At 29.6% G+C, this 113,869-nt stretch overlaps 4 protein-coding genes across 9 annotated transcripts; 3 read left to right on the forward strand and 1 right to left on the reverse strand.

The window, feature by feature from the left end:
* Positions 1-2,690: 2,690 nt before the first annotated feature.
* Positions 2,691-10,497, forward strand: LOC110283344 (uncharacterized). The gene is made up of 3 exons (XM_087158544.1): positions 2,691-2,716; positions 9,355-9,896; positions 10,025-10,497. Exons 1-3 carry the CDS (start codon positions 2,691-2,693, stop codon positions 10,495-10,497), a joined length of 1,041 nt encoding a protein of 346 aa, XP_087014670.1.
* Positions 6,155-20,127, reverse strand: LOC107445452 (intracellular coagulation inhibitor 2). 3 transcript variants are annotated; one of them, XM_043045678.2, is made up of 2 exons: positions 20,028-20,127; positions 6,155-12,912 (listed from the first exon to the last, which is right to left on the reverse strand). In XM_043045678.2, exons 1-2 carry the CDS (start codon positions 20,037-20,039, stop codon positions 11,785-11,787), a joined length of 1,140 nt encoding a protein of 379 aa, XP_042901612.2. In that variant the 5' UTR covers positions 20,040-20,127; the 3' UTR covers positions 6,155-11,784. The 3 variants fall into 3 exon arrangements, with proteins under 3 accessions (XP_042901612.2, XP_071043698.2, XP_042901613.2); XM_071187597.2 differs by lacking the exon at positions 20,028-20,127 and adding an exon at positions 19,583-19,963; XM_043045679.3 differs by lacking the exon at positions 20,028-20,127 and adding an exon at positions 14,564-14,619.
* Positions 20,128-33,412: 13,285 nt separating this feature from the next.
* On the forward strand, positions 33,413-74,704 carry LOC107445449 (uncharacterized). 4 transcript variants are annotated; one of them, XM_043045676.3, is made up of 10 exons: positions 33,413-33,753; positions 37,551-37,632; positions 42,919-43,044; positions 49,417-49,477; positions 50,918-50,980; positions 54,830-54,875; positions 66,299-66,389; positions 69,295-69,367; positions 69,617-69,687; positions 72,199-74,704. In XM_043045676.3, the coding sequence occupies exons 1-10, from the start codon at positions 33,608-33,610 to the stop codon at positions 74,146-74,148; spliced, it is 2,709 nt and encodes a 902-aa protein (XP_042901610.2). In that variant the 5' UTR covers positions 33,413-33,607; the 3' UTR covers positions 74,149-74,704. The 4 variants fall into 4 exon arrangements, with proteins under 4 accessions (XP_042901610.2, XP_087015022.1, XP_087015023.1 ...); XM_087158896.1 differs by lacking the exon at positions 50,918-50,980; XM_071187650.2 differs by lacking the exons at positions 33,413-33,753; positions 37,551-37,632; positions 42,919-43,044 and adding an exon at positions 47,697-47,808.
* A 17,088-nt stretch (positions 74,705-91,792) lies between these two features.
* LOC147813210 (uncharacterized) lies at positions 91,793-92,605 on the forward strand. The gene has a single exon (XM_087158545.1). It carries the CDS (start codon positions 91,793-91,795, stop codon positions 92,603-92,605), a length of 813 nt encoding a protein of 270 aa, XP_087014671.1.
* Positions 92,606-113,869: the final 21,264 nt, after the last annotated feature.

Genomic DNA, 113,869 nt, shown 5'->3' on the forward strand with positions numbered 1-113,869 from the left:
ATTTTTTAAACTTATATGTTAATTAAAAATATGGGATTATTTCTGTATCATGATTTGTCATGCCAACTACAATTGCTTAAGGTCCCAAACAGCTTTTAAACTTGCAAATTTTTGTAAGAAAAAAAAAAGGTGTAGATGTTTGCCCGGGGGTGGCTACGAGTTATACTTTTTGTGATGTTTTTGTTTCTCGTGGGCCGCTGCCCAAAAATTGCCGAGACTTGGCAATAAATTACGATCCGAAAATCTCCCAAAAAATATTGGCTGTGTGAACTTATTTTATTACAGACATAACTGCTGTTTATGGATATAAACTTTACAGAAATTAGGAAGTGAAATGCTACAAGCTTTGTAATTTATGCTTTTGTGATGGTGTAATAAAAAATTGCCATACACTCTAGCAGAAATTTGTTGGCTTGTTTTAAAACATCCAGGAGTGATTGAAGATCAGGATACAATTATTGCCTGTTTCTGAAGTTGAATAGACTGTCTTTTATTGTTAGGTAAGAGTGCTTATAATTTCATGTAGCTTATTATTTCATGTAATTGATTATATCCAGTAACGTTATCTAATGTTGATTTTATTATTATTGATCTAAACTCTTAATTCGTATTATTTTTAAGGAATAGTTTCATGTTATAATCATTTCACGATCGCAGTTAATTATCATGACTGATAATGATCATTATAATGACTGGCGAGGCTCAAATCGCACACGTTGGCGTCAAGTTGTCTCCATTTTAGAAAGCTAACCCTTCCTTGTGGTTTCTCGGCTTGGAAGCTCAATTCTCTCTGGTAATAGTTACAGCTGACGAGACAAAATTCAAGCATCCACTCCTATCTGGAGGATCTGTATGTGACCTGCCATGTGTTATCTCGTTCACTAGAAGAACTCTCACTCATGTGATTTTCAAGGAAAATTCGTTTTTAAGTCCATAATTAAATCTGGTGAGAAAGCATCCCTACACTTTGCCGGCAACAAGTTTTTGCAGAAAGATATCTTTAATTTTTTCAGAAGAGAAAGACAGTAAATTGAGCAATGTGAATCAATTAGCCGTTCTTGGTGCATTAGCCACAGATAGTGGTTTTTCCCCCCAGAGGAAAAAAAATTAGCACCACCAACGTAAATTATATGAGCCATCCAACATTCATTGCTTGTGAAAAAACGGCGAGCAAACTGTTGGATGCTTGCCTAGAAGAAAATTTAAATTTGGCTGTCCAAGAAGAAAGAATACTCGCTTAAAGCAAAAAAAACATTCCCGTTGTTGTTGAGGGAGGCTAGTGCAAAAGAACCTATGGCCATGGATATACTTCTGCTAGTGGAGCTGCGGTAATAATTGGCCATTATACACAGAAAATTTTATACATAGGAGTAAAAATTAATGTCAACCTGATATGTAATGCCATTGAAAGAGGAAGAATTCAAACAAAACCTCATTTTTGTAGGAGAAATTGGTCCGGTGCTTCAACAGCAATGGAGAGTGATGTGATTGTGGAAGGACTACAATATCTGGAAACAATCCACTGCATCTGTACAGATGCATCAAAATTCAATGGGAACAGTGGCACTTGGGCACGAGGCTCTTGAAGCAAAAGCTTTACCGTCTAGTCACTGGAGGAGTAAGTATAAAAATGCACAATTGAAAAATGGACCGAGTCATGTCTTTGGCAAACATGACAATTGTGAGGAGTTCTGTAATAGAAAATATGTTCAAGATAATGGACTCCGTTTGCAAGTTAATTATGGAAACTGGGGTGCTTTCCGACAAACAAGCGATTGTGCAGCGAGAATTAATACAGTCTGCAGACAGCCTAATTTGGAACACAACGAATAATTCTGCTGAAAGCTACACCAGTCAGTTCCGCAAAACTCTGGGGGCCAAGCGAATAGACCATTCAAAAGCAGGTGGAATTACGAGACGAGGTAAAATAGCTGCATTAGCCTATCAAGAACCTTCTCAGAAATGGCTTATGTCTGCTCACAAGAAGACAAAATTTTCATCTCAACAGGATTAGGCGAAGAAAGCTATTTTGTGTAGAAAAGCTTAAAAAAATGAATGCCTGGTCATATATCAAAGGGTGGTGATAAGAATTGTGGCGATAATCGCCAGAAACCACATGCTTCTGATGAAACTCTTGCAAGATAGAAATCTGAGTTTCTATCTGCTTTAAAAGTTTGTTCTTCTGAATTTTTACAATATATATTGGTTCAACGACGAGTATACTCTTCGGTACTAAAATCATTATTACTTGATTCTTCCATATCATGCTTACTGGACACATTACTGCAGGAGCTTATCAGACATAGAGCTCCAACAATGGAAGGTAAAAGGGTCCATGTACCACTAAAAAATATCTTACTTTTCAGGGGCAACACCTCCAACAAAGTAATTAAAAAAATTTAAAAAAACAACCCAATTTTAATATTGAATAAATAAAATTATGAAAAAATACCTCTATCTAAATAATTTACTGGGTCTTTTGTTACAAGTGTGTAAATATTTTCCATGTTTTATATTTATGCAAATAATAACCCTTATAACAATGGAAAAAAAAGATTTATCTAAAGATGGTTTAAGCAAGGCGATAGACGTACTGTTAGACTCAGGCGTAGAGCTATACACCCTTTTTGATTAAGGTGGCTTACTCAAACAATTAAGCAAGCGCCTTGTAGAAAAAGCGTTAGTCAGAAATGGATGCTGATCCAGGTTATAACAAGTATGTCCGCAGCGCTTCAGAGAATGCTCGTAATGGCTTGTCTGTCATTATTAGGACTGGGCTATAAATCGATATATCGCGACATATCGATTTAACGCCTATATCGGCAAACCGATACAGCAACTTTCATTCCAAGCGATGCATCAGAAATCTGATTTAAGCCGTCGGGTGAAGAAGACGATATAACGATATAGCGATACACGCAAGGACTTTCTCTTACGTTCCGATGCCAACTCGCGCTGTGGAAGACGATATTGTTTCGTTATGTTGAGACGGCCTTGACTGATGAGCGGTAGAATCAGAATCACTTTTGAGACCTTATATCGTTATATCACATGTTCGTTTTCGCACCTTCGCGATTTGAAATCGTTTCTTGTAGATTATTTTCAATGGGATTAACTTCGTGATCGCCGTCGTAACCTTGTTCTGAACGCAATCTATTATTGAAAAGAATTTATAAAGAAAAGTTTCTTCATTAATTAGGTAAGTTTTTTATTTATTTTCGGACAAAACTTTTTTTATATTTTTAAATGTGAAAATTATCGGAAATCTAATTTAAGGCACCCATAAGGAATTAAATTACTAAGTAAATAAATTTGTTAGGTTATTTTTTTACTTTCTTTTAATTTATTAAAAACCTTTCGGATAAAACTTCTAATAATTTAATGGGCTTCTATTACTGATTTTAAATTTATAAATCTTGAGTTGTTTTTATTTTTAGAAATAAAGTTAAAACAAAACTTATTTTTTGGACATAAGTCAATAAACTTTATTTGTTCAAAAGAATTTGAAAAGCTTGCGAATTTTATTCATTTCTTTTTTTTTTTTTTTTTATCAATTACTACTTCGTTTTATTAGAGAGTAAAATCATTATTTTTTTTTAATTTTCGTTTTATATTATTAGTTAATTAGCTAAATATATTACCGAATATCACAATTCTTTTGTTTTTATTTTTAAGAATTTAATTAAGAAACTTTGCCTTACTTTGTTTTTCGTTCGTTCATTATTTAATTTAATTTAATTATTTATATGAAATAATAATAAAAATAGTGTTTAAGAAGCATTTTTTTTCTAAAATTTATTTAGCTCTTTGTTTTAAGCATACAAATAATTTTTTAATGAACTTATTTTTTAAATTTTGTTCCTATGCTGTTAGGTAAATATATTGATAAATTTCACTTTTATTTATTTTTTTATTTTTAAACTAAGAAATCTTTTGTTATTTGCGTGATCATTTTTAGAAAATATAACAAAACTTGTGTTTACTTCTTCATTAAGAATTTGAACATTACGATCGAACTTAATAATTCTGTAATTATTTACGCATAATAATACAAGCAAATATTGATTTGTTATATTTTTAACACTTTGTTTTAAGTGTATAATGAATTTCTTAACAAACTTTTTTTCTAATTTTTTAAATTTTCTTTCAATAATTTCAGCTAGATATCTTTATAAAATTCCCTTTTTATTTTTAAACTGAGAAATCTTTCAGAGAACGAAAATTTTAAGAAATTATTACAATTCTTATGTTTACTTTTTAGTTTAAAATTCGAACATTTTTAATTTTAAACTTCAGCTTTTAGTCAATCTAACTTTTATTTTAATTAAAATATATTTTGAAATTTTAAAATCAGCTTTTGTTTAATAACAATATTTTTTTTCATTAAGGCTGTTTTAGGGGTTAACTTAAATTAAGACTACTTATACCTTATAAACGATAAAGAAGTGCAAATATTTCATTCTGTATCTACACACATTTTTTCAATAAATATTTTAAGTAAGATTTGTACATCTTAGTCAATTTATTTAATATCTTTCTTTAGCAAAACATATATATTTTCAAATTTATAAATTGATTTAAATCAATATGCGTATGAAGTCTTGATAGAAATCTGACTTTCTGTGCCTTAAAGTAAATGAAATTCAAAAATACTATATCGCGATACATCGCTATATCGCGATGCAAAACTGACGATATATCACGATATATAATTTCTAATATCGCCCAGTCCTAGTCATTATTATTAAGCAAATTATCACTGATGATGGGGTTATATCGGGTGAGGTCCCTAGAGATAGATCATCCACTTTTGAACTTGTTTTATTACCTAAGCGTCAAATAAGAAAACCTGGTTCAGATGATAAGATCTCATCTCTATATGCTAAACTTATCAGATATTCAAATACAAGAGTTATATGACATAGAAGTTAGTGAAAGACTGAACCAGTGAACTAGAGAAGACTGAACTTTAGAACCAGTCTATCCTTTTTATTGTTTCGTAGTTAAAGTTAGGCAGGATAAACGGATCATCAATAAATAAGTCTATGTTGAGTTAGGTATAGACAGATTGGGCATGAAAGATGTTTTTGGTCTGTGGATGAGTGAAAATGAAGGAGCTAAGTTTTGGTTAGGGAATTTAACAGAGATTTTACCTATTACATGTATTAACATTCCAAAAACTCTTCCAAATAGGAAGAGTTTTTGGACCTGTGATGAACAAAACTTTTGCCTTTTGCCCTTAAAATAATAAAATCTTAATCACTATGTGCTAGAAAGTACATATTGCATGAGAGCCTGCAGTTGGCAAGTATTAATATGTTTATATAGTAAGTTTAATTTTATTAAAATCACTGGGGTACCTCGGGATTGTGACACCCGTGCTTACCTCAATAAGGTAAACCCCCTGAGGAACACACTTAAATATAAGCAATTATGTTAATAACCACACTTTAAGAGATCAAAATTAGAAGCCTTTAGCATGGCTAACTCTTTGATATTATACTAGGCACACCATACCCTCCAAGTGCTACGGAATTTCCATAGTTTCAGAAATCTCTTTTCTAACGGTAGCAAAATGAATGTCTTAATATTTAAAAAAAATTAATTTTAGCGTAACTTGTCCACTATTACTTATAAAAGTGCAGGCCATATGGCTAGATTCTTAAGTTCTGATAAAAGTTTTATGAGAGATCCATTTGATTTAAAAATTTCTACTTTGGTTCGCTACCACTAGAAAGAATTATTTTCAAAATCCTCATAAGTTGGAGGGTATGGCACACTAACTTGATATTATACTAGGCACACTAAAATACTATCGGATATGGAATTATCAAGGACTTCACAAATATTATTCATATCTAGTAAATTAAAATGAATAACAGTATTATACTGGTGTAAAATCTCTAGGGAAACTGGATTGTGATGCCCATGTTTACCTAAATAAGGAAAATACATTGAGGAATTTAGCGTATTGTTAAGCTCAATGCCACAGCCAGTGAATTAGTCTGAGTATGTTGATAAAAATACTGAATTGTTAACTATATTTAACATAGAAAAAAGAAGGAAAGAACTACTAAAGCTCTTCAGTCCTCAGCTATGATAAACCCAATGAATGAACTTAAAATTCCATGTAACTTTACTTAAAGATCAAAAGAAAGAAATAATTCGATCTTTATTTAAAACAAGTACAAACAATTTGTAAATAGTAATCTCTTATACATCCGAATAAAAACATTTTGTAAATAGTATTATCTATGAAATGTACATGGTAAATAAATGTCTACATTAAAGAACAAATAATGCATAAATAGAACAAACATCTAAATATATAGCACTGTTTTTTATATATATATCATTTTCACAAGTCTTTTAAGAATATAAATATTTATACGCTCACAGTGTTTTTTATTTTGGAATATTTAGAAATAGTAAATGGAATATTGAATTAAAAAAGAAAAATTAAAAAGAATATGAAACTTGAAACATTAAAATTTTAAACAATTCAAAATTGGCAAATCTAAGGGTTACAACTATGAACACTGTCGGTAAAAAGTAAATACTCATAGTCTTATTTTATCACAACAAACAAAGCTTTCTACTAGTTATTTAGTATTTGGTAGCTTCATACTACTGTTAATCAAAAATACGAGGTTAAACCTATGTTACATTTTAAGAGCAATAAAGTTAATTTCTGAACTATACTTTAATATTTAAATACCAATTTTTAACAGACTGTTGTATAAATTCTTTTTTCCATGTCCCAGAAAATCTAATTCACTACATAAATAATAATTTTCTCAGGGTGCAAAAAATTATAATTTTTCTTAAGAATGAAGTCTGCAACTGTCTAAAATATTGGTTAAATTAACAAAGAATTTAGACAAAATTAAAATTTAAGAGAAAATTGCAAAACTAAATTTCACACAAAACAAATTATTTAATGGACAGTTCTTCTAATAAAATATTCCAGAAAAAATGGTACAAAATCAAAAAGATATAATCCTCACATTTTAAATTTATAGGTAGTCAATTATACAAATTAAATGAAAATCAACTATTTCTGTAAAGCCAGCCTAAGTTAGTGAACTCAAAACACACATATTTCAGGTTTACATCTTGTGTTATATTAATTTAATCTCACTCCTAAAGTAATTTCTAAATTTAAAGATTTAATTAAATTCAGTAGAGTCCCAATCCGATTTAACCGAGCAATCAAATATTTCAAGGACTTCCATACATAGAAGTGGATAGTCTTGTACAGGGCGCCCATACGTTTGAATTTAGGGAGGGGGGCTCATGAAAGAAAAAGACAAATGGCTTAATGAATTAAAAAATTAATGAAAGGACATTTTATCTATTTAAATATTTTTAACTTAATTAGCTGAATAACTAATTAATTAAATTGATTTCCCTTTTAATTATGCATGATTAATCAAATACGCATGTTTCACTACACATATATTTTCTAGGGGAGAGGGCCCTTTAGCCCCATTTTTTTCCCAATGCGCGCTGACGAGCTGAGCTCGTTAGCCATCATTATTCTGCATTGACTATGTTAAAAACGAAAAGTACGTAAAAACTGCTACACAGGTACTACGAATACTTTAAGAAATTTTTAAAACGCGTGAGGTGAGCTATCTACTGCATCCAGCGATGCCAATTTGCTCCACTTTGTAAAATAGTATTTCCCAGTGATAGCGAAAGTCAAGTTACTTTCAGCTTAGTATTTTTCCTTTTAAGTAATTTTTTCACCACTAAATATAAAAAAACTAAAAATAACATACAAAATGCAATGTTAAAGCAACAATCTACTGGTTACTGTATTAAAAAGTAGGCGTAACTGTTCTTCTCCAACAAAATTTACCACGTAATTTGCTACCACTTCATTATAACAATTCCAGAAGACGGAACAGCTGGCATCGCAGAGAAGGGTGACATTTTCGTAAGAATGGAGGTGGAAAACAGATGCCACTTTCGACTACTGTTTGTACGTAATACTGCGCGAATTAATGAAACGAAAACTGCTCATTACCCTGACCGTCAAAGGGTTAAATGGAATTCATTATGAGCAAAAACAGCTTCTTTTTTCTTTTTAAAACTTTAATCATATTTTTGGGGGTAAAAATAAAAGCAATATTCTGTCATTTTTTATATCATTTCACTCTAAAATAGCAGGAAATTTATGTAACAAAAATACATGCGACACATATACACAGATGTAAATTTCATTGAATATACTTTCCAGGTTCTTCTAAAAAATAGTTAATAAAAAAAATCACTCAAACACATAATTAAGTATATAATACTTGATCACAAAAAGGAACTAAACTTTTACTAATTCTTTAAGAATGGAAACATTTGCAAGCATTGGAGCTCATTGATGGAATACCAGAAAGGTTGAAAAATAATAAAACCAATAGTAATAGATAACATTTGACGGATTTAAAATATAAAATTTAGTGACAAGAACAAGAAGGGATTAAAATCACTGCATTAAGTACTAGATTAAATACTCAAGCCAAGGTATCATTAAGTACATTAAATACTCAAGCAAAGGTGGTGTAAACTAATAATGTTACCGAAACAAATTACAAAAAATGTAGATCAGTATTTTAGAATGGTAGAATAACTGTATTTTTTACCAGTAGAAAATAAACTTTTTTTTAGGGAGCTTCAACCATTATAATGGTTCTACAACATTTAATGACTAGAAAAGCTTTACGGAAACTGATAGGGTCAGGTGGGGGAAAGTGGTGGTATATTAAAAAACTCCTCTTTTCATTTATTATTAATATATTTTTATTTAAAAAAAGTATTGTAAATAATTTTTGAGATTGTGAGTCATTTTTATTTTAGTTAAAAAAGCTGGCAACAGTATTGATGCTTTCAAATTACACTGTTTATGTTCTCTGCCATGTGATTGCTTACATGTGATGCTCACAAACTTCCATACAGTACCTAATTGTATTTATTTAACGCTAATATTTTTATATAGACTTCTAGAGGAACATCAGAGGAACACATTCACATAAAAAAGTAAGGAAAATATTAATATTTAAATTATTTATACTTGATTTTCTAAGGTGGGGTAAAGTGGTGGTATGGTTAGGCTTAATTATGAACTGTATGATATTGTTGTTTTTCTTTCTACAATTATATTTTTTAAATATATTTCTTCAAAGAATTTAGTAATAAAACTATTAAATTCTTTTACATCAAGTATAAACATAGTTTTTAAGTTTTAATTATTTTTATTTGTTATTTTTTTTATCTGTAAGTTAGGAAAATATTATTAATCTGTTTAGATGGTAATGTTTTATTGCATATAATACATTTTATCTTTTTTTATTACAGTTTGGCAATGCCTAGGCATTATGTGAAAAAAACTGATGGTCCAAAGTACACTCAAGATGACCTGCAAAATGCTTTGCTAGAGGTTGAAAAAGGATCTTCAGTGTATGCTGCAAAAAAAAAACACTGTGTTCCAGAGCAAACTGTAAGAAGATGGGTGATTAAAAAACCCTCGCATGCAGGACCAGGAAGGAAATCTTTCTTGACTACTGAAGAAGAAAAATGCATAGTTGTAGCTTTGCAATTTTTGGGCAAGTGTGGTTTTCCTTTCGACAGAAGGGATGTTTTAAATTTAGTTAAAAGTTACTTAACTGAAAACAAAAATGCTCAAAAGCTATTTCCAAATGGAAAGCCTGGTATTGAATGGGTTCGAGGGTTTGAAAAAAGATGGAAACAGGAGCTTGGAAAAAGAAAAGCAGAGATTTTGACAAAGTCTAGAGCGTCAGATTTGAATGAAGAAACAACATCTAATCTGTATGAAAAATTACTGATAGAAAACGATTTGATAAATGAGCCTGATCGAATTTTTAATCTGGATGAAGCAGGTTTGTCAACTGATTCCAGGTCATCCAAAGTATTTTTGAAAAAAAAAAAACCCAACGCACAGCATATTTAAAATCTGCTGATTGTGGAAAAGCAACATACACAGTTCTATTTTGTGTTTCCGCAACAGGAGTATACTGCCCACCATTTGTTGTGTACAGAGGTCAACATCTTTATGAATCTTGGACAGTTGGTGGGCCTCCTGGAACCTTGTATGGAGTCAGCGAATCAGGCTGGATGCAAGATTCCTTATTTGAATCATGGATGGCATTCTTTGTAAATTATGTTAAAAAAATGAAGAAACCTGTGCTCCTCACATATGATGGCCATGGGAGCCATTTAACATATAACACTGCAAAGCTCGCTATGGATAATGAAATTATTATTTTCTGCCTTCCACCAAACTGTAGTCATGCTCTGCAACCACTTGACGTCGGTGTATTTTCACCAATGAAAAAAATGTGGAGAGACATCCTTAAGAACTGGTATCGGGAAAGCAGACTACAAAATGTTACCAAAGCGTCCTTTCCATTTTTGATGAAGAAAATGTTTGAGAAAATGAAGCCGCAAAATGCAGTAAGTGGTTTTAAAGGAACTGGCTAGTATCCTTTAAATAAGAATGCAATTAGTCACCGTATCATAATCACTGAAAAAAATGACCCAGAACAAATCCCAGGAAGCAGTAAAGAAAACACACAAGAAAGTGAATATTTCCTTAACTCGCCCCTAAAAGATTTGAAAAAAGCTATATTGCATACACTTTCACCCCCTCCATCAGCAAATACTGTTCTAGCAATGACAAACTCAACAAGAAAAAGGAAAAGAGTTCAAAATAAGTGTGGTGAAGTTTTGACAACTGAATCAGTTTTAGAAAGACTGGCTGCAGAAGAATCAGATCGTAAATTTAAATCTGAAAAACGAAAGGTACAAAAAAAGCCTATTGATAAAATGAAGATTAATGAAAAAGAAAAGCCTCTAGACATGAAAGAAATAAAGCAAGGTTCATGGGTAGAAGTTGAGTATAAATGCAAACGCCAAAATTCGAAATTCATAGGTCAAGTCATTGATATTGATGAATTTTACCATGTAAAATATCTTACTAAATCTAAAATAGGTAATTATTACACATTCCCTGAAATTGATGATGACGATTATGTCGAACACAGCAGCATTTGTCGTCAACTGAACGAACCAAACTTTGACAATCGAGGACATTATTTTTTTAGTTGAATTATGTACACTTTTTTAATAAATATATTCAATAATAAGTAAAATAAGTATATTATTTCATACAGAGTAATAATAATTAATTTATTACTTGAATTTGTCATTTTTTAGCTCTACCACCACTTTCCCCCACCATGGGGGAAAGTGGTGGTGTATATACTAGCCTAATTAAATATATTACTGTAAACATATCACACAGTTAAAAATAAAAATACTGCAATAATTTTATTCTAAAATGTTCAAATGTAAGTATTTTATATAATTATATTTTAGACAAAAACTTTAATATCTTTAATTTTAAGCTTTGTTTCAAAAGTGCCTGATTTTACCACCAATTTCCCCCACCTGACCCTATAAATTTTACACCAGCACTTTTATTAATTTTATTTTCAAACAAAGAAAATTGTCTTTGACAATTTCCATTTTTTTATTTGGAAGGGGAGCAGAGGTATTTAGATCTATAACAAACATCCTTTCCGTTCCTTCAAATGAAAAAATTAGACAAGGTTGTTTTTTTCCAATTAATTCTAATCAGTCAGTTTTAAACTCTTAGAGCTTAATTTTAAATCTACTTTACATTTTCCGAATTAGATGAAAACTTATATATCAAGGCTAAGAAAAGTTCAAGATTAAATATTTTTCTGACCAACATTAAACCAAAAACTACAGCTCAACAACTTTTCCCATAAATAGAATTAGGTCGTTTTTACAATTATAAATTAAAAATACAAAGGGATGATCAATAATAAACTCAGCACAATGAGTTATACTATAATTCCTCAACATTACAGCAGTTGATGCAGCAGCTTCAGTTCCCTCTTCACTTACTTCTAGAACTGCTTTGTGAATTATATCAGACACATAAAGGTTTTCTTTGTCACTTATTTGATCAAAATGAGCACCTGATTCAAATACTCGTCTCAAGCCTAAATTTTTAAAATTGTTTTTCAATGATTTTGAGTACTCCAAATGAAGTTTTGGTAAAGCCACTTCAACTTCAGTTTGACACATGTTTTCTTTTACGTGTCTCAAAAACTCAATCGTTATTTGATGTTCTAAATCATCCACTCCATCCCGTGAATTTGGCAGCAACAATAGCATCGCTAAGTTCTCACCTTCATAGGGTAATTTGAGAGCTTTGAATGAATTATCTTCAACATAAAAAAATTTCTCTTTTATATGCATCATTTCAACAAGCTTAAGTTCATCCTCTAAACCCTTATTATAAAAATACTGTAAAAAAGTGGATTTTTCTTTAAAGGCATGCAACCAAAAGCCTTTAAAGTAGACGGCATTTAAAATTGCCAATTTAGTGCCAGAATCCAAAGAGTCCAGTAAATGTGAAATCTTATTTTCTGTTTTAGTTTTAACCCAGTCATTAGCTTTCTCCACAGCTGCTGCAGAATCATTCATAAAATCAACATCTACAAATAGTGCATGAAAGAAATCCTGTAGTGATTTTTTAAAATCCTCTTGAACTGAAAGTTCACAATCCCCAAACACCACATTTGCAATACTCAATGTGCATACGCTGGATGTTTTTTTATTTATTTCAGAAAATAGATGGAGAAAACTAGTTTTGACATCTCCAGACTCTACTTTAGCTGCTTCATATCCAAGAACACTAGTCATCTCCTTAGCTGTTTCATGACTGGATCCAATAAATCCCATTGCAAGAGCACTTGATATACTAAATGGAGAAAAGAAGACATTTCCAATTTCTTTTGTCAGTTCTTTAAGAAGGTTAATTCCTAAATAATTTATGGCTTCAGACATAGCATGGTAAGAATTCTAAAAAGAAATAAAAAGTTATCTTAGAATATCGTTAAGATAAACATAGACCAATACAGATAAATTTTTTTCTTGGTGTTTTCACACGTTTTAATTGGTACATCACAAAGATTCCATCAAAAAATTAATATTAATACAATAATATTACACGATTAATATTATACGACAATGTTAAAAAAGAATCAGCATGATTCATGTAAATTTATTCACTGATGAACCAACTCCGATAGTGGTTTTGCTTTTGGGTATGCTTGTTAAAGTGAGAACCAATCGAATTTGGAACAATATTCTTGAATATTCTCCAAAACATTACTATCGAAAAATTCTACTTCTACTTTTCCATTCAACAAAAGAGTGTATTGATTCTAATTAAAGTGGGAAAAAAATTATCAACATTACTGCTTTATATGGTAAAGAAAAGAAACAGAGGTGAGTGTGACACAAAGTTAAAAACCCTAAATATATTCTGTGCAAAAAATCGCTATCAAGACATGAATTTCAGGATTGGCAAGTTTTATCCGGTTTTAACTGTGGCATTATCCATCATGTCAAAAAAACCTATTTGACATAATCTTTGACAACAATCAAAAACTCAAAATTTAAGAGTAAAGATAATTATTAGCTATTTTTAAATAAAAAGCATTTATACATAAATATACATATAAAATTATAAATGATCAATTAATTTTGTTCTTGAATCATCTTGATATTAAACTTTCCTTTTGACAAATACTGTCAATAACCAAAATTTTTATGTAGAAAATATTAAATAATCACAAATAAAAATGTGCAAAATTGAAATCTATGAAATCTGTTCATTTGATAAAATATTTGAAATAAAATAAATTAACAATCAGCTTATTAAAAAAGAAAACACTCAACAATCATCTTATTCATTACATTTAACACCATTTTCATTTACTTCCATTTTAACTTCTTTCCCAGAAGCATATAACTCCAATAAATAAAAAAAATTTAAAACAGCTTTAACACTAAAAACCTCAGCTTTCTTTGTTACCAGGTATCTGCCTCACCATACATGGAAAAAGTGACAATAAAAGCAGAAAACATTCTCAATTCTTAAAACAAAAAGTGTTGAGATGAATATAACCAAAAAAAATCAGCAGGGCAAAACACATGGTTCAGTATAAAGTATTTTAATTTCAATTCTTCAAATTTCGATTTTTCATTTGTCTTCCAGAACATAAATTTCCAATCACAAAATTTTTAAAATTTAACAAATATAGGCAGAAACCATTTTTGATAATGTAGAGTAAAAAAACTATTTTAAATTAGTCTTTATTTAATATATTCAAATTCAAAAAAAATTTTTAAAAACTTAGTTAAAGAAATACTTTTTCAAAAAATACTTTGCCGGACATTTGGCAGAATACAGAATAATGACCAAATATTCATTAAATACCTAAGCCGGATCAATATTTATTTATTAATTCTTTACGAATTCTTCAATAATTTTTATTAAATTTTATCATTATTCAATCAAAAAGGAAAATGAAATCTCTAAGTGATGAAATTTTGTCATTGAATGTCTCAAATCCAGATGAAAAACTTAATTAATAAGGAATCCTTAAGTTCAAGCAATGCGGTACTGATCTGTAAATAAAACACAACACTAACACCATCGGCTTACTGGGGATGCCACTATAGCAGGTAGAGTCATCAGCACAGAAAATAGCTGAAAAAATAAAGTGACCAGCGTCTTCAAAAAAATGAATAAGCGAAAACTCTTTTCCTTTTTAAAAAAATTATTTCTGTTATAAAATTTCTGATCTATAACGAAAGGGTTTGAAAAGATGGAACAGTTAGTTTTTAAATATTTGTTTAGACATTTTACTACTAGTAAAGTAACTGCTTATTTGACAATTAATTCTATTATATTTTAATATTATTTAGTGCAACCGCAAACAAAAATTTTTTCTCAAAAAACTCATTTTTCTCAACATTTCAAAGTTTTCGTGATATTTCTGACATGTATGAACCCTGTCCATTACACAAAGCTTGCCACTCTAGTTTCAATTTTATGCAAAAGAAATATTTGTTAGAAAGATGAATATGTTAAATTTAATAACAAATAATTGGATGACTTAGATGATTGATGAAATTTTCAATTCTTTGTGTGGCTCTCAAGTAGAACCGGGAGGTTGGTGCAAAAATTCCACTTGTAAAATTTTTTTTTGTTGAGAAGTGTGAATTGATGCAGTGGCATCCCCCCCCCCAAGCTCTTGGACACAAAAAAAAATTCTGTTGTCTAAATTCCTCCCCCAAACTATTCGTTTTATTTAGTGTAAAAATTCCCCCCAAGCTTAAAGTAGGTGCATCGTGCACCCACCTTCCCCCCTGATGGGGGCCCCTGAATTGATGTATAAGGGCCATTCTCCTGTTATGCACGGACATTGAAGTTTATAAAAATAGTAAAATAATGGGGTAATTAATTTTTTTTTACAATTCAATTCAAAACAAGTCTGTTTCTTAAAGACTGCATAGAAAACAAATAAAAAATTAAAGTTTAAATACTTGGAAAGGGATTTAATATAGTCGTTATGCACGGGACTCAGAAAAAAGATTAATTTCTACCCTGACTTCTATTTTTCATAAACTCAGTGAATTTAAAACTTGCATATTGTCATTATATTTTTTTCTTAGCTGATAAATATTACTTCTATTAAATTATGCTGGATGTTTTCCAAATACATTATTTGATAAAATTCTAAATTTATTTTATTTGTGTTATGCACGGGACATACCTAATGTTATGCACGGGACATGTCTGCAATTTATTACACACGGAAGCATACACTTGATTTAATTATGTATATTTTGAAGTGGCAACACTAATTCCTACTTTGAATTTAGTTTGGTGATCTGAATTAGAAGCTTTATAAATCATTATAAAGGATAATTACAACTGTATCGCCAAAGAAAGAAAACAGAGTTTAGGAATAATACACCATCAAGAAGCCAAATTGAAAATGCCTACAAGATTTATCAAGCTGTCGGAAAAGCAATGAGAAAATCATTAAAATCTTTACCTAAATCTCCAACCAAAAAAAAAAAAAAACAGTAGTTTCTGTAATTGCAACAAATTTTGGCTTAAACATGCAAGCTAGTCAGAAAAATACTATTAGTGATGAAGAGTCACCTAATTTAGTACGATAAATTTTTTTCCGCCCAGATATTTTTTTTTACAGTACCAGGAATGAAAGATGAAGTTACAGTTTGGAAGAATGGTGAGAAAATTAAATTAAGAAAATATTATTTGGTGACATATCTGAATGAAGCATCAGAGTTGACAAGGTTAAAAAAAAGAAAGGATTAATCAACGGTTTAAACTGTCCTGGCCAAAACTCTATGGATCAAATTATATTAAAATTTTAAAAAAAATAATGTGAAAAATAAAAGGTTAATTTTTGAACAAGGAACAAAATGAAAACAAGTTTTTGTTTTATTAAAAAATTTATTATTACTTTAAATATTGCATTATTTATCCTTATGCAAAAACATAATTTATCAGTACTAAAAGCATATTTAAAAGATAAGGTACTCACTTTTGTTATTCAATGAATTGTGCAGCTTCAAAAGTTATTGATCTTTTCCTATTATATTATTTTCCTTTAATAAGTTAAAGTAAATTGTACAAAAAATATAAAATATTTATTAATGTATGTAATTATTATGTGTTTAATAGTTTCACATATAGAATTTTTATCTTTTACCAATGTTTAAGGTTTTGGACACTTTAAAACATATTAGGACAGTTTTAGGCAGCTAAGACAGTTCCAATTGTGCAGTCTGCGGAAGATTTTTCAAAAGTTGTAAAAAAAGCTATGCCATATTACAGTGACGTTATTTTTAGATAAAGATACAAACAGAGATAATAATATGTGGGCCAACGCAAGAGTAATACCAGGAATTTCTAAAATGCATGGAATTACATATTCGCCTTCTGGTTTAAAATTTTATAAAAATGCTGTAGCACCAATAAAAAGAAATCTTAATACCAGGGCAATTAACACCACAAAAAGTATTGGAGGAAATTGGGTTGTTGTGAAATATGATAATAGTTTATATGCTGGAGAAGTTATGCAAGTGCTGGGAAATGATATTGAAGTTTCTGCCATGGTAAAGCCTGGAAAATATTGGAAATGGCCTAAACGAGAAGATAAAGTGTTTTACAACATGAGGAAGTTGTTAAAGTTACTCAGCCACCTACAGTTATAAATGCTCTTGGAGTTTTTGATTTTTCCCGATTTTTAGAGAAATCTAAGTTATGCACGGGACATGAAAACAGGTGCTAATTTTTTTTTATCTAATATTAAACTTAGAGGAACTTCCTTTGTAATATAAGTCAGTACTAAGAGAAAGAAAGTAAAATTGAAGCAGTTTCTGTTTTGCCCTAAAAGTAAATGAGAAAAATAAAAATTGTCATGTTTTTGTGTTATGCACGGGACAACCAATTTTTGCTCAAATAAATTTTTATTTTTTACATAATTTTAATATGATTTTTAAATTTTTTATTTATTTTTAAATAAGAGCATTATATACATATATGGAAAAAAAAAGAAGAAAATTGAAATGCTATAATATTTTTTCAGCTAAGGAAATAAATGTAAATATGTTGATTATAACAAGAAAACTTAAAAAGTATAATTCTAAATCTTAAGAATTGATTCCATAATAAAAATTTAAATATAACTATTATTGTATCTCATTTTTTAAGATTTAACCTATGTACTTTATTATTGAATAAATTAAAAATATGTACAAGTAAGATAAAAATTGAGGTTTAGAAAATGTGGAGAATGGCCCATAAGTGAAAAAGAGTGAAATGTTCTGAAGGTCCTGGTATTGTTGTATAAATTGATAAAGGTGAATTTGGTTAGAGAAAATATAACCATGGTAAACGAGAAAATAGGAAATGAGAATGAGGTAGAATTAAAAGTGGGAGTAATAAATATTCTTTGTGGTCGTAGAAAATCTTACGAAAGTGACTTTGCTTGAAATGAGTACCTGAAGTACTTGTTTGAAGAAATGCTGGAAATGTAATGGCTATGATTGTCTGAATATGAGTAATGACTGATGTAAAATGCAATAATTTTTCAGACAATCATAGCCATTACTGTAATGGCTATGATTGTCTGAAAAATTATTGCATTTTACATCAGTGTGTCAATCATTCTTTAAATTCTGCTGATCCAGAAACTGGTGCCCATCCCAATAGTTTCGAAGGTATAGGGAGACAAATAAACCGAGAATTGTACATAGAAAATGCTCCCCAAAGAAATTTTCGATTCTTGTTTTGCTGAATTTATGAGGATACATCAAAACTGAGAATAGACATAAGCTGATCTATTCAATGACTTAATGCAATGAATAAAAGATTTGTAGGGGATATTTGTGTATTGTAATTTGACACGCCAAATTGATTTTTAATAAAAAATATTAAAAAATGCAGAGGTTTTCTCGGAGGTGGCTACAAGTTAAACCAGGGTTTGTTAATTTAAATCAACAATATGATTCAAAAAGTTAAAAAAACAATGTTTTAAATTATATTTAATTAGTGATACTTTTATTATTTTCTTTTTTTAGTTTTAAAATTTATTTTAAATAAATTACTACATAATTAATGAAGCTAAAAAAATCCAGCAAAAGTAGCCCATGTGGGAACTCTCTTATATTTCAGCAGAACATGAGAATGAGTTGGCTGATTGCCTAAAATGTATGGCATGATGCAAAGATTTTTAGAAAATGTAAAGTGTTAATCTTTCCTCTTGCTTTTAAATAAATAGTTTTATTAACTGCTTAAACATATCTTTTTGGTTTATTTGTTTGATCTTGATGTCTTATATGTTAATTACCATTATATAATTATTTTTAAACAGTTCCTTTACAATAAAAACTGGTGATCAGTAATTACCCCAGAAGTGATCAGGAATTACCCCAGAAATGATCAAGACCAGGGGTAATTCCTGATCACTAAAATCTTATAAATTCTAATTAGATTTTCAAACAAAAGAAGGAGGCATAGGACTCATCTCATATAGCCTCAAACTTCCAGTAAATATTAAAATTTTATCTTGAATAGTTTTTTCACAAAATAGATGTTTGCATTTTTTGATCAGGAATTACCCCAGGTCACCCTATTCTTTAAATTCCCTATTTCATCTAGTCTTTAAATTTCAATCATGCATTTGTTTCAAAATGATTGCTATTCAAAGCTATGTATTATAATGAAAAATTGTTTTAGGTAGTTAGAGCTTCTAAGATATTATTCTTACAATATAGTTTTAATATTAATTTAATTTTTAATTAAACATTTATAAAGTTTTTTAGTCATAAATCAAAGTTCTTACAGTGTATTTAAATATAAACCAAAAATATCTGATTTAAATCAAAAAATCTGATTTTTTTTTTAAATCAAAAAAAATCTATAACCCTGATTTGTACACACCACACTCATCTAACATCAACATTTCTTTTTATTAATGTTCACAAATATGAGCTTTTTTTGTTATTTTGGAAGGCTTCATGATATTGAAAAAAATATCAGATCATAATACATAAATACAATAGATTTTAAACTTGCAATTTAAAAAAAAAAAAAAAAACGTGTAGATGTTTTCTCTGGGGAGGGGGGGGCTACGAGTTATACCTTTCGAGTTGGTCCCTTTCTGTGATGTTTTCTTTTGATTTCTCGCGGAACTCTGCCGAAAGTTGCCAAGACTTGACGATTTTTCTGCCACAGATAACAGCACGGAAAGCTCCCCAATAAGATCACAGAAGGGAACCAACTTGAAACCCGATCAAACGTCTACATATCTCATAAAAAACCTTACAAATTCAAAATCCATTTTAAGCATTGGCAATTATAGATTGAGCTGAATTCAAATATATTAAAACATAAAATATTTTAAGGCTTTTTTCTTGTTATTAGAATGTTGTTTTGCTATTACAATATCTAATTTCTCAGTACATTAAGCCAAATACGAAATCAAAAGATAAATAACAGAATTCGTGAAAGTACACAACCCATATAATATTAATTGCTCTAAAAAATGTATTAGGAATTTACAAAATTTAATAATTCTTTCACTTACACATGAATCCATCTCTTCTTCCAAAAAAAAATTTTTTAAACAAATTGACTAGAGTTGAGTTGAGTTGAGTAATTTGGGAAGAAACGAAAGAGAGCGGTAATACTTCTGAAAAATTTTATACTTAGAAGCCGTTTACGCTGCATGCAATTCAAGCATATACGGTCAACGTTGACAGAAAGGAAGAACCTGATTAGCAAGTTTCTCGCTGTTGTTGTAGTTCATTTACGTTGCACTAGAGCTGCATAATGGGCTATTGGCGACGGTCTGGGAAACATCCCTCAGGTTGATCCGAAGACATGTCATCACAATTTCAATCCTCTGTAGAGGGGCCGGTACCTCACTTCGGTAGCCCGGAGACCTGCACGCGAAGTTGAACCCTTTACGGTAAAACAGTTTAACAAGGACCAATACCGCACACTCTCGGTCCCTACGCAAACTGATCCAAGTGGTCACCCACCCGCACACAGACCGCAGTCAGTGATGCTTGTCTTAACGATCAGTGTCTTAACGATCAGTCCACTGCGGGGTGGTAAGTTTCTCGCTCGTGATCGGAAGTGAATGTCATGAGATTGGCTCCTTATTTGATTAAATTTTATAGTGTAATCCACGAGGCTAGCCACTCACGGTAAAATAGCTACGAAACACAATTGAGCCATTACTTCACTCTTCTCGTGGCGCTACTTAGGAACAGGCAGAAATTTCACGGAATGCAATTAAAGACTCGCACTGCTTAATTTCTTCATTCAAAATCAAAAATATACTAATAATATTCAAGATGAATACTTAAGGATGTATATTATCAACAGCATCCTTTTTCTCGAAATATTATATAAATATGTATTTTTGTCTGGCAATGAAAAATTTACATTTAATTAAAATAGAGCCTGCAAACCTAGCGGCGGGGCGTTCGATTCCCGGCTATGACACTGGAACATCTATTTCTCCCAATCTTTTAAATAATTTTAAACTTTTAAATCTATTGCTAAACACTCATATTACATTTATATATATATATATTTTTTTTTTTTATCTATAATAATTTTAAGTGTAAATTGTCTCACCTAAGATTGATAAAAAAATAATAAAAAAAACCTCAACTAGTGTATAAATCTACTTTTGAGGTAGGAAAATAACTACCTACGGCAGAGCATGGAACGCCTCGAGGTTAAAATATAATAACCTGAGATTGAATATAGTTACCTTACGTTAGTAAAAAATAACCTTTCCAACTTTCAAAAACTAAACTTGAAGTAAATCCAAAATCCATTTTTTTTAAAAATTTCGCGAAGTTTTTGATGCGTCCTTTTAACAACTACTAGTAATGCATTTAGTTCTGAAAGTTGCTTAAACGATTGGTAACGTTCTAATGCGTGCATGTTAGAAAATGAAAATATATTCGGGCACACACACGCTACTAAGAATTACTTGTCAAGAAAAAGGATGCTCAATAGATGGAGTTTTAACTCAGATGAACAATTGTAAAAGTAAAAAAGTTTTTAGCATCACGAAGTTTTTGAAAAGTTTTTAGCATCACGAAGAATTGTTTGGATCTGTGATCCAAACAATTAGATCGCAGCATAATGGAAATTATTTGGGAACTTTGGAATTATTGGGTAAACTTAACCTTTTTTTTGCTAGACTTAAAAAAAAAAGTATGAAAATAAGGGTAATGAACATACATTCTTTTTATCAGATTCGATTTGTAATCAATCGGAGCTGAATTGATTAGGGGATATAAAGTAAAAAACAAGATAATTGCGGAATGAAAAAAGAAAACAAAATATTTTTCAATAGGTATTGATTCAAGACCAGATATATTTAATACGTAGATTAGCTGACATTTATGAACGACGGAATTCCCGTGGAACGTTTTTTGGTTTTTATTCCAATTGAAAGGTATAAATTACTTGTCTGATACTATTGTATCTTTTTCTTATGACCAGGGCATAAATAAGTGATTGTCGAGGACAAACATAAAATATCGCACCAAATATGGCAGGTAAGTATTTATTTGTGAAAGCATGATTAAAAGAGAATCAGGTTTATAAGCAATGGTTAAAAGAATGTCCCGCCTCAATTATTTTTCCATGCCTAGCACATAGCTTAAACGTTATTCGTGCACAAGCCGCAAGATGCGTCTTAGAGGATTATTTCCAATTTTTACTGAAACTTAACTCTTTTTTTCTCAAGTTCTACCCATCGGTGGAATACCATAACAGAATGCTTAGAATCTGGACTGGTTATAAAGTGTCCATTGGGTACTAGGTGGTCCACTTATTTAGACGCTGTAAAAGCACTGCAAAAAAGTTACGAAAAATTATGGCCGCTCCTCATATTTTAAAAAAGAACAAAGAAGAGCTTCTAAAAACTGAACTCGCGATGGTCGAGGTCTTCTGAAGAAATTTAAGAAGTTGGAAAATATTGTGTTGACAGAATTTTGTCTTGATATGTTATAATGAATAAATCAGACTTCAATAAGCATACAGAAAAAAGGTCTTCCTTTCGATGATAGTCTCGAATTGATTGAATTCTTGATTGCCTTTGTGAGACAATAGAGAGAAAAGTTCTATACTTATGAAACAATCTCAAAGGAAAGTTTTCCCAATTTTTAATATGAAGATGAAACGACACGTACTTCACCAAGAATTTCTCGTTTGATATTTTATTATGGAGATGTAGATGATATTATAATATAATGTAACGAAATATTTAAACTTTATCTCCTAGGGATTGACGCATTGATTAGCCAATTAAAATCTATTTCAATGACGTGTAAACCAATAACTGATTTGTTCGTATATTTTTCCAAGTTTGAATTCTTTAAAGTCCAAGGAAATAATGCTTCACTGTTTTAATTTCTGAAGGTATAATGATATGAATAAAAATGAATTAGCACTATAATTAGAACATTTCAAGCATTATTTAGCCTAGTAGTATATGTTAGACCAATTTAGTTATAGATGAGATGCATAAAATAGCAAAAAGCAACAATCTCGAAGACACATTTCCATGCATTGACACTGCAATTTGAATTTTGTGGAGCACGTTCATTCTCTAGAGTAAAATTAATAAAAAATGAACTAAGAAATAGTATGATTAAAGAAAGAATAAGTCATTTGTCAATTTTGAGCATTGAATATGGTGTTTTGCAGGAAATTGATTTTATTGACTTATGTCAATAAAATCAGTTTCCTGCAATGAAGAGCTAGAAGGCTTCGCTGCTCAAAAAGCATAAAAAGTATTGCTATCTTAAACTTACTATGAAAAATATATTAAAGCTTTTATTGTAGTTGTAGCAAAGATCGTATAAGTATAAAGATGGGAAACTCGCGAAAGTCGTAACAAAATTTGGCACAATGCCAGCGCTTCTTGTACGGCGGAGAAGTTTGTCTCCAGGGGCACGGAGCAGCGCATGCGCAATATCATCCTTAGTTTTGGAAGGAGAGTTTGGAGAGAGAAGCAAGTGAGAAATCAATCAATGGCGGACGTTAATTTGACAATTATCCCTAACAAGTAAGTGCGCTTTGTATAACCTATCTTCTGTTGATTTTTTTCTCCTTGTTTTCAGTTTTAATACAGATTCTAATCCTCTTTTTTTCTTTCAATATTTATTTCTTTCCTCAAAATATCGGAATGTAAGTAAATAGTTAAGCATTTTCGAAGATTTCAGTAAATTATTTTTCAGTGATTGATTATATGAGCCTATTACATAAGACTGACTTTAGAATTGCAACTAAATGTGTGACTAATTTATAGTGTCTGACTTTAATTTAATTTCATTTGGTTTTTAAATTCTGTATAATTCCATAAGTGCGTTTATCTTTTTCGGTCGGAATTAAATATTTACAAATGAAATTTATGTATATAACTAAGTAAAAATTTAAATGTTTTTCAAGAAATGTGAAAAAGATCTATAAATCTGACATTTTAAATTTTTGAAAGTTCATTGCGTATAGGAAATTATTTAAATAGTGTTAAGTGTAAAAAGTGTTACTTTTTATTCTTATAATATTTATAGAGTGGTTTATAGTAGATATATATATTTTATTTATCTGTTAGCTCTAAATGTCCAGTAAACAGTACCGTCTTTACTTATAGGCACACAGGGCAAGGCCCGGGGACTCCATTTTCTCAGGGGGCCCTAGAGAATCGTACTTTTTTGAAAAATTGCATTAAAAAGAATTTAGGACTAAAAACATTACCTTATATATACAAAAAAAATTTTTTTTTTATAGAGTATGCATTTTTTTTCTACAAATGGTGATTGCTTATCAAACACCAATAATTGGAGTAGTTTATCACCAAGAAAACTTAAAAAGTCAACCGAAAACTATTTTTTTTATTTTATTATATGAGGATTACAACAGGTATCAATTTTTTTTAAACTATGCATAGTTTAAAAGTACTTTATTTGAGTTTTTGTGATAATCAAAATTAGTTAAAATTATTGTATTATACAGTCCCTGGCCAGAGGCGTATCTATGGAAGGAAGCGCCTATGGCAAATCTCGCACTGGCGCCCTTCCTAAAATATTTATAATCTCTTTTTTTATGCGATGCGAAATAAAAGCGTTGTTTGAAGTATTTAAGCCTTTTGGCAATATTGCAAAAAGAGCCGTGGTGGCTCAGGGGATAGAGCATTCACCTTCCAACGAGGTGAGCCGGGTTCGATTCCCAGCGATGACTGCTCGACACGATTTCCGTATCCGGCTTGCACCTACCACGGTGCTGACGTAAAATATCCTCTTTGACGGATCATTGGTTACCCTTGCCGTCAGACTAACCGCGGGAGGCTTTCGTGATCCTCCCCTCCATGTAACGCAAATGCGGATTAGTTCAATCAAAAAAGTGGTCCGCGTAAGCAAATTTCTCCAAAATGCTCGATACAGGCGTTCTCTTGTCTTCTGAATCGGGTTCAAAATTACAAGGCTACGAAGTTGGACATCAGCAGTCGCAAACTCAAACAATTGGATCGGCTGTTCAACAACGTTTATAAAATTTTCCAAAAAGATTGCAACGCAATTTTTTTTTAATAGATTAATAAATAAATAAAAATTAACTACAACAATAAAATTATCTCTTTTTAATTATAATGCATTCAAGTGTGTTCGAAATCAGCATTAGTTAGAAATAAAAAAAAAGGTCTGCTTTATCATATTTAAGGAAGATTCTCTTGCGTTTCTTCAACTGTCAATAACAATTCTAACAATTTGTTTAATTAAGCAACAAATACAATTAGGTAGCAAAAATACGCACGCACAACAAATGTCTCTGAATTAAAGAAGAACTATAACATAACCCGATGATTACCCATTATTTTCAAAATTTAAACTGAATAAAATTAATTGTTTTTAGAAATAATCATGCTTTGCTTATACCAAAACAATAAAATCATCGAGATATAACAAATTCATTAAAGATCATAGTGTAAATAATTACGATTTGTTATGACAATTACAAATAAAATAGCTACAATCAAATTTTATAACTTCGTTAGCTTTTTATTTACAAAAAACCGATGGTCTTAATATAATTAAGTTTTACAAACATTATATAATAACCGATAATAAGAAAAAATATACATATAGTAATTAATACAGAAGTCTAGACAAAATAGCGACAATAATACATTCTTTAATGAGAAATAAATTAGAGGAAGTTGACGTCTTAGTTTAAGAATATCTAGAAATAATTGATTTTTTAACAGTGAAAAAAAAAGGCAAAAAGTTAAGAAATAGACCAAAAAAAAAAAATCAAATTATGAAAAATTTTCTTCGTATCAGAATGGAACAAATTAGAGAAAAAGCAGAAAAAAATTAAACAGATTTGAATCACAAGTTTGTAGACGTTCGGTGCGCAAAAAAATAAATAAATAAACGGACTACCCTGATAACTTTTGATATAATAATCAGATCTTCACGTTCTTCTCATGTCAATGGTTCAAGGAGGTGACTTAAAATATGCTAATTAATAAGTGCAGGGACAATATTTCAAGTTACGAAATCAGACACTAAAACGTACTTTCTCTGAATAAACATGCCATTTTTTTGACTGATTTGGATTTCTGTACCCCTAAGTATTGGGGGTAGTCACAATATGAGAAGTAACTCGAGAGCTTTTCAATCGAATTTTTAAAAAATTTTCCCATTACTATAAAGGTCCTTTGTTAAAAAATATCTTTTCGTAAATATTTATTATTTTATTTATAATAGTCGTAAAAAAATTCAATTGTTAGATGTACATTTTTTACATTGTTTTAAAAAATACTACATTTTAGCGAAATTGATCAAATAGTCAAATATATAGTCAAATAGTCAAATTTATAGTCAATAGTCAAAATAGAAATCAAATTTTAAATATCCGACTTTTTTTTAATTCTATTTCTCAGGAATCCTAACTCCATATTCAAACAACATGAATTTAGACCAACCTGTATAACAGGGAAAAAACTTTTTTTAAAAAAATAATCAAAATTAATTATCTTTAAAATTTGCTTTTTAGGAAGAAGAGAAATATAAGTGATTGGAATATTTGAGGAAAAGAGGGCTTTTTTTGTATCTTTATGAAAATACATTATAAGAATGCGTATACTTCATTATTTAACAAGGTCTAATTTTTCAATATTTAAAATGCTTATTGTTTTTTTTATATTCTTAAAATAAGGATAATTATTTAATGAAAAATAATTATTGTGATTGTTACTTTATTGATTTTTTTTCAAGTAATATAATATGTAGTGATATAAACATAATGTAAGTGATATGTATTGTAAAAGACTTATAAAATTAAAAAAAAAGTAATTATTTAATCTAATTTTTCTTTTCTTTTTTTTTTGAAAAGGGAAGAAAATTGTAATCTGAAATAAAATAAAAGATAAAGGGGAAAGAAAGATGACAAAATTTTGCACCCGAGATGCTATGGAAGCGTGTTCCATAACTCGAAGAAAGGTTGATAAATATTAAATAAATGTAATTTAAAAGTACAAAACAAACAATGTCTTTATGAATTTAAAAAAATCAATTTGTAAGTAAAAGGATTATTGAAACTTACACTAAAAGCATTGTTCCTTAATATAACCCTTCAAAGAAAAGAAGGAAAAAAAACAAGTGGTTAAACTCAAAATCTATCTATTTATGAATAGAAAGAGAAACATTTATCGGTTGTTGGAAACTATTTGCTGAACGTAATGAATGTTACGTAATAAACACAAAATTATTTACTTATCGCAATTATTTTTCAGGAAAATTAAGAAAATATATTCCCACTAACATTAGAAATTTTAACATTCGTTGCTTTTTTTATTACATATTATTCATAATTATAATGCATTAACGAGTATTTAATTATACAATATATAATTATTAATACAAAAAAATCTATGTGCATATTAAATGTACTATCATAAAACAGTAACAATAAAAACTAAAAAATATTATAAATTCTAATTTATAGCATTAAAAGGAGGGAGAGCAAATGTCCCACTCGATCTACACATACAGAGATGCTAACTTGCAACTTAATGGGGAACTTCTTTCTAGTGGTAGCAAAATTTATGTTTTGATGTTTTATTCTTGGTTTATGTAAATCTGATTTAAAATTATATTTTCCGCCACTACGTATGTATAATTCGAAATTTTCCATGAAATACAATTTTACTCCAGTTACCTTGTGGTAAGAATTTCAAATTTTACCAATATCATCTAAAATTTTGCAAGGTTTAGTTTTTAACTCTCTACCACTTAATAAAATGTTTCGGAGAAATCTTACATCCCTGCATATCGACATCATTTCTAGAAAATATAACAAACGCATATAACGGTATTAATAATTTAAGTATAATGCATTAATTTAAATATTTAGGAAATGATTACTTACAATCAAAGAAAATCCTTGAATCCATTAATCGTTGTTTTCTTAAATCTATGAACCAACTATAAAAGTCCAGAAGCTGCATCAAAATAGATTATAAAAATCTAAAGACTTTAAATATTTGATTTTCTTGGCTTAAATCTTGAAACATTAACTAAAACGAGCAGAATTTTTTGTATGAGCACCTAACTACTTATAACGCCTGCCCTTTATTTTTCAAAATAGTGGAAAGTATTCATTATTAAATCGTTCCATTGGTTTAAATTATTTGTAGAGCGAGTCATCAGAGGAACCTCCTATTTTTAGTATTTCACACTTTAGTGGCGGTGATTCCCACCATGGGTGGTAAAAATCTCCTGTTGAGGAAGAATTTACGCTAATTTATAGAAGGGGCTCTACTTGAAATCTATTCAGCAAATTCCGAAAACGTTTTTCAAAGAGATTTTAACCCCTGATAAAATTTAAGATTTACAAGCATTTCACTACAGAATAATTAGTCTAAGCAAGACTGGGACACCCCATGGTTTTCACATCTCTCTGTCCTCTGGTCATCACCATCTGGCCATCTGGTTTTTCTGCCTGAAGGGGTTCCATTCATTTCCTCCCCCGAAAATCGTTCTTTTAACTGGAGGTCTCACTTTCCTTAAGATAAGGGGAGAAAAATTCCTTTACGTTTGTCACCAACTTTTGAACTTCCAAAGTTTCTTTCGTTCGCCTTTCATTTTTTTAGTCTGTTGTACTACTAATTTTTTCATATAGATAAATATTTTAAATTTAAAGATTCAGCTTATATTATTATAATTTATATTTAACGTATAGCATTTTCAATTATACATAAATAATATCAAATAATCTAAGTAGAAAAGCATTTTTTCCAAATAAATTATTTTAAATTTAATTGACTGTCTAAGTAAACTATTTTAGATAAACGAAATCAATAAATATTATTTTTAGGATTTGTTTTCTGTTTTTATCATCTTATTATAAAAAAGGACACGATTTTAAACAAATGACTTATATGACTTGAAAGGCATTGACTTATATCTGTATATTTGCTACTCAAGAGCTATAACATCATACATAGTACTACAATACACATTCAATACAATTCTACAATATACATTCTTAATGCTAGTACATATTCCATACTTTTGTAATCTAAATTATGTTATTAAGTTAATTATTTTACTTTTATATGTAACCATGATTTTTTGTGGCTATTTTAGTGTTTTTTTTTTTTTTCCCTTGTGCAATATTATAGTTTGACTCTGAGTTACAGTTTCAATAAAGTCTTATAAATAATGTCTTGCTTGTTTATAATATTGGGAACTTCAATATTTATAACTCTTACTCGTGAATAACCCTTCTGAATGAACATTATTAAACTGTTTATTTTATCATCGTTTATACCTGGAAAAAAAAATATTTTTTTTTTTCGTTTTCCTCAAAAAATTTCACGTTAAGTTTGTGCTTTATTTTTCGTTTTTAGTAGAAAAAATGAAATTAATAATGCACTAAAAAAATAAAATAAATAAAATTCCCTGTAATTTTCAATAATAAATAATGAGCTTACATTTTGTCTTTTCATTTTATCAGCGATAACTTAAATTCTTTCTATTACAGCTTTGACGTATCGTGAAGCAATAAGAAGTTACATTTTAGAAAAATATAAGTTTAAATTCCTTTTAATTTAAATATGGGAGCCGCGATGGCTCAGGGGATAGAGCGTTCGCCTTGCAATGAGGCGAACCGAGTTCGAATCCCAGTTGATACGAATTCCGCACCCGGCTTGCACCGACCACAGTGCTGACGTGAAATATCATGGAAATATCCTCAGTTGTAGACGGATCATGGGTTACAGTTCCCTTCCCGTCAGGCTAACCGTGGGAGATTCTCGTGGTCTTCCTCTCCATGTAACGCAAATGCGGGTTAGCTCCACGAAGGCAAATTTCTCCTATTTCTCGATATAGGAGTTCCCTTGTCTTCTGGATTGGGTTCAAAATTACAAGGCTACGGAATTAGGGCGGCTGTTCAACGACGGTTATAAAATTAAATATGGGGCTAAAAGTCTTTTTGTCAAAGGATTTTGATCGACATTAAATGTTAAATATTTAGGAAATTCTCTGAAATTAAAAATATTTTTATTGGAAAGTATCAAAAAGTTAGTAAAGAGAGTTATAATTATAATTATTAAAAACTCTGCATTATTCTTTAAATTACGATATTATAATTAAAATTTGGTTTTTGCCGAAATCATCGTAAATGTAATAGTAGAAAAGAAAAAGCTACTTTTAATTACTGATTTATTTTAGTATTTATCTTGAATGTATTCATGAATATAAAGTTTTTTTTATTTATTTCGAATCCTCTGTTGCTCAACTTGAAAGTATAATGAAAGAAAAAGTGTCTAGTGAATGAATGCAGAAACATGTATGAATTGTTATTACACAGACGTCAAGTTGTTTAAAAAGAGGGGGTATGTGGAATGTTTTTTTTTTTTCTTATTTCCCCCATTTTTTTTAAATGTTGAATCCAATATAACAACTTAGATTTCCCGCGCTTTTCGAGTTATGTAAAAGCGCTGGAAACCTTGGCCCTCCTATTATCCCTAACTGAGGTGGTCTATGAGTTTTCAAACGAAGTTATTAAAAAAATGAAAAACAGTGGGAGGTTAAAATTGTTTAACGCTCGTCACCTACTTTGTTTTTATTATTAGCGGTTCCCTTTCATATTTCACTCCCCCAGTTATAAAAAGAGTTCCTCGAAAGACCTCGATGTCTTCTTTTCGAGCCCTCGAGGAAAGGTTAAATGTTGGATGCTTTTTTTAATTCTGCCATAACTTAAAAAAAAAATTAGTAAAATTTTTAATTAAAAAAATAATCGTTGATGTTGATTGATTTTGCGCCTTTTTGAAATAATGCGCCCATGGCATTCGCCATACTTGCCATACCCTAGATACGCCACTGTCCCTGGCCAAATTATTAGACGCACTATAAAATTCTATGAAAAATCTTAATTACTCAGGTGATACTACACAGCTTTATTGCATTTACGCTACTGAAACCGGTTTGTACTTGTTTACGTTTGTGTATCAATTGGTTAAATTAGGCGATATATAATATAAATTCCACAAAATGTAATAAAAATACAGATTATTTATTGTATCAGGTACTATATTATTATATTATAATAATTAGGTCAAATTAATAGACGCACTGTAGTTTTTTAATAATGACATGATTTGCACGAGTTTACATACTATACTTTTATAATTAAACATACGCGTTAATTTCTTAATATAATGTATTTAATTATAAAAGTATTAATATGCATGTTAATGCTTTTATAATTGAACATACAAATGAATTTTCATTCAGGAGATTTTTCATTCACCTCCTATTTGTATTTATTTTTAACGTATTTCATTTCAATGTTAACCAACTGATACACTAACGTAAAGAAGTGGAAACCGGTTTCAGCTACGTAAAAAAAATAAAGCTGTATAGTATTACCTGATAATTATAATTTTGCATAGAATCTTAAAGTGCGTCTAATAATTTGGCCAGGGACTGTATCTCAAAAATGATTTAGTTTTTGTATGTGAAGTTTTTTAGTTTGTTTTTAAACATTACGACACATTATAGGTCTAAAATATTTTTGTGCCCAAGGCCCCTGCATGCTATGAAGATGATACTGCCAGTAAAACATAAATTTAATTGATTTTGTTACTTAATCACCCAATGAATTGTTTTGTTATTAAATTTCCTTTCTAAATATTTTCCTTAAACACTGTCTGCTTTTTTAAAACTATTTAATAAAATATTAGTACTTAAGAAAAATAATACATATAATTTATTAATGCCATACATTTTAAGTTCTGTTTTCGAATTAGACAGCATTCTTATGTCATATTAGCACTTTAATCTTACTGTGTGATTTTTTTTTTTATAATACTATTAGGTGCAAGAAATGATTAGAGGCCAGCAAAATTGTATCGTTACGGAATGTTGATACTGACAGACTGACTACACAACAGATGTAGATTGTGTTCAAGACATTCTAAAATTAAAGATTATGTATCAAAAATAATGCAGACTTGTTCTTAGTGCAGTTCCAATGAACCAATATTGCATCTTTTTAATTTTATGTTATTTTATTTCATAAACTTGCTCAAATATTTATTTATTTTATAAAATATACAATTTTATTTGTGTAATTTTTATTTTATTGAAAAGTATATTCTTAAAATATAACCAGAAAGAATATTTTTAGATAAGTTTAATAAAGATAAAACAAATTCTGCAACAAGTGTCTTGTTAATTTTTTTAAAACTCTAAGTATATATATAATTGAAAATTTTTATTTATATATAGCACATTTCTTATACATATACACACATGGAAAAATTAACAAAGCGAAAAAGTTTTTTTTTTCAAGGGGGAATAAATTTTACTCAATTTTTTAAAGTTTTAATGAATTTTTATTTTTTAATATAAATTACATTTGTTAAATAAATATTTACTACTTTAAAATAAATTATAATCCTGCTAAATTTGGGAACTGAAAAAAATTTAAAAGTAAAATCGAATCCGATTATAATTAACGGAGAAAATATGAGTGCACTGGGTGAAAATCAAATGATCTGCGCCCGTTCTTCAATCGCTCTTGATGGTGGCTTTCCTGCATTACACCTTCAGCGCCCAAGTTGGGGGAAAGATCGTTACGACTTAACATTGATAGTATAGGAAGTTTCCCTTCTTTACGCGAAGCGTATAAGTTCTTTGGTTGTAGTTCATTTATGTCGCACTAGAGCTGCACAATTTGCTACTGGCGATGGTCTGGGAAACATCCCTGAGGATGATCCGAAGACATGTCATAACAATTTTTGATCCTCTGTAGAGGGGGTGGCACTCCCGCTTCGGTAGCCCGATGACCTGCACGCGAAGTCGAGCACTTTACAATAGAACAGCTTAAAGATGATCAATACCGCGCACCCTCAGTCCCTAAGCAGACTGATCCAAATGGTCACACGCCCGCACGCTGACCGCAGTCAGTGATGCTTGACTACTGTGATCTGCTGGGAACCGTGTTTTAACGCTGGGGGACTAAAGCTTTTATAACAATGTATCATTGTTTTGCATTTTTAAAATTAAAGTTCTTTTTAATTCAAAACTAAAATTTTTTCTTTTACACTACTCATAAAGGGCCCTTGAGTAAAATCAGGCCCAGGGTCCCTAAAAACATACAAAAGGTTCTGCGTCACATTACTTGCTAATAGCCTGGACTCGCTAAACTGCTGGAGTAAAATGTCAATGTCCCAATCTTGTGAAAGGTCCGTGAGTGATGCACTTATGTGTAAAAAATTGGTGTAAAAATCATGTGTAAAAAATGATTGATGCATTCATCAGCATCAGCGACAAAATTTTTCTAGTTTGAATCTAGCATTGGGACCTTTCGGCCCTGGAAGTTGTTGATAAAAAATATTTTACTTAAAAAATGCGTGTGGCAACACAATTTGATCTTTTAAGTTTGATTATTTTCAGACTGACGTCATTGACTGTACTTCACGTGCATCTATTTATGTATATTTGTAAACTTTGTTAAATTTATGCTAAAAGAGTTTATTATTTTCATAATAAAAACTCATTAATCATCCATAATAGTTATGAATAATTACGAAACAAGGAGATAGCAACATAGTTTCTGGGTTCAATGGATAATGCAGATCGTTGGTATTTTACTAAGGATCAGTTGGCGAATACGCCAAGTCGTAAATGTGGTATATCTGAAACCAGAGAATTATCATTCCGACAACAAGCAGCAAATTTTATCCAGGATATGGGACAACGTCTACAAGTGTATCCTTTTTTTCAATATAAAGTCCAAGATTAACGTTAAAATGATGTAATCGTATTGCTTGTTGTATGATGCTTTGTTGTCGCCACTTTATTGTTTTGTTCGTAAAATAAAGAATTGATTTAACCGCTAATATTCACTGTATAAGCCACTTTAGTCTAAGAAATTTAATGTTTTTCATATAAATATGTGTGAATGTAAGAATCAATACGACTGTATTGTAAATAACATCGTTAGGCTTAGCTACGAAATCCTAGAATCTTTATGGAAGTGACCTTAATAACTTTCCTTTCGCGGGACTGTCGACAAGGTGTCACCGTATTTTCAGTGTTGTTAAATATTCTCTAATAAATTATATAATTGAAAGTAAAATTATTAGAACTTAAAATCGGATTCAGTTGTTTATTGTTTGCTACAGACTAAGAGCTACATTGTTTTTAAGTCCATCACTGTTGCAATCCGTCAGAGATCCTTATTTCTATATGAATTGGAGCTATTTTCTCCCTTATAACATTTTATTCATAAACTGCATAGTGTATTTAACCTTTTAAAAGGCAGCAATTTAATATTTTTTATTTTTAAACTTCATTCTTCTCTCTAGTATTGGACATAATCAATATAGAACAATGGTTAAATAAAGTTTGTTATAATAAAGTTAATTCTAAAGGCATGAAAATTAAATTAGATAAATACTAAAACTTAGGATGTATAAATTATCTTTAAAGTAAGTTCCTAAGAGTGTCATTTACTTGTGGCTAGGGATAAAAAATTTTTCCATGGTGGAAAAATTTGCAGATGAAACCAAGAAGAAAAAAAAAACAGCAACCATAAAGAACTGAGTTTCTTGGGGAGATTTCCGTATCGTGATCTATCTCAAACCTCTTAAATTCTTCCGTGCAGCGACTCTTGAGAAACTAAAAAAAAAAAACATGGAAAGAGACCAACTCGTATCTACCCCGTTCAAATATCTACTTGTTTTTTTTTTTTAAAAAAACATTTGCAAGTTAAAAATCTATTTGGCAACTTAGTGATTAAAGTTGGCGTGACAGATCACGATACGGAAATATTTCCAATTTCTTCCATCTCAAGTGGAAGAAATGTTTGGTAAAATCCTAGAATAACCCACCTCTTGGCCTTTTTTTTAAAATCTCGCCTAGTTGGCGATTATTACAGGGATCAACATTGCTGTTTGATAATTAAAATAATAAATTTAAATTATTACTAATTTATTAAAATAATTTTTGATGGAATAAAAAGCAACTTATCTTTATTCTACATCTCCATTCAAAACCACATACTGTATCCTTTTGCTCAATCAAACACATTTGTTCTCCACATTTAGGGCATTCATATGTTTTCGAAATTATATTTTAATTCTTACACCATGCAATCATCTCTCTCTTACCTTTTGCATTCAATAAAGTTGAAAATCCACTCGTTTATTCGTTTGTTATTTTAAAATGGTACCACACAAATAAATTGAATAATAACGGTAATAAATAAAATTATGGTTAATAAAAAAGAAATAATAGCGATGATTCTAACAGCAAAGGATCAGAAGCATAAATGGTAAAAAAATAAACACTTTTACCAACTTTTGCGTTACTTTTGCAACATATGAAATAACCAATCAGGTTTAAGAATTTTAGTGATGTAATCAGGCGTTTAAAATAATCTCCCCGAAATATCTTCCAGAAACTAGTGATGTAACGAATAGTGATGGGGCCGAATACCGAATATTTGGCCAAATTTTAGGCCGAATACTTACTTTTTAAAAATTTTTCTTTCGATTGTAATTTTCAAATTTTAAATTAAAAATTAAATAAATATTAACAAAATTGCTTTTTTAATCTTAGTACATTTAAAAAATTTGATTTATTTTTTGTAATAATTTAAATATCTTGATGCCAATAACAAGGCAATAAGGATTTTATGAATCTAAATAATTAATAATAGCATATTTTAGTTATAGTTATCCTTGTAATTTATATGCTATTTTATATAAAATAAGAACTCATTACGTACTACTGTTAAATTCATTCTTAACTTTCTTTTTTGTCAGAAAAATTATTGAAACTCAGAAAATTAAGAACTTTTTAAAAAGTTTAACTTTTGAAATTTTAATTCTGTAATTAAATAATTTTCAAATTAAAAATGAAATAAATATTAACAAATTTGCTTTTTTAAACTTTCTATATTTTAAAAAAAATTTAACAACTTGATGTATTTTTTGTAATATTTTAAATATCTTGATGCCAAATAAGGCTTTCACAAATCTACATAGCTGCCAACTCTACTGGTTTTTCCAGTAGACTACTGGATTTTGATAGTTTCTCCTGGTCTACTGGTTTATTTAAAATTCTCCTGGTTTTTGTACATTTTAGAAAATTCCCTAAAATTGAGTAAGTTTCTTAAAATAGAATAGAATTTCTTGAAATAGAATTTTTGTACCGACTATTGCTTTGCTTGCTTGAATTATTAAATAAATGTAACTAATACATAATGAAGTGAACCTCATTTATAGAAATCAATTCAAACCTTTTTTTTTTTTTATAAAATGTTCCGTTTATTTTTATTCAGAGCTCTCTTTTTAAATTAATTAAAAAATTCTTTTAACTATGTTTGATGAATTAAATGCCTATTAATATTCAAAATTATGAGTAAACATAATACATAAAATTTTAAGTATGTTTAATGTCTATCATTAACTGGAAAATATTACAGTTTTTCTATTTTGATGACTATCAAAGTATAAAATTCCCTATGCGTAAAATATTTAGTACATGATGCAACAATTATCATGAAATTTATATTATTTTGTAAAATCTACTAGATTTTTTCCTATCCATGTCGGCAGCTATGAATCTAAATAATTAATAATAGCAGCATAATTAATAATAGCATATACTTCATTATTTGGCCGAATAACTTCAGTATTCGGCTAGGCCAAATATTCGGCAAAAGGGCCGAATAGTGGCCGAATATTCGTTACGTCTCTACCAGAAACCTAGTTTGTCTTGATTTCAAAAACTTGCTTGGCCAGATTCAGAAAAATTGCCACTGGGTGGGCCATTCTAGAATCCACCCAAATCCTTTAAAAAAGAAATATAATTAAACTGTGTATTTGAATAATAAAACATAATCTAATAAAACTTAATCTAATAATTACAAGAAGAACTTTTGAGCCAACATAATCAAATATAATTAACCCTTTTGTAATGGCATATTGCTTTAATGAAACCAGGCCACTGAATAGTTCATTGCTCCATGGATTGTGCACATTGCATGTCGACGTAGTGTTAATTTTTTGTAGAATAATAAAATTGTGTGGAACTCCTAAAGCAATCACTAATATTTGCTGATATTATGATAGACAGCAGTTGCATGTAAAAAAAAAAAAAAAAACTTAGAAGAGAACAAAATTAACATTTATAATTCATAGCTAAGAGTAATATGTATAGTTTAGGCAAACTACTATTATGTGTTTTATTTATTGCAATTTTTTTCAAGAAAAAAAAAATTTGCAAGTAAACAAACACTTAGATTACCTAAAAACACCTAGACATTTATTTGTATCAGATAAGAGTTTCACTTTTAAAAAATTTTGCTAGCAGTAAAAGTGCTTAGTGCTTAGACTGTAGAAAGTCAAAACTTTTAGTTTTTTTATTATTAAATATTTATTTACTGTTCTGTAATTAACATTTTATAAATAACTTTTTAAAATGTCTAAGCAAATAAAGTTATTCTTTTATATTTGCATGCTTTGAAATATTTTATCAGGATCCTTAACTATTATTAGGAACCAATTGTGCATCAATACTGCCATTGTTTATATGCATAGATTTTATGTATTTCACTCTTTCACTGAGATCCATAGGAATGTAAGTTTTAATTTTAATATTTTGAAAATTCTAATCATTACAATTTTTCTTAAAAGTTGTTAACTGGTGACACAAACTCTTAGTGCAAACTTTAAGAAGATTTTTTTCAATTATCAAAAATGCCTTAAAACTTTATATTTTTCCTTACTAATTTCATCATTCATTTGTGAGACTGGATCGTCGTTTTTACTCTTGTTTAATCAATGATTTTTTATGCCTGCCACGGTTGCAACTTTACCTGGAAAACCAGGAAATATAAGGGAATTTTGAAATTGTTAAAATATCTGGGAAAACTCAGAGTATTTACCATTTTTGAGCCAAAATTTGTAAAAGTCAGCAGACATTTCCTGTAGAACACATTTCACACACAAGAGTCTTGTTTTCATTTATTTGGCAAGGAGCCAAATTTCACAAAACCATAGTAAGCCGGGGTTTTGTGACTTAAAAAACTTATAATTTGAAAGGGGTTATTGGTTCTTACAATCCATAACAGATAAAAAGGGGCACTTGAGATTATCTATTCTTATTTTTAATTAAGAAATTTATTCAGATAAATAATGTTTTATAATCTCTTATAAATTATTGTTTTTTATTGTTAATTTCCTTAATCCTCTATCACAAATGCTTGATAAAAGACTTTATTAAAGTTGTTATTAATAACTCACAAGAAGCATACGGATTGCTGTTCCACATGGAAATTATAAAGCAATATTTTAATATCTTGGGTTCGATCCTGGTTTTATTTTGAGGGTCCATTTTTGTGATTGATGAAATTTATTTTCTTGAAAATTTCTTGATAAAGAACATTTAGTTTTTTTTTATTCATTTTTTTTCTGCCTACGTGGTTTACGATAATTTTTTTTTTTTTTTGACGTCTTCCCTTTGTCTTTCCAAATTAATCTTTATTTATATATTACGTTGTTACAGTAGTGTTTTCATCATAGAAAAAAATGGGTGAAAATTTCTCACCCTTTCTCTAAAGCAGGGTGAGATTTCAAAAAAGTTAAGTAAGATTTCTAAAAACTAAAAAAACACAAAAACTCTTGAAAAAAAAAATGATTTCTTTAATTATAATAAATTTTTAACGTCTTCTATTATTTAAAGCATTGAATATTTTTGGTGCATCATCATAGAAGATTTTGCCTTTACAAGGTATGGTTCAATCATAATTTTTTGACGTTTTATGATTATCTTTTGATCTGCATTTATTTATATTTTTTGGATTTCTTCAACATGTCTTTTCTACTTTTTGATTTTATTACACTGTTTGAATTTCGATTTTAATTTATGTTTTGATTTTAATTATGTTCAATTTGTGAAGATTTTGTCATAATTTCACGTCCTTTAATGATAATTTTTTCTGCTGCTATTATTTTTTTCACCCATTTCATGTCTTTTTTCAAATTCTGATATTTTTAATCAGGGTTCCCGCGGCCTTGAAAAGTACTTGAATTTCATTTTGATTTTCAAGGGCCCCTAGAAGTACTTGAAAATGATAATAAATCCTTGAAAAATGCAAAATTACCTTGAAAGGTATCGAAAACTCAGGAAAACAGACCTATTTCTAGCATTTCTGTGTTTAACTTATGACGCGCGTAAGTGTGAAAGAACGACTTTCCCTCCTTTCAGATGATGACACGTACTGTTTGATTTTAGGATTTTATGTATGTTCGGCTGATTTTAGGAATTTTAAATATTGGGAACTGCTCCAGATTTTGACAAAATCTCTATTCTTATTCAGGCGATTTTAATATCGATCTTCGTATTAAACTGATTTAAAAGTTATGTGTTTCGATTCGTTTTTGGGTGATTCAAAAATTGTACTCGCAATTCCCATTAAAGCAATTTGAAAATCAATATCGCGATTTTTGTTTAAGCGTTTTTAAACCCCAATGTCGTGATTAGTTTTTCTGCAATTTTAAAATCTAATGTCGCTATTCGTATTCACGCATTTTGCAATATCAAACATCGATTTTCGTATTTATAAGCGATTTGAAAACTACTCGTTGCGATTCGTATTCATGTGACCATGTCGAGTGCGTATGATCGATGCTACTGAAAAAAAATTTCTTCAAGTGTGAGTGGTTAATTAAAACAGTTAAAGTGACCAAAATTGTTAGTAAGAATCTATCAGAAGATATTGAGGTGAAAGTTGGCAACTGTTTCATTTTAAAATGGTTGACCGGTAATTAATTAAAATGATAATTGCGCTGCAACATCCAATAATTGATTAATTTTCTATAATAGAAAAGTGGTCAAAATTTCAAAATTATATTTAAGAATAAGTTAAATTTCACTGTCTAAATGCTTCAGACACTTTAAATATTAAATAAAAAAATCTCCCGACAGAGATGTTTTTAAATATCTAATTGATATCACAGTATTGTATAGAACATCCCCCTCACCCGTCCTCTGCCCGAATCTTTGTTTATTCAGAGGTTGTATACCTAGTTTAAAATAGGCCTTATGCAAAATTCAAATGCAATGTTTTTATGCATCATGAATTATATTCTTGACTTGATGCCAATCACCCTTGCTTTCTTTATACTTAGATTACTTTCCGAAATCAAGAGAGAGAGCAATGTAAGTCTTATTTTTCAGTACTACTATTATCGTCAGACATCTATCGTCAACTAACGATTATAGTCAAAACATTTTAGTTTAAAATGTTAAATTTTAGTTTATCTTTTACTGAAATTTTAAGTCCTTGAGAATTTTATAATATGTCTTAAAAAGTCCTTGAAAAGTACTTGAATTTTATTTTTAAAGTAGAGCATGAACCCTGTTTAATCCAATGTTTTTACAATGTGAGAATTATGATTTAGAATTATCACGTTTGACATGTTCGATTCGTTACAACTTTATGTGATCATTTTTAGAAAGTGAAATTTCAGAAAGGGGCTGTTTTCACCAATTTGAATGTAGTGAAGAGACTTTTAACAAAGTAAAATTTCGTGAACATGCCGTTTTTTTAAAATAATTTTAATATTGTGAAGGAAGCCATTTTTTAGAATTTGAATGTTGCAGAAAGCGAGAAAAATGGCCCCAATTTTTAGCCTGACTGACCTCTGATATTTGTTCCTAAATTTTCTTTATTTTTTATTATAAATAGACAGATATATTTTGCATTTTTTTTAATCCTATATTTTTATTTTAGGTTATTTCATTTTACATTTAAAGACATTAAAAGATAGTTACATAATTTCTCTTCATTTTTCCCCCTATATATTTTTGCCCTCCTTTCTTCACTCTCAATTATGTTTGTATCTCTTATTTATGTATCTCTTTTTTATTTTTCTATATCTTATTTATTTTTTATTTAAAATAGAGAGAAAATTTTTTTTTTTTTTAACATTTATTTAAAATAGGGAGAATTTTTTTTTTAACGTACTGTTCTAGCCTGATTTACTCTTTAATATATTTCCTGTGGGCGAAATTTGAAAATGATAAAGCTTTCTTTTTGTATCATTGATCTTCTTACTTTCGATTAGGTTTAATTGCTTTTAACTTTAATTTTATGTTTTAATAAAATTTTAGGAATACTTTACTCTTGTATTGTATAGTTTAGTTTTGTAAAGACAAATTTTTAATGTTTTTCTTTCTCTAATGTTCATGTTTTGATTTTTTCTTTATAATGAAAGGTCAGACCTTTTTTTATTTGCTTTAAAAAAAAAAAAAAAAAATAGAATAGGAAGAAAAAAATTTATCACTAGAAGGCATTCCAATCATATTTTGTTATATATGATAGGCAGTTGTCATGTTTGACGTATTTTATTTTTACAAATATTATTTTATTTAATTGAGTAAATAAGATTTTAATTGCTATTGAATTCAGACTGCTGATATATTTTAGTTTCTTTTATGAGATGATTAATATTGAAAAGATTTTTTATGAACTTGTTTCTGTGCATACTGCGACATTAGACTGAAATATTTAAGAGTATGTCTGGAAAAGTGAGGGAATTTTATTCTTCTATTTCAGTACCATTATGCAGCATAGTTTCTGTATAAGAAAGAAATAATCGTAATTTTTAAAAAAAAAAAAGTTATCGTCAATAAATGTTTCGACACAGCTCAAAAGAGTGTGTTTGTAAAAATTTTCACAATTTAAAATACATGTTTAAGACAATGAACACATCTGAAAATGCATGTTTAAGAAAATCGAAAAGAATGCATGTTGTAAATCAAAATCTAAGTAACAGAAGAATGCATTATTTCAATATTCAACCCAAATTGAACAATTGAATAGAAAATTTAATTCTTACTTTTTTGTTTATTTATATTGGTACAAAGTCCTAGATTTTTGGATTAGGGTGGCCAGGTATATTACAACTGTAAATTTTTAACAATGTCTTCGGATTCAAAACTCTGTGTGATAAAGTGATCTAGAAATCTGAATACGATCAACATAAATTTACTGCCTCTATTATAAATTTATAGGACCAGTCGCAACTTTGTAAAAACAACTCTTTACTTAAAGTCTTTAAGTAAAGTCTTTTGCATGATCTACGCAAGTGGATGATTTCTCACGAGAAATTTATTTCGGTTCATTAGTTAATAAAAAAAGCACTATTCATAAAAGAAGTTTGAAAAACTGAAACTGCTGTTTTGTCTATTTTTCTTAAACATTCATTTTAAGCTTAGCTGTGTCTATTTCTGTCAACTCAGATTTTGTGCTGTGTCCAAAATAAAAATCTTACCAAAATAATTTTTTAGTTTCTTACTTGATTTTTTGTCAGTTTTTTTTTCTTTTGAATTATAATATGATATAATTATCAATATAATTGAAAATATCTTGTAGTAAGGAAAATACCTTCTTACATTTGAGCATTTTCTGTTAATCTTTTAGCATTTTGCTAAAAATGCTACTAAACCATGGGTTTATTATAGCTTTCCAACTTATGAGTCTCACTTAAATTTGTGTTCTGAAGTTGGAGGTTTGTTGTTAAAATTCTCTCTAATTGAAAAGAAGTAGCCAAACAAAACAGTGCAAGTTTCTATTATCAGTCCTATTACTTATAAATTTAAGACTAGTAATCATTTGTTTCTCATTTCAACTACTCATAATGTAAGTATTATGAAACCCAACACAAAGTAACACTTTTATAAGTTGTTATTTATACTTTTTTGAGAAAGGAAGGCAAAATAATTCATGTTCCAAATTTTGTTTTTACTTAATTGTTACTTTTATTATTCAAAGTTGAAAATTTTCTTTTTTAAAAAATAATGTAAATCTTTTAATATTTTCATTGACTGGACTAATTTTTTTCATTTTTGCCTTTGCAGAAATTGTCCCTGTCTGCACTTTTTCTTGCAGCTAAAGTAGAAGAACAACCTAGGAAACTTGAACATCTAATTAAAGTTGCTCATCATTGTTTACATAAAGATCAGTCACTTGATGTTCGTTCTGATGTAAGTTTATTTGTCACCCTTTTTTACTAATTTCTAAAATTTGGGGTGCAATGAAAGATGAAGTATTCTTTTTATACATAATTTGGCACTGTCTATGTTAAATATTTTTTTATTTTTTTTTTGGATACTGTTTTTATAAACTTAACTGCAACATGCAGTCTTAATTAAGGCCATTAATATTCTATGATGGTTCTATAAATTTGATTAAAATTCCTGTGATTTTCTTAAAAACATTTATAATGGTGGTCCAATTTTGGCAATTCTATAAACCATTAAATTATAATAATTTCTCTCATAAATTTAGTGGATCTTAATCTATCTCTGTGAAATTTGAAAAATACTAAGTTTAAAGCAAGTTGCTTTATTTTGGATGAGTATACCTTAGGTATAGTTTTTTTTTTGTTTTGTGATCTCAATATAAAGTGTTGAATCAAACATTTCTGTTCTGCAAAGGGTAAAGCCATCAGTATTTTTTTCTTCCAAATAAAGATAAGATATACTTTGTTCTATGCATGAGTGAAGGAAAACAACTTGAATAAAACACAAAATTTGATGTACTATACTGTCCATGTCATTTTAATTATTTCCATATTTTTTACAATCACACATTTAGACATGCTCAAATTAGATATAACTTATAAAAAAATCCTCTGTATTTGCTGTTAAAATTATATATTACTGGCAAAGCTTTGAAATGCTTCATCTAAAATTTTGAGTTTTAAATTCATTATATAGCAAGGTTACATTATGTGAATTTAAACAAAAAATATTTATGTATTCTTTAAAATAAAAAATTAGGTTTTTTTTTAATGTAATTTTTAAATCTATGGCTAGCTTTGGATTTTAAATTTAAGCAGCCTAGTTCTCAGAGTAAAGATACAAAACAAAGCTAGGAGTTTTCATTCATGAAAAGGTAAATCAGAAGTAAATGGATATAGAATTTATATTTAATTACTAAAGTAGAACTTCTTAAAATTAGTTGACAAAATTGTGCAGTTTTCAAATGGATGTGTACTGGCAAAATAAATATGCGGAATATATAAATATTCCGCATATTTATTTTGTTAAAAACAGTTTATTTAAAAACAGTTTATTAAAAAAAAAATAATAATTAAAAAACCGGAAAAAAAAGATATAATCTTTTCTTCAGCCCACACGATTATATCCGCAAAACAGAGTGCTTTCTGATATTGTATCAATGAAGCCAAGGCAAAATATATTAATACAATAGTGTGAGGAGTATATATATATATATACAGTACGGAACCGATTATCCGGAACGATCGGGACCAACGCTATTCCAGGTAACTGATTTTTCCGGTTTTCTGAATCACTACGAAAAGCCGTTTTTTTATTGTCAAACTCAACTAAAAATAAAAATATTTGGAAATAATCTTAAAAAGAAGAAAAAACGATGAAGTAATACACTAATGATTATTTCCAAAATGATGGTAAAGTAAACTTCTTTCAAAAAAGAAAGAAAAATCCTGAAATCTTATGAGGAAAAAAAAAAATTAAAAAAAAAAAAAAAAAAAAATGGCGGGAAAACTTATTGAATTTCGTTCCGGTTTTTTGGTTTTCCGGTTTTCTGATTTCCGGATAACGGGTTCTGTACTGTATATATATATTTAAAATTAGTTCAATTTTGTTAAAAGTTTTCCATTTCTTGAGCTAAATTTCAAATCATCTTCACTTATAATGAATGAAGAACGCACACTGATCTCAGCTGATGACGTAGGATGGTAGAAACCTCGCTGAGTTCACTTGCTCAAAAGCATACCTGTTGCCACCTATCAAAATATTTAGTTTATCATTTGATTTGCTATGTCGTTTTTACAACTTTTCACTCTCTCCGAATTTCAACTTGGTTTTTTAAAAATTTGGATATTTCTCTGAAAGTTTTGCTTTAAAAAAGAAAAAAAATTAAAGATTAATTGGCGAATTCCACGGTTACTCTTGTTACATGTATCATGGTGTTGCATATGAATTTCCTTTTATTTATGAACTTTTTATTTTAAAATGAAATTTTTTTGCTGTATGATAAAGAAGATAGTATACCTTTAATTTATGCAAGAAAAACTTTTTGAATTTTAATAGCTTTATAAAATGGTGAATTCAAATTACATGTTTTCTTGTTATCTGAAAAGGACATGAGGCATTTACAAATTTTCATTAATGATTATATTACCTAAACTATGTTATAAAATCTTATTTTAAATAATTTGAAGAAAAAGAGGTTAAAGGGATGCAAAGAGGATTTTAGATTAAGTTATTGAATAACAGCCGTAAATAACTTTTAAATATTAACACATTATTTATTACAAGAAAAATACCTGGTTACTCTGTTAGATTCCCTTTACAATGTATGATAAAAAAAATATAAAACACACATTACCAGTGTAAAGTTTATATTGGTGTATTTATTTAATTTCTTTAAAGTAAAAATTGTTTCTAGAATTAACTACTAAAAGAATACTAATTTTTTTTCTTCAATTTTTTTCTTTTTATAAATATTTTGTCTTGATTTTTTTGGCAATTTCCAGTTAAATCTTCTTACATTTCAAAGAACAATTAAATTGAATTTTTTAAATCACAGTAGTACATGTTTTTAATCATTTTTTAAAAAATATTAACTGGGAAAAGAATGCTTACTAATATTATGAAAAATAATACTTAATCGAAGCAAGCATAATTTCTATATGAATTTACATTTGGAAAATAGCATTGAAATTTATAAATTTTGGTATGAAAAAGTTTTTTAAAATTTTTTTTTTAATTATATGTTTACTTACTACTTACTCAGAACTATGAATAATTTCTCTGTCAGTTTTCTTTGTACTTTTAAACAAACAATATATATATATATATATATATAGAATATGTCAATTTAATTTGACACCCATTTTGTTTTGATCCCTGAAATTCAATTGTTAAAAATAAAATAATCACATTATTTTGATTTTTCATGATAAGCAAAAAAAGTTAGCTGTAACTGTCAGCCGTAAGTGGGAAGATTCAGTTGTAACTTAGTTCGCTAAAACGTTTTACGTGCAACATTTAGCTTTTTTTTCAATCATTTGTTCTGAAACTATACAAACATCTCAAGAAGTCGAAACTAACTCTGAAAATGAAACTAGCTCATTTGAAAATTCTATGTAATGAAATTGTATGTTCCATTGTTTGGAGATCATGGTGGACCTCTTTTAGTTCACTTTTGTGGAGACCATAAGCTTATAAAAATTTCATTGTTTTCTGATGAAAGATTCGATTTTTGTTTTTATTATTTTAAATCTCTTAAAGAATGCAATAAATTTGCTTAATTAATTTTACTTCAATTATTAAGTGTCCCTTGATTGTCCCCTTGCACAACCTTTTTGAGTGAAGGGCCACTTGTGCCAGCATGTAGATTAACACAGAACCACATGCATATTTAGTCATGTTGAAATTTCTCTGATAAATTTGACTGATTTTATATTAAGTACAATTAGTATCTTCATTATTCTTTAAAAAACCAATCAGTAGTGCAGGAAATACTTCTGATTGGTTACCTTCAACCATGTTTCTTTTCAGCTAACAAGTGCAGGAAAATTTGTGATCTGGCACAGTTATTTTCTATTATGTTCCTTATTTATTTTTTAATGTAGAAAAATTTTCAACTTTATAAATGTATATTTTTGTGTTCTATTTATGTGGAACTAACTTCTTAAAAATTTACAACTTTGTGAAATTTCAAATTCTAGTATTTTTTTCATATATAAATTGTGTGATATTAATGATTTTATTAAAATTAGTGATAAAAGTACTCTTTACTTCGATGAAAATTTTTTTAGCAGTTGTATTACATAAAATTTAAGTAATTTTCCTTTACTTTTAAAAAGAATAAGTTGAAAATCTGGTAGCAGAATTTTCAACAGGGTCAATTTGCAGCAAAATCTTTATAAATTCATATTTGTCAGCGACTCTAACAGACTTTTATTGAAAAAATTAGATGTAGTCTGACATGTTTGCAATATAATAGGCGCGTATATTGTAAATTGAAATTATAAACATATATATTTTTTTTAAAAAAATTAATTACATTTTTTTATGCTGTTTTAATATAATAAAAACATATAATGGAATAATAAAGGCTTAAAGAATGCAAAAGTACCTACACTGTATATAAACAAATAGCTAGACTTTTAGGAAATATAGATTTTTTATACATAATTTTTCTTGTCTTTTAAATTCTTTATTTTTCAATAATCGAACAAATTAATGAACATTATTTTATAAATGTAAATGACTGATGATTAAAATACGAATATTTCTTTTTTGAGAGTATCGTTACTTTTGTAAATTTACTTCAATTGTACCTTAAAAGAAATTTTCAAATTATCAAGAAAAAAGAGAACAAGACATTGTTTTATTGGAGATGATTCTACACGTAGTGTTAATTCTGAATATTGCCATTAAATGCCTGAAATGCTTAAAATAGAATAGGCATTACCTGTACTAGTTTTTATGAAATAAATATTTAGGTTGCGTAAAAATTAGCTCAAATTTCTACATCTTTTACTGAAAGTGCCAAAGTTTTATAATTATTTCCATATTTATGTTTTTTAAACATGCCGTTAATTGCTTTTTCTCGTTTCGTTACTATAGGTTTAAAATGCGCAGTTTTCTACGTCTGTCTAATTAATTTTCCGGATTTTCGCTGGCTAAATTTCTCTATTATTTATCGTTATCGCAGGATGACCAATCTTAAGTTAATAAGATATTCTGGTGAGACTGTTGATTTTATGTATTACATTTTCTTTTAAAGCTTATAATCAATTTTAACACAAAACTAGTTAAAAGATTTTTTTTAGCTATTTCTAATAATAAAATGCCAAAATTTTTCGTTATTTTTTAAAAATTTATTTGCTATAAAAAAATTCCAGAGATAATTTAATTATATGGAATTGAATTCAAATAACAGTTGTTCTAAATCAATATGCATAAATTCTTTAAATGTTACAAACTTTTAAAAACTAGAAAATTTAATTTGCTAACAATTTTTTAAAATACTAATAAAACATTTTTAATAGATTTTTATTGATTAAAATAATAATGTGAAGGAGAAATTTAAATTATAATTTTGTTATAGTTTTAAAAACATTTTATTCATTTTGGATGCTGCATTTTTTGTTACTCAGGATTCTGATTGAAATTTGACAGAAATTTCGCAGTTTAAAAATTTCTTAAAAAAAATTATATAAGTTCTTCCTGATTTGATATTTGGTAGAGTTCTCCCTAGGAATAAGAAGAAAAAAAATGTCAGGCTGCTGTCTTACAGAAGAAAAGGCACTCTGACTTTTGACAAGGCACTAAAATTTATCAAAATATGTAATATACCTGAAATATAATACCTGAATTTGATCCTCAATTTTTTTTAATTTTCTGTGCATATTTTACTAAGTAATTCTTTCATTATCAATGTAACACAAAGATTTGAAGCTTTTGACAAGTAATTAAAGGCAAGCTAAAAGACAATCTTTGTGTATAAATTTTCTTTAAAAAAAAAAAAGTAAACTAAAAAAAGTTTTTATTCGAAGAACAACTTTAAAGACTTTTTTTTAAATATTTTAAACTGAAAATTATGAAAAATAAAAAATTAAAGGTGCATTTTTAAGTTAAAGGCATTTACTTAAAATTTTTTTTTTTTATTTTTAAAATCACTAAAAAATTCATTAAATCCCCTTCCCTCTAAAAATTTGAATATCTCGGGCTGTATATCACTCGAATTTTAACTAGACAACTTAAGAGTAATCTTACTAAAATAAGGAGTCAAATTAAAGTTAAATAAATTGTCAGTAACTAAATAAATCAGAAGTGAACTTTTCATTAAGACAAGTGGTTAAGAAAAACTTTTCCTGAAAAAAATAAAAGGCAGTACTTTTAAGGAATGGCGGCTTATCTTTACAAAAGGGCAAGGAAGATGTATCTATAGGGATAAAAGGGCAGGCGCCCTTCTGAAAACGCTTAGGGAGAACACTGTAATTGGTATAAAGTAACTTTACTCTCTTAAAGAACTTATAACAATTCTGGCTGTTATATTAAAATATTAAATTGGAATTTTTGAAAACTAGTTCTAGGTATGAATTGTTGCTTAAGTATTCTGAGTGTTTGGAATGTAGCATCCTTTTATGAAATGTTTATGTTCCTATTATTTGTAATAGTTCTGAGCTTGATGGTAGTATGCTTTTGTGTTTTATTATTCTGGTTTAAAAGAACATGCCAATTTCTGCTTGACACAATTAATCATGTGTTGTGCAGATGAAAATAATTTGGTTCTAAACAATATGATGAGTCTTTTATTACCAGACTGAATTGTTTTTATTTTCCTTCTAGGCTTACCAAGAAAAAATGTTTGAAGTCGTAGCTCATGAAAATATTTTACTTCAAACATTAGGTAATGAGTTTTTTTCTATCTTTTATAATTTAACAGTTCTTAAAACAAGAACCAGTGAACAATTCAGTATGGAGGTTTTTACTAGGATGCAGCCTATATAGAAGTTTTGAAGAAGGCTTGGATTAAAGGCTTACTTTTAAAGATTAATAACAAATAGATCATATAATGTTGTTATAATAAAATCTAACGACAAAAATCAAAGTGTTCAAAATCACTCAGGAATTAATGTAATTAGGGACGTAACGAATATTGTATATTCGAATACCGTATATTCTGTGCCCATTCCAGTTTTTTTTACTTCGGACTCTATGAAGCAGGGGCAGATGTTCCAGCTGATTTGTCAGCCAAATTCAGGACCCCCAGTGTTTAGTCCCCAAACAAGCTTGGTTCTTCTTTTATAGATCCACTGAAAGTATAAAAGGCTGAGTCAACCTTGAAGAACATATACGTCTGTACTTTAGAATAGACAAACAACTTAAATAATTTTTAAAAAAAGTATGAAACTTTTCAAATGACTGACTTAACAAGGTTTTGAGATTTTATAGGTTTAAAAATTAATAAATTTTTTATTTTATTTTTACAAATAATACTTCAAGTTTGTGAAATAATGTAATGATTACATCTTCAAGCTATATACTGATCAAATAACTTATTTATTTGTTCAAGGAAAAACTGAAATATTCTTCATTTACATTGTTTTACCTATATGCAGAGAATTATCCTATTAGCATAGAGAACACTTACTAGAGATAGATAAAACTTAACCTAACAGTCAAATAACTGTAGAAGTTCATGACAGTCATAAAAATAGCATATGTACCTTTCTAAAAAAGTGTATTCAGTATGTCAATAAAGCTTTTGAGGAATTACTTTTTTCCCTAAAACACATAAAAGGTAGTATCTTTTGCTTTTCTTTCTCACTAAAAGTTTTTTTTTCTTCTTTTCAATGACATATTTTGTACAATTAGCTTGATTAAGTAGTGCTGCAACTATAGGATTAAATCAAAATAATTAAAAATTAAAAAAAAAAGACTTTCTTTAACACAATATTGTAGTTTTGGGGATTGAACAATCTCAGTAGGATAGTGTATTTAAATCTATTATGTAGATCTATTTATTATTACTCTTAAATATTGTTAATGTGTAATAATTTTCTTTATTGTAAAAAATTTCTCATTGTTCTGAAAAATTATGTATCTTATTTTTTACGAAACATGTTTACTCAAAAATATTCGTTTCATTCAAAAATTAAGTAAAATGTAAAACTATTAAAATGTGTGTATATATATATTTTACATAAAATTCTATATTCTTATCTAGGGGGGCGTAAAATTTTATGAAAATTCTATGAAATTGGTTGTAAAGCAGGTGTTCAATTTAATTTTCTAAATTGTGTATTAGCAGACCTCACCACTTCTATAATCACTTTTTTATTTTTAGGATTTGTTCTTGCTATTGAGCATCCTCATACTTATGTTGTTAAAGTCTGTCAATTGGTGAAGGGTAGGTATCTGTATATAAATATAGAACAAGTTTTATTAAAATGACAATTAATTTAACTTGACAGAAAACTCATTTTTAACACATTGTTGGCACAATCACAAACCTATCAATTAGGCTTATTCGTATTTTTGGCATGTTGCCAATAACATGTTTATTATCTTTATTTCTGGATATCAATTCATTACAAATTATGTATGATTATTGGATGCTTATTTATGTCTGTATTAAATTGACACTGATTTTTGTGAGTTTGAAGATTAAAAGTAAAATATACTTATTATAATTTTGTTTTGCTTTTTTTTTCTAATAGTTTTTTTGTTGCTGTTTTTAGAATTTTACTTTGCATTTAAAAATTGCAATTAAGTTATTTTTTTATGTGTGTAGCTCTTGTTCCAATGGTTTTTAAGCATCGTTTTCCAATCTTCCAACTTTTTAAAAAATTTTGTATCTCCATTTGTTAGTTACTTCTTTTGAACTACTAACAAGGGAAACTAGGGAAGTGTGACTCGCCAATTTTGAAATAAACTAGTGGGATGTATTATTGTATTAATAATTCCTTATGAGGAATTATTTTAGGGGCAACATTCGTTTCGGCCCATAGAAGGTCCTGTGAGAGATAAAAAACAATTCAATATATAGAAAAATCGGTATTTTATTACTTCAATGCATACTATTAGTTATTGTATTTGTCTCATAATGTAATTAATTGGATAATTAATTAATTTGCTAATTAATAAATTAATTAACATTCGTTTCGGCCCATAGAAGGTCCTGTGAGAGATTAGTAATAATTCAATATATAGAAAAATCAGTATTTTATTACTTCAAGGCAGACTATTAGTTATTGTAACTGTCTCATAATCCAATTAATTTGTAATTAATTGGATAATTAATTAATTTGCTATTTAATAAATTAATCAGAAAATTAATGAATTATTAATTAATTGTTAATTTCTTATTAATTGATTAATTGATTTACAATTACATACTCCAATTAATTTGGAAAGTTTTTTTAAAAAAAAATTTAAAAAATTTGATGTCAATTTTTTTTTAAAAATTAACCTAACAGGTTTTTCTGATAAACTATAGATATATAGAATTTTCGAAATCAATTTTGACTATAAATATGCATTATATAGTACGTAAAAGTACCACAAAATTAATTGGAGTATGAGATAATGACTAATAGTCTGCATTCAAGTAATAAAATACCAATTTTTCTGTATATTGAATTATTTTTTATCTCTCACAGGACCTTCTGTGGGCCGAAACGAATGTTTCCCCCTAAAATTATTCCTCATAAGGCATACATCCCACTAGTTTATTTCAAAATCTGCGAGTCACACTTCCCTAGTTTCCCTTGTAAGTGTTCTAACAAATGGAGTTTGTCTATTATTTATTGTATAACCTCGATTTAACGGTGGTTGTTGAACTGAATAAAAACATCGTACACCTAAGCAGGGACATGAAAACTGAAATTTAAATGTATACAAATTTAATTATATCTTGTTAAATACCTAAATAAATCCTTAAACTTAAATGTAATTTATTTAGCATAACTTGGATTATTTTAATGAAAATCTGATGTTTTTTGTTTGTTTACCTATTTTGTCTTAAAACATGGTGCATAGTATTTTTAAAAAGTGCTTAAAGGGGCTTATTTTCGTTTTTTAAAAGCCCTTAAAGGTGCTTTTTTTCATTGGATGATATTGTTAAAAGTTCTTAAATTTCCTTTTTCAAAAATGAGATTTTTTTTTCTTACCCTGTCTATTTTTGCCACATATTACGCGAAGGCACACTTTTCACATTATTTTATTCGACGTTGTCACAATTCATTCAACCTCAATCCATTTCATCCTACTGTTGGTCCATAGCGTATGAAAGCGCCCATAATTTTACATGTGTGATGAAATACTTGTGAGTCCGCTTGTGTGTCTACTGAGCTGAGTTCGGTGAGATTCTAGCTCTCTCATGTGCAACTCTGCAGCATTTTGCAAGATATTCTCAACATCGGGTTTTTTTTCCCACCCTCTGCAATGGAACTGAAAAATCTCTCGATCTTTTTATGGTGGCTAATATAATTTTAAAAAAAAGAGTTCTTTGTCAGAAACTAGTTGTTTTATCATGATCATGTAAAGTCTTTGAAAATTATTTTGCATGTTCTTAATTTATATAGTGCTTGAAAGTATTTTTTGAGTGTTTAAAAAGTGCTTAAAACAGGGATGAGATTTTTCCGCTTTTAAACGGATTTCCGCCTTTTTCGCTTTTGTCTCTCGAATTTCAGCCTTTTTATCAAAAACTCCGATTCTCTAAAAAAAAATTTTTTTAAATTAATATTTCGCCTTTTCTAAAAATTCAGTCGTTGAAATAAAATAATTATATTTATTTCCGATTTGATATATGATATATCCAACAGCTATTTTCGTATTTACACGTGATTTAAAAATTAGGCTTTGGATTCGTATTCACACGATTTAAAAATTATGCATCTTGATTCGTATTTACGCGATCTGAAAATTACGCATCGTGATTTGTATTTTCACATTTTTGAAATCCTATATCGAGTTTCATTCACGTGATTTGAATATCGTGATTTATATTCACGCGATTTTAAAATCCAAGATCGCGATTCCTGCAAAAAGTAAGTTTTTTTCTTGAATTAGTTACTATAAATGTGGCAGTTTTTCGATCGACAAAGGCATTACAACATCAGCGAAACTGGATGAGAATATGTTACTGATATTTTTGCTATAAATCACGATTTACTCACGTGAAAATTCAGCTTTTTTACCTTTTGGCCTATCTCATCCCTGTTAAAAGATGCTTATTTTTGGTTGAAATATATAGCTACGCACCGTGTAAAATTTACAATGAATTTTTTGACAATTATTAGACATCTTTTTCTCACTCTCGTTCATCATGTCCTAAAAAAAATAAATTTCAGCTTCTGTGTCATAACTGCTGCTTCATTTAATGGCAATGGTAAATCTGAAGATTCACAGTCTTCTTTATCACTACTAGATTCAATAATTTCTGCTATTGAAATGGTCTCTGTTTCACAAGTCATCAGACCGTTATCACATTGCGAATGCTCCATAAAGTCATTATCGGGCTCGACATTGTATTTTGAAATGCAGTTAGTATTCTCCTTGATCGGATCTTATGTATAACTATTTTTTCTGAAACCAATAATGATACAGTCTTTAGAAACATTTCCAGGCTGATAATTATTAAGTTTAAAGCTTCTAACACATTTATTTATTTTTTTATTTGTTGCAGGGTGCATAGCGTTTTTAAAAAGTGCTTAAAGGTGCTTATTTTCGTTTCTTAAGGGTGCTTTTTTCATTGGGTGTTTTTAAAAAGTGCTTAATTTTTCCTTTTCCAAAATAAGATTTTTTTTCTTTTCTATGTCGATTTTTGTCATGTATTATACAAAAGCGTATTTTCACATTGTTCTATTCAATGTTTTCCCGATTCATTCACCACAATCTGTTTCCTTGTACTCTCGGTTCATAGCGTATGAAAGCGCCAATAATTTTACGATACTTTTGGATTGTGTGCACAGATACTTTGTTTTTAATATCTTACTATTGCTGCTAAGGAAAAATCACTAACAGAGCAAAGGATTGTCTAATGAGTACCTAATTTAAAGTCCTTAACTTCTAAATTAAAAAAAAATTGCTTTTGAAGATTGAAAGCTTAGCAATGGTATTAATACCATAAGAGACATTTTTAATTTCCCTGTATTTATTAGTCGTTAATCAAGTATGGAAAATATAATTTATATTTCTAATACAGTTATGCCTCATAAATATGTGAAGTAATATATGTGTTTTTCTCAATTTATAGCCAGTAAAGATCTTGCCCAAACTTCTTACATAATGGCTACTACCAGGTATAGTAAAATCTTATTTAGTTTTATTGTTTTTTTCATTGTAATGTTTTTAATCTTCAATTAATAATTTTGTTTTTAGCTATCTTATAATAAATATTTATTTATTCTTTTTACCCATAAACTGTCAACCCCAAGCTGATTTTTAGGTGTATCCTGAGTACTTTCCGGCAAAGCAAACCGAATTTGCACTATTTTATTCAGTGGAAAAGCAAAGCGCAACAGGAAAATTTTCGTTGAAATGTACAGATCGGACGTGACGATTAAAAGAATAAATTAGTGTTTCGACCGAAAGGAGTTTCCTATCATTAGATTACTTTCGTTCTTGAAAGAGGTGGCTATTTTGGAGGGTTTTGAGAAAAAAAAACGTACCATCTTTTGTTGTTAATTAAAAAATTAATAAATAAATAAAGATAATAAAAATTGATGTATGAATTTTCTTTCAAAATAATCGATTTATGACTTGTAGTTTGTTCTTTTTTCTCTTCTTTTCATATCAAAGATCGATTGACATGAACAGAACATTACTTCCTTCTTTATAGCCAGTAATAATCACCTTCTATTACAACTAATACTATTTACTTTTTGCTGATATTAAAACCTCCTGTTAATTTTACAAAGTTAAAAAAAATTAACTTTTTTGTGAAAATAAATATTTAAAAAAAATATGTATTTATAAATATTGTTTAAAACTTTATAAATAAGCTTCTTCCTTTAAAGGCTGGTAACTAAACAACAGTATTTTTATATTAATTTTTTTATATTTGTTTTTCAAAAGCTCTTCATAAAATATGATTAAACTTTTACATCCTGTATTATCAGTCAGTACTCACAAATTCAAATTTCTCGTTAATTTTGTGTAAAAAAAGTAATATTCTCTTTGTTATACTTGATAAATATTCTTTTTATTCACTGTAAATAAAATAACAATAAAGTTTCTTTTGATTAAAAATTTTGCTTAATGTCTTTTTAGAGCTGTTAATGATCTCCACAAAATTTTCTTCACCTATTTTGTGATACTTTTTTGTTTGTAATAATTTTTATAGACAATTAAATAAAATTTCTGACACACTATTTTGAAAACTTGAATTGATTGCCTTGTCCAATTGAAATAAATTTAAAAGATCTTTACCAGATAAGTGGGAACGCTGTTATCTTAAAATCCGTCCTCATTACAATAAATTTCTTTAGTATTAAAAAAAAAAAATCTTTTCAAAGAAAGTTTGTCTTTTTCGATTTCCCAAGGGGGGGGGGAATTCCTATTTCCTACGCAGACATGGTTTAAAATTATATTAACGTGATGTGAAATCATGCATCACGATTCGTGTTTACAAGATTTTAAAAGGAAACATCGAGATTCATATATGTGCTATTTTAAAATCACTCTTTGAGATTCATATTCACACAATATAAATAAATGAAATTTTGCCTTGACATTTTTACTAAATGTTAATAACATTCTGTGGATAAGTGCTAATTTCAGGTATTTTTTCAATTATTTAAAGTGTTTTTGCACATAACATTTTTGGATTACTGTTTCATGCCTGCCAACTTTTGCTCTTTCTTCTGAGAATGGATTTTCCAAGTGCTTGTAAAACAAGTACCGAAAAACAATCTTACACCAAAATGCATTTTAACCTGGTTGAAATTCGCTATCCTAAACACTTATGCTTCTGTTGTAATTATTAGTATGTATTGGCTGTCAAACTCATTTATAATTATTAAAATTCTAAAAGCTTAATGGAATAACATGAGTTTTGTTACTACTCTAAATAGGAAAATAAAATCTTCCGGGAAAACCATAAGAGTCGGCAGCGATGCTATTTTCAGCTTTTTTAGTTTTTTAGTAAACTCATTCCTGTTGTATGAATCAATGTAGAGATTTATAGAAATTAAAACATTTAAGAATAAAATCTCCAATTTTCAAACAAATTTCACCAAAATGAAGTGGAGACAAAAGGTTTGGAACTCATTACTAGATTTGCTTTCAGAAAGTTTTTCATTTTTCACAGTCTACTCCGAACAGGATTGTTTCTCCTAAATAATTTTCTAAAGATCTTGGTTTAGCTTTTTTTTTTTTCCTCATTCAGGAGTATGTTATTTCCTTTTATGTTGGGTCTTGTGATCTGTTTGCTTTCTTTACTGGCATGTGCCTTTTTTATTTCATCACTTACCAATTAAAGGAATCCTTATAATACATTTATAACTTTGAATATTGATAATTAAGTTATCTATATTCCTAGTACTCCATGTATTATTATAACAAAAAGTAGATTACACACATTCTCATAAATTACACAAAATCATATAAACCTCCCCTTTCGGAAAAAAGCTATCTGTGTTTCAGGATAAATTGTTCGAAAGTGTGTCACCTCACCTTTTCTTTTCGTATAGTGGACCATTAAAACCAGAGATTTTGGTGTGGTGCAATGTAACTGAAATCATTATTATATTAATATTCTTTCATAGAAATTGCAAACCCTAACTCCCTGGCATATAGGGTTGCCACTGGCGACTAAAATGTAACTAGTTTTGTCTGAAATGTTAAAAAAGCAACTATTTTCTGGAAAAGGAGACTATCGGGAGACTTTTTGTACTCCTAGCGATGTTTTTTTTAAAGCATAAATTGGGTTGAAAACCTGCAGCACGCAACACACTTAATTTTTTCCCCTAAAAAATAAAAAATTTTGAACGGCAAATTTGAGTCATCAATTTTTAATTTGTTCGATTTGTACAGATTCCATTGTAAGTCTATTTTGTTTCTCAGTCGCCTTTTCAGTGGTTATTGCTTAGAAGTTCCACATGATTTTAAAAAATCCAATTTTTAATGCAATATTATGATGCGTGAATTTAGAAGGGAAAACTGTTTAGAAAGAGTATGTTTTTTTAATGAAAAATTAATTTTTTGAATGATTTCTAGTAATTAAAAATATTTATTTTTCTGCAAATATACTAATTGTTTTCATAGACTAGGACACTAACGTTTATATCAAAATTATCATATTTGCCTCCATCTTGTCTAAATGTTATGTTGTTATAGACAATTAAGTCATTTAATAAAACTTAAGTCATATTTTTGATGAGTTTTTGTTTTTATATAGGCAACTATTTTCATAGTTTTCAGCAACTATTTTCATGCTTTAGACTACTAAAAGCAACTATTTTGTTCATTTTTTTTCTGTGGCAACCCTGTTAATATTTCAATGAGACCCTACGGCAGAATGTTTCTGATTTTTTGCAACAAACTTCCCTATCACTCAAATCAAGAAATTTTTAATAGTAAAGAATATACGCGGTACTAATTTATTATAACAGAAGCGCCATAATATGACTGCTTATAACTTAAAAAAAAAAAAATTGTAAATGTAACACATTTTTGAACAATACACAAAAAAATATATTTATATATTATGGGCGATATTCTCATAGGTAAAATGGGGAAACAAAGATGAATTGTTTGTTTCCTTAGTCATCTCGTTTTTTTTTTTTTTTTCTTCAAAAGTCTTGAAATTCATAGCAGTAACTGCCAAGCAATAAAAAAAAAAAATCTAAGACAAAATCACAAGACTCTTCAAAAAAGCATTCTTGAAATGCGTGTTTCAAATTTGCAGTCAAATTTGCAGTTGTAATGAGTAATACCGTATTAATATCTGATTTTAAAAACTATGTTGAAATTAATTGCAATAATAGCCAAAAAAATCATTCAAAAAGGAAGAAAATCGCTGTGTCAAAGAGTAAATACTCTAATGCACGATTCAAATTTTCCATATTGCATGAAATATATTGGGATCCGTAAAAAACCATGTGAAAAATCAATCGAAATAGAACGTAGATACATGAGGCTTAAATTGAGTGCGTCAAAAAGTGATTATTCAAATGTGCAATTTAAAATTTACGGGTAATAATGTCGAATGAAAAATACCAGAACTTTAAAAACTTTATGGAAATCTGTAGCAATAACTGCTGAAAAGTCTATGAAACAGTCGAATCTGCACATTAAAAGTGAATAATCAGATGTGCAATTTGAACATGAAAAACATTGAGATATTTTTAAAACAAAACAATGTAAATATTTGTAGGGTGCAAATTGAACATGGAAAGAAAAGATTATTTAATTGTGTAACTACCACTTGCGTCGTAATAATTTTGTTATTTTAAAAAAATCATATTTCAATAGTAATAACTGAGTAATAAAAGTCATTGGGGTTCTAAAACTCTGGTGAAAATTTGCTGCATTTCTTCCCCCCTCCAGCATGTGAGAAAGGCAATCTTTTCGAAAAAATTCTTCGTATAAGGAAACCAAAATCTTCTGTTTCCCAGATGAAAACTCTTTCTGCAAGAACTCTATAACGTGTTCCAAATATGTAGGATTTACACTCTATATAAATTACTTTATTTAGGCACAAATAGTGAAAAGGATAAAATCAAATTAAAAGTTAAAAAGAAATTTACTGTAACTTGTAGTTGAACTTAGCAATTCAAAGCATCAGAAACTGAAAATACTTGATGTCTGAAGGTCTGGTTTCTTAGGACAAGCGCCTTATCTGGGCGTCAGCGGGACGTCAACGTCCCGCTGATGCCAACAAAATACTGGTTTGTTAGCTCAAGGCCTGGTTTCTTAGAACTAGCGCCTTATCTAGGCGTCAGCGGAAAGTTGACGCAGAGCTGACGCCAAAAAAATACTTTTTTGTTAGCTCAGCGTGAGCAGTCGGTCCAACGCAGACATTATCTCTCATTGCGCATGCGTTAATAACGTAAACAAATACTTATTTTGAACTTGTATTGACTTTGTTTTTGTCGACCAGTGTTTTAGAGAACAAATAATGACTTCGTCCAAGAAAAAACACATTATAGCTGAGCTAAATGAAGAGTGCTATATTTAATGAAGAAGCTATGTTTAATGTCAAAATCAAAATCGTGGCTGATTTCAATGTGCTGTTGGATGTTGTCCGCCATTGCTTCTGTGGCTAACGTCACGTTGTAATCCAACTGCAGTTGAGTTGGACGGCAATTGTAGTTCAAGATGAGCGTTCGATGACGTATACTATCAAACTCACATATGGACCAATCAGAGGTTAGCGCTGATTTCCAGCTGACGGCGTCCCGTCCTAAGAAACCAAGCCTTGAGAGAGGGGATTAAATGAAATTGCAAAAGCTAAAAATTGAATCGAAATACCAAATTTGGCCTGTTATCTTTTGTTTTTTGTCTGTCTTCCTCAATGAATTAGGATTTATCTTGGACACTTAAATTCTTACGTAGTTTGGAATCGCCTAATATTAAATCTATGTTTTCTAACGAAGACTCCTGTATTTTACAACTATTTCCTCTTTACCGATATATTCTCAAATTTCTCCTTATTTGCTGTAGAAATTTAAAAAAAAAATAAATAATAATTGGTGATAAAATATCCATTGGTGGCAAATATACTTCTCTTATTCCTCAACAGATGGTGCTATTGCCAGTCCTGCAGTATGTTGAGTTTAATGCCTTAAGGCAAGCCGTGATGGCTTAGGGGATAGAGTTTTTGCCTTCCAATGAGGCTAACCGGGTTAGAATTCCAGCAGTGACTTGTCTATACAAATTCTGCATCCTGCTTGCATAGACCACAGTGCTAACACAAAATATCTTCAGTGGTAGACAGATCACGGGTTAGAGCTTCTTTGCCATCAGGCTATCCATGGGAGGTTTTCGTGGTTTTCCTCTCCATGTAACTCAAATGCGGGTAGTTCCATCAAAAGTCCTTCACGAAGGCAAATTTCTCCCAATACTTGATCCGGGAGGTCCCTTATCTTCCGGATTATGTTCAAAATTACAAGGCTACAAAGATGAACATTAGTAGTCATAAACCCAAAATTTGGGTCTACTGTTCAATGATTGTTATGAAATAAAATAGTTTAAGTAATTATAAATAATTTTTTAAAAAAATCCTCTTTTAAATTAAGTTTTTTATACATATTTTTTACTTTGCTAAATGTAAATGCTTATATTTCCAATTTTGAATTTCTCTTCCTGACTTACATGATTATGCATGATGTATCAAAACTTTACCCGTAGCCTAAATAATGTCTCTAGTAAAATCTCCGTTATTTTATTTCTCCAATGTTGGCAGGTATGTACATCACAAGAAATCGAATCTAAAAAAGAACAATTAACTAACAGCTATAAAATTAGAACAAGAATCTTCATACATGTGAGACACATTCATGTAACTGAACATAATCATATGTTCCTTAAACTAGTCTTTTGATGCATAGCATAGGACTGCGTCTAATATCTTTGCCTCCTTCTAAAACAAATGTTATAATAAATATTAATCCTTTCAATTTATCACCCTGAGAAAAATTGTGGACTATATTTATAAACCCAGGATATAGTAATTAAAAAGGAACAACTAAATCTTAAAACTCTAATTTTAAAAAGTCTTATCTATTTAATCTCTAAATCTAAGTTGCTTATTACGAATTTTTTAAGAAAAAAAGTATCGCTGACCATGTTCCTACTTCATGCTTTCAATGAAGTTGTCATAAAAATACAGAGGAAATATCCAGAGGTAATGGTTACTTTCTAGCTCTGATTTAAAAAATTAACTTTTATTCTAAAATCTTGATTCTCATAGAAATATTAAACAGTTATGTTATACTATGCTTTGCCAACCTCTTCGCAACTGAGTTTAAATTGAGGCTTAGCAATTTTAAAATTCTGGAAATTCGACTTGTTGAATTGGGGAATTGTTTAGAAAATATACTAAAGTGATAGAGGTATTTATTGTACCTGAATTTATAAAATTCCTTGCAATTTTGAGTAATTTTATTAAATCTTAGATTCAAATTTTTTATATCATTATTTTGTATTAATCCAAGTCAAAATTAGTGAAAAATTATATTTAGCTTTCTTATACTTTGGTTATGAAATACAGCTTGAAACACTGGTATCTTTCTCTGTGTTACGGTTAAAATCTTTCAAATACCGCTCGCTTTCAACAATTAATTTTTCAAATTTGCTGTTATTTAGAACTCAGCGAAACAGTTATTTATCATAGAAATTTCTTACATTTACCAAATCAATTATTGATAAGTTTTTATAAATAATTTTTCGTTGTTGATTTTTTTCTTTGATACAAATATAATTCTGATAACCTAAAGATTTTTTTTAGTAACGATTAAACTTTTTTATAATTAAGAAATACCTAAATATGTTTTTGCTTAAAATAAGAGCTTTAGAAAAAAATATAAGAGACACTGTTGTCCCATTTTTATCAAGAGGGAGGAGGGAACTTAAAATATTTGTCAATTATGAAATTTATGTAGACATAATATTTTATAATAGCTAATCGAATGGTTGCTTATTATTTTTCATTTGTAATATTGTTTTAAAGATTTCGCAGTTTGTATCCACAACACATATGGACTCCTAAAAAATATTCTAGTCGTTGTGTCTTGGTTATAACGAGTTCATAAAAATAAAATATTCAGTCTTGGGATTTTTAAAGAATGTTTCCTTTTATCTATCCACAACATAAAAGATAAAATTCCTAATAAATATTTTGGTTCCTATGTATAGTAAATATTTCAGCTGCACGTTCATAATTTTTTTTTTTTTTAAATCAGTCTTTCGGTTTTCGAGGAATGGCACTCTTGTATCTCATTAATGTGAGGGATTGGATTAGATAAGACTCCTGAAATAATTATTTTTTACCTTATGTTATGAATTTGGAAGCATAATTTTCACCTCTCCTAGGATTCTTTAATTTTTTTTTCTTTTGTTTCCTTGCACTTTATTTTATTTGTTAGAAAAATTGCATTAAATAAATGTCAAAATCTTGCAAAAAAATTTCCTGTTTTGGGCAATAAATATTAATATTTAAAGAAATTAAAAATTAGCTCTAGTACTTATTAGTCACATTAAGCATATTTTATTTGAAAAATTTTTGTTCTTATCTAAATTACCAAAATAATAAAATCATAGCCATTAAGAAAATTTTTATGTGGCATCATTTAGTATTGACAAAAACAGGTTTAAAAAACAAGTGTAGAATTTCTCTGTTTTATGATTGTTTCTACACAAATTACTTTTTTAGTGCAAAAAAAAAGAAGCAATTTCTGTTTGAAATATTTTTTTTGTAAAACACTTTTTACGTATTCGTTTTTCAATACATCAAAAATTATTATACATTTGATTAGTCAGTAGGAAAGTAGTATATCTAGTTAATTTCAAATTGTAATTGGTTAAAAACTCTTTCAGTTTACGTAAGGTCACAAAATGTCTATACATTTTTTACGTCTATAACTGATAAGTAAGACTGAGCAATATTTATTACAGCTATATATATATAGTAGAACCTCGATTGATCGTTTCTCAAGGAACTATTTATAGCGAATTCTTTTACTATTGCATTTTTCCATTTGTCGTGGGTAGGTTGTGTTCAGTTGCAGAGTTTAAAAATAATGGTGAATTATTCATATGGGAAAACGATGTATGCAGGTCAACATGAAATAATTAATAATGACTTAAATATATATGAAGCAAATACTTAAAAATTAATAAATTTACAATAAGTATTAAAAATATTAATTGAAAAATTTATGTACTTGATGCATAAATATTTACTTTGTAAAAGAGATTAATAAGCACATATATTTATTTAAAATATTTGGGTATTTTGGTTTGAAAGCATACTTTTCTTTGAGGCTTTGCGTAAATATTTTCACAGGTTGAGATTTTTTTTCGCAAGCTTCATATGTATCACTTTGAATTTCTTCAGATTCTGCTGCCATTCAATTAAGTTTGTACTAAACTTTTCTATATTTCCATCAATTAATGCATATATATCAAACAGTCTGTCTGAGTTATTTTCCCCATAAAAATTAAAATCTTGTTTTTTCCACATCATTAGCATCAGAAGTTACTGTTTTTTTTTATCAAATGAAATTCAATATATATATTTCTTTAATGTCAATAGCAGTTTTGAACTATAGACGACACAGTAATCTGCTGATTTAAAAAATGATATTAACAGGTTATCAATATTATAAGAACGACATTTGTGATAAGACAAATGAAACAAGACCCTGCAGGAAAAAACATGCATCGACGATTGATCAAGGTTCGACTGTATATAGTTTTCTACTATAATTGGAAGCAAAAAATCATAGCATTTGTTAAAACTGAATTTTGAGCATTAAAAAGGTAACTTTCTTAAAAGCAATATGTGGGCATGTAGCAAGTAAAATCATTTGTAAAAGTTAAGTTTTTATTTTTGTACAGATGTAGTATTGAAATGCCAGTCTTTAACTTTACTAAATCTTTTGTGTGTTCTTTTAGTACGTTCTACAATGTGCTAGTAGACCCATAGTCTCTTTATCTACCAATTTACAAAAAAATTTAGTTATTTTCTGAAAAAGTTTAATTTTAAAATGCTATTTAATTGGAACTGTCAGATTCAATAAGCAATAAAAATTTTTTCTCCCTTTTATTCTGAATTAAAAAAGTGTTCAAATGCCTTTTTATTTTTCAAACATAATTTTAAAAAATCCAATTTGATCAAATTCAATTTAGATCTGGCATATTTTGTACTGGATTCTATGAATGTGAAGCTCATTTCTGAAAAGAAGGATCTTAGTTTTAGGAAGGCAACAGCCAATTCTTTTACTATTGTATTTTTCCATTTGTCGTGGGTAGGTTGTGTTCAGTTGCAGAGTTTAAAAATAATTTCAAACGTATAGCTGAACTTAAAATAAAAATATACATAGCTGCCAACTCTACTGAATTTTGCCAGTTTCTCGTGGTCTACTGGTTTAATTAAAATTTTCCTGGTTTCTGTACATTTTAGAAAATTCTCTAAAATTGAGTAAGATGACTTAAAAAAAACCCATATTGAAATAGAATTTATGTACAAATTATTGCTTGCTTGTTTGACTATTTAAATAAGTATTAAATAAGTTACTAGTTTTCTAGTTTATTAATAGGTTAATAGTTGCATTGCTTTCTTCAAAGGGTTAAAAAAAACAATGGGGTTGGACCACTATTCAGATAAGGCCATTTTATTCCATACTGCATTTGGTCAGACTAGCAAGTTACGACGAGCTGCACGTTGATGAAGTGGCAGGAAAATTCTTGTATTTTGTATGCTAATGCCAAAGTATGGAAACCTGCATGTTTCTTGCTCCCTCAGTGTGCTGCCTTCTTCTTAACAGTTTTGTTTTAGCTTACTAATTTTAAGGGTACCTATGATCTGGAATGTACTCCAGAGCATTGTTTCTCAATTGCCTCAACTTTCACAGATTAATGTTAGTTTTAGAAGTAACATAAATTTAATTTATATTGAAATAAGTTTAGGCTTTAAAAATATTTTCATTGTAGAGCGTATGGGAATGATCAAAAACAAACTGATCAAAAAATTATTTAAATGATGCCATTTTGTATTAGTAAAAATTACGCTAAGAGTCTAAATTACTAACCTTGTCCGTGACGAATCACTGGTACAATTAATTAGTTCTTCATGTAAATCTGTGGAGAAACTTCCAGGAGAGCTTCCTTTTTTATCTTCTAAACATTTCACTACTGATATCAATATAGTTTTGATTTAAGTTATAATATTTTATTTTAGGTAGCGCTTAGTTTGGCGGTAGAGATAAACTTGCTAATTTATTAGGTAATTTAACCACTTCCCAGTTTTGACCGAACACCGTTCGGGTACTTGAAAAGGGGCCTTCCCTGTTTTGCCCGAGCGCCGCTCGTGCGACAGATTTTTTTACTCTATTGCAATGATTTGCCTGAATTTTTTCTTTCTTCAATTTACAATGTTTCTAACAGATGGCTCTGGTAGTCCAGTAGAGGTATGATTGCAAAAGGTTTTGGTGCTTTTCTTTTATGCGTGAAAAGGCGTGAATTTTGTTTTCACTAGCTTAGTAGAAAAGCCAACTTTAAGTAGAAATGCAATTTTTTTTGCTCTAAATAAAAATTAAAATTGTTTCATGAAATCAACCATTGTTGACTCTTGATTTGAGTTTATATAATCGATTTTAACAGAAATTTGTTTCTCAAAAATATGCTTATTTTTTTAACCCAATTTTCCAGAAGAAAGACGCTGTTAAGCGGTTAAATACAGATCATTCAATTCAATGCTACCTGATTTTTAGTCTTTTTACAATTTAATCAATTGAGGATTTAGTGTCTAGGAAAAAAAAATTTAAATTCTTAAAATATTAATTGTATGTTTCATTTCTTTTTTTAATAATACAATGCCCACCTTTTTCTGTAATACACTAGAAAGACTGAAACTTAGTATATACCTATATTGCCCCGAAGCAATGTGTAAAGAAATAAAGAATCCTTATCAATGTTGAAACACTTTTAAATTATTTAGTTAATTGCCTTTATTTTTAATCTTCAGTCTTTAAATAGAACTTTTCTTTTCTTAATTTAGCTTACACATGACAACAATGTGCCTCATGTATAAGCCCACATTGGTTGCCTGTGTGTGTGTTCATCTTGCTTGCAAGTGGTCACGTTGGAAGGTAAGACTTGAATTTGCATTAGATAAAACTTCTTTCCAATTAATAATGCAGTAATGCAATAATGCAATAATGCAATAATGCAGACCAAATGCAGTAAGCCTTAAGTTTAAATTCTAAACTAAGCTTTCACACTTAGCCCTAAGTTAACTTATTCAAATATCTGTTTTCTGCAGTAGTTGCAAGGTATTTTAAATGTGCTAAAACAATTTTCTCCAAAAAGATAGAAATTTAACATCTTGCTAAGGCATTATTTTTACTTATATATAAATCTTGGAATACATGGTTGGCCCATGCGGTTATTTGCAACTATTTTCGGCCTGAGGGGACCACAGCTACTTTTTTGCATGAAAAGGCTAAAAATAGACTATTTTCAGGAAAAGAGACAATTTGGAGACTTTTCGGTACTTTTAGGGATATTTTTTTAGCATAAATTGGGTTGACAACCTACTGCCCGCAGGGAAAAAAAAATTAAGTATTGTAAAAATTTTGAATTGCAAATTTGAGTCATCACTTTTTAATGCGCTCATTTTGCTCAGATTTAATTGTAAGTCTATATTTTGTTTCTCGATCTCCATTTCAATGATTATTGCTATGAAATTCTGCATGATTTTTAAAAACCCAATTTTTATTATTATATTTACAGTGCATGAATTTCAAATTTGAGTTATCACTTTTCACTATATTTATTTATATATATATATTTGCTAAATCAATTATTGATAAAAGGGAAAAAATTCTTAGAAAAAAAGTCGTTTTTTTAATGTAAAAGTATTTTTTTGAATGAATTCTAGAAATTAAAAGTGTATTTAATTTTCTGCAAGTTATACAAATTTTTTTTTTTTATAAAAATTTAGTGCTAGAGCACTAACGTTTATTTAAAAAAAATTTCTGATTCGCCACATATCTTGACTAAAAGAGTATATGAAAATTAAGTCATTTAATAAAATTTTAGTCATATTATTAAAAAAAGTTTGTTCTTATTTACGCAACTATTTTCATGCTTTAGCTATTTTGCTATTTAGTTATTTTGTTCATTTTTTTCTGTGGCAACCCTGGTAATAATATTCCCTAATGCAAACTCTGTTTAGTTTGTTAGTAATTTTAGACATTATTCATAAAATGCCAATATAATGTGTTATTAAATCTGGTAGTTTTGTCTACCATATTTTTACCACAATTTTACAAGTATCTTGCATATTAATGTCAAAATTATACTGAATTTCTTTTCAAAATTATACTGAATAGTTACATAAGTGATGGTACAAACTGTTCTTGTTTTTATTAAACACTCACTGGATAAATGATTGATAAAATAAATTTCTTATCATTTTTAAGACTCACTCTAGAACCTAATAATCATTTGATGTTCATAGACTTTTTTGACACGTAGACAACTTCAGAAAGTAAATGGGAACAGTTTTAAAACACAAGCATTATGTAAACATCAATATTTATTTTTAAAGAATATACAGTCCTGTTGAAGTTGATAAGAAAAAGTCTTTTTAATATATTTAAAATAATATTAACATACACACATATATGTATAATGTATAAAAGACAGATTTGAAAGCAAAAGTGTTTAGCAAACATCCCAAACTGACTTAATGTGAAAAAATCTTGAAATTAAAATTATTTTGATAGAAAAAAAAAAGTCAAGTAAGTCATGTGTAAAAATTTTTATTCACATTCCAAAATTTGTTTTAAAACATTAATGCAGTTCTTTTCAAAAGCCTACTAAGGTTACCATTTATGTGCATAAATTTACTTTGAAAGCATCAAAACCTTAAGGATAAGAATTAAAATGGACATAAAATGACAAATTCTAAGGAAATACATTTAAAAATATTAAAAAATTTATATAAAAATATTCTTTTTATGGATGATTTCTTATAAGCTTAAACTCTTATTTATTCGTCCCCTTCCCTCCAAAAAATATTTAAAAACAGTTTATTATGCTTGTGAAAAACTGTAAAGTTTATCTGACTAAATATTTTTAAATTCAATACAGTTCGGAACAATGACAATATGTTCACATTTTTTCACTCCTGAAACAAAGAATTCATTTTTGAAAGTGAAAAACATTTTGTATTCATTTAATAGTAGTTTTGATGTATATTTTAAAATGTCTATAAATTATCATTTTTATATATGAATGGAACACATTTTCTTAATTGTACATGGTGCATAGTGTTTTTAAAAGCCTTTAAAGTTCTTTTTTTCTTTACCATGTTGATTTTCGCCACGTACTATGCAAAAGCGTGTTTTTCCCATTGTTCTATTCAAAGTTTTCACAATTCATTCAACCACAATCCATTCCGACCTACCGTTGGTCCATAGCGTATAAAAGCGCAAATCATTGTACATGTTTGATAAAATACTTGCGAGTCCGCATGCATGTCTACTGAGTTAAGTTTGGTAAGATTCTGACATTCTTATGTGCAATTTTGCTACATTTTGCAAGACATTCTCAATTTCAGGCTTTATTTTCCACTCTCTAAAATCGAACTGAAAACTATCTTGATCTTTTAATGGTGGTGTGGCGTAACTACCACTACAAATATTTAATACAAATTTACTTGATTAAATATTGTCGTATATAAGACATGTTAATTTGATTCTACCTTGAGGTACCTTTTGATAGATGAAGGTTGGCATAGTTTATTAATACCCCACAATGGCTAATATAATCAAGAAAAGTGTTCCTTGTCAGAAACTAGTTATTTTATCATGATTATGTAGCCTTTGAAAATTATTTCGCATTTTTTTAATGTATATAGTTCTTAAAGAATTTTTGAGTACTTAAAAGGTTCTTATTTTTTATTGAAGGATTCGAGGACACATCCTGTAGTATTTTTGTTGACTTATGATGAAATCTTCAAAGATTAAATCTGTTTAAATTTTCTAGATTGAGCCGTGCTCAGAAGGGAGAGACTGGTTTTATTATATTGATCGAAGTGTAACAACTGAAAAACTGGAAGGTATATATATATTTTTAATTTGTTGTTTCTTTTGATATATCTCAATTTTAATATATCTCTTTAAGTGCAGTAATACACTGACCAACTCTAAATACCTATTTGTCCATGGCATTATAGCTTTTTTTCTATTTCTAAAATTTTCGCCATTTTTGAAAATAAATATAGGCTTGCTGTATATTTTTAAAATGTTTTCTACAATATTTGTATTTTCTTGCTTAATCATGATTTTTTATTTTTACTCCTTTACAGAGCTTACAGAAAAATTCCTCGAAATAATGGAAGCAAGTCCACACAGGTTTAAGAAAAAGTTTGGACAAAAGGTATTTTATTTATTTACCATGTTTAATGAGAAAACTTAATTGATCAAATTAATAATTTGAAAAATATGAAAAAGATAAAAGTGTTAATTATTAGCATGAGTTTAATAATCATATCATAGCTGCCAACTTTTCCAGTAGACTTCTGGATATGGCCAGTTTCTCCTGGTTTTTGTACATTTTTGAAAATTCCCAAAAATTGAGTAGGTTTCCTAAAAAAATCTATTGAAATATAATTTTTGTACAGATTATTGCTTAAATATTTAAATAAGTATTTTTAATAAATGAAGTGAACCTCATATAGAAATCAGCCTCTCTAAATTATTTAAATCTTTTCAAAACTTTTTTTTGAACTGATTTATAAATTAATGTTCATTTTATTTTTATCCAAGGCTCTCTTTTTAAATTTATAAAACTTATTTTTCTTTGATAAATAATTATATGCCTATTTTAATATTCTGAATTATGAGTAAACATAATACATAACATTTCAAGTATGTTTAATGTCAATCATAACTGGAAAATATTGCAGTTTTTCTATTTTGATGATTATAAAAATCTCTATGTTTAAAATATTTAGTACATTATGCAACAATTATCATGAAATTTATATTATTTCGTAAAATCTACTGGAATTTTTCCTATCCATGTTGGCAGTTATGATTATATTGTTTGTTACTTTCGCTATGTATTAGTAACATATCATGTATGTTTCCTTTATTCTAATAATACAAGTCTGTTATAGTTTTAATGAAATCATGTTCATAAATTGTTAGACTGAAATTAGAATAGCTGCAATCTTCACACAAATCAGTTGTGAGCATTTTAATAGAATTTAGGATGACGACCTCGGGATCTAAACAGGAGCATTTCAAACTTCTTCTATAAAAAGCTTGTATGTCAAGAGACTTTCTAAAAAAGCAGGAAAAACTTACATTACTACTTTTACATAAAATATGACACAAACCAAACATTTCATAAAAAACTTAAAGTCCATCATATGAAACTCTCTTTAATCACAGTGTACTGGCTTAATGGCTATGTCAGAGAAAACTCTTAACCCTTTTACATTTGGATGACTTTAAAGTACTGACAACAACCGAGACAATATCCCCCTTGGCCGTCAATCTATAAGCATCAAACTGTCCCTGTTATTTATCTTTTCTTTTTTAAACTTGTAATGAAAATGATGATTCTAAACTTTTGTTGGTGGTTTTAAATGAATTGACCCTGCTGCATCATTTGTATGCATAAGAATTTTAATTTGTCAAAGAAACTTCACCTGCTAAGTTCTGTTTTTATACAAGAATGTAAAGCCTTATTTTTAGTATATTATTTAGCAAAATTACCTTGTAAATATTGATACCTTAATCTGCCAAACATATTCAATCTTATCAATTTTAAAACATATGTGAATCTTTGTACCTGTGATTACAAAATGTTTCTTACTTCATTAGTCATGTTAGAATTTTTGACTACAAAAAAGCAGATTTTATTGCAAAATATTTTTAGAACCTCCCAAACAAATCTGTAATATTGCGATGTTAAAGTTGTGATAACACTTTGATTAATGTGTTATTTAACAACAGATTTAAACAATATACTATAATACAATGTTTAAAAGTAAATACTTTTTATGAACTAGTTACATATATATTGACCGTATCTAACTCGTCCATAAACATTTATTTAAAAGAAAAATTTCTTGCAATTGATCAATAACTGTTAAATATATATTTTCACCCTGTCCTTTAAATGTAATTAATGTTATTTTTTATTTTTTTTTCTCCTAATCTATATTTCACTTGAGAGCCTTCCTTCACAGCTATTATACTTACTCCGTGGCAGAATCATGGCGACATGGTCGCAGAACGTTACCAATTTCTTGCAGAAAGATTTATTTATTTAGTAATTACTATTGATTTTCACATAGTTTTTACAATCCTATATCTTTCATTTGATATTTTTTATTACCGCAACTGAATCTTGAAATGAAAACACGCATTTAGTAACCCCTTTTAGAAAAATCCAATTCATGTGATTTTGCCTTCAATCTTTTTTTGGTAGTTACTGCTTCAGGATTTCTTGACTTTTTTATTATTTTTTATAATGTGATGATTTACAAAATGCTAAAAAGGAAATTATTAGTGTGTTTTCCCCTTTCGAAAACGAGAATTATTTGATTATTTATTCGATTAAAAAAGTTATATTATTTTATTTTAACCATTCTTTTTTAAGTTGACATTTCTGTTACTTTAAATTAATAACATGAATATTTTTTTTAAAAGTATCTTGCAGAAAGATACTTCAGAGGCATGTCACATAAAGCCCGAAGAAATTCTGCCACAGTGTTGAAGACACTGGATTACACAAAGATATTTTATTTCTTTTAATAGTTTTTACAAATTACTTAATCTAAAAGACTTGTTATTGTGATTATAAAGATACTACAATGAAATGAATAAAATTTTCTAATAGTAATAACTTCTTTTTTTTTTTATTTTTTTTTTTAAGGATATGAATTACCAAAATCCTCGAAGTATGATTGATGAACCCTCAACGAGCAAGACAGAAGGTGCTAAGCAAGATATCTCATTACCCGGATCATCATCTTCTGCCACCTTTAGTTTTTCAGACTTTGAGGAGAGAGCAAGAGAGAAAAGTCCTGTTAGATCTTCATCTTCTGTACAACCATCAGCAAAACCTTCAACTTCTGGTCAATCCACATCATCATCCTTACCTTCTCATCCTAAGAGACCAGTGAAGGCTGAAACTCCACATTCCATATCTTTGGATGTATATCGTGAAAAGCGGGAGAAAGAAAGACTTCAAAACAAGGTGCCTGTTACAATGGTTCAGCCTGTTCAACAATCTGTTGATTCACCGAATATACATACACAAGTTAAAAAACCACAGCATGCCTTCCACGAATCAGAGAAATTACCACACCGGACTTCTAAACATCTAGAATCGCCTATCGTATCTAGTAACAAAGAAAGGGTTAAAATTCCTGCAGTTAAGGAAGAAGCCTTAGATCGCTCTACCTCTGTGAACAAACTCAACCATCAATTGACTAAACTTAATTCCGATGGATCTCATCACAAAGATAGATCCAGTTCCAGTCACCCCCTTAAAATTCCTCATCAAACACACGAACCTGTGATCAAGCAAGAAAAAATAGCTGATGTCCCTGTCCAAATTGAAAAGACTGAAGTAAGCAAACCGGAAAAACTATATTCTAATAAGCCTGAGAGGTTAGACTATAACAAACCAGAAAGATTAGATTATGTGAAACAGGAAAGACCAGAAGTGATAAAACAGGAGAGAATTGAGCCTGTAAGACCGGAGAGGGTAGAAAGCACTAGACAAGAAAAAATAGAACCCATTACTAAACAAGAAAAAGTAGAACTTTTAAAAATAGAAAAAACAGAACCTGTTAAACTAGAAAAACCGGATCATAGTAGGCACGAAAGAATAGAATCTTCGAGACTCGAAAAAGTAGATACCGTGAGGCACGAAAAAATCGATAGGTCGAGTGTAATGACACAAGAAAAGGTAGATATCAAAAGGGAAAAAATGGAAATTAAACAAGAGAAAGATAGCCAAGAACAGGCTGAGGTCGTAGTAAAACGGGAAAAAACTGATCTGGCCAAACAACAAAAAGTTGATGCTGCCAGAATAGAGCAAACAAATATGTTGCCTGGTGTTTCTACTGTTGTTGCACCTGTTAGTCAGCAAAGCCACAAAGCAAGTACTAGTTCTGCTACGGGTGACATTGTTAAAAAGGAACACAAAGAAAAGCGCAAAAAGCACTCTGGTCACTCGTCTAAAACGAAACACGAGAAACAAAACGCAAACCACGTAGAAAGCGCACCCGCTTCAATCAAAGTGAAAATAATGAAAAATTTCGTTAGTCTAACTGGTGTAGAGCCCGAATCCAGCCAAAAATATGAAACCTCTAGGCAAGACATTCCGAGAAAAAAGATAAAAATTAAGCACCCAGAACCGCCAGCTTTACCAAAGATAATAATTGCCAAAGACAAATCTGGCACTGGGCAATACATCACCACTCCCAAAAGTGATCACGACAAAGGGAGTAGTCGGAAACGTGTACATAGCAATTCGGTTACCGACGGTAATAGTAATGCTTCGAAGCACCAGAAGCTAGATCATTCTCAGAAAAGTCACCACGGTAGTGCCTCTGGGAAATCGAGCAAATCCTCCCGACACAGTTCTCATAAAAGTGTGAATGAACATTCGGTGAATGAGGGTGGCGTGCAACAACATCCTGCCAATGGCAATAATGCTCAGTCTTATTCTCAAAGCTACGTATACAATTTCTCTCCTCCTCCAAAACCTCCCAAAATGAAAAATTATAATATGTCATCTGGTAAAACGAACTCTAATAATCCTCCATTGCCGCCTCCACTACCACCTCAACCACCACCCCCTCCACCCGAATGAGGAGGTGGGTTCTTTTTTAGGAATTCAATAAACTGCAGTTGAAGTAACCAGGGTCACCATGTGTGCATTGATAAACATCAATGCCAGGTTTTGGTCCAAAATTTTTTAATTGTCCTTAAAACGAGGTTACTTTTTTTCAAACTAAATAATACCAAGTCCTTACTTTTTTTGTATAAAAAAAATAACTGAATGATACTCATGTAAAATTGATAATGTGTTATAAATTTTATAGAGCATTATGAATTTTTGTTGCTCAAGTAGTCCTTTTTTTCCCCCATTCTATTTTTGTATGACTTTTTTTAAATGTGTAATTTAGATGTGTGTGTTCGTGAATAATTTGGTTGATGAAAATTGAAGAAAAATGTGCAGAATTGTTTTTTGAGTTGGAATCATATGTATGTTGATGTTTTTAGTTAATGTTTATTAGAACATTATGTTTTTTGAATGGAAAGCTTTATTCATGCATCTGATTTGAACAAAACAGTTGAGTGTTTAGCATTTATATTTATTACTTATATGTCGCCTGTTATTTCTATAGATGTTTAATGCAAAGAAACTTTTAAGTAATACTGTTTAATTAGCTAACTCCTTCCCAAATCAATAACATAGTAAAGAAGTATAATATTTATCTATTATAATAATTTATTTAATTTAATTTATTATGCGCAACAATGTAACTAAAACAAGGTGGCCGCAGAATAAGAAACTCATTAATAATATCATATTTTATTTGAATAAAGGAATTAATTTTAAGAGAAAAATAGCCTAATTCGGGTTTGTGGTTCTTAAAACATATCTTTCCCAAATCAAATAGAATTTTTTATTTATTTTTTATACTGGTTCAATTTTCTTTAATAAATAGTCACATTAATGCATCCATATTTATTATCAATTTTAAAATATTTTTAAGTTAAAAACATTTAATAAAAAATGTTGCACTATCAAAAATATTGGTCTCTAAAATTAAGAAAATACAATTTCATTATAAACATTTTAACTTGTTACAAATATTGTTCTGACAGAGAGCTACTAGTATATTCTCTAATAAATATTCTCACATTAATAAATATTCACCAGTTAATCATACCTATAATATATCATAAATAGTAGCAAATAAATTTAAAACAAAAAAAAGCTTATTATTCACTAAATTGTAGGAAAATATTTATTCTCAATGACTAGTAAAAGTGTTTTTTTTTTTTTAAATCATATTTTATGTTCACTATAAGTCAGAACTGAAAAATCAATAATGAAGTTTTATGTTATCAGTTAGGAAATTTAGTTTTAAAGAAGTATAGATTTTTTTTCTCTTTCTGATTGGTTGTGGCCGCCTTAGTCATCTCTAAATGCTAAAATGTCTCAAAAGCAATTTCCAGTCATTTATGTATTTGAAATAACTTTTTCTTATTAATATAATTTTAATTTCAGCTCTTTAAAATTTCCATGTTTGATTTGCCACCTATTAAACTTCAAAAATGTTTGATATTTCTAAAATTTTGTGTTGCTTAAATAGTATAAGTGCTTCCAAAAACAGTAAAATAATAAAATTGTAAACAATTTCTTATGTTCGATTTACCACATCATGTAACAGTTTATTTATGATCTAAGAATTCTTAAAATGTCTCACAAAAACCCTTCCCAAGCATTTACATGTTTAAATATAAGAATTTAGGTTAAATTTCATTGACTAATTATGCTTGAATTATTGATTTACCTCAAAAGGATATTTTGTTTTTGAAAAACTAAAATTTCCATTCATTTATGTTTAACATACCTTTTCTTGTCAATGTAATAGTCTTAGAATTTCAGTGATTAATCATTATTTCTAAGTTTGTTTTATTAAGTTTTTATCCTTATTATGTTTGATGTGTTAATTTGATAAATGTTACAGTAGTAATGGTATGCTTTTGAACCACTTGATACATTTTGGCATTTGTGTTCTTTAATTTAATATATATTCATTAACTTACTATATTCTACTATTAATTAAATTTATATAAATGTAATTATAATATAGCAAATGGTATTTGGGAAAATAGTGTTTTTTTTTTTTTTTTTTTTTTAAATTCTCAACTGTGTGTAAATGTAAACCAACCAGTTGAATATAATATTTAAGCGCATTGTTTTAAATTTTTTTTTATTGTCAGTGACTTTCTTATTTATTAGTAGCATTAAAAAATGTTAAAAAGAAAAGTTTCAAATATAAAAACTAATTAATTGGTTTTTTTTCTTCATAGGAATCTTATCGATTGTTAAAATATTTTACTGCTTAAAAATCTAACAGAACATGTCTGCAAAATTAAGATTTAAAAAAAAAAGAGAGAGAGACTTAAGATTTAAATAGTAGTTAATTACCCTTTTATCCACTAAATTAAAATTTTTTTTGTTCAAAGAGCATTCAAATAATTTTTTTCTACCTATTATAATATATTTCTAACGACATTAAAATACCTCTAGTTTCTAATACTTTAGAGTAATAAAATACCTTATAAAATATGCAAGTTGGTGAAAATTTGATCTGTCTGTTAAAAGTTACTCAGAGCTGGTTATTATTTGTATTATGAAAATGTGACACTCTTGCTTTGCCTCTAAAATTAATTAGTTAAAGTCACATGAGTGAATAAGTTTGATTAATTATGCTTTATTTGATTAATTATGCTTTATTATAATTTTTTTTATTAATTATAACTTTTAAATGTGAAGTTAATTTTCTTTGTATCCTAGAAATTGTTTTGGGTCATCAGTTCCAGCCTTTTCAAAATTCAGTCCATTCTCCTATTATCGTTTTCCAAAAATTTTATTGTCATATTAAATGGAGATTATAACTGATAGTTGGTGAAAATCTGATCTGTCGGTTAAAAGTTATTCATGGTGGGTTTTCATTTGTATTCCACTGTATTTTTTTCTTTATTATGGTAACAATTACTATATAATAAGTAGACGGAACAAAAACATTTAAGGCAAACATTTCATAAGAATTTTGCTTTTGTACTGAATACTTAACATTTTTCTGACTGTGACGAATACTAATATTTTTGTGATTAGAATTGATTTATTGAAAATAACCAAGATTCACAGAGCATAAATAATGCTCGTTTTGTCTATAAAAAATTTTTTTACGCTGTATTGTTTTATTTATTATTTTTTTATTGTTTTGAATGGTATATAAAGTATGTTTGGTTTCAACAAATAATATATTAAATTGTTTGTGATTACTAATTAAATTCAATAATTAAAATTTTCGTTACCATTTTTCATTACAAGACAAATACTTAAAACATTTCCATCTAATATTTTGAGCTTCTAATCATAAATGATTTATTAAAACTTAGCGAGATTCATAGACCATATGGAGCATAAATAATACTCATATTGTTTCATTTGTTTTGTGCTATAAAATTTTAAATGCCTGTGAAATATATGTTAGGTTCAAACAAATGATACATTAAATTGTTTGTAGTTGTGAGATATTCATAAACTGCTTGTTAATAGATTTTTTCATAATTTTTTTTACTCCATGCCGTATTTAATCTCAACAACGAACCTCTTGCGATGTGTCGATTTCTCCGTACCTGCACTTTTCCTATTTAAACAATTTATACTGGATATTGTGTTTATTTCGTTCAAATATTTGTGTATAATTTGGTAAAGTAGATGACTTAAAATCAGGTGCTACTCGGCAAAAGTTACTGTCTGTGATATACATAAAATTGTTGTGATTTAATTTAATGCTACTTCAATTTAAATGTCTTTTTCTTTTTGTTTGTTTGTTGTTGTTGTCTGTCAATCATATCAATTGCTATTTATATGGTTTGATTAATATTCAGGGGTTATTATTTAGTGGACTTGGGAAGTTTTCGATACCCATACTATGAAATAAATAAAAAAAGTTTTGTGATGTGTGACCCTGGTTCTTCAACGGAAACAGAATTTGCTGTTTTTGTAATGTATAGAAACTAAGTCTAGGATGTGTTGAATTTTGTTAGGACATTTTATGCTGCCAGGCACGGCTGAATATTACTGTTACCCTCTTTCTCTACTGAGTCAACTTCACCAGTTGCTTAATTGCGCTAATTCTGTCTGCACTCCGCGCAACTGTCTTCAGTGTATCAAGGTGTGTGCAGCAATCCCTTAATGAGTGTTTTCTCGTATTAAATACTTAAATTAGAATAAGTCCTGATGTAAAAAGAAATGACAAAAAATAATTTATTCTGATACTCAAAATGGTATTAAGAAGTTTCTTTTATATATATACATATATATATTAAGAGCATAGAAGTGAAGCTGAGGGTTAACTGAATGTTTGTACTGCCTGTTTTTGGCATTGCATATAACTATCATCATTTTTTTTTTTTTTTAATCTTGCAAGATTTAGTACATTATTTTGCATCTTTTTCCCTAATTATAAATAAATTGTTGGTACAATTTGTCTGTATTTGTTATTATTTTTTAAACACTTATCATCACATATTTAAATCTAGAAACAGGGTGCATAGCGTTTTTAAAAAGTGCTTAAAGGTGCTTATTTTCGTTTTTTAAAAAGCCCTTAAAGATGCTCAGGACTGATTGTGCTCCGGAAAAAGTCCAGATTTCCGGACTTTTCGCTAACAGTGATCCGGAAGTTTCCGGAGATCGAAGGTCCAGACGTTTCAAAAAATCATCGATCACAGAAGTTTCAGGAAATCAAATTTTCAAAGGTGGAACTTAAAAAAAAAAACAGTTTATTTTATTTGTTTGTAAGGGAGAGCCAGAGAGATACTTTATAAGCTTATATTCATGATTAATATTCATTTTTTATCAGTGAATAGTTTTTATAATCATAAACTCAAGAAAGAAAGACATATTTGTAAATCTTAATTACTTCTCCAGGTCATCATAGATATGTGTAAAATTTTAAAAATATTTTAAGTAAACTAAGAAATATTGAGAAAAAGGAGAAAAACCTTGTTTAAATTTTTTTCAATTTAAATAAATTTTTTTTAACTCAAGAAATTTTCCGGAATTTTGACTTGGGCTCACAATTATCCCTGGGTGCTTTTTTTTTTATTGGGTGTTTTTAAAAAGTGCTTAATTTTCCCCTTTCCGAAATGTGATATTTTTCTTTACCATGTTGATTTTTCGCCACAAATTATGCAAAAGGACATTGTCCTATTCAAAGTTTTCACAATTAATTAAACCCCAATCTATTTCGGCGTACCGTTGGTTTGTAGTGTAGGAAAACACCATTTGTTTTACATCTTTAATGAAAAACTTGCATATACTTCGCTGGATTCAGTGGTAATGATTTTTGTCTCTCGTGCGCAACTCTGCTGTATTTTGCAAGAGATTCTCAATTTCAGACTTCATTTCCCGCCCTCTGTAATAGAATCGAAAAATCTCTCGAATTTATGCGGATTACGGGGACCAACTAAACTTGGTCAATTTTTTTTCTCTATCAACAATAGAAAATTTCATTTCTCTTGTTAATTTTATCGTTGGTGACACGCCATCGTTTTCGTCATTGGCAAGCAAATAAAACCATCATTTGTCAAAAACTTGCCAACCCTGTCAATTATGATATTTTTTCAAAGTGCTTAAAAATATTTTTTGAGTGCTTAAAGGGTGCTTATTTTTTGTTGAAAAATTAGGCTACGCACCCTGTACTTGACGCATGAGTTACAAACTTAATTTACAAGAGCGGACTCAACTTGAAAAATTCCATTCAGATTTTTTTCATGTGAAGAAACAGGGTTCCCACGGTCCTTGAGAGTCCTTGAAAGTCCTTGAATTTTTTTTTGCTAAATTTAGGTCCTTGAAAGTGCTTGAAAAACGTCTTAGGTCCTTGAAAAACTTGATAGGTCCTTGAATTTGTCCAAAACTGCCGGCGGCCCTTTTTATAAAACACCCGCGGATCTTTCTTGTTCTTTCTGTTTTGTTCCCGAGCTCTCTCACGTGTTTTTTAACGCCACCGTTTCTAACCGGGCCTAGTGTCTTGGTGTCTGCCAAGCGCGTGGAGCACAGCAGACAATCAATGCGTTCGGGGCGAGACTCCACTTCATCTTCTGTCGCATATGCTTAGATCTTCTCTTTTCTTATCGAAACTGGAATAATCTCGAATTTCGTAACAATATGTACCTTGTAGTTTTCAATAAATTTGCCGTTTTACCATCCGCACTTGTCCTTACGTTTGCGTCATTTCAAAACTTTATTGTAAAGCGTATTCGCAAAGGCACGGCTTCGTATTTGTGTTATGTAGTTTAGACTAGTTATGCCTGGGAAGTGTTAAGCCGATTTAATCCCCAATGGATGGATAATCAAGCTTATAAAGAATGGATTTTATCGATGCCCAAAAAGAAGTTCAAAGTCAAGTGCCGATTATGCATGAAGGAGATCAATATCGCGAAAATAGAAGAATCTGCTCTTAAATCACACATGAAGGAAAGGTAAAACAAAAAAGCAGTCTCGTGCCTTGAGTTGGGTCGCATTCATTTAATCGACAATCACTTCATCGACACACCATTTCATCGACACCACTTCATCGACAGACCGTTTCATCGACTAGGTCATTTCGTCGACAGGCCGTTTCCTCGACAGGGTTGTTTCGTCGACAGGCCATTTCGTCGACAGGGTCATTTCGTCGACAAGTCATTTCGTCGACAGGGTCATTTCGTCGACAGGGTCATTTCGTCGACAGGGTCATTTCGTCGACAGGGTCATTTCGTCGACAGGGTCATTTCGTCGACAGGGTCATTTCGTCGACAAGTCATTTCGTCGACAGGGTCATTTCGTCGACAAGTCATTTCGTCGACAGGGTCATTTCGTCGACAGGGTCATTTCGTCGACAAGTCATTTAGTCGACAGGATCATTTCATCGACAAGTCGTTTCGTCGACAGGGTCATTTCATCGATATGATCGTTTCATCGATATGATCGTTTCATCGAAAGGGTCATTTCATCGTCATATCATTTCGTCGACGGGGTCATTTCGTCGACAGGGTCTTTTCGTCGACAGGGTCATTTCATCGACAGGGTCATTTCGTCAACAGAGTCATTTCGTCGACAAGTCATTTCGTAGACAGGTTCATTTCGTCGACAGGGTCATTTCGTCGACAGGGTCATTTCATCGACAGGGTCGTATCTTCACCTAGGTTTTTACATCGACAGGGTTATTTTGTCGACAGGGTCATTTCGTCGACAGGGTAGTTTTGTCGACAGGGTCATTTTGTCGACAGGGGTCATTTTGTCGACAGGGTCATTTTGTCGACAGGGTCATTTTGTCAACAGGGGTCATTTCGTCGACAATATTAAGAGAAGATTATTTTGTAGGCAAAGTCATGCGTAATTTTGAAACTAGTCTTATGATTCTTTTACAATAGACGTTATGCCCCTTGCACTTTTTTGTAATTTAGTATATTTCTGATGAAATTTTTTAAGCCTAGCCTGATGCAAAATCTTAATAGTATGTTGAAGTTGCCGGAAAAAAGCATTTCATTTGAAAATTGCCTACTCCTCTATTCATATCACGTTGCTAAAACGAAACATTAATTGTATTTTACACATTTAAGTTGTATATTACACAATTTTTTTCTAATCATATTTAACACATTTGTTTCTAAGATTAATTTTTAATGTACATTATTGTAGATTATTATCGCAAAAGCAATTGCAACAACTATTGTGAATGATTCTTGATGTAGGGAGTGAATGACGGGTGAAATTAGGAAGGAAAAAAATACGGTATAAAATGAATCTGTGAGATAATGAAACCATGTGGTCGATAGATAATTTCAATGACAAGGTTTTTTCGTTAACAGGCCATTTCAGCTTCAAAAATTTCCTGTCGATAAAAAAGAAAATTATACTTATATAACGTTCCCCCGCAATGAGTAAAACGCATTAATACAGTTTAAAATCTTGTCCAAAAAAAAAAAGAGAAGGAAAAGGAACTAACTTTTGCAATGATAACAATGGTGATGTTTACGAAGAATTTAATCCGAAAAACACAAACCTTTTAGATAGTTAGCTAGTAAGATTACTTCTTGTTTTATCAAAAATTTATATATTCCCTGTGTTTAGATATTTATTTTTTTCAGGCTCAGTTGATTTTTTTTATATGCAAGTAATCGTTAATTTTGTTACTATTGACATATTAATAAAATTTTCTTACATGAAATTTCAATATTTATATATTTTCTCTTTAAAAGAAAGATCGATATAGGAAAAAAAACAAACTAAGTTGTATGAGTGGCTATTACGAAGGTTGGCGAGCGAAGTGAGCAACGGGCTGAACTTTATAGTATTATAAAAATCTTGGGGAAAAAATGCATGAGGGGAAAAATAAAATGAAAATCCAACTTGGAAAACATATTGGGAAATAATGTTGATAAATTTTTTGTTCTAATCCTCTTCCTCATGTCTTTGTAAGCTATTCTGCTGAAGAGGGAAGTTTCTGACAATTCTTGTGAAATTTAAATGAAATATTATTTTAAACAAAAATCTTGTTCTCGCATTTCCAGTTTATTTTATTTCTTATTTAATTAATTATTTATAACGTTGCGGCGTTTAATATGTATTTTATCCTGTATGTTCCCTAAACATTTATAAGTTCTTTTACCTTATAAAATAAACTTCGCTAAAGTAAAAAAAAAAAAAAGAAAAAACTCACAATGACTCCACATCCTCGGTATGCGATGCAATCGAAATGATATAAAAAATGGTTCTAAATCAGAGGAGGGGAGGAAACCTGTCTAATTGGTTTTTATGATCTAAAACATTTGGGGAAAAAACGCAATTTACTACGATATAACAAATAAATTGACTTTTGAGTTTATAATTGAGGAGAGTTATCTATATGCATCTGATTTGATTCCCATTAATGTTTTATTAAAATAAGTTCAGCAAACTTGTTTTTTTACTCAAATATTAAAATGTTTTTCTTTTCGATTTGCAAGAGAATAAAAATTTATTTAAATTAATAAAATTTGCAGGGAGAGTATATATTTTAAAGGCGAGCAATAAGTCCTTTAAAAAGTGTAAATTTTTAAATATCATATTTGATATGTGTCCTGATAAAGAAATGTGAATTTTCGTTACCAAAACGAAAAAAGTGGAATTTTGAATGTTGATAGAATATTTTGTGAAATTTTGTCCTTGTGGTTTTTGCTATGCGTGAAAATTTTTATAAATTGTTTTTCTCATTTGTAGTCTGTTGAACAAACTTGATATTTTAAATACATATGCATTTTTTATTTTCATTTTTTCTACATTTTAGTTTTGAGTCTCCTGGCTTGTTCAGGCAGAAAATAATCAAAATTTTGATTGGCGATAAGTCGTGCTAATAGTGGTCAGTAAGTGTTTGAAAATTGTGCTTTCATCCTGTGTAGAAAATCAGTTAAAAATTTCAGCAATTATACTAGTAAAAAATTGGTCAAATTTTAATTGCAAAATTTTTTTTTCTTTTTTGTAGAGTAGGAGTTATTTTTTCTTACATTTAAATTCCAAGCTTGACTTTTTGTTAATTTTCTTTTAAGCAAAATGTGTCTAATTTAAATCCTGCAAATAAAAAATGAATTAATTCATCATTTACTTACTACTATTATTATTCTTATTAAATTATACTATTATTATTTAATTATAATAATAGTATAATGCAAAAATAGTATAATTTGATAGTATTAGATTAGAATTGAATAATTAATACTATTATTAAATTTACTATTCATAGAAAAAACATATTTTGTGAAGACCAAACACTAACAGGCTTGCAACGTTACGCCCGTGCTTCTAAACAATTTTGGTAAGGTGAGTAGCACTTTAAATATTGTGGGAATCTGCAACCGCCTCGGTAAATACCTAAACATCAAGCTTGTGTTCCTATTGTTCTTCGAAATCTCTAATAGTAGTAACGAAACTAAGACTCAATTCGATTGTTCGAATACGCATATTCCTGTCCTAATGTTAAAGATGCTGAACAAAAAGTTTAAAATTGCAATTAAAGTGAACATTAAGAAATTACTTTTCCATCATAAAAAACCTAGAATTTTTTTTCTACTTAAGCAGATATAATAATTAGGTCTATGATTATTTTCATTTCTGTGAGAATTCGACTGATGTCTATGTTTTTGTTAAAATTTATGTAAGAATGTTGAAAATTTTTACAGCAATAAATTTAGCTTTCCTCTCCTTGAAATAGTGTCTACATTTTCATTGTAATATATTTTTATTGCTTTCTATTCTAAAAATATATTTTATTAATTTGATTTGATATTAAAAACAATTTGATTGTTAACGTCACACTATATTAACTGTAACCATGGTCCGGATATCATGCTTGGTAATGTTCTGAAGACAATCCTTACCTATCCTAAAAATAAGTGTCGAGCTATTACGATTTAAATATAGAAAAGTAGATTTCGATACATCAACCGTTTAAACGCTTCTCAACTACCTATTAATTAATTTAAAAAGCGAACTTCTTTTAGTGCAATTGGAACAATAAACCGACATAAAGAATTTTACTTTATAACATTAAATAAGTGCATTTTTCTAATTAATAATAGAAATATTTAGATTAAATCTCTAAAATAGTTTCAGAATTACGCATGACACTAGCAACGAAATGACCCTGTTGACGAAATGACCCTGTCAACGAAAAGACCCTGTCGACGAAATGACTTGTCGACGAAATGACCCTGTCGACGAAATGACCCTGTCGACTAAATCACTTGTCGACGAAATGACCCTGTCGACGAAATGACCCTGTCTACGAAATCACTTGTTGACGAAATGACCCTGTCGAAGAAATGACTTGTCAACGAAATGACCCTGTCGACGAAATCACTTGTCGACGAAATGACCGTGTCGACGAAATGACCTGTCGACGAAATGACCCTGTCAACGAAATGACTTGTCGACGAAATGACCCTGTCGACGAAATGACCCTGTCCACGAAATCACTTGTCGACGCAATGACCCTGTCGACGAAATGACTTGTCAACGAAATGACCCTGTAAATGAAAAGACTCTGTCGACGAAATGACCCTGTCGACGAAATCACTTGTCGACGAAATGACCCTGTCGACGAAATGACCTGTCGACGAAATGACCCTGTCGACGAAATGACTTGTCGACGAAATGACCCTGTCAGCGAAATGACTTGTCGACGAAATGACCCTGTCGACGAAATGACCCTGTAAATGAAAAGACCCTGTCGACGAAATGACCCTGTAAATGAAAAGACCCTGTCAACGAAATGACTTGTCGACGAAATGACCCTGTCGACGAAATGACCTTGTCGACGAAACGACCCTGTAAATGAAAAGACCCTGTCGACGAAATCACTTGTCGACGAAATCACTTGTCGACGAAATGACCCTGTCGACGAAATCACTTGTCGACGAAATGACCCTGTCGACGAAATGACTTGTCGACGAAATCACTTGTCGACGAAATCACTTTTCGACGAAATGACTTGTCGACGAAATGACCCTGTCGACGAAATGACCCTGTCGACGAAATGACCCTGTCGACGAAATGACCCTGTCGACGAAATGACTTGTCGACGAAATGACCCTGTCGACGAAATGACCCTGTCGACGAAATGACCCTGTCGACGAAATGACTTGTCGACGAAATGACCCTGTCGACGAAATGGCCTGTCGACGAAACAACCCTGTCGAGGAAACGGCCTGTCGACGAAATGACCTAGTCGATGAAATGGCCTGTCGATGAAGTGGTGTCGATGAAATGGCCTGTCGGTGAAGTGATTGTCGATGAAATGAACCAGACCCCCTTGAGTTCTCTTTTTCCAAAGACATCAACATTTAATTCATCTGGTGTAAATACTCCTTCAACATCGTGTGCCCCATGTGAAACAGAAACTTTAGTGGCCGAGGTAACATTGTCTTCAAAAGGAATGTGCTTGATGCTGAAATTCTCTGGAATCTGAAGTGCATCACTAGTAATTATTTATGTAACTCCTGTGAAGGGATTAGTAAATTGTTCTCCAAAATGTTTGCTGATAGCTGTATAGCGAGACAATTTTTTTGTAGTGCCACAAAGTGAGCCTATTTGGGCTCCTTTGGATTGGCACTATACTTTAAAGGGATTCTTATAAATGAGCTGAAGAATGTTGATTGCTACACTACTCTTTGATGAGACGTTAAATCAGTCTCTACCATCTAAGCAGATGGACATTATGGTAAGGAATTGATAATAAAGTTTGCACTAAGTATCTTACCTCCCAATTTATGGGTCATGGAACTGCAGAAAATATTTTGTCCTCTTTTTACAAATGCATGGATGATGGTTAAAAGCTCTCTAAAATACTTCAATTATCCATGGATGGACCCTATGTCAATTGGAAATTCTATTAGAAGCTTCAGTGTGAATTAAGAGAAATATTCCCACCAGGTCATATTCATTGGCAGTTGTGGATTACACATAACGAATAATACTTTTAAACATGGTGAAAATGGGATATGTTCCTTCTAATTTTTATTTTCAGAAAGAATTGTTGCTGCATAACATTTAGAGAAGGTTGTGTAAATTATGGATGAATAATTTCAGAAACGATGTTTAATAGAGGAGAGGAGGGGGTTATGGAATAGTCATGGAATATGGAATACCTAAGATTTAGCTCTGTCTTTCATGCAGCCTTCACATGGAAATACACAGGATTAAAGGATTTCACCATTAACACCTCATTACCATTAGTTATAGATTATGCTGAAAATGATTTTGTGAATTAATATGTAAAACCAGTAGGGTTGTTTTTAAAAAAATATAAATTTTAGTCCATAATACATATACTCTCTTCTCTTTATATAGGCAAAGCATTTAGGTATTATATTTGAAATTAATTATTGCCACAACAAGCATTGTTGCTTCTAGTAAAATAGAAGAGAATAATTTTTAAAATTGGTCTTAGATTAAGGTCCTTGAAAATTTTGTTGAGGTCCTTGAAAAGTCCTGGAAAGTCCTTGAATTTCAATCTCATCATAGAGTGGGAACCCTGAGAAATCTGAATGGATTTTGTGCCCTCTTTGAAAAAAAAAATTATACTACACCATAGCCTGTAACTACTTCAGAATTTCTATATTTTAAGAAAATATTTTCTTAGGATCGATTAATATATTAATAATACAGAAATAAAAGAATTTTCTCCAGCACTACACATAACTTTTAACAGTTACATAAAAGGTCAATTAGACTTTAGTCCTGTTAAAAGTTTTTAAAATATTTTATTAGTTTATAAATACCTGTTCTAGCTCACTATGACTGGATATTTTGTTATAAACTTCAATTAATAAATATAATTGAAATAATTTATGTAAACCTCAAAATTTGGAGAGTTTGTTACATTCGTAAACGTTTTCAAAGACAAAATAATTGTAATTTGAAAGAAAACTCCCCACAATTGGAAACAAGTTGGGTAATAAATTGTTTAACCTTTTTTAAAAAAATTAATCTGCAGCTAATGTGTTAAAATAATAAAGATTTGCAGACTACTCTTCTGTGGCTAAAAACTGGAGATTTTTCGCTGCTATTTAAAGTGGTTGCAAAATCAATCCTTAATTGTTTGAAAAATGATTTTGACCATTAGAAATCCATCATATGTGAATATAAAAAAACCCTGATGAACCTGTTGTTTGTAATGTTTTGGCAGAGTCTTACAAATATATATTTAATGTTTATTTCCTGACCCTAGATATTGTGTAGATTGAATTAGAATTAGGGAATTGTTACTCTGTCTTAACCCAGTGTCCTATTAAAAAAAGTTTAGAAAGGAGTTTTCAGCAAAAAAATGACAGCACTAGTGTTTCATTACTAGTATTAATTTCGCAAAAACAAAATAATTTTGCGTTGTCTACCATAATATATTAATAATATAAATATTTATATTTATGTATCTGAAGTCACAATACATTTTTAAAGATAACTTGGTAAGTTACCGAACGAAATATACACTTGGTATTGGCAAATAAAAAGTACTTTTTCAAATCAACTTTTAAAACAAAAAAATATCATTAGCATCTCAATAAAAGCTACTATACTCTTTGTAAAGTTAATAGGCATCTCCCATGGCTACACGATTTCCTTACTCTCCCCGCTTTTCCCCTCACCGTTACCATGGTTTCGGTGAATCTTCCTTTTTCCTGACGGCAGAACGTTTCAATGAGGACTTGGAATATCATGCCAACTCTATGTCAAGTTCAACAAAATTTGTTCTTTCACCACAACAAATTTCAACTGTATCGATATATTTTTCTAGGTTGTTGATCTGCCATCGTGATATTTTTTTTAAAAGTTAAATAGTTATTGAATGTTAAAATTTTTTATTCCGTTATAATTCCAGTACAGTAATTGTAAATGGCGTAGTGAAAACACTACGCCATTTACAATTTTTTACTACAGATAAGAATTAAATATTTTAATGATGAAAGATTCATTTAACTAAACAAAATGCAGACCAATTTTTAGAAAGCAATGACTGTTTTTATTTCAAAAAGAGAAGAAAAAAAATCCCTTTTAATAAAAAAATTCAAATTTTTTTTTGCAGAAAATTCAATTAAGACGTAAAAATTTTGTTCAATTCAAAATTTGTATGAGAATGCTTCGTTAAAAGAACCATAATATCTGGAATAAAATCAAACTAGACGATAAATGGCAAGCATGCACTTCTTTTCATGATTTACTTCTAATAAACTAAGTGCTTTTTTAGAATTATTCCAGATAATACGCTACTTCCCTCATCATAGCACTGTTATCTTCTGAAAACACAACTTTGTAATTTTTATTAGTTCTTAAATCCTGTTTACTTCATAAACGATACATGTTAAGAAAACTTATCAGTGTCATCCTACGGAGAAGTGATAAGAAGTGTCAAAAACTTACTGCAAATCTAATTGTTATCTTATCTTTTATTATATGGAGCGCCATGCTGTCTACCGCCTCCGGTTTCTGGATGGCTCTTGACCTCTGAATCCCGTTCCTCATGTTTCTGATGGATGTTTAATTTACGTTTGAGCGAGAGTTTTGGAAAAGATACATTATCTTGTACTCAACATTCCAATGTTGGTTGAATCGAGCATTTTGAAAACGAGATTTAAAGATGATTTAGTTCTTATCCCTCAGTTCTTCCTTTGAATAAACATTTATTATTTTTATTTTATTTGGATTTTGTAAGCGATTTATTAAATCTTTTTTAACAAACACAAAGTTGTGTCAGTTTAGTTAAGTTCAAGCAAAGTTGTTGACTAACGTTCCTCCTTTTCATTAGCGTATTTGCTAACTTCTATCGCTTTTGGCGGGAAATTTTTCCTGAATGTTTAAATGTGGTCTGAAATTTTGAACCATTTATATTAACACAACCAATTTATCTTTGATTAATTAAATTTAATTTGCAATAGCAATGATTTTGATAAACACTATTTACTAACAACTAAAGAAAATAATGGAATACCTGCAAGTAACGTAGTGGGTACCTCGATCTTGATTGGTTGTTGAAACTTGTTTACGTTAGCAACTGTTCTTTCTATTCTATTTCGAGTAAGCCAAGCCCGTCCAGTATCAATTCTAAATTTAAGTGACACATTCTAAATTCTTTCTCTAAGATTTCAATTCCTTCATTATATATTTACACAGAAACTAAAAACAAAGACAGGCAAAAAGCCTCATGGAATATAAACAGATTAAGAACGCATCGAAGTTGCCGGGTACACAAAGCAAAAATATATCACGATTACAATATAATAAATAAACAAATAATAAATCTAAGTTAAGTAAATGAGAAAGAATTATATTTCAACTATTTCGATGTGTGATACGGCTCTGTAGTTAATTAACTTATAGTTAATTAACATTCGAACTTGTGTAGAAAAACTTTCGCTCAATTTTAATATGCCGTTCTGCTGATAAAGATTCGCTAGCGCTGACGTCATTGGTCACATGTGTGAGTATGGGAGATCTTCTTAAAGTGCAAGTACCCAATTTTGACCTGATAATCTAGCAGTGAAATTCTTATGTGAGCAAAATTACATAGATTAAGAATAATCTTAATTGTTATTTTGGTACCAGTTCATAGATTGTGAAGAGATTGGGTTGGCATCTATGCAACAGCAATCTTTCGGCTTTGACAGCCTCAACAACATGCTCTCTTCGGCATCTACTACCTACATCAATTTTCCCATTCCATGGAGCATGCTCCTTCTATCTTCTTTTTTCTACAGAAAGTCTTTCTTTCCACGTTGAGTGTAAGTTTTTGCGATTGTAGTTGGCTAATGGTCTTCCTTTTCATGAGAAACATAGCATTCCTATAAGCCTCGGCCACCTCAACAACGTGCTTCATTCACCAGAGTCTTCTAAATACTGTTACAGTGGGTCATCTATTCCACGCCACGAAGCACGTAAATTGATGCTTAACGATGGCCCTTTTTTTTCTCTCAAGCACAATATTTTGTAGGCTTGACTGCGTCAACAATGTATTTCCTTCAACGTCTTCTATATACAGTGGGTCATCCATTCCACGGAGCACACAAGTTCATGCTTAACGATGGCTTTGGCTAAAGTTCTTCCTTTTCTCATGCACAATACTGTCTTGGCTGCGTAAACAATAAATTTCTTTCAGCGTCTTCTATATTTAATGGGTCATCCGTTACATGGAGCACACAAGTTGAAGCTTAACGATGGCTTTGGCTAAAGTTCTTCCTTTTCTCATGCACAATACTGTCTTGGCTGCGTAAACGATAAATTTCTTTCAGCGTCTTCTATATTTAATGGGTCATCCGTTACATGGAGCACACAAGTTGAAGCTTAACGATGGCTTTGGCTAAAGTTCTTCCTTTTCTCATGCACAATACTGTCTTGGCTGCGTAAACAATAAATTTCTTTCAGCGTCTTCTATATTTAATGGGTCATCCGTTACATGGAGCACACAAGTTGAAGTTTAACGATGGCTTTGGCTAAAGTTCTTTCTTTTCTCATGCACAATACTGTCTTGGCTGCGTAAACAATAAATTTCTTTCAGCGTCTTCTATATTTAATGGGTCATCCGTTACATGGAGCACACAAGTTGAAGTTTAACGATGGCTTTGGCTAAAGTTCTTCCTTTTCTCATACACAATACTATTTCATAGGCTTGGTTGCGTCAAAAATGCGTTAACTTTAGCTTCCAACTGCAGTGACTCTTTATATCCAAGTAGCACGAAAGTCGTTGCTAAGCTTTTACGATGCTAGCTGGCTAACTTTATTTATTTATTATTATTTTTTATAAACACAATGGCATTTTGTAGGCCTTGACTGTCCCGACAGCGGTCATCTCATAATAATTTTGTCTAACTAATGATATGATTTAAAAAGTTTGAAAAGTATTTGTCGGGTTGGTAACCTCGTCACATTGTGTTAGTGATGTCAGGTTGGTAACCTCGTCACACTGTGGTAGTGACACCTATAGATAAAAACAAGAAACGCTTCCGAAACAACTTCTACTTACACTTCAGACGGGGATTCCCCGTAATATGTAAACACTCAAGTGAGCGATTTAACTGGGAAAAATAAAGATTCGATTACAAAAAGTTGTCTCTTGTTATTTGCAGTTTTTAAAGAATATTATTACTTTAAATATAGTAAGCCGCTACATTCTGGTGACCCGGAATTATTAACGAAAATGACGGACTCTGAACCATCGGCAACCAAAGATGAAATAGCACGAGTAAGTGTTAAAATACCCCCGTTTTGGGCGGAAAAACCCGAAATATGGTTTTACCAAGTTGAAGCACAGTTTTCGATTTGTGGAATAACTGCCGAGGAAACGAAATTTAATTATTTAGTTTCCCAATTAGAACCAAAATTTGTTGAAAGTTTGTGGGATATTATAAGTGACGAAAGCGAATCGAAATATACTGCTGCCAAAGAACGTCTTCTGAACACTTTTAAAGAGAGTGAAAATAAGCGTCTACAAAGACTGCTTACAGGCATTGATTTAGGAGACATAAAACCTAGTCAGCTTTTGCAAAAAATGCGAAATCTTGCTACTGATGGCATTTCAGATAAAGTACTTAAAACCCTATTTCTGCAAAAAATGCCGGATTCCGTACGCAATATATTAATTGTTAGCGATGAAGACATTGAAAAACTGGCACTAATGGCCGATCGTATTGTTGAAATGCAACCAAAACAAGAACTATACAGCGCAAGTAGTGTCGTTACTCCAGGAGCGGATGCTATTACTGAATTAAGACAACAAATTGCAGCTTTGGATAATAAACTGGAAAAACTGAGTGTCACTCGGAACTCTCGTTCTCCATCAAGAAATATGTATCGATCTTCTTCTGATCGCAGTAAGTCTCGCAAACGTTATAATCCAGGTGGCAAATACTGCTATTACCATTTTCGTTATCGTGAAAAATGCTTTCCTGATAAATGCAAAGGCCGTTGTGCATGGAAAAACAATCAATCGGAAAACCAAAATCAGCAGTAGAATTATCGGCAAGCTCTGCTGCTGAAAATAAAGAAAATTGCCGTAGATTCCGCTTATTTGTCACGGACAAAAAAACGGGTTTACGTTTTCTGGTTGACAGTGGAGCAGACGTAAGCCTTATTCCCCATACTTCCAAACACAAACTTATTAGTGACTATAAATTATATGCAGCAAATAATACCGAAATCGATACTTTTGGTACAGAAATTTTGATTCTTGATCTTGGTTTGCGCCGTGATTTTCAATTCCCATTTGTTGTCGCAAAAATAAGTAAAGCTATATTGGGAGCAGATTTCTTAAACAAGTTCAATTTATTGATTGATATAAAGCATAGAAGGTTAATTGATGGTGTAACGAACCTTGCAGTATATGGTGACGTTGCATCCATCTCTATAAATGAAAGTGTAAATACAACAAACAGCTTGAGTAAATATAATGACGTGTTTTCGATGTATCCCAGTATAACAAAACCGAATATTCTTATTTCTACCGTAAAACATAATGTGAAACATCATATAGTAACTAAAGGACAACCTGTAAATTGTAAAGCTAGACAATTAGACCCTAAACGGTTGGAAATAGCAAAGAGAGAATTCAAATATATGCTGGACAATAACATCATTAGTCCCTCTAGTTCAGAATGGGCAAGTCCATTACATATAGTAACAAAAAAAGACGGTTCCTTCCGCTCGTGTGGTGATTATAGAAGGCTAAATGATTTAACTGTACCTGATCGTTATCCCATACCTCGAATCCAAGATTTTCAACATATTTTAAGTCATAAAACTATATTCTCTAAAATTGACCTTTTTAAGGCTTATTTCCATATTCCTGTAGCGGACGAAGATAAAGAAAAAACTGCCATCATCACACCTTTTGGACTTTACCAATTTAATGTAATGAGTTTTGGACTAAAAAACACCCCAGCAACCTTTCAAAGATTTATCAACGAAGTTTTTTATGGCTTAGACTTCGTGTTTCCATATTTGGATGATGTGTTGATCGCTTCTTCTTGCGAGGAAGAACATCGTTCACATCTTGAAGCAGTTTTTCAACGTTTAGATAAATATGGTCTTCGAATTAATATTAGTAAATCAATTTTGGGAGTACCTGAGATAGACTTTTTAGGTTATCAGATATCTGCTGAGGGGTCAAAACCTCTACCTGAAAAAATTAAAGCTATTGTGGAATATCCCTTGCCTGAAACTATACATGAACTTCGTTCCTTCTTAGGAATGGTTAATTTTTATCGAAATTACATAAAGAATGCCGCAAAAACTCAAGCTCCTCCGCATGAACTTTTGAAGGGATCAACAAAAAAGGATCGACGCAAAGTACCGTGGACTGATGCAACCAAAGAAAGTTTTGAAAAATGTAAACAAGATATTGCTCAAGTAGCGTTAATGGCCTATCCCAATTCGGATTACCCTCTGGCACTTCTCACAGATGCTTCTGATTGGGCTATTGGATCAGTAATTCAGCAAAAAGAACCAAATGGTTGGAAACCTATTGCATTTTTTTCAAAAAAGCTCAATGATGCCCAGAAAAATTACAGCGTCTACGATCGCGAACTTTTGGGTATATACTTATCTATTAAACATTTCAAACACTTACTTGAAGGTCGTGATTTTAAAATATATACCGACCACAAACCTTTAATATACGCATTTAAACAAAAGAATAATAAAGCCTCTCCAAGACAGCTAAGACATTTGCAATATATTTCACAGTTCTCTACTAACCTATGCCATATAAGTGGTCAAAACAATGTGGTTGCAGACAGGCTTTCTAGAATAGAAGACATCGATTCACCTGTTATTGATTTTGACCAGCTAGCAGATGCACAAATTAATGATGATGAACTGCAACAGTTAAAATTACATTCCAAATCATTAAAATTTAAACAACACCAGCTACCATCAGGAAAACTCTTATATTGCGATATTTCTACTTCAAATATTAGACCATTCATACCTAAAAACTTTCGGATGAGAATGTTTAGTGCAATTCATGGATTAGCTCACCCTGGAATCCGCAGTACCGTAAAAGAAATGACTAAAAGATTCATTTGGCCAGAAATAAAAAAGATGTTAGACAGTGGGCTCAAACATGCATTGACTGTCAGAAAAATAAAATCACAAAACATACAAAATCTGAATATGCACAATTTCAAGCACCGGATGAAAGATTTAGTGTAGTGCACATTGCCTTAATTGGCCCTTATTCACCTTCTAACGGATATACCTACTGTTTGACGTGTATTGATAGGTTTACCTCTTGGATGGAAGTGGTACCGCTATCAAATATCACTGCTGAAAGTATCGCAAGAGCATTCTATGAAAATTGGATTACCCGATTTGGTGTTCCTTCTCGCGTTATTACTGACAAAGGAACTCAGTTCATTTCAGAACTATTTCGAAATTTGGCTTCATTATGTGGTGTAAAGATAAACCATACAACTTCTTACCATCCTCAAAGTAACGGAAAAATTGAGCGCTTACACCGCACATTAAAAACAGCTATAAGGTGTCATAACTCTCTCCGCTGGACAGAAACATTGCCAACAATTCTAATGGGTTTGCGAGCTGCAATGCACGATGACTGTAAGTATACAATAGCTGAAATGGCTTATGGTAAAACTATTAAGTTACCTGGCGAATTTTTTGAAGAATCTGAATTGCCAATATCTAATGATAATTTTGTTAATAATCTTCGAAATCAGATGGCACTCTTGAAGCCCTATCAATCCAAATTAAAATGTAAACAAAAAATTTTCATCCCGAAAGATTTGCATACTTGTTCGCATGTGTTCCTCCGGATCGACAAAGTAAAAAAACCACTTGAACCCCCATATGAAGGACCCTTTTTGGTATTACAAAGAAACGCAAAATATTTTCTAATTTCAATTAAAAACAAGCAAGTTAATGTCTCCATAGATAGACTAAAACCTGCGTATGTGTTGCAACCAGATGAAACTTTGCCTCCAACTTCAGAAAATGATCTTGCATCCGTTCCAGTGCCAAGTAAAGAAAAACAAGTAGAACAACAACCTGAGAAAAGAACACGTTGTGGAAGACGAGTTAGACTTCCTGTTCGATTTAAAGACTTTACTGACTCTTATTGAAATATTTACTTAAAATTTATGTTCAGTTCTTTATGCTTTCCATCTTTATTTACATAATTTGTATATAAAAATAAGTGTATTAATATGTATTCTACTCCTACCATGTTTTCAAAGTAACGTAACTTCGTTACTGGTAGGGGAGTGATGTCGGGTTGGTAACCTCGTCACATTGTGTTAGTGATGTCAGGTTGGTAACCTCGTCACGTTGTGGTAGTGATGTCGGGTTTTTAACCTCGTCACACTGTGGTAGTGACACCTATAGATAAAAACAAGAAACGCTTCCGAAACAACTTCTACTTACACTTCAGACGGGGATTCCCCGTAATATGTAAACACTCAAGTGAGCGATTTAACTGGGAAAAATAAAGATTCGATTACAAAAAGTTGTCTCTTGTTATTTGCAGTTTTTAAAGAATATTATTACTTTAAATATAGTAAGCCGCTACATATTCTTCGTACTTCAAGAGAAACTAATCTTATGCAGTTTTTAACTATTATTCTCCCAGAAGATTTTCATTTTATGTTTTTGAAGTGGTAGCGAAATTTGTGGTTCGACAATTAATTCCTGCATATACGTTGAAAGTCGGAGTTTTGCCTTTAAAAATAAAGACAGTGATTTTAATGACAAGTAGAATATAATTGTTTTAAGTTTCTCACACTCGCAGAAATAAAACTCTCACTTTTGACGATTCACCAATCCTTGAGCAGTATTGCGTTAATTTGTAAAAACATTTCGTAACGAAATCACGTGACTTGTGACAAAACGCGAACTCTCAAATACGTGACGAAAATGTTTCCTCAACTCGGAACCTAATCGCTGTGCATTGCGGGAGATTGTTAACTAGAATGAAGACTACACGATAAAAAATAAAGTGACGAAACAAACCGACCCGTTTGTATGGTGGTCAAGGAGTTACCTTCGTACCAGGGAGATCCCGAGTTCGAATCCTACTTCAGGCATGTGTGTAATTTATCTCTCTGTTCTATCTGACCTTCTTGTACTGTTTGGGCGACATTGGTCGCCTATATGGTGCTCACGATATAGTGATTATTAGAAAAGATTTTAGAATTAGGCGCTACGATGGTTTTCCATTTTTTTTCCGGAAAAAATAGAATGATGATAAGTTTCTTTAATTCTGAAAAAATTTGTTTCCTCGAAGGGACGATAGTTATTTCGTCACTTTGACGATATTTTTGCTCAAAGCATATACTAGGAAACGGCTTTGTCAAAAACGTTTCGTGAATAGCAAATTGCACATTAACAAACAATTACAATGATCTAACGTGATAAATAAACAAATAAATGAAAATTAAAAATAAGAAAATAAATAAAAATTAAAAATGAAAAATAAATACAAATTAAAAATAAGAAAATAAAGAAAAATTAAAAATACGAAAATAAAGAAAAATTAAAAATAGGAAAATAAAAATAAATTAAAAATAAGAAAATAAATAAATTAAAAAAACAGACCACCCTGTTTAACTTTTGATTTAATAATCGGTCTTCACGTTCTAGGACTCAATCTTAATGGTTCGAAGGATTGACCTCAGATATGCTTATTAAATAGTGCAGACGATATATCAAGTTACAAAATCGGGCACAAAAACGTACTTTCTCTGAATAAACGTACCTTTTTTCCGACTGATTCAAATTTCTGATCCCCATAATATAGGGGGTAGCCGCAGTTTGGGAATATGGTCCCAATAATCCGAAATCCCAATCCATTGAAAAAAAGGTATGTTTGTTCAGAGAAACAGTCTGAATTCGTAACTTAAAATATCGTCTGTACTTATAAATTAGCATGTTTGGGGTTATCCTCTTAAACTATTTGGATTGAGTCCTGGAACGTGAAGATCCGATCATTTAGATCAAAAGTTATTCAGGGTGGCCCATTTATTTCTTATGCACACTGTACATACGTTAGATTGTTTTCAAAAATTATGTCCATCAAGTATTAATTAATTATTGCAGTCACATGATTTAGTTATGGTATAATCGATTCTTGCCAACATTTGTTCTATTTTAAGGAATGCTTTTCCTAGTAGCGGTGAGCCTTCAATTATATTGATAAATGCAAGAAATTTTTTAAAATTTTTTAATAACAACTGAAAATCCTATAAATGATTACCAAATCTTTAATACCTGTTTTAGTTAGATGAACATTACCATATGTAGCGATAATAGTGATTTAAATAATTTTAAAGTTTTATAAAAACAATAATCATAAATGAAAACAAAGGTATTTTTAATTTTCAAGCCAATGTTCTGTGTATTTTTCTTAATTCTCTTTCAGTTCTTCGAAGTTTGAAGTTAAACAACTATTTGAGCATTGTGATTAACTTTAGTTCTCCAAACATTGAAGAAAGAACATCAGGAACTCTTTACACTAACTTCGTTCATTACTTGCGTACATAAAAGCATCATGACATCATTTAACGCCACGTGACCTGGGCACGCGTTTTCGTTGGCTAACGGTTTCGATTTTCCCGCGGTTTTGTCCATTGTGGGGGAAAAGGAAATAAAAAACACTTTACATTATGATAAGCCTTTTGGGCTTGCAGCGAATGATTAAACACGAGCTCCCTCTTCCCTACTCTTATGCTTTGGTCACGTGACTAATTGTCAATAAATGAGATAATTTTTCATATTTATTTAAACTCTCACGTTTCCTTGGAAAAAAAATTTTTTTTTAAGCAAACATTTCCATTTAATAAAAGTGAGAATTAACATTAAAAGATTAATTAAAGTTAACTAACTCTAAAAGATAATAAAAGTTAAAGTGGAACAAAATAAAATAATTTTCTTTTTTGTTTTTAAAAATAGTTACTCTTTATATATTCAACACTATTTTGATGACTAAAAAAGGCAGGAAAATATAGAAGGGATGGACAGTATTTATAAATACCAAAAATTGCATTATCTATCAATCGATAAAATAAAAAGTTTACTCAACTGTGAAACTAGAAAATTAAAGTACAACAGTTAAAATTTCCTAACTGAAATATAATAGTAGTTAATTTTCAGGAAGAATAATTTTAAATTTGTTAAATAAATACATAAAAATAAGTAGTTATTTACCGTTTTTTTAAAAATAATTTTGGTGTGCCCGGAGCAGTTGGTATCTCTGAATATGGCATTTTTCCATCGGTAGGGCGCTGGGCCCATATCCAAGAGGTCGTGGGTTCGATCCTCGCCGGCCGAAGACTCCCCGTGTAGTAAATGGTGACTGATGCACGTTAAATCTGTCGAGTCTCAAAGTCCTCCATGTTCCCACAACAAATCAATACCTCTGGGGGTACTGATCCAGGAGTTTCCTTGTCTTCTGGATTGGTTCAAAATTACAAGGCTACGGAGTTGAACGTAAGTAGTCGTAAACCCATGAAATTGGGTCGGCTGTTCAACGACGGTTATAAAATAAAATAAAATGTTCTACAGTGTGTTTTTTTACATTAAAAAAAAAAAGATTTTTTTTGGTCGGTTTTTTTCAAAAAATCTGTGCATTAGGGGGTTAAATATCAATAATAATAAATATTACAAGTTGGATGTTTAAAAATGGAAATAAAAAAGAGTTAAGTAAAAAAAAAAAAAAAAAATTAAAGGAAAAAAATATATATTATCAACTGTAATTGTTTTGCCCATTTTTTATATATATTTAAAAAAAAATTTTTTTTTTTTAAGATTCACAGTGTTAAAATAAGTTATAGAAATACTAATTCAAGCATAGAGGAATAAATTTATAGTGAAGATTAAATTTATCAATCAGTTATGATTAAGAAAAAACGATTCATTATAACTGATGAAAAACATGTAAGCAGTAGTCTAATCCATTGCGGACTACTGTTGCGAAAACGCAAGATTTTGTTCAGATGCAAAAATTGCCTTAATATGAAAAAAATAGTACGGCAATTCTACTTAAACTAATTTAATATTTTCTAGCGCTTAGATGTTACCAGTTTAGTTTTGAAGCTTTTCAGCTTAACAATTTCAAATCAAAATATCTACTGGAATTATTCTAACATGATATGACAAACACAAAGGTTTAGTGAATAATAGAGTTAGGCTTAGCCAACGTGTTACCAGTCATTACCATTTTGCTCATAGAAATGCTGGTCTTTAATAGGTTAACTCCCCTTGAGTAGTCGTTGTGGGATCAATCGAACAATCCAGAAACGAGTGGTAATTACCAGGACTCCAGGGCCATCACATTAACAGAGATACAGACATTTATTTCTTTTGGCTTATTTAAGTTTATTTAATTTCTAATTTCAGTTGTGTGCTTAGTTTAATTATTCTAAATTATTTAAGTCAAATTAATTTGAACTTCAATTTCTTTTGGCCTAATTGATTTTATTTTACGTTAATTTAGATTTTCATTTGCGTACTACTTTCATTCTGAAATATTTTGTTAAGTCTTTTTGACTTATGTTTAACAAGATTAACCATTAAATATTTGTACGGAATTCTTGTGAATATTTTATTGGGTACTCTAGTATCATTTTTTTAATGTTTTATTTTCGTAGAGTCCAGGCTAAAATTATTGATTTACAAAAAATAGTGCATTAAAAAAAAAAAAAATAGTGCATTTTTTAAAAGAAAAAAATTAACCCTTTAGTGGGCCATTTATTTCTAGTAAAGGTAAATTAAAGAATTTTTGGAATTGAAATTTATGTAAGAATAGTAATTGATATAAGAAAAGAAAAACTCATTTACCTTATAAAAATAATTTAAATTTTAATGCCATTTTTTTTTGATGGTAAGTATATTTACAACGACCTATTAGAAACTCATTGACTTTTATTTTTCTTAATTTATAAAATTGAATTTCATAAATGATACAAACTTCAGAAGGAATTATGCATTTAATAACTTTTATGCGTTTCTTTATACTAAAAAAGGTTTCCAATTTCATTCAAACGCACTTCAAGAAAGCTGAAGTTATTGACAAATGGAAACCTAAATTAAAAGTGGTAGAAAAATTAACATGGACTTTAAAATTGGTGGTAAGCATTCTTACCACCAATTGAAAAGTTTCAAGCTTAAATAATCAAAATAGCACAAAGTTAATAAATGAAGTAAAATAATTCTAAAAATAAGAAGTTTTCCTCAGACGCAAAATAAAAGTAACTCGAAGGCGGCGGATATTTATTTGTAGTGCTATAACATCCACATAATTGAAATCAAACCAAATATAAGTAATATATTTCCATCATAGCTCATTACTAAGTTTTAATACAGAACGTTATTTATTCTGCTATGTTCTTTTATAATTTTATGATTCAAGGTCTCTCGCCCATTTCATAAAAGCATAAACTTAATTCTGACAGCAATACCGATACAATCATGTGTTGGGGGCTGGCAAAGGCTTAACAATTTCTCTTTAGTGGATTGAATAAGGGCGAAAGAGGGGAAAAAATGGATTCAAAATAATTCAGAAAGCTAAAGAGTTGAATTTCGTCGCCGAGATTGGCAGCAGTTGTATCTCAGCATTGGCTTGTGACGTGAAAAAGGCGTGGCTCTCTGACTCCGCCCATAAAAGAATGAAGAGAAAGTGTCATGGCGGACCGGGAAAATGTCGTCTTTTAACCATTACGGCTGACCGCCCAGATTGCAGTAACTGCCTAAAGAGATGAAACGCTCAAGATTTATGAGGTTTTTGTATCTTACACAGAGAGAGGTTCTTCTGGCTTCTCATTTTCCTTTCTCTCCTGGAGAGAAAGAAGGAGTTGAAGATCAAACGGCATTTCTCCAGAATTTTATTCTGGAATTCCGCTTATATATAGAATTTTCTTTTCCTCCAATTCTGTTTCTGGATTCGTGTTTCAACCCTTACTTATTTTTCTTTCTACTTGCCTATGATTGATAGAAAAAAAGAAAGAGGAACAGGAATTTCAAGGAGAATTTTCTTTTTTTATGTTCCCCGGGGCACAAATTCGTTCCATTTTACATAAATTTGGAGAAAAGCGATTGGAGCAAATCGTTTTCTGAACGATCACGTAATGGCTAGTCAAACTGGCTATTTGATGTTATTGTGGCCTTAAAGACGTCCTGGAATATATTTAGGGGAATGGTTTGACTTTATATGACCCATTCAGTCGTCATGAAACTTTGTTTACTGCTTTAAAACGTAATACAAATATTTAAATACATTATTAGAATTTTTTAAAAACTGGAATTGTTTATATTTGTTGAGTTTAAAGTTTTGAATTTACTTAATAAGATGAGAAATTATAAAGTAAGATAAAAAACTTTACATTAAGTGATATAAAAATACTAAACAGTAAAGAAAAAATATATTCTACAAAACATAAAAAATAAGTATATATATATATATATATATATATATATATATATATATATATATATATATATATATATATATATATATATATATATATATATATATATATATATATATATATATATATATATATATATATATATATATAGTTCAAGATGAAGATAAAACAAAGGAAAATTACAGATTAATGAAAAAAAAAGGAAAAAAATCTGAAAAAAAGGATAGAATTCTTTTAAAAAATCCGGAAAATAAAAAATATAATCTTTCAAAGAGTTTTTTTGTGTGGATATAATCGTGTGGGCTGATGAAAAGATTATATCTTTTATTTTCCGGATTTTTTAAAAGAATTCTATCCTTTTTTTTCGGATTTTTTCCCCCCAATTTTTGTTATTTTTATTATTAATTTTCTTTCCCCCCCTTTCTTCATTAATCTGTAATTTTCCTTTGTTTTATCTTCATTTTGAACTTATTTTATGAGTTCTATTTACTTGCAGCTTATGCGCAATAAAATGAAACTTATTGTTTTTCTTAATTTTCTTCGTGTTTTTTTTTGTATTTATATATATTATATATATATATATATATATATATATATATATATATATATATATATATATATATATATAAAAATATATATATATATATATATGATATATATAAATGATTTTTAAAAATATTATTGACCTTGTATTGATGCACAAATATATATGGCAGTGTTGGAACTTGTGCTTAAAAATGTTAAAGAGTGGTGATCAACAAAAAACAGAAATAAATAAATATCAAAATTATGAAGTGAACAATTTACTGTAGAGAGCAGTGGAGGTGGAAGGAACTTTTGATCTAACTTTTGATCTAATGATCCTATTATCACATACTAAAACATAATCATAGTGGTTCGTAGACCTAACTTAACGTTATATTTTGTTTCGCTTTGCAAAGACAATGAGGCTCAGAAACTTAAAATCACGAAGAAATGTCGGAATATTACAGGAAGTACGATGAAATAACAATGATAATTATAATAATAAATAATAATAATAAATAATTATTTCGAGAATTATAATCTGCTAAACTTGACTAGAAAAATTTCACACGGGCCGCTCTGCAGACAAGAACACAACTATCCGGTTGAAATGAGATGTTTTGAAAAGGCGAGTTTTGTACCTTACACGAGCTCTTAGAAATTTAAATTTCTTCGAAAGTTATTGTAATTTTAAGTGCTTATTTCGAGAATTTTTCCTTGCTTTTTTTTAACGTTACATTTTGTGCTGCTGCACAAAACTTCATAGATTTAAAAAATTTAAAATTACGATGAGCTGTAGAGAAAAGTACAAGAAGTACGATGTAATAAAAAACTTGACATTTTACGATTACTTCTAGAATTATTATCTGTTAAACTTGTAGGAAGAAATATCATATGTATGGTCGATCTGTAGCCCGTTGAAATGCAATCACAGAGTTAAAATTTGATATGCTGAATGGGCCACTTTTATTTGTGTATTTTGTTTTGAAAACCTAATTTGTTTAAAATCATTGTAAATACAAGTGACTTTTCCTGCTTTTCCTCAAGAGATCTTTATTTATTTAGTTTATAAGCAAGCACGCGAGATGTCGATTATAAATAGCAGAAAGAGAGAGAGAGATTTCAGATATGAATCTTAACATTTATGTTAAAATTAAAAAAATAAATAAATGAATAAATAAAATTATAAATTTTTTTTTGAAGAGCGATAAAAATCGGTCTTTATTTGAATTGTTCTAAGTCACGTTAACGAGTAAAATTATATCTCATTAATTTTTTTCTACTGAGTCTCACACAAGCTGTATTCCTTAGATTTAATTTTTAATTCAATTAAAAATTGTAATTAAAAATGATATATATTCATTAACAGATGATTATCTTTCAAATCTTGGTAGTGGTTTATTTTGTTATCATTAAAGTGTTAACAAAATGTTCTTACATAAAGCAACAATAATAATTGTGTTTTGAGAACAAAATGTTCTGGCTTTTTTTTGAAAAATATTAACTAACAAAAATAATGATGAATGCGAATAAATTATTAGAGTTGGTGAGCGGAACAAAGTGACGTGCCACCTAGTTTTAATAAAAGATAAATAAAGGAATAAATAAATAAATAAAAACTAGGTGTGTTCGAAATAATGATTACTAAAGCCGCGATGGCTCAGGGGATAGAGCGTTCGCCTTCCAATGAGGTGAACCGAGGTTCGATCCCGGCGATAGCTGGTCGATACGAATTTCGTATCCGGGTTGCACTGACCACAGTGCTGACGGGGAATATCCTCAGTGGTAGACGGATCATGGGTTAGAGTCCCCTTGCCGTCAGGCTAACTGTGAGAGGCTCTCGTGGTCTTCCTCTCCATCTTCCATTAAAATACCGTATTTCACGATGCATCAAATGCACAGGAGAACACAATGTACTAAACCAATCAAAGCACCCCCTAAATGCTTTCACTGTGGTGGTGCCCACCCGTGCAACTACAGCAAATTACTCTAAATTCGAAGGCATTGTTGAAAAAATACAAAGCAAAACTAATAATAGAAGATCGTTTTATTATCATCAAAAATTCAACTCAAATTTCTCAAGACCTGGTATTAGCTATGCTAACGTCATGAACAGTAATTGATAATCCGGCAATACCTCTTCAACAGGCTATAAATACAAGAAATTTTCTAAGTGTATCCCCTTTTTTTCTAATGAACATTAACTCATCTTTCTTTGAGAAAAATCAGGAATTCTCAAATGGGAGTTAGAAATAATAGACACTTCTTTTAAAATGGCCCGTGGAATGCAAACAATATTCTTTTACGAAATTTGCAGAATTCTTTGATATGATAGCAAAATACAATCCAAACATTATGGCTGTAACAGGAGCACCCACCAAACCTAGCAATAAATTAAAAACTTCTAATTATAATTTATATTTTATAATAACACTTATATATAATTATAACATTGGATCGAATCATCCATCCATTTTCATCAACAGAAAATACAGTCATCATCAGCAGCAGTAGAGAAAATCGGGTTGAAACTTCTATTGTTATTCAATTTAACAACAGAAACCTCAAGAAATCATCTATTTACAATTTACCAGAAAGCAACCTTAACGAGGATTACTTCAAATGATTTTTTTTTTCTTCCAACATGAACACTATCGCACTTGGGGATTTTAACGATAAGAATACTATTTGGGGATGCAGAAAAAAATAACAAACTTGGAAATCAACCTCGTGAAATTTCTAAAAATTTAGGATTTACCTTTTACACACCAGGGTAATAAACATATTGTCCCTGGTCAAATTATAAGACGCACTGTAAAATTCGATGTAAAATCTTAATTGTCAAGTGATACTCTATACAGCTTTATTGTTTTTATGTGACTATTTGCATTTGTTTACGATCGTGTATCAATTGGTTAAATTAGACGATATATAATATAAATTCCACTATTCGATAAATAAGACGATATATTATATAAATATAATACATTTATTATATCAAGTACAGTAGAGAACCGATTATCCGGAACGATCGGGACTATCGCTATTCCGGATAACTGATTTTTCCGGTTTTCTGAATCGCTACAAAAAGCCGTTTTTTTAGTGTTAAACCCAACTAAAAAAAAAAAAAATATTTGGAAATAATCTTAAAAATAAGAAAAAACGATGAGGTAATACACTAATAATTATTTCTGAAATGATGGTAAGGTAAACATCTTTCAAAAAAGAAAGAAAAATCCTAAATTCTTATGAGGAAAAAAATTTTTTTTTTTTTTTAAATTGCGGGAAAATTTATCGAATTTTGTTCCGGTTTTTTGGTTTTCCGGTTTTCTGATTTCAGGATAACGGGTTCTATACTGTATTATATTAGTATGTTATAATAATTGAACCAAATTATTAAACTCACTGCAGTATTTTTAATAATTGCATGCTTTGCACGAGTTTATATTCAATATTTTTATACTTAAACATACATGTAAGGGGTTTTTTATCGAAGGATATGCATTACACATAGTCCGTGGCCAAATTATTAGACGCACTATAAGATTCTATGTAAAATCTTAATTATCAGGTGATACTATACAGCTTTATTGTTTTTGCGCGACTGAAAACCGGTTTGCACCTGTTTACGTTCGTGTATCAATTGGTTAAATTAGACAATACATAATATAAATTCGACGATTGGATAAATTCGACGATACATTATATAAGTATAGAATATTTACTATATCACGTATTATATTAGTAGGGGAGAGTAGGGTCAATTGTAACAGGGTACGATGTAACAGAGCAAAATTTTCGAGTGTCGGGTTCTAGATTTGGTTCCTAGGTGGCGCACAAGGTGTATATAATAAATCTACATGTACACCCCTGCTGGCAACCATTTTTATGTACTTTTGAAAGAGTTACATCACAAAATATATTTTCACGCTACGTAAGTACTTTCTTTGGTATTAGAATATTATATTGCAACAAAGTAATTTTGTTTAAACAGATAAAAATTATTAACCGAATATGTAAGTGGACACCTTAATTAACATTTCGAAAAAAAAGATTAGTTTTGTTAATTAACTAGCATTGTTTTTAATAAATGAAGCTGAAATGGCGTCTTGGGGACGATTGTAACAATAAGTAAAGGGACGATTGCAACAGCTGAAAATAAATAATCTTATGTTCACAAACCATTACTTAACTTTTTAAGAACCACAAATTGTTTCCTATATCATTTATATTACGTTGCACGTGCATTATTTTATTTGTCACCTTTCACAGCATAAATAAAATTTTTTAACCCTTTAAAGTTAAAAGTTTAACCCTTTAGGTCTCTGCTCATTATTATTTTTACTCCTAAAATATTACTACTATTTCGATCAATAAAAAAATATATCACAACTATGATAATATGTATAATTAACTATGTTTTAGTTGAATTTATGAACTGTTACAATTGACCCCGTAAGTGGGGACAATTGTAACAAGTGCACGACTGTCGAAAATTGTTAATAACTAATATAATGACATTTAAAATAAGGTATTTATTTTTTTTTCTAGTAGAGGATAGTCTACTTTACTCGTCTGTCAATGAATACTAATAATATATTGGATTTTTTGTTAGTTAAAAATAATTAAGTAAAAAATGTTACAATTGACCCCACTCTCCCCTATATCATAATAATTTGACAAAATTATTCGACGCATTTTGTTGCTTTAATATAATGACATGTTTTGCACCCGTTTATATACAGTACTTTTATATTCAAACAATCATGTAATGAGTTTTCATTCAGGAGATTATTTATATACTTCCTATCATTTATCTGTATTGGTGTGGAAAATAAGTTAAAATGAATAAAAAATATTACATTGAAACATAAACTTAGTTACCACTGGAATAAATTTTTACAAAAAGCGTAGAAAATCGGTAGCCCTGCATCAAAAAACTCATCAAAGTTAAAAATAAAATTAGAAAAAGATACAAAAATACCTTCATTCCAGCTCTCAATGGACAACTGAATCGCCATCTTAACAAAGAAATCTTGGACTTGAAAATTACATGGTATGATACAGTTTTGATATAGAAATTGTTTGATATGGAAATCAGATCTCACTGATTTCCATATTTTTTTTTGTTTGCCAGCAGCATAAAATTAATAAAAGTCATTAAGGTACTATTTATCTATAAAATATTTTCGTATCATCAATTTAAAGTTATTTACTTTTAATAATTGTTTTTCTTATTCTACTCTCTTATTACTAAGTTCTTAATTTTGATTGTTTCCTAAGTTAAGAAATTAAAACAAAAAGAGTTCTTACTTTATTATAATGTAATTCTATGATACTTCCCTAATGCGCTACATTTTATAATAAACTTATCTAAATTGGTGTCTAAATTTAGAAAATTTTTAAAATTTTTTTTTTTTGGTGCAAGTTACATTAATATAGTGTTATAAATCACTGTTAAAGAGATTCGTTAAATAATTAAGAGATTGGATCAGCTTCATGCACAAATTGTTTTTTTCCATATTTATATTTTGTTAACGAAAATATTAAATTATGGTTGTGCACTTACCAAATTTTAATAAAGTAATTCCTTTAATTTTAAGTGGCTATTTTAAAAAATGATTTCGAAGTAAAATTATTTATGTTCACTATTGTTCACTAAATGTTTGTAAGTGTTTTGCACAAATGTTTGTTGTTTTAAAATGTTTGTACGTGGGAAGTAGGGGCACAAGCATAAACAGATTTTTCTGTAGTACATATACTTTAGGAAAATAATTTCAAATTTCGTAGTAAAAAGTACTATTTTATTCCAATAAGCAACAATTATTGCGAAGCAATCACCGGGGTTGGTGAGCGGGTAGCGAACAGGAGTCTTGGCAACCGAGTAGATGAGTAAAAATAAAAACATGAAGAGATTGCTTAAAACATAATAATTCTATAGCTTTCCCACAGAAAATTTCTGTTTTTAAATACTACAGAAATTTACTGTTAAATTACATCGCAATTTTTTAAAAAAGACACAGTTTTTCTGTTAACAAATAAAATCTGCAACAATTGTATCTGTTGGGTGCAGATTTTTTTTTAGTTTTGAATATCAGAAACTTTGGTATCAAAGTGGTTACAAATAATTTGATATATTGATACAGATTTCATTCTTTATGATATTTATATACGCCAGAACTTTAAGATGGAAAAAAAAATTTAAATTCTATGACGATTTCTTGAAACTTTTTTTTTTAGTTTTGAATATCAGAAACTTTGGTATCAAAGTGGCTACAAATAATTTTATATATTGATATAGATTTCATTCTATATGATATTTATATACGCCAGAACTTTAAGATGGAAAAAAAAATTAAAATTCTATGACGATTTCTTGAAACTTTTTTTTTTAGTTTTGAATATCAGAAACTTTGGTATCAAAGTGGCTACAAATAATTTGATATAATGATACAAATTTCATTCTTTATGATATTTACACTACCGGTCAAAAGTTTGCGAAAATTTTTAAATCTGCAAAGAAAAGGCCTAAATTCAAATGTTCATAGAACTGTGAAAAATCATTCAAATGGCATGAAAATTTGATATGTTCTGAAGTGAACCCTCTACTGTTAGTTACATATGATCAAATTGCAATACTTTGTTTTTTGCGAACTGAATCCAGCTTTTCATCACGGATTGCTTTTATGGTGAAAAAAGTTGTTAAGTTTGAACACTTGCCAAACTTGCAAAAAATATTTTTTGTACTTTCTGTTAATAGAAAACAGTTATTTGAACAGTTCTATGTAAGCCCTCAAAATTTCAAATCGATTCGATTTTTTTTGACGAAGTTATAGAATTTTGAAAAACATGTGTACTTCTCTCGATTTTTGAGCATTCCACATATGCAGTCTTCTGGTCTATACATCTTCTATCAAAGAACTTTTGAATTTTTATGTTTCTATATTTTCAAATAATTAATATTTATCATAAAACAAATACTCTTATTCATTATTGTAATTATTATTGTTTATATTTATTGTTTATATTTATTGCTTACCTGTATTAGTTTTGTTGTGATATTTTTACTTTATATTAAATTAAATTAAAAAGTTATAACAATAATTACATAAATAATTCTAAAAAAATAATAACAATAGTATAAAAAATTTGCATTTTTATTAAACTATTTTATTTACAACAGGTCAAATATTTAACATATTCTTATTCGTATTTTGTAATTAAATAAATTAACATTTAAATCTTAGATTCCTCGAACCATCCACCTTTTGCTTTTATTATAGCCTTACATATGCATAGCATTCGTTCTAATAAACCATTAATCACTTCAAGTGATATAGAGTTCCATTCCTGTTGTAAAATGTCCCATAACTGACTTCGATTCAAATATCAGAGCATCGTTTGCAAGAACAAACAAATTTTAGATGAAATGTGACATCTATGAGATATTGTTTTAATTATATTCATAATAAGTTCCTTGTAGTAACAATAATTACAATAATAAATAAGAATATTTGTTTTATAATCAATATTAATTATTTGAAAATATAGAAAACATTAAAATTAAAAAGTTCTTTGGTCGAAGATGTATAGACCAAAAGACCGCAAATGTGGAATGCTTAAAAATCGAGAAAAGTACACATGTTTTTCAAAATTCTATAACTTCGTCAAAAAAAATCAAATCGATTTGAAATTTTGAGGACTTACATAGAACTGTTCAAATAACTATTTTCTATTAACAGAAAGTACAAAAATTTTTTTTTGCAAGTTTGGCAAGTGTTCAAACTTAACAACTTTTTTCACCATAGAAACAACTCATGATGAAAAGGTGGATTCAGTTCGCAAAAAACAAAGTATTGCAATTTGATCATATGTAACTAACTGTAAAGAGTTCACATTAGAACATATCAAATTTTCATGCCATTTGAATGATTTTTCGCAGTTCTATGAGCATTTGAATTTAGAACTTTTTTTTGTACATTTCAAAATTTTCGCAAACTTTTGACCGGTAGTGTATATACGCCAGAACTTTAAGATGGAAAAAAAATTAAAATTCTATGACGATTTCTTCACACGTGATGATTTTCTGTTTCTCAAAAATCGCAAAACATCTCACAAAAAATTAAATAATTGGAAAACTAACCAAATTTTCAAGAAATTGCTTCAATATGCAAACTAGAGGGTATTCAGCTACCTTCATGCCAAATTTCTTAGCTGTACATGTAAAAGTGTGGACCGTACCCATGTATCCTGACCTACTAAAAATTTCTGGGATGTACAGATATTTTCTGTGCTGTTTAGTTACAGGAAATTTCTGATAATGTGTTTTTTTCTGTAGCATACGGATTATCTCAGATAACTTAGCAAACAGAAATTTTCCGTAATATAACAGTTTCTTTTTTAAACCGTATGTTTCTAGCAATAATAATATTCAATCAAAATAAGGTTGTCTTAAGGTTTTCAAAAGCAATGGTTTCGGTGAACAGTGGGTGACACAGCATTTTTTGCTCTAAACAAAATAAATATGCCGTCACTTGATTTCAAAACACTCCTCGCACATTGAGAAATCTCTCTGAAAAAATAGTCAAAGAACAATTCATTTAATTGTTATTTTACCATATTCAAACAAAACAGTCAAATTACCATAAATAAGATGGTATTCAAACTGTTAACTGTGAAAAAAACCGTTTATAAATTGCTCTCATCTAAATACAATTAAGCTAACAAAATGTTATCGCAGCAACTAAGCCCACCTATTGATGTAGCTGGGTACATATTATAGCCGAGAGGGCTAATCATGTCCATCTAGAACAGGGGTTCGAGTCCCAGAGTTGACACCACTATATTTCCCACATTAACTTCAACACACGAAGAGTTTCCAGTGTATTGCACTCCCCAATATGCGATCCTGGGCTATTAGAATACGATACTCTCATTCACGCATTGCTGCAGCACCATAAATGCTTAACACAAAAAAGTTTGGTATTTTCCCTCTCTAGTGTCTACTATCATCTAGAACCATAGAAACCAATTAAAACGTATGGTTTATTTCATAAAACACAACTCAACCACAAACTACATCCTATGCCCATTTTCAACGAAAAGCCTAGCTTCAATTTCCAGTTAAATTTCCTTTTTTCGGTTTTGAAATCATGCTAATTGTAAATAGTTAAAAAAACCGTACAGTTTTGTATTCATAACTTTTTTAACCATATTAGCTGTAAACGGTTTCAAAACCGTAAAGGTTAAAAAAAAGTGTTTTTACCGTAAGTTTTACGGTTAATTGGATGGATAGACTGCTGTCATTTATTTTACTGCAATGTTAGAAACAAAATTTTTACAGTGCACAGTTTTACTGAGTCATGATAATCTAAATTTACTCGCCAACCATAAATCATCTACTCGCCAAACATAAATCGCCTACTCGCCAACCATAAATCGATCCATTAAATCGTCTACTTAAAGTTAGGAAACAAAAAAATATGCTATTGTAGAGGGATACATATGCCTTGTATTTTATTTCCTGATAAAAATTGGAAAAATTAAAATGAGGTATCAAATTTTCGATTAAGTGTAGCTGGATAGTTTCGAGTTTTAGATATCACTTCAATTTACAAATGTCGTATTCTTGGAGAGTATTGAGCCAAATTTGTATACTTTCCCCTTTCAAAAATATTAAAGGAGAAAATGAACAATTTTCGCATCGGCTCTACTACATTAGAAACTTATTAAAAATAAGAAAATTTTTAGGGAAACTTTTTAGGAAAATAAGACATTAAAAATTCTTACACACTTTTAATAAACTCTTCATTATAAGAGACAATATTTCAGTTATATAGCCAATACAAACCCTAGGTACGAAGGAAAAAAAATTCCCCTTTAATTTTTGTTCTATTGATCGGATTTTCATGTACTATATATCATTTTAATCGTTCAAAGGGATTACCTTAAACCAGCTAATTAATTGATGCTAACAATTAAGTTACGAAATTAGACGTAAGAACGTACTTTCTTTATATAAACATACTATTTTTCGAAGTATTCTAATTGTTACCATCACAACATGGGGAGTAATCCGAGATCTGTAAAATATGGTCTCATCAGTTTAATCAGGAGAGTAGTCGAAAATTTGAGGTCCTTAATGCTTAGTTCACTCTTCTAAGTATTCCACCATTACTCGAAACTTTCGCCATAACTCTTCGCACGTAGGTCGTCGGGCTACCGAAGCGGGGGGTGCCATCCCCTCTGCAGAGGATCATAATCGTGATGGTATGTCTTCGGATCATCCTCAGGGATGGCTCCCAGACTGTCGGCAATAGTCCATTGTGTAGCTCCAGTGCGACGTAACTAAACTACAACAAACAACTACAACCATAAATCGAAAACTCATCAAGTGAATTAGAAAAGTTTTGCACCATTTCCATGATTAATCGATTCGAAATTACTATTAGTCGATTAAAAATTATAATTAATTGTTTGAAAATTATATCGATTCTTATGAAATACACCCAATATTTTCTTTATTTTTTTTCCAAGCAATACGTAGAATTTTTTTTAAAAAAAAAAATTTATCGTCTTCTAACAAATTACATGTACCATTTTGGGTATTTTCGTCACCGCGGTGGTGCTGACAAGTTGTTGCTGTTATTTAAATCTGCGAAGTAAATTTTCATGAAGTTTTTTGAAGTCTTCTAAAAGAGTAAGTCAATATGTAAATAAAATTGTGAAAAGTATGTAAATCTACATGATTGTCTGCTTGAAATTTTGTGAAGTCTGAAGAAATATATCGACCTGCAAATATATATGTAAAAATTGTATGCATCTGCGAAGTTAGATTTCTCACTTGATGTTTTGCGAAATTCGAGAAATACATCAACTAGCTATTGCTTATGTTTAATGATGTCTAAAAAAATATATCGACCTCCAAATAAATGTTAAAATAGTATGTAAATCTGCGAAGTAAGATTATTTCGCTTGATGTTTTGCAATGTATGAAAAATAAATCGACTAACTGTTGCTTAAGTTTTGAAAAGTCTTAAAAAAATATATCAACCTGTAAATAAATATGTAAAGAATATATAAATCAGCAATCTGCGAAGTAAGATTCCCCGCTTGATGTTTTGTGATGTCCGAAAAATATATCGACTAGCTGTCGTTTAAGTTTTACGAAGTCTTAAAATATATCGACTACTTAAGCTTTGTGAAGTCTTAAAAAATTATATCGACCTGTAAATAAATATGTAAAAATATAAATATATGAAGTAAAATTTCCCACTTGATGTTTTGTGATGTCTGAAAATTATATCGACTTGTAAATA

This window comes from Parasteatoda tepidariorum, chromosome 3, assembly GCF_982258835.1.
Source record: "Parasteatoda tepidariorum strain Cologne lab strain chromosome 3, Ptep-v5.0, whole genome shotgun sequence".
Taxonomy (NCBI): domain Eukaryota; kingdom Metazoa; phylum Arthropoda; class Arachnida; order Araneae; family Theridiidae; genus Parasteatoda; species Parasteatoda tepidariorum.

Excerpts from the sequence above, each read along its gene's own strand:
- LOC110283344 (XM_087158544.1), top strand. The coding sequence starts at position 2,691 with ATGGATGCTGATCCAGGTTATAACAA. Across the intron at positions 2,717-9,354 it reads GCTGATCCAGGTTATAACAA|TTTGGCAATGCCTAGGCATT; the intron begins GTATGTCCGCAG and ends TTTTTATTACAG. Across the intron at positions 9,897-10,024 it reads TTTTAATCTGGATGAAGCAG|GAGTATACTGCCCACCATTT; the intron begins GTTTGTCAACTG and ends TTTCCGCAACAG.
- LOC107445452 (XM_043045679.3), bottom strand. The coding sequence starts at position 14,593 with ATGACTCTACCTGCTATAGTGGCATCCCCA. Across the intron at positions 12,913-14,563 it reads CTGCTATAGTGGCATCCCCA|AATTCTTACCATGCTATGTC; the intron begins GTAAGCCGATGG and ends ATTTCTTTTTAG.
- LOC107445449 (XM_043045676.3), top strand. The coding sequence starts at position 33,608 with ATGGATAATGCAGATCGTTGGTATTTTACTAAGGATCAGTTGGCGAAT. Across the intron at positions 49,478-50,917 it reads TATTTTACTTCAAACATTAG|GATTTGTTCTTGCTATTGAG; the intron begins GTAATGAGTTTT and ends TTTTATTTTTAG. Across the intron at positions 50,981-54,829 it reads AGTCTGTCAATTGGTGAAGG|CCAGTAAAGATCTTGCCCAA; the intron begins GTAGGTATCTGT and ends CTCAATTTATAG.
- LOC147813210 (XM_087158545.1), top strand. The coding sequence starts at position 91,793 with ATGACGGACTCTGAACCATCGGCAACCAAAGATGAAATAGCACGAGTA.